A 144,179-nucleotide genomic window follows, 5' to 3' on the forward strand; every position below is an offset into this window, starting at 1 on the left:
ATATAGGAAATTTAGTTCATGGTTTTAATTATTCAAATCGGATTGAAATTGTAAAAGTAATTCAACTATCAATTAACACCATTTTTAGTATTTTCTCCCCCAGCGCATATGAATAAAAAAAAACAAAAAACTGTAGAAAAAAAAATATTTGTAAAATTTTGAATTTAGAAGGTAAATTTTTTCGAACTTTTTTCAAAAAAGTTTAATAACTTTTGCAAATATAAGCCGATTTTAACAAGTAATATCTCATTTTTTCCCATATAAAGTTGTCTTTAAAACACCGTGCAAAAAAGAATATGTTTTTATAGAAAAAAATTAAAATAACTATTGTTGAATTTGAAAAATTATTAAAAAAAATAAAAAATAAAGCGAAACTTTTTATAAAAACTTCGATATAAAATTTCGATTAAAAATTTCAAAGCTTAGATAGTAAAAACACGAATCAAATGGGGATTTTGGTATAACTTTAGATTCATTGTATATTTTATTAAAATAAACATACAAAAATGTAACAGAGATGTGATTGGTAATTTTTGGGAATTCAAACTCTTAAGTAATAAATATTTTTAATTTTATTATTACTTTACTTATAAACACATATATCCTACAGAAATTCATCTAGATTCTAGACATATGAGTTTCCTATTATGGGCCTCGTAGATATTTATTTACATAACAATTTTTGTTATTAAGAGAAAGGATCAATATGTGTAAATTCAATCATTGTCCTGTTTTCCTAAATTTTTACTGGTCCAGAACATATATGCGATTGAAGTTAATGAGTTGAATTAAAATTCGAAACATATTTCCTGTAGAAATTGATCTAGATTCAAGACAGATGGATTTCATATTGTGGAGCTCGTAGATATTTATTTAAAAAAACTATTTTTTTATTAGGAGAAAGGATCAATATGGTTCAGTTCAATATCCGATTAGCCTAAATTTATTCTTATATGGATCAATTCGTCCAGTAGCCTATGAGTTGAATTTATATTTGAAATTGTTACTCCAAATTTGTTGAAGATTTCAACTTGAAAATTAATTTACTGCCTAAGTAACTAATTTGTAATTAACTTTTCCAAATAAATTAACAAGAGTCAGTTTTGTTTTTTTGTTTATAATAATGATTCACATTTATTTGTAATAAAGAAAATTTGTTTTAATATCATTATTTTTGTAATTAATATTTGTTGTTTTGTTTTGTTTTGAATCTTAAATATTTAGTTTCATTTAAAATTTACATATTTGCAAATAAATTGTTAGGCTTAAGATTAATTTTAAACTACAAAATAAAAATGTATATATAAATATATGCAAATATCTTTTTGTTTTGTTTTATTATTTATTCAATTTACTTGTAATTACAAAGACAAATTTGATTTATTTAAAAATGGTTAGGGGGAGAGGGGTTGTATCTTAAAACGTTTTGGTACTTTAAAATTACTAGAAAAAATAAGCAATTTATTTTTTAATTAATATTTATAGTTATTTACTAATTATTATGTATATTATTTAATATTTTCCAGTTATTTTTTAAGCTAAACGAACAACAATATTAAACTACATTTCGAATTACATACAACTAGACTTGGTTAAGAGAGTTTTGTTTTTGTTTTATGTAAGAAACTCTTAAGGTTTTTTTTTGTAATTAAATAAATAGCGCAGTTTCTCTTAACTCCATTTCAATAAAAAAAAGAAAGCAAATTTGTTTTAGTTTTATTAAAAATTAGTACATATATAGTAAATATTTATTTTAGTTTTTGTTTTTTTAAATACGACTAGAAATACTTGGTAGTTTTTAAAATAATTTTAAAAAATATTTTTTTAATTCATTTAAGATTTATTACTATTTTTATGTTTCAAAAAAAGGCCAAAGCGGATTAAAGAGAATTTGTTTGTATTTATTTTAAAAATTGTTTATTTGTAATGAATGCTCTCGTTAAGAGTTTGGTTTGGATTGATTTTGTAAAATTATTTTTATTAAAATATTAATGTACAAGGATTTGTTGTTTGGTTAAAGGGATTTTTTTTAGCTAAAATGTCTAACTAATTTATTTTGTATTACTTAAATATTAAATATTGTATATTTTAATTTGAGGGAAAATTACAGCATTTGATTGCCTTCAAATGCCATAATTTGCCTACTGGTGTTCATTTTCCCTCTCTTAGAGCTTGGTTGCGCTTTTATTTTCCTTTTTTCTTGTTACTCTTTTGGAACTCTTTATACCCTCTCTTAAGTGCTCTTTTTTCTAATTCTTGTTTTTTTTTTGTTAATTTAGCTTAATAATTTAAATTGTTTTTAGTTGTGTTAATAATTAAGTATCTACTAACAATCCATAATTAGTTTTATTTATTTACATGATTAATTATTAGATTTATTACATTTGTTTGTTCGTGTTCTTTATAAATAAGCCCTTTCTTCTTCCTCAAAAAGAGCCATTGTTGTCATGAAATCCTTTAGATAGGACCCGGCCTCTGTTCAGTTGCTAAACAGAAAGGGCCCAAGTGAACCTCAAACCATGGGTGGCTTAATGTCGACCAAAGTACTGTGATGATCCAGCACGGGACTGGAGGCGGCCGAATTGTTGCCCAACAAATGATGGTGATGATGATGGGTGTGAGCATGTAAATGGGGATGAGAGTGCTGTTGTTGCTGCTGCTGTTGTTGTTGTTGCTGCTGCTGCTGTTGATGCAAATGATGTTGTACCTGTTGTTGCTGCTGCTGTTGTTGCTGATGATGCAATTGATGTTGTTGATGATTGAACATGACCGGCGAGCCACTCGACATGTGATGTGGCGAGGACATGTGTAAATTTTGATTGAGACCTTGTGTGGGTGTACCGGGTTGATGGGAATTGGGTGTGCCAGGATGACTGTTGCTGTTGTTGTTACCACTGTTATTGTTATTGTTGCTGCCATTACCCGAGTTATTTAAGCCATTTGATTCATTGGACTGATTGTTGACATCTTCCGAATCACTGCATGACTCCGAGGATCCCTTTTTAATGCCATTTGCCGGGGCGGTGCCGTTATGGGTCTTCACATGTTTGGCCAAGTGATCGCTGCGCATAAAACGTTTATTGCATACGGGGCAAGCAAAACGCTTTTCCCCAGTATGGGTTCGGAGGTGCCTCTGCAGCTCATCGGAACGAGTAAAACGTTTGCCACAGAATAGCCAATTGCATACAAAAGGTCTTTCTCCAGTATGCCACCTCAAGTGAGCTTTAAGATGAGAAGTTTTGCCATAAACTTTGCCACATCCCGGTATATGACAGGAGTGTATATTTTTCTTTCTTAGATGCACACCGGCAGGTCCCAAACGTTCGGCTTCTTGACAGTTGGGACAATCACAAGTAGCTCTGCCGGCATACCTACGCTGAGATCGCGGTGAGGGTGTGGTAGGAGAAGTGGCCTGTGGTGTTGAGGCTGTGGATACTGCAGAAGGTGAATTGTGTGGTAGTGAGAATCCGCCTACACTTTGCGAGGGCAGCATACTTTTGTAGGTGTCCTGCAGCAAATGTTGACCCGAACCCAACAGATGAGCCGTATTTGAGAGAGAATGGCTTAAGGCTGAAGAATAGTCTGAAGTAGCGGTGGCATAATTGGCCATAGTCGAATGCATACCAGCTGCACCACCCATGTCCAACCAGCTGCCAGCCGCAGCACTGTGCATATCCCACCATCCCGAATTAACACTAGCAGCCTCAGCGGCCTTATGGGCCGAAGCTGTCACTGCATTAAACGGCCAATCATATGGATGTCTCGAGTAAACAGAGCCAAAGGTGGCGCCTTCCACTTTGCCCAGCAAACCCTGATGCATGTGATGATTATCGGTGACCATGCCACCGGTTGCAGTTGAGGTATTGGGATAAAATAAATCACTGCCATAGGCAGAGGGTGTGGTAACAGCAGCGCAGGACGAGGTTATAGGGCGACTGTAAGGATAAATGCTGAAATTATTTTCTTGATCAATAAATCATACTCATAAGAAATGAAAACAGAGAAAAGAGTAAAATATATTTGATTATTAAGAAAACCTACCTGGCTGTTATATTAACCATGGTGTTTATGCCACTGCCGGGTAAACTCCTAGAAGTGTTAGCACCTGCTGAAGAGCAGATCCCTGGTATATGGCCACCCACTGAAGAATTTGTTGAGGAAGCCGATGATATAGCACAGGGAGAATGCTGTCCAGCCGAGGCATTTGAACTCGTTGAACCTGTGGAGGTGTTATTGTTGCTGCTATTCGCCTGGGATGATGGTGATGTAGGACTCTTCTTCCAGGGATGGAAACCCTTACCCACAGCTGCATCAGCCAAAGGTGGTGGGGATTTGCTACTTAATTTATTGCACTGGGCAGCCAGCATAGCCAAAGGTGTGCCTCTTAAGCTAGGATGATCCTATAAAGAAAGAACGAAAACAAAAACCAATTAGTAATTTGCTAATTTTCACAACTTCAAAAAATTATGTATATTCCCATGGAAATCTCTTTCTTAATTAACTTTGTATGTTTCAATATTGTTTTTAAATTCTCCAGAACTGGCTACAATAAGTTTTGTTATTTTTGTACCCAAATCAATTTATTTGTTACCTAATTTTGTTCTTCATTTCTTTTATAAAAGAACCAAAGAAAAAAAATATGTTTGATTTATTTATTTTTTATTTCCTACCTCTTGATTTTGTACAACCATTCTTGTCTACAACTCTTTTGTTTCTGTTTAACAATTTCCCAAAAAAGGAAGTTATTAGCTTAAAAACTAAGAACAAACACTCAACTCAAACATACACATATATACATACAGTTAAAAAGTAAAACACCACCACCACCACCATTTACTTTAAATACAACCACCACCAAAAGAAAACCACCACCAAACTGTACAAGTCAACCTATAAAATTCAGTTTGATTCGTTGCCGATCAACCGACCGACCGACTTCAACACTCTGTTTGTTGAAATTGTTGGATTTCAAAAGCATAGCGGAAGAGCATTAATCCTGACACTTGTTTCTTCTGTTCTGTTCGATTCTATACAGTTTTATTTCATTTCAAATTCATTTAAAATTAATGTTTCATTTAATTTTCAAAACTCCATCTCATGTGGTGTTTTATTTTCGGCTTCACAAAATACATCCTGTAAGAGAAGTTGTCTTCAACGGCGGCTCTGTGAACTAAAATGATTCTTTTTTTATTTTTTGCTTAAAATTTTATTTCCTTTAATATTTAATTCTCTTTTTTTTGTCCTACATCTTGTGTTTTTGTGTGGTATTGACTTTTGTTGTTTAATTTGTTAATCGTATTGTCTTACAGTCCAGCCAGCCATCAAACACGTTGTGCCGTCAATATCCTTATCATTCGTTATGTGTGATTTGCGATTTCGAATGGTAAGCGCCAGATTTGTGATTGGTTTAACTGGAATTGATGTTGTCCAGTGTATATTTGCGGTTTTTAGTTTTCTTAATATGGTTGATAAGGGTTTTTGGGGAGAGTGATTTCCTTTATATGAATTTCTCATGAATATAATGTAAATTAGTGAGAAATCTTTTTCTATGTTTCAAATTTTTTAATTATGTTGAAGGAGTTTTAGTAGAAGGGTTGTGTTGTGGGAATATTTTTGAGAATTTATCAAATTGACCAAACGACTACACGTTCTTCTGGAAGAACGTGTAAATTTGAGGAAAGAGTTCTCTAAATTTAATAGAATGCGGCGAGACTTCAACAAAGCAAATGTGTTAGATCCTTACTGTTATCTTCCCCATCTAATGTACATTGTTGGGAAGTTTCACTCTTCAGTTTGAGAGTTTTATTCCATTTCCGATTGGAATCAGGGATGTAAAGCGTAGGATGGTAAAGTTTAAAAAACCCAGGCACTTGAATGTTTCTTTCAATACTTGAAAAACGTTCTTATTACTAAAGCTGGGTTTCGTATACACCGTAATCAGCGCCGATAACGAAAACTGAAAAACGTTGGTGTTCGTCACCGTCTCGTTTCTGAATCGTTTTCGTTTCAGTTGGATGGGTTGCGGCATAAAACAAAAACGAAATTATTTTTTAATTTTGGATGTCGCACATTAAATAGAATTTCATTATTTTTGACAAAATCTATAATTTTTTCCTCTTCCAATAAAGAAAATTTATTTTTTTTTATTCATTTTGATTTTCTTTAAATTTGAAATAAAAAAATAATAAAAATAATTTCCTACAGCACCGAAAACAACCTTTTTTCATTCCGGCCCCAAATGAAAGGTTTTTCGTTACTAATCGTTTCGTTCCCAATTTTCGTTGCCGATTTCTGAAACGAACTTTTTTTCGGTGCAAATGTATGGAATTTCGTTTTCGGTGCCGATTACTGTGTATGCGGAAACGTAACTTAAGTAGGCAGAACATCAAGTGCTTCTAATTTCGTATAGAATAGAAATCGGATCTATCGCACGTCATATTCGATATGGGACATAACAGATTGGAATTTATTTAATGGATACAAGATGTCATCTGCAAAATAATACATATGGTTTGAGGATCGACATAGAAGGTCATTTAGAAAAACGGGATATTAAAAACGGATTCTTAAATTAACATTGTATTCGATTAATCTTACAACTATACAGCAACTAGTATAATGTGATCCCTGATAAAGATAGCTATAAATCGAGAAAAGTTCGGAACGATGACAACAGCAAGAAATATTTAAAAAAAGTGCTCAGTACTGAGTCTCTTGGTAAATTTGGCAAAGGGCGCAAACTCTGGAGCAAGTAGACTTTAGAGGGATCGTAAAAGAACCCACCACTCATGTTAGTAATCCAAATACGAACTACATGTACACAATGATGTTGTATGAAGCCTCCAATAATTTCTCCCCCTATATAGCTAGAGGTCCACAGCGAATTTTGCTTGCTCTTTTACTCGGGAACGTGGACCTACTTGAAGATAGACTAATAGACTAAAACAATCCATACATCCTATTATTCTATTATCGAGACTTCAGATTTGTTTCCAAACGAATTTCCAGAAATAAGAGTAAATCAAACGATTGGAATATGGACCCATAAGCTTAACATCATATCTCCTGAAATCTACACCAGGAAAAATTAAAACGATGCCTATGTAAAACTACTATCAATCGATAAAGTCATATCTAAGATTTTTTCCAATAAATAATTTAAATCCTTGAAATGACTTTGAGATACTAAGAAGAAATTGGTCTGTTTTTAAGGAAGATGATCATTGTAGATTATGCAAACCAGCTACTCCTTACGGCAAAGAAATATGTATACAGAATGGCCAAATATTTAAGAGTAGTGGACTAACGCGTATAATGGAAAGTCCACATTGAAAATAGAGTGGAAAAGCGCATCGGAAAATAAAAACGATGCATATATAAAATGACTATCAATCAACGAAGTCCTATCAACGTGAGCTCGTATAACCTAGATCTGTCTATATTAATATAGAAGACACTTTCAGTCTCCTACTTTACTCGACTCTCTTAACCAATTTGACTTAACTCCTGACTGTGTAGCTTAGGTAGGTCATATGTTAAGTAACAGATGTATACCTTGTGAAGCCACCAATATTAAACAAAGAGTCAAACTACGCCACAGAGTGTTTACTGTCTCCACTACTTTGGGAGACAACAGTCTTCTAAGATTTTTTCCAATAAAGAATTCATTCTAATAAGAGGAAAGTATGAAAATATATAATAAAGTCTAACAGTTGACCCGAAAAAGACTGAGATTGGTCAGTTCTTAAGGACTAGGATTATTGTAGATTATGCAAACATCCTCCTTCTTACATACACACAGCCTTAAAATTGAGAAAACACCACAAATTACTTGATTTTTTTAAGACAATGAAAATCCTAAAATCCATCGTTTAAAATTTAAAAGTTTCGGTTTGTTGGAGATTGGGCTGAATAATAGATTCGGTTCTGAGAATATAAGATTTAAGCCGGACTATAATGATTTTCATGATCCTAAAAAAATCAAAAAATTCACTAGTGTTTACTCACTTTTGAGGCTATGTGTATATAAAAAAATGGTCAAATATCTAAGAGTAGTGGAACAACGAGTATCATTGAAAATAAAGTGGAGAAACCTCTTCGAATATTGTTGTTTTGCAGAAGAACAATCGGCATTCAATGAGGTATTAAAACGAAACCCCTATTCATTATACGCTAGTATTCTAATCCTGAACAATATTGCATCAATAGTTTGGTGGACATTACAGAAGAGATGGTACAGCGTTAAGCTCCTTCGAAAGATACTAAAATTATGCTGTATAAGAAGAATTAGCGATCTAATAAGAACTATTTCGACAAAAGCCCAGATTGGCAGCTGAGTCGAATCTCCCATAGACCCCGACATCAACAAATATTAAAAATCTTAACAAGCAACTACATCCCTCTGGAAATTTGGGAACCCAAGGTACTAATGGCAATAAAAATGCCTACGAGCTTTCCATTGCGGTCTCCACCAGGGAGACCTAAATAATGCTAAGCCTTTTCCGGAGTTCAAAAAATAACTTCGGGAAACAAAATTTGCATATCCCCACTGTCGGATATGCAGATTCGTCTATGGGAGATTCGACTGAATCTGCCATTGAAGATACAACTAATTGCATTGAAGTCGAACCATGTACGCATGTGGCTGTTAGAAAATATAGTCTGTAGGATATGTAGACTTTAGAGCACTAATTATGCCAGTTGTCCGAATAAGGGTTACAATACCTAACAATAAATTGTATTCTAACCTAGATGGAAAAAGTTTGGTCACCGGGATAATTCTCAGTTTAATCGCACGAACACTGGCAGAATGCTTTCCTTCAAGGGTTAATTACTTGCAAACAATTTTGACAAAAGGTCAGCTCATCGCTTAAATGAGTCGTATTATTCAGAAGCATTTTGCAATAACTTTAGCATAAAGACAATTGAATTTACGTAGGTACTTTCATCAAGATTTCCTATAAGTTTGTCTTTGGTCAAGAAAGATTTACACTATAAAAGAGAGTACTTTATTTAACTCTTTGCGGTTTAGTGGTCACTTTACTAACCACCTCTTCTATAGTCTGTAATAAATAGTTTCTTGGTATCTATTGGCATTTTGCTAAACAATTATATTTTTTGAAGTCATTGTTTATGTTTTTTTTTTTTTTTTGCTCTGGTTAGATAAATGTATTAATTTGAAAATATTGTAAACCGCAGATTTTTTAAGAGACTTTAACGCATTCAATAAAAAAATCAAAAAGTGTTTATTGTTCTTCGAATTAAGTGTTACTTTGCTATTTCGTTTGTTTGGTCAAAAAATTTAGTAAAAAATATTGGATTTCAAAATAATTTATACGAAACGACGGTGGTTAGTAAACAAACCACCCCACTCCATAAAAAATCTTGGAATGGGATGGCTTTTTTATGTTTTCATTTATTTTTTCTAACTCTTTATATTAAATTAACCTTGATTAAAGTAAAATTGCAATTGTTTTTAATTTATACACAAAAGAGCAAGGCTGAAAGAGTTAAGAATATATTTTAAACCATTTCAAAGATCCTAAGAAAAATGCAACTATTAATTTCAACTACAATTTGAATCCAATTTATTTGAAGTTAATGTTTTCAAGGTTCTTTTTTCAAAAAACTCTTCCACACTTTCCTATTTGTACAGCAAGCTACAAATCTTTACAGTATCTGCCACTGGTGCCACATAGAACAATAGAATACTAGCAGCTTGAAGAAAAGAAATCCCTTCGCACAATAACTAAAAATTGCACTTGTCAACATTAACAATCATTCGTTACGCAGCACTTGCAAAAAAATCTTAAACAAAAGAAGAAAAAAAATATGGAAATGCACTTGTTTTCTTTTGTAATTCCTTGTTTTTAATTCGAACAAGTGCACAGAGATTTTTTTGTTCTTTTTACATATTTTACATGCCTTCCTAGGCATGGTGGTGGTCTGAGTAGAATCTATTGTTTGAAAATGCAATAACATAAACTTCAAGGTCCATTACTAACTACCGGTGCTAACGATTACTGCCGCTGTTGCTGCTGTTTCTGCTGTTTGGTGATTTTATTGTCCGTTTGTCCACTAACGCCATGCAGTTTTTATTGTATTCCTACAATGCTGGACTATCAGTGCAACTCGGCATGTTCAGCACCTTTACGTTAAGATAGCGGCAACAAGTTGCTGTGGAGAACATCAATAGAGGCGGTGTCATAATTTTCACAGCAGGTGGCACTGTTAATGATTTTGAATACAAAACACTTGAAAATGAAACGTAAAAGACTGAACAAAACATATTCAGATACGTGGCTGAGAGAGAGGTAGAGGCGAACAGAGATAAGTAAAACAAAAAGTCAATCGAATTTGACAGCTCGTTGAGGTGAGCTACAAATGAGAAACACTTTTATTTTATGAGGCTATAAAATCAAAATTCATCTACATTAAAAACGAACCAGAACAATAATGTTCAGCAGCCAGTGGTATTGCTATCATGTATAAAGTGAGAGAGTCCAAAACCATACAATCAGTTAAGATACAGATACACTTGCATATTAGTACAATGCAACACCATACAACAGAATGCAAACAATATGAAGCGCGTGTTAACCTTTGATGTTAGCGGGTGGTTAACATTGTTGTTTCTTTACAGTTTCCCCTGTTCAGTTGCCTTCTTGGTTAATTACTAAAAGGTGAGAGAGATTTATCATAGCGAGTGCATTACGGTAGTTTTTTACATTTTCGATATCCAACAAATACATCGATATCTTGGCTGTTTCTCTCTCGCTATTGTTGTACGATGGCATCTTTTTAAATGTACCGCCACAAATTGGAAAACAATTCATTATTCATTTTTTTTTTTGAAAAGAAATTAGGGCTCAGACTCGGTCAATCAAAATTAAATGTCAAACTGGCGCCAGCCCAAGTCTGTGCATTGGCCTGGGAATATTTTTACCCCTCTAGTATTACAATAAAGGCGGTCTATTGTTTAAAAGAGAAATTAAATCAAATGAAAGCATCCAAAATGGTATTCACTTGTTTGTAGTTTTCTTTTATATTAAAAAAATTAATCCGTAACAAATTATTGAAACAATGTTTACATGTTGGGCTCGTAAAATAATGTTATAAAACACGCTTTAATCGTTGTTGATTGAATTTGTTGGGCTTGAAGTTGTATTTTATTTCGATTAATTCTATGTTGTAACACGATTAATCATGCGATATGTTTGAGGGTTTTGTGAGATTTAAATGATTTAGGTGGAATGGCTTACATTTTGGAATAATATTATTGTCTCAATGGAGATTGAACTGAGAGAAAAAAATTTAGCAAAGTATTTTATTGTGATTTTTATAGTGAAATCAATAACAATTTTATTCTTAATACAAAAAAAAATGTTCTTCAGATAAAGAATTTGACAAAATTTCTTCTACAGAGAAAATGTATGTACATAAATATGCTTCTTTAAGATCAATTTGTCAAAATTCTCTTCATTACATAAACTTCTTTATAGACAATTTATCAAAGTTTTCTTCGACTTATTAATTTATCGAATGAAAATTACTTACACAATACAATATTTATCGAAATTTTCTTTATTATAGAAAATTTATCGATAATTTTATATTTATAGAACTTTTATCAACGTTTTTTACTTTATAGAAAATTTATTGAAATCTTCCGTTTATAGAAATTTTATTGCAGTTTTCCTGTTTATAGAATATTTATTGAAATTTATCTTTCTTCCTTTAGAATTAGAATTTAGAATAGAATAGAATTTAACGAAATTTTAATCATTTTAGAAAATTTATAAAAATGTTTATATTTTCAATTTATCTAAATTTTCTTCCTTATAGAAAATTTATTGAAACTTTCTTCCTTAAAGATACTTTTTAAATTTTTTTTATATTTTTACAATATTTTTGAAAAATTTATCGAAATTTTCATCTTTAGAGAATTTTTCTGTTTATAATATATTTATCGAAGTTTTCGTCGATAAATTTCGCCAAAATATGATATATGAAATTTTCGATACAATTTTTCTTGAAAAAGATGGACAACTTATTTTATTTTCATTTTATATCAAAAGTTATTTTCAAAGATTTTTCAAGCCTAAACTAATGTTTAAACTTGCAACATTTGAAGTTCATTTGAAAAAAAATGTTTCAAAAATCAATCTAAAATTAAATTAGAATTTATGAAAAAAACTTTTGAAATATTTTCTCTTATTTTATTTGCCTAACATATACTTCAAACTCAAGAGTTTCTCAAACCTAAACTTAATCTTTTGACATTTGAATTAAATTTTAGCTTCTTTTGAACAAATATTTTAAAAATAGTGTTTTCTTAATTTGATATCGAATCATCCTAAAATTAAATTTAATTTATGAAGGTATCTTTTAAAACATAGCATTTTCTAATATATTATTTGCAGTCGTTATTTGGACATAATTTTAATAACAATTTTGCAGCGAATTTTAATATATTTCATATTCCCCATTTCGCATAAAATTCTCCTATTCGTAAATGTTTATAAAATCACTGCTAAACGTTAGACATTTGAGAAATGGATTGATTTCATTCCTCATTACACGGTGCTACGATGGAAAAAAACTTGGAAAACGACCTATTGTAGGTTATGGGGCTTGTTGAGTACATTAGAAATTATGTCAAAAAATTTCCAAAACACCCTCAAATTCAGAAGTTATTCTGAAAAAACCGTTTTCAGTTATGTCCGTGAACTTATCGATCTGTAACTCAGTCAGTCTCTGTCCGACTTTGAAGTTTTAAACGGGGTTAAAAAGAAAACTGATCACGCTTTAAAATGGCGTACATCTTTGATACATTTGTTAGTTAAAAGTATTGCTTTTGTTAAGAATATCTAAAAGAAAAACAAAATTTATCAACTTTTTTGATTTTAATCGCTTTTCATTGCTTATTTTGATATGAAAGCTTATACAAATTTATACCAATGTATTAAGGAAATTTAGTTCCTTTTAATTATTCAAATCGGATGAAAATTGTAAAAGTTATTCAACTTTTCATTAACACATTTTTTAGTATTTCCTCCCCCAGCCCATATGAATACAAAATAAGCAAAAAACTATACAAAAAAAAATTTGTTCTACAATTTTTAATTTACAAGGTAAATTTTGTGGAACTTTTTTCGAAAAGGTTTAATAACTTTTGCAAGTATAAACCGATTTTAACAACTAATATCTCGTTTTTGTCTACATAAAATACTGTGCAAAAAAATAGGGTTTCATAGAAAAAAATTTAAAAAACTTTTGTTGAATTTGAAAAATTAGGAAAAAAATAAAAAAGAATGCCAAACTATTTAGAAAAACTTAAACAATTTTTAGGAATATAGATATTATACATACATTTTATGAAAGCTTAATTCTTTACCTAACTATAATTGTTTAAAATTTTTAAATTGGTCTAAAATATGTGAGTTAGAGGTACTAAAGTACTACGACCTACCCTAAAAACATATTTTTTTCAAAATAACTAAAAATTTTGAGGGTGTTTCAAAATCTTTGAAAACGGTTTTAGTATGTCCTCATCTAGGCCTACAACCTCCACTAGGTGGCTTTGCAAGTTCTGACAAAAAGTGTCATTTTGTTATCAATATATTTTTGATTACATCTGAATGTTTACTGTGGTGGTTTCCCAGCGGAAACAATTTCTAGAGCTTCACTTTGTAGGTCTAACAAACATTTATTTAAAATTCAAACATGATTAGTGTTTACGCCAAAACAACAACTAGCGATTTCCTCATTTCCCCTGCAATTCCTATTTTCCCCAATATATATTAATGCAGAATGCTATCTGTTGCAGTATATGTACTTCCAATTGTCATAAGTTCTAAATTAAACATCAAGAGTAGTAAATTCTTCTATTTCGGGGAGATTCAAATCTAACTTTAACCTGTGTACATCGCTATCCTCATCCTATTGTTTCTTAATGGTAAGAATCCATTGTCCAAATAATTAGAAAAATTCCTAATTCTTTGGTTTTCCTTGCGTTTCATATTGTTTGTTAAATTATTCTGAGCACAAAATCTAAACGATTTTGTTTCGGCTCAGACAGTTTGAACAACCTTTCAATTCATCCAGCCCTTTCCCCCTTCACCCAGCTTCTCAGCTTAACAATTGGTTTTTCAATTATTCCTATAAGTTGTCTTTTTATAATAAAATTTATATTGATCTCTTTATTATAAACCATTCCATGAAACCAGAAGGAACAATATTTTCTAAAAATATCTAAAAAAAACAGATGATGTTGAAGTTTACGTGAAGTAGTTTTTTATATACAAAACTTCACAGGTGATACTTTAAAGTGCATTCTTTAGGTTTTATGATGAATTCATTAAGAATATTTTCCCTAATAATGGCATTAATGGCTTGCTTCAGCAGACTTTCAATTAGGCTCCTATTTAGACATTCTGTGAAGCATTATGTAGATGGTTTCCTTACAGACCTGCAACGGAAGACCTTCTAATATGCTTTCTTAAATAGGCCTTCTATCAGCTCTGTAACAGAACTGAGTATGAAAGGCCTTGGGTAACAGTGACACGATGTGTAAAATTTTGCAAGGTGTCCTTGTGTCTGCAAAATAACACCTCTTTACTGCATATTTTTCCCACTGGGTTGTTCCAATAAACACAAACGTAAATGTTTAAAATCAAACATCATTCCTTAGGGTTACCCAAACCAAATTAAAGACTTGAATTTCAAATTTAAAATCATTTTGAAAAAAATTAAATATTTAAAAAACTATATTTTCTCAAGTTAATACTAATATTATTCTCAAATCTAAAATTTAATTTGAATTCAAAATAAAATAATGAAATATGATTTATGACACACATATGTATATTATTTGCTATTCACATTTAAAATTATGTTTGAGAACAATTTACAAACGTTAGACATTTGAGTAAAGATTTCATATCAAATCTTTCTCAAATTGATATCAAAACTAAATATTTGCTAGGATGTTTTTTCCCAACAAACACTAAATTTTTCATTTAAACACACATAATTCTCAAGGGTTTTTCAAACCAAAACAAAGGTTTGAATTTCGCATTTAAATTCAAATTGTGGTTTATATGAAAAAAAATGTATCATTGTAAATTATATTCAAATTTAAGAAAATGCCTTTGAAATATTTAATTTTCTCAAACTAAACATCTAAACTAATTTAAAATCGAAACGAAGCATTAAAATATAGTTTATGTATAACATATTTGAAGTCCATTTGAGAATATGGGTTGATAACAAATTAGGAATAAAGTTAGAATTTTTGTTTAAGACATTCTCGAACATTGGAAATTTGAGTAAGAGTCACTCTCTATATAACTCGCTCGGTAGCTATTAATAAATTTTTACTTCGTATGGGAGTTACCACGCCCATTTTACCATTGTGAATCCATACCAGGGACTCAACTCAAATACACACAAAACATTTCATCGAAATCGGCCCAGCCGAGATATATATAAAAAGATATCAAACCTCAATGTTTGTTGGGTTATTTGTGGCATGCTTTTTTTTGTAATGTTTTTGTTGCTTTAACATTTTAAGCAAAAACTCAAATAAAAAAAGAAATACTCTGTAAGTTAAGTCGACAATGTAATTGCAGCAATTAATTTCAAGTTTAAGTCATGATTCCAGCAAGCAAACGTCATGGTATTTATAAAATAAAAGCTTACACTGCAACACAAATAATATAAAATTAAAAAAAAAATAATAACTTTTGAAACACAATAAAAAATAGTCATAAAATTAATTATTTACTTTTACATATTGTTACATTTTATAAATTTTTTATTAATTTTCACTTGATAATTTGACATTCTTTTAATATTTTTGCTCAGTGTAGGTATGTTTCAATGCACTTTTCTTGTTTTGGTGGCTTAAATTATAAATAAAGCTCCATTACAATTGTCTGTGGTGGTATCATTTTAATTCGTTAACAACCGTATAATATGAACATTTTTATAACTCTAGACGTGCGTTTTTTGAAGGCAAGCAAAAGTTCCTTGAAAGCATGAACCAAACTTAACAATAAAACTCTAAGAAAAGAGAGTTTTTTAGAAATGGTGGCAGTTAGATTTTAAAGACAGGATAGAAGACAAACAATTTTATAAAGAAAATTCAAGTTCAATTCAATTGTAGTAGATGTTGTGTGTGTGTGTCTGGTAATTATTTTATCAACTGGTAGCCATGGTGAATGAAAGAATGAATTGCTTCCGCAATTTTCAATTGCAACTGTGTTTAAAGTTTTGGTTTACTTAACGTTAGAAGGCCAAAGTTAAGGCGGATAACTGTTGTAAAATTGAGCAGCTCTATAATTTGTTGTTATAGATTTTTTTCTTCCTTTTTTTTATGGTTAAATAGCAATAGAGTTCAAATCAAACAACAGTTATAATAAAATAAAAATAGTTATGGTCTAGAAATAAGGTGCTGATTTCTTAGAAATCTAAAAAAAATTAGGACAGGTTGTTTGTTTTTTGTTATAATAAAATAGCTTTCTGATTTTTTTTTCTAGAATTTCTATTGAATTTGTTTTGTATGTTAATTTTAATTGTTGTTACCTTCAATTTATTTTGATTTGCATTGATATTTTTATTGAATTTTACAAAAAAAATGTGTTTTTATGTCAATTTTAATTTTGTATGTTTGCTGTAGTTGTTGGTTTAATTCAAGTATATCTGTTGAATTTTTGATTTATTTTTTTTGTTATTTATATGCAAAAAGTCTACTTTTATGTCATACTTGTCATAACAACTGTTGTATTTTGTATGTAGATTGCAACAACTTTACGCCTTCTCTGCAATCATACATATTTAACAAGAGACACTTAGAGAAATGTTTATTGCAATAACGAATATTTTGAATATAAAATAATCAACTTTATTACGAGTGTCATTGAGTATTTAAGTTGTTTTGACACTCAGAATATGGCTGAATAAGTTGGGTAGCAAGGGGGTCATACGCCACTGGGGAGCATTTCACCATTCCTCTGTTTTATTAAATTATGAAAGCTAATTAATCATAATAAGCGAGTTTTTTATCATCTTTTATACCTAAAACTTTAATACCTAAATGGACTTCACACAAGACTTGAATTTGCAGTTTGCTAGGTGACAGGTTAGTGTTAGTAAACAGTTCCAGCGGTCATAGTTCCTAATTTTCAAAGCAAAAATACTATTAAAATTTGTTTAATAAATTGGTAAAATTCAATTAATGTACCTTTATTAAAAGATTTAAGAGGTCAGACTAAGTTAATTCTGGTAAAAAGCGTAATTCGTTTCTATAGAAAATTTTAACCATTATTTTCGCTCAGTGATCGAAACAATTGCCGAGGAATGCGGCTTCTCCGCATGATTAATAAAATAATATTTCATATTATCACCAAACGAATCTCTGAGATAGTAACACCAACACTTGGAAGTGAACAGGATGACTTTGGTTAGGGCAGTTGTTTGCAACGTACAAAAATATTGTTCCAATACCCACCTTATAGTATACCAATCTGCTTAGGATCACTTTCTGAGTCGACTAAGCGATGTCCGTCCGTCCGTCTGTCCGTCCATCCATGTATACCTTGTAATCAAACTACAGGTCGCTGGTTTAAAGATAATTCGACAAAATTTGGCACAAGCCTTTATATTGCCCCAAGGACAAAGGCTATTGAATTTGGTTAGAATCAGCCCATTATTTATCCTAGCCCCCATACAATTGGCCTATTTGAAAATAGTTAAGCTCTCATAAATATCTTAATTATAAACGTATTAAAACCAAATTCAGCACAATTAAGTTTCATATCAAAAGAGAACTCTTTATAATCATATACCCGGTGTAGGGTATCATAAGGTCGGGCTTGTCCGACTATACCATTTTACTTGTTTATTAAAAAGTCTTCTTCGTTGCTTTTCACAACGGATTTTGTTAAATTTTTTTCCAATGAAATATTAAAATCAAATAATTCAAATTTAAAATATTTTTTAACACTTAAGTAGTTAAGATAGAAGGATGAAATTTTAGCATGTGGTATTCAATATTTGGATCTTTAACTCACTATTTTTAAAAAAAATATTATTGGAAATCAAAAAGGATATTCAAGGATAAAAATTTGAAAGAACATTTTTGACATCTGTTGATCCTTGCAGGATAAAATAAAAATAATACAATAGTCTGAGGGTCATAACGTAGTAAGATGATGAATGGCGATCGTCACTATATCTTTGTTTTGTAAGGGCGAAACCCATTTTGCTTATTAAGAGCCTGGATGCTCCGTATGCTCTGCAAGTTGCCGTAACTTGCTTGAAAGGAAAGTAGACAAACACATATTAGTAGGCATTGGAGTGCAGAATGGCAATGGTATAAAATGGAGTCTGAATGAAATGAGAAATTCTACATTATAAATAAAAGAAACGCTTTCTATTGAATTCCATCCAATTGCATGCTTGAAATCTATCAAGCCCCTTTTCATAATAAAATTTTAATTTCACAAAATCTTTTATCAAATTGTTTAGGAGTAGAAATCCCTAATAAAATTTAATTTCTTTCTGTGTATGTTTTAGTAATGTATATGATTTTTTTTTGTTGATATAATATTTTAAATATTATAATAAATTTTAAGTGTAAATTGTCTGCTCAAGCACTTGTATTTTGTTGTTTATGTCACAAGTTATGTGTTGGCAACGTAAATTGTTGTTTGCATTAAATACTCATAAATATGTTGGTTGTTAAACAACTTTTACTTAATAAACGGACTCATTTAATACCCTACATCACTATAAAGGAGAGGGTATTATGTGTTTGTTCTGATGATTTAACGTCCTAAATAGGGTGGCCCTTAATAAACGAAAGTTGGATTTTGACCAGTCTCACCTACCAATTTGGTGAAGATTGGAAAAAAATTCATCCTAAAATTTTTTTAGGTAAATCGGTTAGGGTTAAGAAGTGCCGCAAGCCCTCTGAAGTTTGGAAATGCATTTACAAGTGGAAAAAATGCAATTTTTTCAGTTTTTGTAAAAATGTTGCCATTAAAAAATTACTTCTGCAATTTCATTTAAAAGAATAGAAATGTGTATGTAATTGTCGTTCTAATGAGACATAAAAGACAGAAATTGGTTAGAAAATGTTAAAGTTATTAAAACTTTCCCAGGCCATTAACGTGTCTCAAAAATACATTTTCAAGTTTTTAAAAATTTTGGTTAACAAATTTCAGAATTTTTTGATCATCTCATTTGGGAGTTATTGAGAATATAATAGGAAATAAAAATATGCAAAAATTATGAAAATATCTCCTATAGTTTTTCCGTACCTGCGATTTAAATTTTGCAATTATCGAGAAAAAAACTTAATTTACCCATATTTTTGCGAATGAGCTCTATTTCCCTACTGTAATGCATTTTAAGTAGAACCTATTGAGAATATTATAGTCCAGATAATTATAAATATACTCCGAAAGTTTTACCAAAATTTGAAAACGTTAAACCTTAAATCGTGAAGGTCAAATTTTTCAATATTTGGAATTTCTATTGAAAAGATAGCGAAATGTTATATATTTTTGGGCCGATTTTGATGAAACTTAAGAAAAATATAACATGAAGTTTAGTATTTATAATAACAGCACACAAGTGGAAATTAACCTTTAATGGCACTTGGGATTAAAATGATACTCAAATGACTCCTCAAATAATAATCCAACAAACAGCTTAGGCTAACTAGCGGCTCCGAATCAATTTTTGAATTGAGTCAAGTGGCAATTTGGAGGTTAAATCAATGTGATTGGATAATTAAGGTTTCTTTGCACCAAGAACGATGACTATTGAAATTGATTAGAATCGGTCCATGTTTTCAACTAGTCCCAAGACAAATGTCCTTCCGGAATATTGCTTATAGGCTCTTAATATATCTTAAAAATAAAAATGCAGAGCAGTTTTGTGTGAGGTTAGGATGAAAAATAATTTGACTAAAGTTTGAGCTCGATCGGTTAAAAATTGGCGTGCCTCACGAGGGTTAATGTTCGTGAGAACGAAATTAAGGAAAAAACAGAAAGAAGCTGTCAAGCCCTAGAGAGGAATTCACGAGGCAGTTGAAGTAGAGGTTGGCCAAAGAACACATTTCACTTTCCGGACCTGTGAACTGGCCACTAGATCAAGTGATGTCGTTCCTCAGGTTTTGGTTATGTGATATTAAACGTCTTTGTGGATAAGCCAGCGAGATACTACCTACAGCACACCCTTCCCCACCGGTATAAGAAGGCACCAAAGCCAACAACCCCAAAATAGCGACCGTTCTAAGGATCAATATCACTTTTATTAACATTATTATATCTATATCAGTTGTAGGGTATCATATGGTCGGACGGGCGGCCTAACTCAACAAGTAAGAGAGTAACTTGTTATTAAACAAAATTTTAATTTATTTAGTGGCTCGTGTTTATAAAACATGTGTAGTCAGATTTTTTTTATCAAAAAATACAGGCACATATTTCCCAAAAAAAAAACTTAATTTATAAAGCAACAATATTCCTTTTTTTTTGTACAAATTCAATAATGACTCGTTTTAATGAACAGTTTTCAATTTAATTAGCTTAAAAGTTAATTAAAATGTTCTCCAAGTATCATTATAATTGGCTTTAGTCTAGGATTCATATAACAGCAGACATTTAATGACTTTTAAAAGGCTCTAATGACAATGACAATTTTTGTCTATTTGATACTTCTTTTTGGAGGGGGGTTTGACCATATGTTTGATTATTAAAGACAACATTAAACAAATACACATTAAACACTGGACTAATTAAGAAAACTTGTGTGTTTTTTTGTTTTGGTTTTATTTTAATAAGTGGTCAGTTAATCATGATGATTTTCAGCTTTTTGTATTCCTACTTAACGCAGTCATTTGCAGACCATTCCAACAACACCCCTCCTGCTTTCAGTCTTATAACCACTAACTCAAATTATCCCCAGCACATGGACTGCAAGTAAAAACCAAAATTAAAGTAATTATCAATAAAGGCCCAAAAAGGCACAATGAAATGAAAATTTATTAAGTCTTTGTCCACCAAAAAACCCAAAACAATAAAAAAAGAAGTCATCTAAAATGATTTTTTGGGGTAACTTTGGTTTTGGTAATATGATGGGAACACATTAAAGACACTTTAATGCATTATTTCAAGAAAACTTAAAACCATAAGCAAAAACTTGAAAAAAATATTGAAATAAAACGCCAAGTCCAGTTCTGTTTAGGTCTTGTGTTATTTATTTTCATATACAATTTATAGCGGTAATTATCTGTTAACTTTTTTTTCGACAGATTTCATAAGTTTTCAAAATTTGCAAAAGGAAAAAAAACTCACTTAAAACTTTGTTGTTGTCTTTCAAGGAAACTTCATTAATTTTTTATATTTTTTTTGTTTTAGTTTCTGGTCAAGTTTCCTTAAACGTTCATGCTGCTCTTCTTGACTTTGCTTATACTGTTAATGAGTTTTTGTTTCTTGTTAAACTCGTGATTGTGCGTAAGTTCCTGACGATTCCTTTTTTTGTTGAAAGGAAAAAAAATCAAAATTTTCGTCTTTTTCTTTAGAAGAGCCTAAAATCGTTGTTTAAAATAATATTCAGCGAACTTTCAAGCAGAGGTGTGCTAATTTTGGGCCCGAAGTTGCATAAAAAGACTTACTTTTCTAAAAATTTTCTGTATTGATACATGCACAGAAAAAATTATATTTCAATTCAAATAATTGTCATATATTGAACTGGTTTCAATTATTTCATAATTAAATCAAGTATTCATTTGCTCAAAAACAAAATTTCTTGATATTTTCTATTGAATTTTGAGTTTTGAATTTGATTATTTTGACAATTGAATAGACAATTTCAGTTATTGGTTGAATTTCAAACACAAACATTATTGAATAGATAATTTTCGTAATTGAAACACAAAAAATAACAAAAATGTGTTTTCAATTACGAAAATTATCTATTCAATAATTTTTGTATTTGAAATTCAACCAATAACGAAAATTGTCTATTCAATTGTCAAAATAATCAAATTCAAAACTCAAAATTCAATAGAAAATATCAAGAAATTTTGTTTTTGAGCAAATGAATACTTGATTTAATTATGAAATAATTGAAACCAGTTCAATATGTGACAAATATTTGAATTGAAACTGTTTAAGAAATAGTTTTTTCTGTGTGGTAACAATCTATATATAATAAAGTTTCCCGCAGTCTTTCAAATTGTTAGCTTTTCTGATGATCACAAACTATTGTCCTGAGTTAATATAACCTAAGTAATTTTCGAAAAAGTTTAATAACTTTTGCAAATATAAACCGATTTTACCAAGTAATGTCTCATTTTTGTCTATATATAATTATCTTTAAAACACTGTGCAAAAAAAATAGGTTTCCATAGAAAAAATTAAAATAACTATAGTTGAATTTGAAAAATTTCGAAAAAAATAAAAAAAATGCGAAACTTTTTATAAAAACTTACATAATTTCATGAAATATGTAGACATTTATGAAAGACTAATTCAATGTCTCTTCATGATTGTTTAAAATTTTGAAATCGGCCTAAAAATATGTGAGTTAGAGGTACTATAGTACTATTAATTTTATACAAAAGCTAAAAAAATAAAAAATGTTTTTTAACAGTTCATAATGTTTTTTTTTAATAATTCGATATTTAGATTAAAAATATATATTAAAGATTAAAGTCCCACCTATTCAACAAAAAAAAAATCTTACAAAAATCCTCATCCATTCAAAAGTTACAGATTTTTGATCCGAAAATGACCAAAATTTAGAAAAAACGTACAAATTTGTCAAAGGGGGCCAGGTTTGTGGAACTTCTGAGGAGTAAATAAAGGCTTTTTATACCCCTCACCTTCGTGAGAAGGGTATATATAAGTTTGTCATTCCGTTTGTAATTTCTACATTTTTCATTTCCGACCCTATAAAGTATATAGATAGCGGAGTCGATTAAGCCATGTCCGTCTGTCTGTTAAAATCAATTTTCTGAAGACCCCAGATATCTTTGGGATCCAAATCTTCAATAATTCTGTTAGACATGCTTTCGAGAAGTTTGCTATTTGAAATCAGCAAAATCGGTCCATAAATAACGGAGATATGAGCAAAAAACCGGGGCAACCTCGATTTTTGACCTATTTTTGATCTATATCTGGATTACTAAGTCATTAATATAGACAATATGGATATCTAATGATAGATATTTCAAAGTCCATTGCAACGATCTATATAAGGCTATAGTAAGTTGGACCTACAATGGCTCAAAATCGGGAAAAATATTTTTTAACCCGAATTTTTTTTTCATCAAAAAATTTTTTTGTCATACATTTTTTTTAGAAAAAAAAATTTAAAAACTAAAAAAAAAAAATGTTTAAAAAAAAGTATAATTTGGTGAAGGGTATATAAGATTCGGCACAGCCGAATATAGCTCTCTTACTTGTTATATAAGTATTTGACACTGTTGAAAACATTATGACCTGAGGATTAATATTTTAGTAAAATTAAATTATTTTATAAAATTGTGGGACGTCATTTACCTTAAAAACTAAAAAAATATAATGTGGTGATTTTTCACGAATAAAAATAAAAATTTGACTTAATATAAAATTTTAACAGTTAAAGATATCATAACAAAAAACACTTAGTAAGTATTTAAGAAACATATAGGGTTATACAAATATGGAGCTTTTTCGTGTATCCGTGCTTTGCTTTTTTAGAATTTTTAACTCAAACTGAATTTTTTTCTTGGCCAAGTTTGGATAGGTATGTGGATAGATGTGGATAGATATGTTCGATTAACTGAGCCAAATTTTTCTTTACAAGCTTTTGCATTAAGTTGTCTTTCCAGATCATATAAAAATTCTATATTGTCCCGAAGAAAATTTTTTTTTACAAAAGAAAAAATATATGGGCTTTTTTGGGAAAAAACGTAAAAAATACAGCCCTTTTTACAAGTTCCAACTTTGGATGCGTATAACTTTTTATAGGGAACAGATAACTGTTAGCAAGTTTTTTTTTATTTAGAATTTTATCGTCAATATAGCTAATATTTTAAAAATAAATTTCGACCCTCTGTAGGCCCGCCATATCTAAAAAACCAGAAAAAGATCGAGCAAAATTAAAAAAGATAAATCAATAAACCTGAATATCTCTTCAACTAATAGAAATAACCTACACTTGACCTTCTCATGGCCTATTTATATTTAAAATTTCAGCTCATTCAAATCATAAATGGATTTTTGGTGATTTTTTTAAAAAATTTGAGACCCGAGATGACAAACTTTGGGGGGCTACGCACTGACCCCCATGTAAAATTTCGTAACAATATATCTAAAATAAAATTATTTCCAAAAAAAAAAGTTTCTAAACCACTGTGCGCTGTTTACTGTAACCATTTCAACATTTTGAAATTTTTTTTTAACAATTTACAGTCACAGTAATTATTTATATGATTGTGGTAACCATAATATGATTAACATACGATTCACATGATTGTGTCAATCATATATATGGTTGCAGTAAACAAGTATATGTTTGTGACAACCTGACCATGTGTCAAATTTTTTCAAAATTCCATACAATTTTTGCTACCATTTTTATACCCTTTGTCATTCCATTTATAATTTCTACACTTTTCATCCGTAGCCAAATCCGTCTGTATGTTGAAATCAACTTTCCGTAGCCCCCAAATAAATTACAAACATGAATAATAATACATCAATATATCGGGAATTCTCCCAGATCGGGAAAACCTCAATTTTTGGTCTATTTTTTTATCAATATCTGGATTACTAAGTTATTAATATAGACAATATAGATATTTAATGATAGATATTTCAAAGTACATTGCATTGCTGTATATTAGCTATAGTAAGTTGGACCAACAGTGGGTCAAAATCGGAAAAAATAATTTTTAACCCGAATTTTTTTTTTCACCAACGAAATTTTTTTGTCATTAATTTTTTTCACTAATTAATTTAAAAAAAAATATTTTTTTTAAAAATTAAAAAAAAAATTGGACAAAAATTCCAAAAAAAATAAATTCTAAATTCTCAAAAAATGTTGAAAAACAATTTTTTTTAATTTTGTTTACAAAATTTGTATTTTAAGTATAATTTGGTGAAATAAGATTCGGTATAGCCAAATATAGCTCTCTTACTTGTTGAAATTGTTCAACAATGAAAACGCTTAGTTCTTTCCTATAATCAAACGCTGTCAAACGGTTTTGTTTTTGTTGGCAACATTTTAAAGTTCAAATGAGGGCTAATTAAAATCTTGCGTGAATTTTGGGACACCCTTTATTCTATTCTGATGAGCATTAATTTATTATTAAGCAAAATTTGAATGACATTTTTTTAAATATTTAAGAAGTGTATGAGATATGGTTTTATGTGGGAGGTTACACCTTGTGCCATATTTTTAAAGAATAATTTAAAATTAAACTTGTTCTAATTCAAATATTAATGCAATTCAATATATTGGCGCTCTCTGACACATCTATTATTCTGCACAACCTTCACAAGAACTTCTGGCACAACACAATTTTCTTTTGAATCCATTTTATTTTTTCTTTTCAACTTTTTAATAAAGTGACTTGAAATTTGTATTACGAGTAGTTCTTATATTCAGTTAGCCCTTTGTTCAAACTCTTAACTTAAATTAAGTTTATTTTGCAGACCATGTTCAAGTGGTTTGTCCATGAGATGAGGATGAGGCTACTACACATACTCGTACTCTTGGCCCAGTAAGTAAAAGACACACATGTGATGTGAGGCTGCTGGAATAAAAGTGAATCCTTTAAAAAGCATGTGCTACTGCTGCACAACCAACCAAACGAACAGCTTTATGATGCTGTTGCTTGACTTGTGACTTGTTGTTCGATTTGTTATTGTTAATAATACAAAAAAAAAACAGAAAAAACTTTAGTGTTCCCACGCTTCTTTTAATTTCATTTTCATAACTACTGCCAGAAAATGTGTTCAGCATGTTAAGCTTTAATATTTTTTAAAAAATAAAAAATGCAAGATTATTATTATTTTTTTGGAATTTTGTAAGTAAATTAAAAATAACCTAAAGAGTGAGCGAGTTCTGAAGTGAATGTTTAAGATACGAAATCTTATATATATAAAGGCAAACCATTAGTTTACACTTCTTTTCCTTTTACGTTCCAACTCATATGACTAGATTTTGTCTACAGGTCTTCTTTCTGTTGCTTCATGCTCTGCCATTAGTTGTTCATCCTAGTTTTACGTTAGTGGCTCCTTGTATTTCTTATGTGAATATATTGAAAGCTTTAGGCCTTATTTTTTTATTTAATTTATTTTTGCTTTGACTTTTAACTTTCAATTTTACTACATTTGTTTAGCTCACTGTTTCGTATTGGTGTTTTAAAGATTTTAATTTTGAAAGCAGGGAAATTGGCGCTGAGTTTGGTATTTAATTTTAATTTACTGATTTTAGTTTTGAAGTTGAACTCGGTAGCTTTTTAAGAGCTTCGATTTTTTCATTATTTTTAATTTATTTTTATTTTATGTGGTCTTTGGCGCCATATATATTTAACGATAACCAGATTTAAAGTATTGACATTGAATTAAAATAGTTTATTTTCAAAAATACGTTTTTAACGATATATAATAAATCAATGATCGGCAGTCATAGCCATCAAGGGCCGAAGATGATTGTTTAATTACACGAATGTTCACAAAGTTCATAAAAATCATCATTAAAATAAACAAACATCACTAATTATAGCTGGTCAGAGAAAGAAAGTGACTTTATAATTCAAGTTCCATGTTCTCTGTATGCCGACCACTGATCTAAATATCTTTTGAATATTTTTTGGTACCTTAGCATTTAAATTTGTATCTTTTGGAGGTTTATTATTTCGGCAAATATTTTAATTTTCATGAAATCATTCAAATCTTGTCTACATCATTTCTAAATTTACAAATTTAACAACATTTATACACAAATTATTTTCTAATAAAAACTTTATAATTTGTTTTAAATATTTTTATTTTGACTCTTAATTTCTCCCTCTTCTTAATTAGAATTATAATGACTAGTGTGCCATTATTTAAAATAAACAAACAGCAATTAGCAGCACGAAAATGTCAGACACTGTAAATATAGCAGCAAATATGACATATAACACAAAGAAAAAACTGTCTACACAAAATAATATGAAACATTTGATTTTGACAATTTCTAAAATTCTTTGTAAAATTTAAAAAAAATACGCTAATATGTCAGGAGTCACGCAATCCAATGAACTTAGTATTTCTGCAGAAATTATTTACAAAAAAAAAAACATTCATAAACGTGATGAAATCATTTTCAGTTAATAAAACTAGATTTGTGTAAATTCTCTTTGCGATTGTTAACAGTTTTTATAATTTAACCATTTACACCATCCAACGTTTTATTTGTATAGTTTACCTAAAGCATTTGGGAAAAGATTTCTCTTGCCTAGCTTTTATCTGGCCTAAACAACCAGTGAATAGCGCATAATAATTAGCTTATGTCCCCATATTAAATTTCAGTGAATTTATCAATAATTATATTGAGAATTTAGCACCTTAAAACTAAATCTTTCTAAAAAAATTAATTTTGTATTCCCAAAAATAATTTTTGAAAGGTTGCTTATTAATATTAATAATTTTCCCGTTTTTCTCATGAAGCTAATATTAAAAAAAAATAGTTTTTGATTTGTTTTTGATAGCTTAAGTCTAGGTTTATTCGATATTCGAAACATCAGCATTTTAAAAAAATGCAACATCACCTTATCAGAGACACCCAGTCAAATAAAACCTGTACGATTTATATTGTTTCTATCCCAGCTTTAAATTCTAGATTTGTGTTGACTTTTACAAAAGTTTCATTTTAAAAAACAGCTGAAATGCCCAGAATTTCATATACTTTTTGGCAAATGTCTTCAGGACAAAATCAGCTGGTATGTATTCACTATTGCTGACTTTCGACAAATAGTCCACAGAGATTTTTTTAGATATGTCTGTGAAAAGTTTTTGCTTGATTTTGACTGGTTATCACAATACTTTTCACGGTTAATTTATGAATTGAATTTGACTTCAAATTACCCCATAAAAAGAAATGGTGTTAAATCACACGATCTAGGTGGCCAATTGTGATCACCGAAGGGAGGGAGTAAACGATCAGGAAATGTATTATGTAGTAATTGAATTGCTTCTTGGGCTGTATGATAAGTGACACCATTATGTAGAAAACAAATGTCGTCCACATCAATATCATCAAATTAGACAGTAAGAACTCTGTTCTCATGTTGCGATATCAAGCACAAGTAATAGTCACTACTTGACCAGCTCAATTTCGAAGAATTATAGTTCAAAGATGCCTCTAGTCTAAGATCCGCAACTAACTGGGTTTTCTGAAAGCCAAATGCTTCAATTTGGACGATTATCTAAACCTGAATGACTATGAAATTTTGTTCAAGAAGAATATGTGTCGATCGATCTCTTGTATAATGATCCATTTTTACTAACTGTAAACCATAGAATACATAGAATGGAAGGAGAGAGAAATGTCGATAAACAAAATTAAACACAATTACTCTATTTTCACACAGTTAGAGACAGGGCTTGTTTGAAAATTCTTGGATATGCGAACACAGAAATGATCCGCAGTTCATATCCCACCATCAGGAGTGATTTCATTCATATCACATGTTGGACTCTTAGTTTTGTGAAATTATAGTGAAATGAAGGTTCGCACGAGCATTCAGTTCATAATCATTTGGCTGTCAAAAATATGTCTACTTTATAGATAATTAGTTATTTGGCAATCGTTCAAAGGAGTTTGTGTCGATTTGTACACAGAATTATTAAAAATGTTGGGTTGCTCGAAAAGGGATCATTAAGATCGTGTCATGGATTTCCCAGATACGAGATCCAAGTCCATGAGATCAATAAGTCCATGACATTTTCAATTTCCCGCAACACTGCTCCCATCAACAAGCATCAATCAGTTGACAGTTGTCAAAATTTTAACAAGCTGAGTCAATTAATTTGTGTTTGACAGACAGGAGAAAATGGAAAAAAGTGAATTTCTTACGAAAAAAAACCATCATTCAAACCAAGGCTAAGCTTGATAAGTGCTGTGGGAACTCTGCACCATCACATTGAATGGTAAAAAAGTGGAGTTATCTACACCCTAAACAATTGAAAAATTCAAGACATGTGTTGGCCGATCAGAGATTGAAAGTACGAGAGATTGTGCAAGCCATGAGCATCTCACATCGCTCAATGGTTTATATTTTCACTTGGGTATGAGAATCCTTTCGGCCAGATGGGTTCCGCGTATACTCACAACCGACCACAAATGCAATCGTGTGACAACTTCGCAGGAGTGTTTGGCGTTGTTCAACTGCAATGTGGACGAGATTTTGGGCCGTTTCGTAACCGTGAACGAAACGTGGATCCACCACAAAACACTAGAGACCAAATAGCAGTCAAAACAGTGGTTTTCTCGGGGTGGATCGGCGCCAAAGAAGGCCAAGGTGGATTTATCAGTCAATAAAACCATGGCGACCGTTTTTGGAATGCACGCAGTGTAATCCTCATTGACTACCTTCAAAATGGTAAAACAATCAATGGCGAATATTATGCCCAATAAGTTGGCATATTTAATGAGGATTTGAAAAAAAAATGTTGAATGAAACAACTTCAAAGAAGTTTAAAATTGTGAAAGTAAGGCACGTTTTGCCTGTCCGGAAATCTTGGCAACCGAAAACGAGAAAATCCGAAAGAATGTGCAGTCAAATAAAATTGAAAACTAAAACCCGATCTGGCAGTGATACGAAGATTAAGAAGCTACCTAAAGCTGTGACCATCCAGAAATGCTTTAAATATTCCCAAAATTTCAAAATCATTAATGTTAAGGACTCAATATTTTGTGAAAGTGTCATATTACAGATGAACGTCAATTTATTGTTCTTGAGCCAAAGTTTGGTTCAGTCATGGTCTTGAGATGTATGGTTGCAAATGGAGTAGATAAACTTAGATTCATCGATTGTAGTATGGATAAGGCATTGTACATAGCTATTTTGAAAGGATACATATGCCAAGCGCTCATATATTATATGAAGAAAAGTTCTCCATATACTTATGTATTTGTCCAGGATAACTTCAAATACAATCTAAACAGCTTCCAATATCCCCAGACCTAAATGTCGTGGAAAATTCATGGAACAATTTAAAACGTGGTCTTAAATAATGTCAAACTTCATCAATTCAAGCTCTAAAAGAAGCATTCTTCAAAGATTGTAAAGGAATTGCTTCTCTGTAACACAACGCAAACATAAAATTTTGTAAATTGAGCGAATTCACTTAATTGTGAATAAATTCGAAAAAAATCCATCGATTTTTACGACCGATATCTCATTTTGTTTCTGTTACAAGTGGCTTTGCGATAAAGCAATAAATCTGAACGATTTCTGCCGTTTGCGATTTTTCATGATTTTTTATAACAAAAAAATTAACTATTTTCATGTAAAAAATATATTTTTGGCTTCAATTTGTTATTATAACTCCGAAACTAATGAGCCGATTGAAACGCTATATATATAGTATATGTGAAAATTTGTGCATAGCATGTAGAAAATGTTTTGAAATTCAATCAATCGAAAGAAGAACATTAACTACTCTATTTTATATATATCAAACAAAAAAGTTACATTTTGTAAAAATGAGCGAATTCACTTAATTGTGAATAAATTCAAAAACAATCCATCGATTTTTATGATCGATATCTCATTTTGTTTCTATTACATTTGGCTTTGTGATAAGCAATAAAACTGAACAATTTCTGCTGTTTTCGATTTTTCATGATTTTAAAAAAAAAAAAATGCAATTTCACATAAAAAATTTCTTTGCTTCAATTTGTTATTATAACTCCGAAACTACTGATCCGATTGAGACACAATATACATATATGCGAAAATTTTGACATATCATGGGGAAAATGTTTTAAAAATTTAATCAAACGAAAGAAGACCATTAATTACTCAATTTAAATTTATCAAGCACAAAACTAAAATTTTGTGAAAATGAGCGATTCACTTAATTGTGAATAGATTCGAAAAGCACGAATCGATTTTTATGATCGATATCGCATTTTGTTGCTATTACATATGGCTTTGTGATAAAGCAATACACGATTTCTTTTCGATTTTTCATGATTTTTTAAAACAAAAAATTGTCTATTTTTATTTAAGAAATATATTTTCCGCTTCAATTTGTTATTATAACTCCGGAACGGATTCAATTATACTAAGTTTATGTTAATTATGTATAACGGACTAACAGTTTTTGAGATATCATTAGTTATGTGGAGAAACGTCTAAAAAAATTCACAATTTTTATTAAAATTTTTTTTAAAATAACCTCTAAATAGAATTTAAAATTTGGACCAGATTTATACTACTGGAACCACAATACATCAAAATTATGTAGTGGTTAAATAAGTCTCTAAAATGTTTTCTATTTTATTGCCCTGTGTTATTTATCACTATAAATCAAACCAAATAAGTAATAAAACTGCATTAACATATTTCCAAAAATATTTACACAGAAAAAATTATATTTCAATTCAAACATTTATCCACAAAAAATAACAAAAATTTTTTTTCAATTACGAAAATTATCTATTCAATAATTTAAAATCCAACCAATAACGAATATTGTATATTCAATTGTCAAAATTATCAAATTCAAAACTCAAAATTCAATAGAAAATATCAGAAAATTTTGTTTTTGAGCACATGAATAATTGAAACCAGTTCAATATGTGACAAATATTTGAATTGCAACGGCTTAAGAAATAGTTTTTTCTGTGTATGTGACAAACATTTGTATTGAAACGGTTTAAGAAATAGTTTTTACTGTGTAAAATTATGGATTTTAGAATGTTTCTTGTGTCTCCTAAAAAAAATGTGAAATGGGACTTAGCACTTTTGCACACTAAGCTAAAAATATGTTTATGTAGAGCAAACTATGTACTTCCATATGCAAAATGTACTTTTTTATTAGCTAAACTTTTAGCTGAAACTCCAAAAATGAACGATATATATTCTGTATTATAATTATTTACACATGTTTGTATGTAGTATTTAAAACTCCATGTTGGGAATCCTGCTGTGATAATATTTAGTTTTGATAATAAACCCTAAACTAACGTTTAATGGTTTTTCTGTTACAAATTTGTTCATATTAATTGTTTCCTATGCCACTGATGCCGCGAGAGGGAATAAAAAAATATACACAAATAAGGATAATCGACAGGCACAGGGTCAAAGGTGTTTAAAGCCGCTGGACGGCATGAATAGGAAAAAAATTCTAAAAATAAATGAATGAAACAATGATGCTCACTTTTTGGGCAAGGGATTTTATTTTTTGCTCCTAAGTTTGGTTGCATTTCATCAAATTAATGATGCTGTTAAAAAGACGTATAAATGGCACCACCAGCACCACATTAATAACAATAGCAACAACAACATTAACAGCAACAATAGTAATAATAAAATAAATTAGAGTATAAAATCAAGGTTACTTAAGGGGTGTTATAAGCGAGAGACCGAGATGTGAACAGCATCTCAGCACTTTTGCCTGCCTGGTTGGCTGATCATCAGCAGCAAACAGGCAGCATATACAGCATCATGCCAATGAAGTCTAGTGGTGAATGGATGATGGCTGGATGGTTTGGATGGATACATTGTGTATACAAAGTGCAGTTATTGGTAATTATCACCGCAGGCTATAAATGTGTTTGTGTTTTCTTGTGTTGCTTGCTCATCCCAGATCGCTAAAGTAGTCCTCAGTCGTTGTTGTAAAACTACTTATAATCTCCATAAAAGATTAAAAATGTGTTTTTGCACTTTTTTTTTGGTTGAAAACAAACTCACATATTTTGCACTCTATGTTTACTTAAGCTTAGTGGAAAAAGTAGAAAATCTCCAGTTTAACAAAACCATGAGGATTTATAGTAAAACACTCATACTCAACAATACTCAGCTGATGTACAACAATAGATGAGCTAGAGTTTAGTGTATCAAGTATTTGGCTCATGCGCTATGTACTCGACTTTGCCTTAGTTTTTCAACATTCTTATCATTGTTAAAGTACTTGAGTCTTTCATTGTTTATAGTTATTTGTTTTCAACGCTAAAATAAACAAATCTACATATTTCACTTTTAAAATATTCCACAAACTCATGTTTTTATATTTATGTTTATGCTAAAATCTATGCTAATCTTTGACAATGTCTTAGAATTGTGACAAGGATTTAGCTAAACATTTGGAACAGGATTTCTAAAATGCTGTGTACTTGTAAACTCTCCAGATTACACGGATCGTGAGTAAGCTGTTTACTAAAAACAAGGCCAAAAAGTAAACAAACTTTTTTTTGTTTTTATCTAGAATTCAAGTGGTTTTCATTGTTAGGACATTCTGTGTAATTGTTGTGGATAAAAGAAGGCATTGTTGTTTGGTAGTGATTATTTGGTGGCAAAACAAAACGATAATACATGTTTTAAAGAATGGTAGTGGAAAAATTACTACTCATCATTAGTTTTTATGTCAAGTTGTTTGCAAAATATTTAGGGATTTATTCATAACGAATAAAGAAATGCTAAGAAATCTCTATGCTATACATTTTCAAGCCGAATGGAAATATGTTGTTATGAAACCTGTTTTCGATATATCCTAGATTTAAAAACCCTAGCTTCAATAAGTTCTGGTAACTAAAAAGTAAGACCAGGACAATACAAATGTTTACAGTTCTTAATTCATGAAACAATATTTCATTTCGGAAAGAAAGAAATAAAATTGTAACATTTTACTCAATTCAGTACGATCTTTGATAAGCTCTCTTAAAGTGAGTGTAAAAGGATCTTCAATATTTTTCGGTGAAACAATGCAACTCTATTTTTGAAGTAAGAATTTGTATGGCCTACTACGTCATAATGGAAAGTCCATCACCCACCTTAAGGAATACCAATCGACAGAACCACTTTCTGAGTCGACTAAATGATATCCGTCCTTCCGTCTGGCAGTCCATACAAAACTTGTGCGCAAAATACAAGTCGCAATCTTGAAGATATTTCAGTCAAATTTGGCACATACATATTGGCCCAAGGAAGCCTATTGAAATGGCTGTTTAAGTAAAATTGTGATTTTTTTTTTAGACGTTTCTCCACTTGGAAGATTTGAGATTTACATAGCCTTTAATCCGTTTATATATTGCGTTTCAATCGGCCCAGTATTTTCGGAGTTATAATAACAATTTGAATCAAAAAATATATTTTTACGTGAAAGTAACAATTTTTTTTGTTTTAAAAAAATCATGAAAAATTGAACACGGTGGAAATTGTTCAGCTTTATTGCTTTATCACAAAGCCACATATAATAGCATCAAAATGAGATATAGATTATAAAAATCGATGGACTCTTTCCAAATTTATTCAGAATTAAGTGAATTCGCTCATTTTCACAAAATTTTTGTGTTTTGTTTGATTTACATAAAATTGAGTAGTTAATGTTTTTTTTCGAAGGATTGAATTCTGAAAATATTTTCCATTCAAATTTTCACAAATATATTGCGTTTCAATCGGCTCAGTAGTTTTCAAGTTATAATAACAATTTGAATCAAAAAATATATTTTTTACGTGAAAATATCAATTTTTTTTTGTTTTAAAAAAATCATGAAAAATCGAAAAGGGTGGAAATTGTTCAGCTTTATTACTTTATCGCAAAGCCACGTATAATAGCAACAAAATGAGATATCGGTCATAAAAATCGCTTGATTCTTTTCGAATTTATTCACAATTAAGTGAATTCGTTCATTTTTACAAAATTTTAGTTTTGTTTGATATACATACATAAAACTGAGTAGTTAATGTTCTTGTTTCGAAGGATTGAATTTTTAAAACGTTTCCACCATGCTATGTACAAATTTTCATATATAAATAGCATTTCAATCGGCTCAGTAGTTTCAGAGTTATAATAACAAATTGAAAAAAAAAAATATATTTTTTACATGAAAATAATTTTTTTTTGTTTTAAAAAAATCATGAAAAATCGAAAGCGATAGAAATTGTTCAGATTTATTGCTTTATTGTAAATCCACATATAATAGCAACAAAATGAGATATCAATCATAAAAATCCGTAGATTCTTTTCGAATTTATTTACAATTAAGTGAATTTGCTCATTTTCACAAAATGTTTATCTTTTGTTTGATTTACATAAAATTGATTAGTTAATGTTTTTTTTTCGAAGGTTTGAATTTTGAAAATATTTTCCCCATGCTATGTACAAATTTTCACATATTTATTGCATGTCAATCGGTTCAGTAGTTTTCGAGTTATAATAACAATTGAAGCAAAAAATATATTTTTTACTTGAAAATAGAAAAAAATTTGTTTTAAAAAAATCATGAAAAATCGAAAATGGCAGAATTTGTTCAGATTTATTGCTTTATCGCAAACCCACATATAATAACAATAAAATGAGATATCGATCATAAAAATCGATTGATTCTTTTCGCATTTATTCACAATTAAGTGAATTCGCTCATTTTCACAAAATGTTTATCTTTTGTTTGATTTACATAAAATTGATTAGTTAATGTTTTTTTCGAAGGTTCGAATTTTGAAAATATTTTCCCCATGTAAAAATTTTCACATATATATTGCATGTCAATCGGTTCAGTAGTTTTCGAGTTATAATAACAAATTGAAGCAAAAAATATATTTTTTACTTGAAAATAGAAAAAATTTTGTTTTCAAAAAATCATGAAAAATCGAAAATGGCAAAAATTGTTCAGGTTTATTGCTTTATCGCAAACCCACATATAATAGCAACACAATGAGATATGGATAATAAAAATCAATTGATTCTTTTCGCATTTATTCACAATTAAGTGAATTCGCTCATTTTCACAAAATTTTTGTGTTTTGTTTGATATACATAAAATTGAGTAGTTAATGTTCTTCTTTCGATTGATTGAATTTTGAAAACATTTTCCCCATGCTATTTGCAAACTTTCACATATATATTGCGTTTCAATCGGCTCAGTATTTTCGGAGTTTTAATAACAAATTGAAGCAAAAAATATATTTTTACTTGAAAATAGCAAATTTTTTTTGTTTAAAAAAACTCATGAAAAATCGAAAACGGCAGAAATTGTTCAGATTTATTGCTTTATCACAAAGCCACATATTATTGGAACAAAATGAGATATCGATCATAAAATTCGATGGATTCTTTTCGAATTAATTCACAATTAAGCGTATTCGCTCATTTTCACAATTATGCTTACAAGCGTTTACTTTGAGTGGAAATTTTACATGTGTTTTGTTATTGTAACAATTTCTAGCGTTTTTGATTTTACACGTCAAATTTTCGGACCAACTGTTTAGAAATGCCAGATTTATTTCCAAAAAATTTTGGGACGAAGTAGTTACTAAAAACTTCGGTGGTAATCAAATCAGAAGAAAATTTAGTTTCTAGTTTCAATTTATTTTACGTTTTTTTTTGTTGGCACACTTTTTATTTTGTGCAAAAATTTTATCAGGATTGCTGCATGATTAACATATGACTGCTCAAACAGTATTCCGGGGGGACATTTGTATGCGGGCTAGGTGAAATCATGGACCGAAATTGCCCATTTTCAATACCAAACAATATTTAGTATTTGTAGTAAATTTCAGTCAGCTAGCTACTTTCGTTTGGGCCTTATCGTGTTTTCAACAGACTGACAGATGGACGGACATAGCTAGTTCGCCTTACAGTCTTAAGAGGACTCAGAATATTATATATATTTTCATTCCAAAAATATCATAACATTCGCCATCATTTGAAGAAAAGAATTGCCACCTCAGAATTGAGTATGTAGATTATTAGCCAGTCATTATTGAACTACTTCCTCGTAATACAGGAGTTGTTAAGTACTGGCAGTTTCTTTTTTCTTTTAAAAACATGTTAAAGCCTATTTCAAAAACTCACATAAATAGGTTTCAGTTTAGTAAATAAAGGTTTTTAATTACCTCCCTAAAACCAAAAAAAACACTCTTTACTATTCTATATTGTGTATATATGTATAAGTAATATCGATATAAGGAAAGTTTTCCTATAATTGTTTATATTAAAAGTTTTTGTGTTGTGTTTTTGTTGATTATAAATAAGTACTTTATTAAGTGTTTGCCATAACTTTTCCATCATATTGCACCCTATAACACATTTGCAAACACTTTTACAACTATAAACACTTGATTTTTACATACGTATCCCCATAGTTTCTTCGATATTACTGCATGAGTATTTTTCAAACCATTCTCCACGATTTAAAACAATTCCAAGTAATTTAAACGATTACTCAAGTTAACCAGTTTAAATACTAAGTTCTTTTTATTTTTTTTGGTTTTTGTAGTCCTAACACTGCCGCTGCCTCCACCATATCTTGGTGCAGTGGTAAATAACTGGGGCTAAAATGTGTTTATGCCGTTAAAAACTTCAAACTAGAAATTTTAACACGCACAGGCTTTATAAAATAAACCTTTTTTTATTTGCAAAAATATACATATATGTAACTATATATGTAGATAGATATTATTTAAATACCGCCATATTAAACCACCAGACTAATATTTGTATTTTATCTGTAGAGTTGGTTGTTGTCTATTTTAAAAACCATAAAGGAAAGGTAGGTATAGGTTGTGGTTAAATTTGTGCAATTTAATTGAAACTGGCGAGTACTTAATTGTAATAGGTGAACGAATGAATGAATATAAATGAATGAATGAGCGAGTGAGTGAACGTTGCAAGTACAAGTTTAATTGTTTGAATTGCTGTTTGTTTGCTTTAAATAATGTTGAATGCTTTCGTTTTAATTTTTAACCTGTTTGTGGACGAGTCTATCGTTCGTTCATACGTTCGTCCGTCTGTTCCTCCGTTTGTCTCTATTTCTGTCTGTTTTGCTAGTATCTATAGTAGACCACATTTGTTTTAATTACTTGACTATTAATTTAAAGTTTAACTGCAATTTACTTTACCTTTCTACACCAAACAATTTAATTATGATTGTTTTCCATAGAGAAATTTGAATTTTGTTTTTTTTTATTTGCATGTTGTGTATGTAGTTTTATTTAAATTATTTACTATATTTTTTTGCATTTACACTACAACAAGCCCATACACGATTTTTATTACTTTTAACTTTTTGAATTTTATACGTTATTGATTATTTTAGATTACTTTCGATATGGCTTGGTTAATATTAATAATTAATCTTATGATGATGATTAATAAACAGGTTTTTCTTAATATTAATTTAGCATTCCGAATTTCAATTTGTATATTCTCAATATTAATTAGGATTTCTTAATTTCAAGGTACTTTTTTTCTCTATTAACTTGCGTTTCTGAATTACAATTTATATTTTTATACCCACCATCGAAATAGATGGGGGTATATTAATTTTGTCATTCCGTTTGTAACACATCGAAATATTCATCGCAGACCGACAAAAGTATATATATTCTTGGTACTAATGAAATTTTAAGACGATCTAGCTACGTCCGTCGGTCTGTCTGTTGAAAATAAGATAGGGTCCAAGCGAAAGAAGCTAGCTGGCTGAAATTTTAGACAAATACTATCTATTGATACGGTTTGTTTGGTATTGAAAATGATCAATATCGGTTCATGATTTCACCTAGACCCCATACAAATGTCCCCCCGGAATACTGTTCATCATAAATAATATTAATAATTGCCTAATTTTTGTGTTTTATAAGCTCATTATTATTAAGAGACATTTCAGATAATACAAATCTAATATCGTACTCAGAGTCAATACGTGATCGATTCATTATTTTGATTGATAAAGGTCCACGAAAAAGTGATACCCAATCTTTATAACGCAAGACCGGGTTGATGCAATAAATGCAAAAAATTTAAAATTTTTTAAAGGGGGCACGGTTTGTGGAGCTTCTGAGGAGTAAATATAAGCTTTTTATATAAGTATTTGATATTGCTGAAAACTGTAGGACTTGAAGATTAATATTTTAGTGAAATGAAATAATTTTATATTTTTTTCGGGCGTCATTCCATAAAAAAATATAAAATTTAAACGGTAACAAAATTTGGAACTAATATAGATCGAAATGTTAATTTAATAGCATTACAATTGTTGCTATTCTTTGTCTTCAAGTATCAAAATTCCCAAAACGGGGAAAATTTTTTCCAAAAAAAAATTTCTTTTTAGGAAAATTTCCCACTTTGACGTTATTTACAGTGTGATAGAAAAAAAGATTTGCATATTTTTAAACAAGATATAGGGCTATACAAATATGGAGCTTTTTCGAGAATCGGTGCTTTGTGTTTTTAGATTTTTTTTACTCAAAATTAATTTTTTTTATAAAAATTGTTCAATATAGGGCTGGGGGGACAATGTCCGCTTAAAATTTTACTTTACACGCTTTTGTTTTTCAGATCATATACAAATTGTATATAGTCCCGAAGAAACTTTTTTTTGCAAAAAAAACTTTAAATTTGAAGCATGTAAAAAGATGTTTCAAATTTAGATGCGTGTAACTTTTTATAGGGACGAGATAAATTTTATCAAGTTAGTTTTATTTTCTTTAGAATTTTATCGAAAATATATGTGATATTTTAAAAAACTGTTTTCACCATCCGTAGGTAAAATTTCCAGCAAAATTTAAAAAAAAAATTAAACCTAAATATCTTTTGAACTAAAAGATTCGGCTCATAAATAGCTTTCTGGTGATTTTTTAGAAAACGTGAGACTTTGAGGGGCCGAGTAAATAATATAGCACAACATAGAAGTGTTGACTTGATCATACTATTTTAACAAAAAATATTAGTTTTAGCATCAAAACATTGTAAATGACGAACATTTTTAAGGTCCATAGCGATCTATATGTGCTATTGGAGTGCCTATTTACGTTCAAATTGCATTGTTGTGTTCACAAGAGCTGCTCTGCATTACCATATCTTCAACTTTGCTAAATATTGTTAGTAAAAAATTAGGAGTCCCTGTAAGTTATTCTAAAAAAGTAAAAAAAAAATTCTTTCTATATTTTTTTCCAAACAAGTCCACAAAATAGCTATTTTTAGCAAAAATTTAAACAAAATTTGTTTGGTATTATTGCTATATATATATAAGCGGTATCACCAAGTCTGAATTAGCTGCAGGCCATAAACTGATGACATCTTTTTTTGAGGACCCACTGATTTTCAGAAACTTTGGAGGCCCATACAAAATTGGTGAATCAAAATTTTGGTGAAAAAAAAATTTAATGGAAGAAAATTTGCGAAGAAAATTTTGATAAAATTTCATAATGAAAAGTACATACTCATTTGATACTTTCAAACAATTTCCATTATTTTATGTATCAAGACTAATTTTCGAATTCCTATAGACTCAAAATGAATTTCTTCTATACCCGCAGAGAAAAAATATAGTTGTGCATGTTTACCGTAACCATTTCAAAATTTTTACAAGTTTTTTAACATTATTACAGTCACAGTAACTAAGGATATGATTGTAGTAACCATAATATGGTTAATTCTGTGTACTTTGAGTGTAAATTTTTTTATTGTAACAAAAACAAAACACATGTAAAATTTACACTCAAAGTACACGCTTCTAAGCACATAAAATTTTGTGAAAATGAGCGAATTCAATTAATTGTAAATAAATTCGAAAAGCAACCATAGATTTTTACGGTCGATATCTCATTTTGTTCCTATTATATGTGGCTTTGCGATAAAGCAATAAATTTTAACGATTTCTGCAGTTTTCGATTTTTCATGATTTTTTTTAAAACCAAAAAAATTACTATTTTCACGTAAAAACTATATTTTTTGCTTCAATTTGTTGTTATCCCTCCGCACAATGGTTGAAGAGTGGCCGAAATGCATTTTTTTCATGTTCGCCGATTTGGATAAATTTTTGGTAATTTGTTGTCAGATATCAGAATATTATGATTCCGTAATATTAGGCAGATATATTTATTATTTGTTTGACAGACACGATCGAAGTTCATATATGTTCGCTTGTTTAAAATGGCATGCAAATTTACTGTATATTCAATCTTTTGGTACAATCACAGTAAACTTATCATTTGACTTTGTTGTATATTTTCGTAAATGAAAATTGCCATAGATGAGATTTGCATTAAAAAAAGTTGGAAAAAGTGCAATATACAAAATTTCGTAGAACAAAATATAAACAACATCAAAATTTCAATGTTCATCAACTTCAGTGGACTGCATATTTTTAGCGCTGTGGAGCGCTGTTTAACGAAAGATGTCAAATTAAAGCTTGAAGTCTCAGCTAAAAGCTAAAAAAAAATCAGCTGCTCCTACCTGCTCCTTTCTAAAAAAAACAGTAAAAACTATAAAGTGATATAGTGATAAAGTAACAAAACATGAATTTTCGTTCATGCATGTTGTTGTTGCCATAATTCTTTAGTAGTAGGAAGGAGAAATTTATTTATTATTTAAAAAAACGCCGCTTTTTAATTTGGTCAACTATAGATTACATCATTCTCGAAGAATTGGACGTGTAGCCACTAATGAAGACATAATGCATAATCTTTTATTGGCTTCAGACCCATTTATAAATAGATTTCGCTCAAAGGAGCAAATAAAAAAATTGGAGTACGATAATGATGTTAAAACAATATTAAAAGACTATACATAATTACTTATTCATGTTTTTTCTATGGGAGATGGGCGTAAAAGTGGGCGGATCAGGTATATATTTTCAGGAGCCCATTCTACAATTATAATATTTACTTTTTGAGAAAATTGAGTTGATGAATTAAAAATCAAAGGAGTTATGAAACTTTTTCAATACAAGTTGTATGGGAAGTGGGCGTAAAAGTGGGCGGATATTTTTCAAATTTCACACAAATGATTCAGAGTGTTTAAAAAAGCTATGTACCAAAAATCAATTCCGTAGGTCAAAATGTAATTTTCACTTTGTATGGGAGGTGGGCGTAAAAGTGAGCGGATCATTTTGATTTTTCAATTTTTTTTTGATTCAAACAAAAAATGCATATGTGCCAAATTTCATTGTCCTTGGACAACTTCTTCTATTTTTAGCCGCTCGTTGTATGAACTTCAACCAATGTGCTCCGTAACTACTGCGCCGATTGAAACGCAATTTATATGTGAAAATTTATACATAGCACGGGGAAAATGTTTTCTAAATTCAATCAATCGAAAGAAGAATATTAACTACTCAATTTTACGTATATCAAAAAGAAAAATTATGTGAAAATGAGCGAATTCACTTAATTGTGTATAAATTTGAAAACAATCTATCGATTTTAATGATCGATATCTCATTTTGTATATATGTGGCTTTGCGATAAATCAATAACTCTTAACAATTTCTGCAGTTTTTGCTATTAGCTATTTTCACATTAAAATATAATTTTTGCTTCAATTTGTTATAATAACTGCGAAACTTCTGAGCCGATTAAAACGCATCATATAAACGGATTACAGGTTATGTGAATATGAACTTTTCTAAACCTAGTTCAGTAATATAGGACTAACCCCTTTTGAGTTATCATAAATTATGTGGAAAAACATCTAAAAAAAATTCACAATTTTAGGAAAAAAAATCTATCCATAGAATTAAAAAATTTTACCATTTTTGTACTTTGATAATCATGGTTCAAAATCTATATAGTGGTTAGTGAAGCCTTTTTTTGCTGTTGACCTGGGTTATCAGCTGATCGATCTACTTCCACTTCACCTTGCAATGATTAAAACTGAAATTTCTTGTTAAACAGTGTTATGAACATTGTACATTGGAAGCAAATCAAAACCAGACAACTCGCAAAAATTTATATTGTATAAATTATAATAAACATTTATAAATAATGAACTTGATCATAAAATCTCAAAAAACAAATATTTACCTTAACAACATGCATGTTTTATATCTTATAAAATAATTAATACCTAAATGTAAACAAAAAAAAAAACTTTTTAACAACAATCTAATTTAAACATTTAAAATATTTTGTCAAAACAAATATATTTTCATGTTAAATATCGTATAATTTTTATATGTTTTGCTAGTAATTTTACAAGGGACAAAAAAAATGATTATCAATAATTTTAAAATGACATGATGTTTGCAGCTGGAACAAAAAAATTAGTAAAATAAACAAACATGCAATTTTGTTTTGTTTTTTTGTTTTTAAATAAACGCAATAATTGCGATGTGATGAATGTATAAAGATTAGATTTAATTTAAAACTACTACTTTTAATAACAAAAAAACTCACTCTAACTCTATACAGAGCTAAATTTAAAAAAAAGATTTTTAACTCTATGAAAGCAAGAAAGATAGTATGTTGTTGTTAGTGTTGTTTTGAAATCATTAAAAATAAATCACTACACTTTTAATTTCACTCCTCTAAATGAATGAACAAACGAACGAATGAAGAAATATACAGAAATTAAAGTTAAATATAGAGTTGGTAACAACACTTACAAATATCCAATTCAATTAACAACCAGAACAACCACAACAACGTTACCACAATTTAAATCAATAGTTTAAAAAAAAGGAAAAAAAAGCTTTATGAAAACAAGATAGATAGATATTTAGAACGCCCAGTATTAAAGAAGGTATCAAAACTGGCAGTCAGACAGACAGACATACATTTAAACAATTTAAACTATTCATTAATCTTAACCATATTAGAATCATCAACGTCATAGTCTGGCTTTTTCATCTACTCATCATTATCATCGTCATTATTTCCATACTCATCATCATCCTTTTTACGATAGTACTTGTACTGCGAACATTATGATGTGTCGGTTAAACCACAAACCACAGAAGATGTGGAAAACTCAACTTACTGCATGATTCTTTCTGTCTTTGGCCAGACAGTGTCAGGCGCCCATGTTGCAGGCATTTTCATATTTGTATGTTAAACGCATTCCATCAATTTTCCACAACACAATTTTTTATTTTAATTTTTTTACTCTTTTCATTTCATCATTGATTTAAAGACGATTTTATTATCTTTATGATCGTTTTGTATGATTTTTTTTTTGTTTCGTTCATAAACATGAATTATGTTTTGTTTTTCTTTATCGAAGATATCTCGGTTTATTTTGTTACGCTGTACTGCACAAATCATAAAAAAATTAAATAAACGACGTAAATGATTTTCTTTAGTCGTCTCCACATACTCCACTATACATGCAGTTTGATTGATACATGATCATCACAATCATGATTTTTATAGACAGAGCTGGGTTATTAGGGGGTCGTGAAGTTTAGGGGAATGTGATAAATATTAGATGGACAAGCTACCGAAGACTGATAAATCTTGTTAAACGTTCAAAAATTGAAAATTTAATTCGAATCAACTTTTCGAATTCAGGTATTTTGTTTCTCTTCTAGTTAGTCAACTTTTATTTCGCATTGGTATCATAGAAGAAGACGACCCGAAATGATCTTGCATATTGCAATTAATACGTATAAGAAATCAGGTTTTCTGTTGAAAATAGTATTTTTATTAAAATTAGGTTCTTTGGTGAAAATTCGAGATTTTTGTTAAAAATATTTTTTTTGGTGTTCAATTGTTTTTTTTTTTTTTGTGAAAAAAATGGATTATTGTTTAAAGATAGGTATATCGGTATTATTAGTTCAAGATCGTTTTTCTTTTTTTGTTAGAAATAGGTTTTTTGGTTAAAAATATGTTTGTTAATTAAAGATCGGTTTATAAGTTTATTAGCTAAAGATTGGCTTTTTAGTAAAATATTGGGTTTTAGTTAGAGATCGGGTTTTTTGTTAAATATTTTTTTATTTAATGACGTTTTTAGTTAAAGATCAGGTTTTAAGTTTAAGCTTTTTAGCTAAATATCTGTATTTTGGTTAAAGATCGGTTTTTTAGTTAAAAACTTATCTTTAATTTAGTTAATGATCGTTGTTTTGGTTAAAGATCGGTGTTTTAGTAAAATATCTGTTTTTGAGATAAAGTTCGGTTTTTATACCCTACACCACCATAGTGGGGAGGGTATAATGCGTTTGTGCAGATGTTTGTAACGCCCAAAAATATTAGTGTAACTCCCATCTTAAAGTATACCGATCGGCTTATAATCCTTGAGTCGATTAAACGATGTCCGTCCATCTGGCTGGCTGGTTGTCTGTCCATATAAACCTTGTGCGCCCCCAAAATTCTCTAAATTGGACTTTATCGGTCATAAATGTTTAATTTATATATGTATCTCCACAAATTCACCTCTAAATAAGTTTTATATATACGAAATTCATGTCACCAAATTTTGTTACGATCGGTCCATAATTACCCTGCAGTTCATTGCACTAGTTCCGCTACGTCGAATTCGTTGGCCACTAAGAACTACTACTAGTGAATTTTCAACCCACTCGCAACGTTATTGACTGGTGAATTTAACACGGGGATGTCATTGCAAGTGGCCGATTGGCACACTCTGCATAACACTTCACTATTAAATTCAATAGTGAAAATACTCCAGCATTTGAGAAAAAAAGAAAAAATAAATTTCTCTGAGAGCGGGGTTGAACACATAACCTCTCGTTTTCTAGTCAAATGCTCTAACCACTAAACCACAGAGCTCTTGTACTGCTCTCTAATTGTTATTAAGAATAACATGTGAGTCTACTCTCTATTTTTGCATTTTCTACATCATCACTGAGAATGAAAACACAAACGGCCACATTCAGCATTACATGTGGTCATCGAAGTGGTATATTTTAGATGATTTTATTTTTCTTGAATTTATTTTCAAAAACTTAGGACAAATAACTGACTATTGCTTATTACTGAATATGCTGGTGAAATGTAGTGCAAGTGATAACCATTTAACTACCACTTTAGCAGCCTCATCGAACTAGTTAGTTATAGAAGTAGTAATATAGCTAGTGCAATGTTTCCAATTGGCACTTTTCAAACTGCTGGGTAGTCATAGCTCCCATATAGACCCGCTTCCGAAAATCACTTTAACGTGCATAAATCGCTTAAAAATTTTGGTATACACACAAAATTCAACATAGTTAACTTTAATATAGACATAAATCACACGATCTAATTTCATGGTGATCGGTCCATAACTGATCATAGCTCCCATATAAGGCCCACTTCCGAAAATCACTCAAAAATATAAATTATTGAAATTTTGAAAGAAAAATGTTTTTGCTCTTTTACTTAGTGTATATGGTCGCGCTTGACCGACCATACTTTCTTACTTGTTTTTTTTGTTAAATATCGGTGTTTTGCTAAAATATCGGTTTTTAGTTAAAGATCGGTTTTTTTTGTTAAATATTTATTTATTTAATAACGTTTTTAGTTAAAGATCGGGGTTTTAAGTTTAAGCTTTTTAGCTAAATATCTGTATTTTGGTTAAAGATCGGTTTTTTAGTTAAAAAATTATCTTTAACTTAAAAATAAATTTTTTAGTAAAAGATCGGTGTTTTGGTAAAATAACAGTTTTTGAGATAAAGATCGGTTTTTTGTGTTACATATCGGTGTTTTGGTAAAATAACGGTTTTTAGTTAAAATTATTTTTTATTAATTAACGTTTTTTGGTTAAAGATTGGGGTTTAAGTTAAATCTTTTTACCTAAATATCTGTAAAGATCGGGTTTTTAGTGAAAAATGTATCTTTAAGTTCGAGTTTGTAATTAATGATCGGTGTTTTGGTTAAAGATCAGTTTATTTACAAAATTTAAAAGTTTTGTTGTAAAATCGTTTTTTATCTTATTTTTGGTTTGGTTTTTCTGGTTTAATTTATGTCTAGAGGCTTAAAATTAGTCAATAAAGAAAGAAAAAAAAAATCGATTTTTAATTTTTAAATTTTGCCATACCTCCGCTTTTTTAAAAATACGAATGGACTTGAATTTTTCTTTTAGTTAGACACTAAATTACCAATAACATACAAAATATTTCAGAGCTATATCAATTATGGATCCAAAACTAAACGATTTTCAATTTAAAAATTCAAAAAATAGTAGATTTTGACTTAATTTTTTTTTATTAAAAAAAAACTTTCTTTAAGAACATCTAACAATTTTATGTTTTTCAGTAAGGTATATTTACGGAAAACATTTTCATATAAAAAACATGTCCTATTTTTCGAATATGTCGCCCTTCGGAATTTGACTTATTTTTTATCAAAATTTCCATTTTGGGTCACATGTTCTAAAATCCCACAGCTGGGATCAGAAAACAGAATGCAGCTTTGAAAACCTTGATGTGTTCCCTAATTATTCTCAAAGTATTTTCCCTGCCCCGATGGAAATGTGAACACTATGTGCAAAATTGTAAAAAAATACTATATTTGGGATTTTCACTCCAATTTTTAGGAATTCCCTTTGACCTTTTGACAAGTTATTTAGAATGACAAATTTAAAAAACGTTGAAAATTTCATTGAGTTTTATTAATAAATCAAGATTTTAATACATAAAACATATTTAAAACTAAAATTTGTATCATACACAGAAAAAAGAATATTTCAATTCAAATATTTGTCACATATTGAACTGGTTTCAATTATTTCATAATTAAATCAAGTATTTGCTCAAAAACAAAATTTCTTGATATTTTCTATTGAATTTTGAGTTTTGAATTTGATAATTTTGACAATTGAATGTACAATTTTCGTTATTGGTTGAAATTTAAATACAAAAATTATTGAATAGAGAACTTTCGTAATTGAAAACACAAAAAATAACAAAAATGTGTTTTCAATTACGAAAATCATCTATTCAATAATTTTTGTATTTGAAGTTCAACCAATAACGAAAATTGTATATTCAAATATCAAAACTATCAAATTCAAAACTCAAAATTCAATAGAAAATTTTGTTTTTGAGCACATGAATACTTGATTGAATTATGAAATAATTGAAACCAGTTCAGTATGTGACAAATATTTGATTTGAAACGGTTTAAGAAATAGTTTTTTCTGTGTAATTTTAATAAGATAGCAAATTCCGAACTTTTTGTGTTTAGAAAAGTTAATATCTCAATTAATTTCAAAAACATGGCACTTTAAAACTCCGTCCTTCAACAATATTGCAATTTTACAAAAATATAAATGTACTTTTTTGAAAATTTAAAAAAATTTTTGAAAATTGATTTTAACCCAAATATTATAAAAATACAAAAAAAATCAATTAGTAAAAAAATTCGAAAAAGTACCTTTTGTTCTGCGGCTCCTCAAATCTTTGAAATCGGATGGGAAACAAAAAAATTACAAGTTTTTAAAAATTTTACATGTCGAAGGTACCCAACTAGCGCCGCCCTGGAGCTTATTTTATTTTGGCTATGCCCAAGTCAATTTTTATCCCGATCGGAACAGCCGTTTAGAAATGCTAGATTTATTTGTCATTTGATTTTGATTCTGCCCCACTGTGCAGTATTGGTTGATAATATTTAATTCTGGATCGGTTGTTTCAAGAATTTTCTGAATTAATCAAGAAACGTTTATAATTTTTTTTTTACATATTTTTTTTAGTTGACAGACTTGTGCAAAACCACTTTGCTTTCTGAATGCTCTATAATGTAAACAGGAATGCTGATTTATTGGAAATACTCAAACTTTGATCTAATAATTGACCAGTTTAAAAAAACTGAGTATAGGGTTTAACTACTCGTTGGTAATACAATCGAATGTATACTGTTCAGTCTGTATGTTTTTCCAAAATTCTTCATTTGTTGCACAGTGTAATTAATCAGCTTATATTATCACGTCTAAATATTTGATTCATTAAGCCTCTACGAATATCCTTTCCTCTAAATCCAACAATTAAAGACAATTAATATTATTAATTGTAAATAAATTTGATAGCAATTAAAGCTGTTGCTTTATATAAGAAGCCTGGACTTGGATAATATTAAAACATATTACTAATTATTCAGCTACATATGTATGTTTCAAACTCCTTCTCAAGGGACTTAAATTACAAAATAAAATAAAAAAAAAACTTTTTCTAAAATACCCTCTACTAAGTGTCAAAGGTTGTACATTAATTTAATTTAAAGTCTATTTGTAAAAAGGTGATCACTTAAATCCCCCAACACGTTTTATTTTCTTGCTGTTATTTATTTTCGTTAGTGTTTAAAAGCGAGATTTATCTTCTAGCTATGATTTGTTTTTTCACTCCGTTGAAGTTTGTTGTTTTTAAGTGCTTGATACTTTATTAGCTGGCAATACTCAATAAGCCAGATAGGATGATGAACATAGATGATGATGTTGATTGTAATCATCAAAAACTAAAAAATATATGTATGTAGTACGATTGTTAAGCATAAGCTCCAACAATGTATAGATAGAGTCAGTCACTTACTTACTCACTCACTTGTACGTTGTTCGGTTACCCAAACTGGCGTCATTTTGTAAATTCCCACATTCGTCACGAAATCTTATCTTTTCTTGAACAAATTTGTTTTGTTGTTTTCGTACATTGTTTTCTTAATATTCGTCTTGCTAGTCAGCATCGACAGCAAGTCAGCCAGTTAGTCAGCCAGTCAGTCAGTCATTCAGTGTGATGGTGGCAATAAAGGGTTTTTTGTTTTTACTTGTTTTCAAACACCCATTAAATGGCCAATAGCAATGATAGATTATAGAATCGTTATGAGCCAACTCTACATGAAAATACACAAATGAAAACCACACTCATAAATGTTTGATGAAATATAACCAAATTAAATAGATAATATTTTTGTAGTTGCCCCTAAGAGTGAGTACAATAGGAAAACGAAACCACCAACTTTGAGGAGTTGAACGAACAAAAAAAAACATTCATTAAATATTATAAGAACACGTAGAGGAGTTTGAGCAAATTGAGAAGAAAAAAAAACAAAAAGAAAAACTCTTTAAAAAGTCACAATTTTTAACCTGTGGTATTAACCCACTCATTCGTGGCATGTATTTCCCCCCTCGATCGCTTGCCACTCATACAGTTGGTTTGAACTTTTTAATGTGTTTTGTTTCGTTTTTTGGTTAAAACTATTTTAACGTTTATCATCAGGTTGTAATTTTCTCCTTTGCGCCTTGGTTTTTTTGGTGTTTTTTACAAAGAATTGTTTACATGATCACATTTTTTCGATCATTAAATCACACAACAACACCAACAGATGAGAAGAAAAAAAAGATCTCAGACACCACCACCACCAGCTAAGTGTTCAAAGTGTTTATGTTGTTAACTGTTGGTAACATTAGTTGGCAATAGATTACTATGGTTAGCTAACTGGCTAATAGATGAAATGACTGACTCTCTAACACACAGTCTAACTAACTAACTGACTCAGTCATTTGCTGTCTGGAGTGTTTTTTTTTTAATACAATATTTTGGTAGTTAAAGTTTTGCTTTTATGTGTCTAATCATGACGGAACTTGTTAAATGATCATAAATTGTTTTAAATTAAATATTTTTATTATTGGTATTTAGTTGGTGTTTTTTTTTTTTTTTGTTTCTTTTTTCATTTTATTTTTCTTATATAATACTTTTATAATGATTATGGTTTATTTGCTTGTTATGAGGAGTTATTTTTTTTATTGTTGATCAATTAATATATAAAATAGATATCACGAAATTTATAGTCGTACAGTGTAATTATTCAAATTTGAATAATTTCCTAACCATGTGATTTATTGTAGTCATCAATAATGGCGAGAATGAGACAGGCGATTGAAATGTTATAGGATTTAATAAGATTTTTTACTTTAATAATTTCGAGAATGTGAAAATCTTTATGATTTTAGAACTGAACTAAAATTTTTCCATACCTTGGTCCGCTTTTTGAAAAAAATAGGGCTCCAACATTATGTATCCAAAAATAAACAATTTTTAATTTAATAATTAAAACAAGTAAGAAAGTATGGTCGGTCAAGCCCAACCATATAATACCCTAAACCAAGTAAATGAGTAAAAATATTTTTCTTTTAGAATATCAATAATTTATATTCGTGAGTGATTTTCGGAAGTGGGCCTTATATGGATGCTATGACCAATTATGGACCCATCACTATAAAATTAGGTCGTGTGATTTGTGTCTATATGAAAGTTTACTATGTTGAATTTTGTGAGTATACCAACATTTTTAAGAGATTTTTTGTTCGTTAAAGTGATTTTCGGAAGCGGGTCTATATGGGGGCTATGACTAATTATGGACCGATCGTAACAAAATTTGGTGACGTGTATTTCGTATATATAAAACTTATTTGGAGCGAAATTTGTGTAGATACATATATAAATTAAACATTTGTGACCGATAAAGTGCAATTTCGGGAGGACATTTGTATGGGGGCTAGGTGAAATAACGGCCCGATATCAGCCATTTTCAATAGACTTGGTCCTTGGGCCGAATAAATTATATGTACCAAGTTTTATCGAAATATCTTCAAAATTGCGACCTGTACTTTGGGCACAATGCTTACATGGACAGACGGGCGGACGGACATCGTTTAATCGACTCAGAAAGTGATTACAATTTGATCGGTATACTTTAAGGTGGGTGTTAGATTAATATTTTTGGGCGTTACAAACATCTGCACAAACGCATTATACCCTCCCCACTATGGTGGTGTAGGGTATAAAAATAGTAGAGTTTTGCTGTTTTTTGGACGAAAAGGGGACTTAAATATTTTTTTATTACAAAAAAACTTTCTTTAAGAATATATAACAATTTTATTTTTTCTTTAAGGTATCTTTACGAAGAACATTTTGGTATAAAAACATGCCCTATTTTTCGAATATGTTTTATAAAAATTTCAACTTTTGGGCCACATGTTCTAAAATCCCTAAGCTGGGATCAGAAAATGGAAAGCAGCTTTGGAAACATTGATGTGTTCCCTATTTATTCCCAAAGTATTTTCCCAGCCCAAATGAAATGTGGACCCTATGGTTAAAATTGTAAAAAATACAATTTTTGGGATTTTCGCCTAAATTTTTAGGAATTTCAGGATTCCCTTTGACAAGTTTTTTTACACTTTGTTATTTAGAATGACAAATTTAAAAAATAAAGATTTTATTAAATATTACATATTTATTGATTTTCTAATACCAAAATTTGTATCAAAATTTTAATAGAATAGCAAATATTAGGAACAATTTGATCTACATTTATTTCGAACTATTTTTTTTTTTTGTTTAGATAAGTTAATTTTTGGTCTTACAAACAAATTTCAAGTCAATATCTCAATTAGATTCAAAAATATGCCCCTTTAAAACTCAGTCCTTCGAAAATATTGCACTGTTTAAAAATTGTACATGTTGAAGGTACTTTGAGCCCCTATAGCGCCGCCCCTGGATCATTTTTGAGTTCATTTTATAACCTTTTTTTATAACTAACTCGAATACTCCTTGTCTACGCCCACGTCAAATTTTATCCCGATAGTACCAGCCGTTTAGAAATGCCAGATTTATTTCCAAAAAATTTCGATTCGCCCCACTGTGTACTGTGATGCAGGGTACTTAGGTAATTTTTATGAGTTTTGTTGTTATTCGTGCTGTGTAATAGCCGATGAAGTTCAGTTCCTGATGGCTATGAATGTTACTTTTAGTTATATAATCCCAGTATACGTCTTGAGACTTATTTTGAATACTTACCTAAAATTATATTTTATAGTGACCATAGACTTACCTAAAATGAAACAGACAAAAAAAATTATATAATTATTTTAATACTGTAAATGAATGTTAAGATATTTCTAAATTAATATTTATATTGTGTTCTTTTATTTCTATTTAAATTAAATTGCTACAAAAATCTTCTAATATGAAGAGAATTTTTTAAAATGATCGTTAAAAAAGTTGTATTTTTATATATTTTGTGTAAATTTAAATTAATTCTCTTTTAATTTCTCTTATCCAAGATCTGCAAATCATGCTCATTTATCTTATAAATCATAAATTTCAAATTTGTTTTCTATTTAAATTCATAAATAATCATAAATTATCTATTAAAAATAAATATGTCTTTATATAAATTTATTTATTTATTTATAGTTTTTTGTTTACACAAACAAATTAACAAAATCAATTTTCTTTTAACCTCAAGCTATACGCAATTTTTTTTTTTTTCTTAAAATTTTGTTGTTGATTTTTTATTAGTCTCCCTCCAGTTGATTATTTTAATCAGATCTTAATTGTTGTTGCCTTTGGGCCACACACACACTTATTTTTTAGATTGATTATATAAATTTGTTGATTTGTCAGTCAGTTACTTATAAGATATAACTGAGATATATGAGTGGCTTTAAGAAAAACAAGATTATCTTGATTAAAGTTTTGATAACATGTCAATTCGGCCATTAATCATACCTACTACTGACTAGCTACTCTAATCACTTATTTATGTGGGGTTTTAACAGAAATTTTATTTATAACTAAAACTGATGATTTGTCATAAAATCGCCTTAAAACAATTGATAAAATATTAAATATTTATAAATGCAAATACCAGAAATATTTAAGCAATAATAAAGAAATCAATGACCTTTTAAAAGTCTTTAACAATAAAATTATGTGTAAATAAAAAAACTGCTTAATAAAAATGTCATAAAAGTTATTAAGTAAAATTATAATTGAGTTGAGTTTTGAAATCGAAATAAAATGTTAATAAAACAGTAGCCAAAATACGGCAGCTTCACATTGGCAAATGTTGTTAACTTTGCCAACCTCTTGAAACAACCCACCATTTTTTTTAATACGTTACGATTTGTGTTTAATGTGCATCCTTTAAATTTTGTTTTAATACCCAAACTCATAAATGCCTGAATTGTAGGGATTTGCTACTCCAACTCCAGACTTTATTAAATGTTTTGTTTTTTCTTTGGGATGATATATGGCTTAACATTTGTTGCGTATCTGTGTTAATAATTGGAAATGCAAATTCAATTCTGAATATATATTCTTTTTAATTTTTTCAGCTTCAGTTTCTTGTTGTTCAGCGGCTGTGTTTAAATAATCTTCTTGATTCATTCATTTAGTTTTTTGTAGAATGCGTTGATAAATTGCTGTGATTTTCGAAGAGATGTACAAACATGCAAATGACCATAAAATGTTTCTCGAAATTATTTTCTGCTCTTACTTTACTATGTAGTTTTATTAAAGAAACACTTAAGACTATTTAAACGGCATATAGAATTACATTTTAGGAGATGGAGATAAAACTTGACATATTCTGTTTCCAAATTACTTTATTATTTAGTAGTAAGTACAATGTATGTATCTTGCATTAGTTTTATGTAAAAATGAGTACATTTTACTAACAATTATTCACGTTTTGCTAAAATGCTTAAGTTTAAAGGGCTTAAAACTCTTTGGGGAGTATTTCTGCAAATTTGGTACTTTTTCGAAAAAGTACCCAAAAATTTGGTACTTTTTGCAAAAAGTACCAAATGTGATTTTTGTAAACAAAACTCTTAAATATCATTAGAAAATTATAATTAAACAAAATTGGAGCAAAAATTATTAATATTCGTAGGTTAGATATACATATTTTAAATTTATAAAAATTAAATTTGTATTTAAAATCTTTTCTCATTATTGCTTTATATTTATTGTTTAAAATTTTGAATTTTAATTTATTATTACATTATTTTTTTTAAAATCAATTACAAATTTACTTCTTAAATAATTTCACTTCTCTAAGGATACCAAATACCATTAAAAATTTGTCATAAAACTTGATATCAACCAGTTCTTTTAGAGCTTTTTATTTTTGGTTATATGTCATATTTTTCATTTTGAAATTGTATACATTTAACTCATAGTAACAAGAAACTTTAGTGGTCCTGCATAATATATTTAGTGGTCGTGGTTTATTATCCAGTAATAAGTACAAGGTATGTATTTTGCATTGGTTTTATGTAAAAATTATTAAGAAATTAGTACTTTTTACTAACAATTATTCAAGTTTTGCTAAAATTGTTAAGCTTAAATGGCTTAAAAATCTTTAGGGAGTATTTCTGAAAATTTGATACTTTTTCGAAAAAGTACCAAAAAATTTGGTACTTTTTGCAAAAAGTACCAAATGTGATTTTTGTAAACAAAACTTTTAAATATCATTAGAAAATTATAAATAAACAAAATTGGAGCAAAAATTAAATACAAATTATTAAAATTTATATGTTAGAAAATTTTTTTCTGACTTTTGAATTATTATTGCTTTATATTTATTGTTTAAAATTTTGAATTTTAATTCAAATTTTTTTTTCTTTAGTTTTTAATATTTTTTTAAAATCAATTACAAATTTACTTCTTTACTTTTCTAAGAATACAAAATACCATTAAAAATTTGTCATAAAACGTAACATTAACCAGTTATTTTAGAGCTTTTTATTTTTGGTTTATTTGGTCGTATTTTTCATTTCGAAATTGTATATAATTAACTTATAATAACAAGAAACTTTAGTGGTCCTGGATGATATATTCTGGTTCCAATATAGTTTATTATCCAACAATAAGAATTTTATTTTGCATTAGTTTTATGTAAAAATGATTAAGAAATTAGTACTTTTTACCAACAATTATTCAAGTTTTGCTAAAATTGTTAAGCTTAAATGGCTTAAAACTCTTTGGGGAGTATTTTTGCAAATTTGGTACTTTTTCGAAAAAGTACCAAAAAAATCTGGTACTTTTTGCATAAAGTATCAAATGTGATTTTTATAATTAAAACATTTAAATATCATTAGAAAATATAAATAAACAAAATTTGAGCAAAAATTATATAGAAATTGTTAATATTCGTAGGTTATTGAGATATGTATGTTTTAAATTTATAAAAAATAAATTTGCATTTAAAATTTTTTTCTCAATTTTCGAATTAATATGGCTTTGTATTTATTTTTTAAAATTTTTAAATTTTGAATTTTAATTTTGTATTCAAATTTTATAATATTGTTTAGTTTTTTACAATTACAAGTTTACTTTTTACATCAACCAGTAATTTTAGTGCTTTTTATTTTTGGTTTATTTTCATTTCGAAATTACCATAGAATCTAACTACTCCGATAATTTAGTCCTCAGTGTACTACATTATTGACTTATGGCAGTTAACATACATTATTCATTTACTCTCCATTCGGCGAATTAATGGACAAACAACCAAACGTATTTATAATCATTTACGATTTGTTTCCTCCATTTAGACAATTGGAAAAGACAAAACATTTAAACTCACTCGTACTGTATCAGGTCGTTATTGGTCACACATGTGTTGGGAATGGCGTTATGTGGGCATTTGTATCCCGCAGTTTCAACTGAAGGCAACAGAAAATAAAGAAAACCTCCTTAAGAATTGCAGCAAATGTTCATTCATATATGAATATGTGTTTCCTCCGTTTGTGGTAGCGGTTTGGATGCGGTTAGCTAGCTAGCTCCTCTCTTGTGGCAAACTGACATGTTTTGCATAAACAATTTAAAGTGTATTTTTCTTTGTGTGTACGTGTACAACTACGTGAATTATTTGCTGCTGACACTGCTAAAGTACAAAAACTACAAGCTCATCGTTTTCATTCAATTTCATACGTACATTCGTTCATTCATTTATTCATTCATTCTTTCATTTAACAGTTGGCAGCTGAAATTAAACTCACATTTGTGCATTCTAAATGTAGCTGCACCGCAAAACTATATGTGAAACACAATGCACGTAAGAGTATTTGCCTTAAAAAATTTAACTAAATGAAGTGAAATATACAAGTGGGTTAACCTTAACATAAGTGGCTACCGTAGCTACTGATGTGGTTTTTCTTAAATGCAAAAAAATAAAAACTGTAATAAAAGAGAATAAAATACGTCGCCGTTTTTATTAAAACATTTTTCTTTTTCTTTCCATATTGTTGCAAAAATGATTTGCAAGTGAATGTACCAGTAGTAGACATATTTTTTCATAGTTAAATGATTCGTTAGTAAGTCACTCAGTGGCCTTTTTCGAGGGGGGGAAATATTTTAAGCAAATGTGGTTTTTATACTGGTATTTTGTATATTGTAAAATACCAGTAGCTTTATGTTTTGGCATTTAAGGCTGTTACCAATTTTTATAGCAAAAACTTACAAAAAACTAATAAATTATAAATATTGCCACAAATATTTAGTTTTATTTATAAACATTTCTATATCTATACTTATGTATTTTTTAATAGAGTGGTCATCGCATAGACTATGTTCAATTTCGGTAGCTAAATCTAGTTTATGCTGTTTGCTTTAAGCTATAGAGCATTTAGAGAGTGTTTTTAGCTTTTCAAATATATTACATATGGACTTATGTGCAAATTTTATTAGTTATATTTAGGTTTTTTTAAGAATTATTTATAAATTTTGGCTTGTGGCTTTATAGTAGTAGTATATACATACTTATGTTTTTCAAATGTTTCCTAATTGTATATGATGATCAATTTTGTTAGATTTTTTGTATTGGCAAAAGATTTATTACAGTAAATTTGAGAAGTTAAAGAAATTGGCTGTATAATTTGAGAGTAGGAAAATCTTAAAAGTTAAGTGTTGCTGCTAATTATATTTATTAAATTTATTGTCCATTTTTACTAGTTCGATCCCTGGTGGCTATTTCGATCACATCACACGCATAGTTTAGAACTGGTAAACTACATTTTAAGAAATATTTAAACTTCGCCAAAAACATTGCTCTAATAGTTTAGTCAAATAAGTAAAATTTCGGAAGAAAAAAATGGGTTTCGTATTTTTGTTTAAATTAAGTTACTAAAAGTTACTCGAGTCACTGGAGGTCAAAGGTCACAAAAATCGTTTTTTTCCGGAGTTTTTGCCAAAATTTTAAGGGATACAATTTCCTTCATTATGCTGGAGAAATGTAAAACATAAAGTCAGAAGGCTGGCCTTTTTACAAGAAAAGTTGTGTAGCGAAAGTTATTTCGGTGAAAGTAAAGTGATGGTTCTAGATCAGGTGTCGGCATAAGGAGAACATGAAACAATAATTATACTAAATTTTACATTTTATGTATCGGTTGTAATCTGATTATCTTATTTCATTCGTCATTCGTGTAAATAAACGATTATGTTCAGCCCCTGATGTCTATGAGTGCCAATCACTGCTCTAGATATTTCCAAGGGTAGAGCTTGACATGGTGCTCGTTTATCGAAACTTATTGCTGTTGGTGTTGGTAATTCCCAAATAGTTTATGTAAATTTTAATATAAGACATCTAAGAAAAACATGTACTTTGCTCCCGGGTAACAAAGCATAATTCGACGTGGCGATAATTCTTACATCGTACTAATACCGTAGTTAGCCGACAGAGAGCCGAAACATTTATCTCATTGGATTGTATTCATTAGCTAGTCATAGTTAGAATTAGTTTGCCGAAGATGAGAGCTGAAGAATTTATCTCCTAGGATTGCATTCATAAGCTATATTTACCAATAATTAATCGTTAGCTGACCGAGAGCCGAAGCATTTATCTCGTCGGATTGTACTCCTTAGCTAGCTTCTACACGCAGAGAAAAAATATAGTTGGGCATGGTTACTGTAACCATTTCAATATTGTTACAAGTTTTTTAACTATATTATAGTCACAGTAACAATTTACATGATTGTGGTAACCATAATATGGTTAATTTACGATTCACATGATTGTATCAACCATAGATATGGTTACAGTAAACAAATATATGTTTGTGACAACCATTCATATGATGAAGGACTTATCATATTATGGTGCTCTCGGCTTAAGGCTTATCATAATCTGAGAACAACATATTATGATAAAATTATTCATCATAAATATGGTTGCCACAAACATATACATATTTGTTTACTGTAACCATATATATGGTTGATACAATCATGTGAATCGTAAATTAACCATATTATGGTTACCACAATCATGTAAATGGTTACTGTGACTATAATATTGTTAAAAATCTTGTAACACTATTTAAATGGTTACAGTAACCATGCCCAATTATATTTTTTCTCTGCGTGTATCTTGTCGAATTCTCTATTATTTAGAAGCTTCACCCATTAACAAACATATCCCAAAGATACAAAATACCTCTGTGGAAAATAAGATGGAAACAAAAAATTCATCACAATAGGATCTCATCAGATGAGTTTAATATTGAGTCACAGATACCCCAAGGCTTCATTCTTTCTCCTAATTTATGTCTTATCTTTCTAAATGACCTTCTAAGTCAAACTTCCAACTATATCAATTTTTTCAAGATTATAGCAACATTTGCCCTTCGTATTCCTTCAATTATTATTAAAGTTCATAGTTTAGGAGATTGGGGTAATGAGGAAGAATGATACGCTTAATCAAGATCTTGAGACAATCTCTGAATAATGACTCAATGTTGTATGTTAACACTCTAAAGTACAACAGATCATGTTTTTCTATAAAGATATTTCCAGCAACATGCAAGCAACATAATTGGTATCAACATGTTCCCTGTAACCCCATTTACTAGCAACATGTCGCTGGAAACATACTTGCTATTAAGATTTTGCTTTAAACATACTATTAAGATTTTGCTTTAAACATACTTGCTATAAACATGTTGCTGGGATCATACTTGACATAAACATATTTGCTAGCAACAGGTAGCAAGATTGAGATTTTCTAGCAACATGTAGCTGGAAATTTACTTTTAATAAACATATTGCTGCAACTTATTCGAAAGAATAATACATTGCTGCCTTCAGAAAAACATATTTTGGTGGAGAAATAGTGAATCAAATTTTATTTTTTTTAAAAACCCTTTGTCTCTTTGAATTTCTAAAAATAAATTTTGAAAATCAAATTTAAAAAAAATGTTCGGTTTAAAAATATTTTTCTCAAAATTTATACATTTTTGGTCCGAAATTCTAAGAAGGGTCCTTCAAATGCCTTACATTTGATATCCATATTAGAGATACATTTAGGTCAATAATAGTTTAAAAAAATCGGGGTAGTCTTATATCTCAGGCATTTATAGATCGATTTTCCTGCTTTTAAATAGCAACTGAATCAAGACCATACCTGATATATGAATGAATCAATCATGTTTATAAGTTCATTGAGATCTTTAGAAAGTTTCAACAGGATATGGCTATATTGACTCCGCTATCTATAACGATCCAGAATAAATATACTTAATCGAAATTAAAAATGTTGAGATTACAAATAAATTCCAAAGCTGTTGCAAATCTGTAAATCTTAATTTTTTAAAAAATTAAACTGTTATTTGAATAAATTGTCTGTGAAATAACTAAAATTTTCTGAAAATTTACTTTATGATTTAAAAATTGTTGTACAGTTTAACCACTAAAGGAACTTGGCAATATTTCAATATGTTAAAAATAGAAAACTGGGCGTTAACAAGTTTATTATTTTCCTTGTTGGTTGGTTGTAGACTTTTAAATAAATTTTAAAATAAATAGACAAAACTAAAAAAAAAAAAAAAAACATCAAATACAAAGAGACCTTAAAACATAAACTTACAAACAAACAGAGTAGTAGATGAAAAGAAATATACATGAATATATTTAAATAATTTTCTTTTTATTCGGTATTTTGCAAAAAGAATTTCCGCATTATCTCATACTTGTATGCAAAACATGCTTTGTAAATACAAAAAACCAAAAAAAAAGAAACTAAAAATGAAATGAAAAGAAAAACGTGAACAAACATTTTCAATTCAATTTGCAACCATACTCATACATAAACACTAAAATGAATACTTTAACATATAGAAAAATGCCAGCACAAAATGTTGCAACGCCCACTTTTCTTTGTGTGCAAAATTTCCCCCCTTAAAACCGAGAAAGAAAGAAGAAATATTTTGCGACAAATTTTTGGTTAAATAAAAGCAAACGAGCAAATCATGCAGGCAAAATAGAGCTGTACAAATGTAAATGTTGTGTGCAATTGTTTAATGGTATTGCATTTGTTGCATGCAAATAACTTGCCACCATATATTTTTAAAATTTAAGAGCCATCATTCTGTTCTATACAAAAAAACATACAGAAAACATTTGTATTTAAGAATGAAATAGTTTTATTTTTTTATTCTTATTTAGTTTTGTTTTTAAAACAAATTCATTCATTGTATCAAGTTTAAGTTTAAATACAGAAAATATTCAAATCAACTCTGATCCCCATGGTTGTATATCAACTGTCAAGTTCCATTGACAACATGTTGACATGACAAATTTGTTTGACACCACACTCCTAAAATTACTTCAAGTGTTTTTTTTTGTCAGTTCTATGTTGCCAATACTATTACTTTGTGTTTAGCATTTCATTCATATTGTAGCTAATTTTTTGCTTTTGGAAATTAAATGAATTTGAAAAAAAAACCTTTATGCAACAATGTTTTGTGGTTTGAAAACATTTTTAAGAAAATCTGTTTATGAGTTATTTCCTTAAGACTTTGTGCCCTAAAACGAAATAGTTTTTTTTTTTTGGTTTCTAGAAGTGGCATATTTCAAAAATTAAGTGGCTGTTTTTATTTGTGTGTATTTTGCCAGTGTTGTTGGTCTGGTCCATCCTGCCACAATAATAACAATAAACTTAAAAACTTTACAAGCTGGCGCTTAGTGTCATATTTGCAACATGCAACTTATCATCAACATGTATAAACATAGTTTTTTTGTCTTTAAGTTTATTTTTTTATCACCAAGCCACAAAAAATTGTGGGGTTACCCATTGTTTTTATTCGATAAAAGTGGGGTTTTGGTATTTAAATTTTCACTTGTGGATTTTTAGTTCGGAAATTTGGCTGATTTGAAAGCAGTTTAATAAGTGAAGCTTCTTTAAAAAGCGGAATTCAAAGTTTGATGTACCATTTATAAAATATGTAATAACATATTCAGGCAACTTTTTATACCCTTCAACATGAGTGACAATTTCTACATTCCTTTTGTAATTTCTACATTTTTCATTTAGACCCCACAAAGTATATATATTCTGGATCGTTATAGATAGCGGAGTCGACATAGACATGTCCGTCTATCATTCTGTATGTTGAAATCAACTTTCCGTAGCCTCCAAATAATCTACATACGTGATTCATACATCAATATATCCGCCATAGATCCGGTTCGGTTGCTATTTAAAATCGAGAAAATCGGCCCAAAAATGGAAAATCCGAGACAACCATGAGTTTTGGCCTATTTTTGATCAATACTGGATTATTAAGTCATTAATATAGAAAATATGAATATCTATAGATAGATATTTCAAAGTCCATTAAACGATGTATATAAGGCTATAGTAAGTTGGACCTACAATTTGTCAAAATCGGGAAAAATATTTTTTAATCCGAATTTTTTCTTCACCAAAAAATTTTTTTTTCACTAATAAATAAAAATTGGAAAAAAGTTTAAAAAATTATTTAAAAAAAAAAAAATCTAAATCTTCTTTTCCTAAAAATATTTAAAATTTTTATTTTAAAGTATAATTTGGTGAAGAGTATATCAGATTCGGCACAGCCGAATATAGATCACTTACTTGTTTTTCTATACCACTATGCGACGTCTAAGTTTGAATTCTAAATCTTTTGGAACGTGAAAGATAGTGCTCTGGTATGCTTATATCCTTAACAGTTCACTGTATATCAATGTACCCTAATCCTTATTTTAAACTGTGCCGTCATCTCTTTAAGATGTGGTAAGTTTTCATCGTTAGAAACGAGGTTGGCAGGTTAGAAAAGACATTCGCTTCAGATGCCGGGACCACATTTTAAACCAGTCAATCTACAATTTCCCTAATCACTGAAATATCTGCCGGAAAAACATACAATACAATGTATAGAGTGAAAATGAACCGTTCTTTTAATGCCGAAATAATACTTGGTCTATTCCAAATCCGAAACCGAATATTCGGTGATACTCTAACAATATACAATCCATGGGAATGAGGGACATTCGCAGCAGTTGTGATGACGACATTCGTTCCCAAGACAATTGGATGTTCTCAGCAGCACTGTCTAATAAGAACTGTCGTATGGGGCGATTATAACAAAAATTGTGATCTGTACTTTTCCCATAAGTTTTACATAGGCATCGACTCCGAAAGTGATTTAAGGTCGATGGGTTTACTTTAAAGTGAGTTTTACATCAATATGTGTGACCTTTACAAATATCAGGTATAGGGTGTAACAACAGATAATCATAATATTAATAGGCAAGTCGATTTCTTTAGACCCCTTTTACGCTCACATTATACATTCAATTTGGGAAAGAAATATACCATTTTAAAGGGATTTATTCACAGAAGTGCAGAATATATATTTTATTGAAATCGGTTGAGTTTTTTAGGAGCTATAAGCGTTTAAAGATGTTACTAACACATATGCAAAAACGTGTACATGTGAACCTTAAGCTAAAAAGTAAACAAAGCAATGTGTGATTGTCCAGTTGTTGTTGTAAATAAATAAGAGAAACAATTAAACAGTTGTGATTTCGCTCTGTTTTAAGTGAGAGTTGTTAAAGAAAACAAAGAAGAAGACTTTAGTATATTTTGAAGGTGTTTTTTTATTTTCTAACTCCCATATGCTTAACCTTCGCTTTACCAAAGGTTTTTTATGTACATGGTTTACCAATACCCACCCGGGTGACACTACACTTCTATAAATATATGCGACGAACGAAATTTTAAAAAATTTAAAAAACCTTATAAAAAGTTTAAAATGGTTCTATTAAATTCTCTAGAACTCTAGAATTTGTTCAGTGAGTACAAATTTCATTTAAATCGAAACAAAATTAAAACAAATATTAAACCAATAAAATCGATGTGGTCACCCAGGTGGGTATTGGTAAAGCGAAGGTTAAGCAATTTTTAAATTTATCAAAGGTTTATAAAACAAAATTTGCATTCAAAATTGTTCTTATAAACCTTAGACAAATTTAAAAACTGTTTATGCATATGGGGATAAATATGTAATTGTACATAAGTAAATATTTAATTTCGAATATCTGGAGAACTACATATAATTATAAAAGTGTTTAAACTTTTTACGAATTAATTTCTTATTACTGTGCGGAGTTTAGATGAATATTGACGGAATTAGATACAGAGTAAATATTGATTTCGAATATCTGGGGAACAAAAATGGAAGGGGTCGGAAAAGGAGGTGAGTCACTTCCCATACAAAGTAAAAATAGCAAGATTCTTCAAACTTTGTCTGCATAGCTCACTTACCATTTTACATAGATTGGCTGAAAATGGGCAGGATTGCATTACTGGTCGTGGGATAAAGTAAATAATTAATTTTGAATATATGGAGAACTATAATTCTAAATGTATTTAAACTCTGTATCAATAAATTTATTACCATTCTACGGAGGTTTGCTAAAAACGAATTTATTCCTGATTACTGTTCGAAGTTTAGGAATGACCCCTTTCTTATAAAGGAAAGTTAAAGTAAAGCTTGATATTTACATAAAATGTTTAAAAATGTGTGGAATCAGAGCAATGGAGTGATATCTCCAATACCAAATTAGTTATTTTCGAATATCAAGTGAACTGTAGGGATTCTCAATATTTTGTATGTGTAGTTAGATTTTATCAGAAATCCATTCATATTTTTTAATTTTACTAGGGTAGGGGTAGCGAAGTGCACCGGGTTATGCTAGTAAATATAGTTGTGCATATTTACTGCAACCATTTCATCATTGTTACAAGTTTTTTAAACAATATTGTAGTCACAATAACTATTTATATGATTGTGGTAACTATAATATGGTTAATTTACGATTCACATGATTGTATCAATCATATATGTGGTTACAGTAAACAAGTATATGTTTGCGACAACCATCTTTATCATGAATCATTATATCATAATATGTTGTTCTCAGATTATGATATCCATAGGCCGAGAGCAATATAATATCATAAATCCTTCATCATAAAAATGGTTGTCACAAACATATACTTGTTTACTGTAACCACATATATGATTGATACAATCATGTGAATCGTAAATTAACCATATTATGGTTACCACAATCATATAAATAGTTACTGTGACTATAATATTGTTAAAAAACTTGTAAAAATTTTGAAATGGTTACAGTAAACAAAATGTTTTAAATATTTATGTTAAGTAAATACAAAACATTTTGCCAATTATTTTACCAAGAAAATAATGTTCAAATACCACATGGCAACTCTAATACCTTTTGAAACAACATCAAAGTTTAGATCATAAAAATTTTACTTCAACACCAGCACTCACTGCAAAAAAAGTTATAAAAACGTCCAACCACATTAACAATGTTGAAAAGTCTCAAATCAGGCGTAACAAACAAACACACAAAAGAATCTCAACAGCAAAAACAAAAAATCATAAACAATTTTTGCAACAATTTAAATAAATACAAACAAACGCTGCAGACATAAAGTATTTAAAACATATAAAAATTATTAATATACAACGCATCATAAATTAAAATTTGTTATTAATAATAATAATAAAAAAATAAGGTTTTAAATTAAGCCGCTAATAATTTTTGAAATTAAAACAACACCGGCTATAAAACAAACTTTACTTAAATTAAACAGATTAAATTTTTGGTGTTTTAATCGAAATAAACTACTTTTAATTAAAAAAAAATATTTAACACACACAACAAGACTCTTTTTATATTTTTAAAAATTCAACTCAAATCATTGATTGTTTAAGTCAGTGATCTTGCTTTAAGAAAACTTCATGTTAAAAATAAACTTGTTTATTCTTCTTAAATCTGAAAATGACGAAATATTGTGGCACTTGGTTGGTGTGGTGTGCAGCAGTAGACGTCTCGAGAGCAAATCAATCAATTTTTGTGTTGATTTTTTGTTTTTTCGTTTTTTGCTTAGCAATATTTTGCGTTTTGCATTGAGATAATCGCTGTTTGGCTATGCTTCATCAACGTCATCATCATAAGCTTCATTGCCATGAAACGCAGACATCAAATGAAATCTTTAAAGAGCTGGCAAACTGGCATCATCATTATTATTCTTAAAATCATCACAAGTTTTATACACACACAGAAAATTTGAAATTAATATACTTATACAAGATTTAAACGATCCATGACCGCTGTGTTTACCTGCCAAAAACCAAAAAAAAACATTGCCAAAAGCCTATTAAAGTTAAAGGCGGCGAAATTTAATTTTTTGTTTATGTTTGTATTAAAAAGAGATGTTTGCAATTTTTTAGGATAAGAAGGTATATATTGAAGGAATTAAATAGGTATTTAGTATTCTAAGTAGTTGAAGTTCTCATAAATTGTTTTCAAACTCAAATTTTTGATATTTTGATATTTGTGGACTAAATAAACTTTGTCACAAATTAGACCAATAAATTTCAATCCAAGAAAAATAGCTGGTTGTTCTCAAAATCGCATCATATCGAGCCCTTAGCGGCAAATTATCGTAAGCGACACTTTCTAAATTTTTTTTATTGCAAAAATTAAAATTTTATGGACCGACTGATGTTTTAGCGTTATCAGAATATTAAAATTGTTAATAACATAAAAATTATAGCGGGTAAGATTTTATCGTAAGTCAATGTTTATATTTTACAGAAAACGAATTTTATCGTAAGCGACACACAGTGATATCGAAAAAAAGAGGGAAATAAATCTGTAACTTCCAAATGGTTAGATTGGTTTGAATGAAATTTCACATGCGCAAAGAAAAAGTGTTGTCGAGTTTTGAACCTTGACCTCATGGGCCCACCGGGGCCTTCAAATATCCCTTATAGCCAAGGCATATTTAACCAGGTGGCAGCGTAACGCCAGCTGACTATTTTTGCCTTGTGAAATGTCAAAAACTTGTTTACAAACATTTTAAAATTTGTAATAAGATTAAAAAGATTATTTTATATTTAAAAAAGTTAGTATTTGTCACCGATTTATGTGCATAAAATATTTAAGTGTTAAAAAAAACTTTTTCATTTATAAAAGTGCGTTTTTGTGAATTTTTTTTTGACAGTTTACACGGTTTTACACAAACAAAAATGACTATTGTTCTTGTATTGTTGTAATTGTTGTAGTTACGCTGCCACCTTGTTAATACATCTTGTTTATAGCTCAGGAGATATTCGCATATGAAAATTTAATTTTCAAAATTTTTTTTGAATACAGTTTTTTGATAACAGCGGGTCCAAATTTTCTCCAATTTTCGTTTGTTGGAGTAAAAACACATTTGTGTGTCAAATAGAAAAAGAATTGTATAAAAATAATGATTAAGTCTAAAGTTATAAGCATTCGAATTTAAAAAATTTTAAAAAGACGATTTTTCGCTAATTTTCTGGGAAAAAAGTACTTTTTTCTTTTTAAGTTATCCCAAAAAATTTCTAAAAAGGATGTATTAGAAATATATACTTTCTGAAAGCTAAGTTTTCATAAAATATTTTAAATGAAAAAAAAATTAAAAAATTCTTGTTACCGAGGGGACCACGACCATTCAAAAAACACCTATTTTTTATGTAAAATTAAACTTTAGTTCAAAAATTCTCAAATCGCCTATTCGATATCAAAATATGGTAACCAATTTTAGGTGGCCTAATATGTTTCTAATTATTTTGTAAAGGGTTCCGATAACCCCGACCCTGGTATGGATATTATAGCCAAAAAACTAAAAATTGCCATTTTTGGATTTTTTCAACACTTTTTTGGGAATTCGCTTTTACTTTTCTATTTTAAATAGAAAAATCTATATATCTGTGAAATTTCATTGAAAACTATTCATAAATAAAAATTTAATTTCAATTCGAAAAATTTGTATCTATGCAAAAATTCAATAAAAAACATTTTTTGTCATAGTTTTCAATAATACTTTATGAATTTTTAATTGTCAAAAGTTATAAATATTTTTGAGAAATAAGCAAATAGCTTGAACGAAATTATATTATATCGCATCATAACATTTTTAATTCTATGTACAAATTTCAAAATAATCAAAAAAACCTTCTCCTGTAAAATTTGTGTTTTGTCGCTTACGATAATTTGGCGCAAGGGCTCGATATTATTATTGAAACACTATATGATCATAGAGTGATCCTTTGAAATCACAATGGTATAATAATTTTAGATCAAAATATGATCATAATTTCTTTTTCTATATTTGTTTCTGTGCGTTTCACTTGTTATACCCTTCACTATGAGTGGCAAGGGTCATTTTCAATTTTAGACCCCACAAACTATATATATTCTGGATCGTTATATATAGCGAAGTCGATGTAGCCATGTCCGTCTGTCTGTCTGCATTTTGAAATAAACTTTTCGTAGCCCCCAAATAACTTAAGAACATAATTGATACATCAATATATCGGCTCTGTTGCTATTTAAAATCGAGAAAATCGGCCCACAAATGGCTGAGATATAAGGAAAACCGGGACAACATCGATTTTTGGCCTAATTTTGATCTATATCTGGATTACTAAGTCATCAATATAGACAATATGGATATCTAATAATAGATATTTCAAAGTCCCTTCCAATGGTGTATATAAGACTATAGTAATTTGAACCTACAATGGATCAAAATCGGGAGAAATATTTTTTAACCCGAATTTTTTTTTTACCAAAAATTTTTTTGTCATAAAATTTGTTTCACTAATAAATTAAATTTTTTATTTTTTTTGGAAAAATTAAAAAAAAAATAAACTTTAAAAGCAAAAAATTTTTTTTGTTAAAAATTTTGAAAAAAAAAATTTAAATTTCGTTTTCCCTAAAAATATTTAAAATTTGTATTTTAAAGTATAAAGTGAAGGGTATATAAGAATATAGCTCTCTTACTTGTTTTTAATACCGATATGATCATATTGTGATCATTAAATCATCTCAAATCATAATAAAATGATCACATTCGATCATTAAAGCATCATAAAGAGATGCTCTTTTCCTATATTTATTTTTCTATCTGTAACTTAATTTCAATCACGATATGATCATAGCGTGATCCTTTGTGATCACTAAACCTCAAAAAAATATAGCAAAATCGCATTATATTAGATTTGATTTTCTGTGATTTTTACTACTTTTCGATCTCCATATATTCACATAAATAATAAATGTTAATAATAAGTGATAATAAATTCATCTTAAATTATACTATTATGATCACTTTGGAACAAAATAGGATCATACTGAAATGCTCTTATTCTATATTTTTTCTCAGTGCGTCCCTAGTTTTTAGTCCTAAAAGAAGTTTAGAATATATTTATATGTTATTGAAATCACCTCAACTTAACGATGAAGGATTGTAAGAATCGATCCATTCCAACAAGTAAACTTCATATTTGTCACCTAAACTTTTCTAGTTTCTATAACACTCACAAACGATCCTACTCAGTTTTTCAACGTCAATCTGTAGGTTTTCTATATTCATGATGCCAACTTGTACTTGAAAGCATGAAAAATTGTTAACTACACGTTTATTGTTTAAATAAAAATATGCATCTAGAAAATAATAAAAAAAAATTCCGTCTTATATACATAAGTCAGTAAAGTAAGTAAGCGCTTAAGTTAAGCTTTTGTTTAAACATTTTGATTTGGCGCCTTGAAGGCAATTGTCGATGACGAGTTGTAGGTAAACCACATTTTCTAAATGTCTATATGTAGTTGTATATATTCAGTTAACAACTACACTCAAACAGTTATTTACAGATACACAGCTGTATGAATTCATGAAACAGCCTTGCTCTTTTGGCATCGTTTATGAATAATGCAACAAATAAGTAACAGCAACAACAGAAACATACAATAATATTGCAACAATATTACACAAACAATTCTGAAAAAAAATCTGAGAAAAAAAATTTCAAAAAGCTTGAAGCAAAAACGTAACTGGCTTATGATGTGGCGGATGATGACGCTGTGATGTTGCGTTTTTCAGAGGTTTTTTTTTGTTGAATTTTTTTTCTTAAACTATGAATGACCTTAAATGTTCACAGAGTGGAAAAAAGACAATACAAGAAAAATGCTGGCACACAAAAAAATTTTAAAAATATTTTCATTTAAAAGGATGACGCTGATGATTGTTAAGGGGTGACCGTTTTTAGCAAATCTATATAAATTGTGATATTTAGTAGGATCAATATAAAAACAAGGGAAATAATTATTGAAAATATCACCATCTCCACATATTTTTTCTAGGAAGGATGTTGTTTCCTTATTTAATATGAAGGGATCTGTACCGTTAACATGGAAATGTTCTAACAGGGAATAAATTTGCAGTATGTAACAAGCCAAATAAATAAAAAAAACCTCTGGCCACCTTTTTTCACATAAAATCCATTTCATAAACTATTTTCTGCCTTTGCTTTTTTTTTGTTTTTCGTAAATATGTGGCAATTCACTTGTTTTAACTTGAAATTAATAATTGTAATACTTAGTTCTTATTTTTTATTTCTTTCCTTTAACTCTGTTTTATTTTTCTCTTAATGCACGATTTTTCAAATTATTATTGTTGTTTTTCCACAAGGTGCTACAATATTAAATTAAAAATTTTATTCTTATGTTTTGAAGTGGGAAAAGTACTAAAGTAACGTAACGATTGCATGACTTCTTCCACAACAAAAGAACAATTTTCTTTTAGAAATTGTACTCTAAAAAGACTGGTTTGTGGTGGAAAATTAACATAAATATTTTAATTTATGCAACACACATTAAGCAGTAATTATACAAACGTTTTATGGCATTAACAATACTTACTTAGGAAAACTACTAACAAATGATTTCAAGATAATAAACACTTAGAGGAATTTTGAATAAATGTTAAACATAATCATATTAAATAGGAAGATATATATAGAAAACAGTGCAATGTGGAAATTTATAATATTTTCAATGGACAAAGATCCACGGTTAAGCTACATTTGCAATAGAGAATGATCCACGATTAAGGTATATTTTCAATAGAGACAGAACCATGATTAAGCTACATTTACAATACAGAAAGATCAATAGAAAAAGATCCACCCTTAAGGTATATTTTCAATAGAGAAAGATCCACAATTAATCTATATTTACTATACAGAAAGATCAATAGAAAAAGATCTATGATTATGGTATATTTTCAATAGAGAAAGATCCACGATTAGGCTACATTAACAATACAGGAAGATCAATAGAAAAAGATCCAAGATTAAGATATATTTTCCACGACTAAGCTACATTTACAATACAGAAATATCAATAGAAAAATATCCACGATTATGGTATATTTTCAAAACAGAAAGATCCACGATTAAGCTACATTTTCAATAGAGAAATATCCACGAATAAGCTAAATTTTTAATAGAAAAAGATCCACGATTAAGCTACATTTTTAATAGAGAAAGATCCACGATTAAGCTACATTTACAATACAGGAATATCACTAGAAAAAGATCCACGATTAAGCTACATTTTTAATAGAGAAAGATCCACGATTAAGCTACATTTACAATACAGGAAGATCACTAGAAAAAGATCCACGATTAAGATATATTTTCCACGATTAAGCTACATTTACAACACAGAAATATCAATAGAAAAAGATCCACGATTAAGGTATATTTTCAATACAGAAAGATCAATATAAAAAGATCCACGAATAAGCTAAATTTTCAATAGAAGAAGATCCACGATTAAGCTACATTTTCAATAGATAAAGATTTACGATTAACCTACATTTTTAATAGAGAAGGATCCACGATTAAGCTACATTTTCAATAGAGAAAGATCCACGATTACCACGCATTTTTCACAATACAAAGTCTCAAGATAAATGAAAAATTTGATTGCTTTTATTTTGAAACATTTGTACAACATAAATTTATTCAAAGTATTGGCCATTGTTAGCTATGAGATTTTCCCATCTTTCTAGCAACATCTGGATTCAGAGCCAAAAGAACTGCACATCTTTTGAGTCCAAGAACGAATCAAGTGAATATCGGATACTCTGCTACAAAGTGAAGTGTATCCCATAGAGAGGGTTCTACATCGATCGAAACAAATAGTAGTCAGATGGGGCATTGTTTGGACTATAAATCTGGTGAGGCAAAACCTTCCAACCACTTCATTCTAAATACTTTTTAACAGGTATTGCAAGATGTTACCGAGCGTTGTGATGATGGAATATTACGGTTTCATGTCTGGCCGCACATTCCGGGCGGTTTCCGGACAATACTTTCCTGTGATGGTCTGATCACATTTCAGCAGCTCACAATACAGAGAATTACTTTAGCGCCATAATTATCTGGCTTTGGTGTCATTTCGACTGGTTGGCCGGGCTTCACATATGTTCTCTTACGCCTCAGGGTAATTGTAAGGGATCCATTTTTCGGTGGACAAGCGGTATCCAATTTCCCTGCTGTTTGCAAACGTTTAGAAACTGCAAGCTCTTGTTGATTTTTACAACAATCTTCATGGAGTAATACCTCCAATTTTTTGTCTGGCCTGGGCGACCTTTATCTTCTTGAATGGGTTTTTTACAAGGGTTGTTAACTAACATAATTGTGTTGTCCCTTTGTAGCTGGTACCTCATTGGATATAAAGCTAAAATCTTTATCCGTAATTAAAAAAATGTCAGCCTTTCATTCCATAAATCTATTCCCAATATCTAATTCTTAAGCTTCATTCCAAAGCTTAATTTAAATTCAATTAATTTTGAAGTTTATTAATAACAGAATTTATTCAAACTTTGAATGATTAAACTTTTGTTGATTCAAATCTACTACAAATTGATTCAAAATATTTTTTCTTCATTCAGTTTTATTCAGCTTTTAATCATTTACAAAATGAATTGAAAAAAATTTTTCTTAAGCCTAAATGAAAGGATGAATTTAATACATTTAACTGAATCGTTAAGAGATAAAATTTATTTTTAGTTAATTCTTTCGATCCTTTGTTATGTATGTGATATGTACATTAGACCCCCTAATATAAAGTATTTTTGCAAAGAGGTTAAGAATTTTTTTTTTTTGTCGAACTAGGGATCGCTTTTTTATATTTTTCGTTATATCTTTGCCATTTACAGTCAGATCTTCAAGTATGATATATCAATGGTTTTGTCTCAATGTTTTGCTCAATGTATTTATCCACCAGATCTAGATCGTGCAGTTTCCATATGTCTTTTTAAATGTTCATTCGATAAACCCCAAATAAATAATAACAATAAGCGGTCTATTATTGCCGAGATATAAACGAAAAACTGTAAAAAAAACTTTTAACGTTTTTTTTTTTTTTTTGAAAAAAAGAGAGTTCTATATTGTTTTCTTTTTTAATTTCATCAGTTTTTAATTCCTAGGAAATTTGTACCGGGAATTCCCAAGTTAAAAACCCTAATTATATTGCTAAATTTATAATCAAAGAGCACGATGTTCCATTAGTTGCAAGGCAGTAAAATTTTACCAAAATATTACTAATGATAACCTATCTCACAAACACTTACCTTTAACAAAATGTTATAATTCACTAATTTATTCTAATAAAGATAATAACCAACATTAAAGCATTGTGTTACATCTCCCAATTGCTAAACTATTCATAACTTAATATTACACATAATTGTGACAAGGTATTAAAACAAACATCATTTTTATTAAACCTCCACCTAATAGAGTGAACTATTTCTGTGTGTTTTGAAAAATTTAAGCGGATTTTATAGTTCAATACATAATGTTTGCCATTTTGTTGATGGTTTTAACAAATTACAACATTGTTAAATATCAAATGAAATTGTTTTGTTAATCCTTCAAATCCTCAGAAATCTTTTTTATACTAAACTCAGACAAAAGAGCAAAGTAAATATACATATTTGCTAATCTCAAGTGTTTCATTATAAGACAGGGATTTGAAAAATATTTGTTGACCAAAATATTACTACGGTTTTTGCTAAGTAAATAAATGTTTTTGTGAGTATTGTTATAGATACCAATATACAAAACATGAAATCAATGTAAGTATTATTTCTATTGTGTTGCAAAAAAAAGTGTCCCTTTTTAAGAGCCTCTATATCTTTCACTTATTTTAACTTATCCTGTGTATGTTTTTGAGAGTGTGTTTGTTTGACGAGTATCTGTGTTCATTATTATTGTTTGTCCAGCTCAGCAGGAGTTCTTTTATACTTTATTGTATTTTATATATTTTGTGATTGTTATTGTTGTTTTTATTGTTACGGCTACTTAGTGTCATGATGTGTGATGATTACTGTAACTGTGTCCCCTTGTGTGTCTTTCTGTCCATCCGTCCGTCCGTATGTTTGTTTGTTTGTTCTTTTTTTCTGGGGTTCTGCAGGCATTACACATTGTAAATGAGTCTAATAATTTATTTACTTAAAAGATTATCTTGATGTGTTTTTTTAGAAAAATGAACAACAAATATTGGTATTATAAGGGGGTAAAAAAAAATAGTACTAATATGACCAAAAGTACCAACATTATTAGTACTTTTCCTTTAATTTTATTGGAATGATATTAAATTTGTTGATTATTTTTTAAAATCTAAATCTAATTTGATAAAAAATAGCTTAATTTTGAAAGTTTTCTTAAAAAAGTATCCAATTAGTTATGTACTTTAGATTTCCTAAAAGTACTTTCTTTGGTACCAATTTCAAATTTCAATATTCTTAACCAAATTCTATTTAAATTAAATTAAGAATATCCTGTAACACATTTGAACCAATTTAGCTAAAATTTGTTGTATTTATATTCTTAAAGATGACTCACTGAATATCGCCCGACCAGCCATGCTCTAAAAACTAAAACCACTATCACTGATTTTTTTGTTTATCATTTATTTAAGGCTTTTTTTCACCCGTATCATAATTTGCTGCAATTTATTTTCAACGCAAAATATTTAATAGCTTCTCCAAAAAAAAAAAGAAACAAAAATGATTTATCGTTTGAATTACAGATAATTGTGATAATCATACCAAACAAATGCTGATACGTGAAATAAAAATACAAAAAACAACAACCAAAAAGAATTTATAACGTTATTTTGTAAATTGATAAATAATTTTTGGGCAAAATATTTCATTTCATAAAAAACAAAAAAATTCTTAAAAAATAAAAAAATATTTCGAATGATGCAATCTACATATATAAAAAAACAAACGAGAATATTTAGTCGGATTGATTGGTAATACTCAGAAATCTACGAACACCAGTTGGCCCAAGTCGACTACTGAAAGTTCTAGAATTAGGTTAAATTTTCTAATGTATAGAGATCCTGGTTTAAGCTACAATTTCCACTATATAGATATCCTGGATTATGCTTCATATTCCACTGTAAAGTGATCCCCAATTAAGGTATATTTTCCACTGTATAGAGACCCAGGATTAAGGTACTTTTTCCAATGTATAGAGGTCCACGATTAAGGTTCATTTCTCACTGTATAGAGATCCAGGATTAAGGTGCTTTTTCCACTATATAGAAACTCAGGATTGAGGTACATTTTCAACTATTTCCACTGTATAGAGGTCCACGATTAAGGTTCATTTCCCACTGTATAGAGATCCAGGATTAAGGTGCTTTTTCAACTATATAGAAACTCAGGATTGAGGTACATTTTCAACTATTTCCACTGTATAGAGGAACACGTTAAAGGCATATTTTCCACTGTATAGAGACTCAGTATTAAGGAGCTTTTTCCAATATATAGAAACTCAGGATTGAGGTACATTTTCAACTATTCCCACTGTAGAAAGGTCCACGATTAAGGTACATTTTCCAATGTATAGAGGTCCACGATTAAGGTACATTTCCCACTGTATAGAGATCCAGGATTAAGGAACTTTTTCCACTATATAAAAGCTCAGGATTGAGGTACACTTTCAACTATTTCCACTATATAGAGATCTGGGATTAAGGTACCTTTTCCTCTATATAGAAATTCAGGATTATGGTACATTTTCAACTATATAGAGATCCACGATAGAGTTACATTTTTCGATAGAAATTCTGGATAAACTTCATCTCAGATCCAGGATTAAGGTACTTCTTCCACTGTATAGAGGTCCAAGATTAAAGTACATTTTCCAATGTATAGTATTAAGGTACTTTTTCCATTATATGCAAATTCAGGATCAAGGTACTTTTTCTTATTTTATACATATCCATGATGAAGGTACTTTTTACACGGTTTAGAGGTTCACGATTAAGGTATATTTTCCACTGTATAGTGATCCACGATTAAGCTACATTTTCCAATATATAGAGATCCAGGAGTAAGCTACATTTTAAATCCAGGATTAAGGTATGTTTTCTAGTATATATAGGTCCAGTTTTAAGGTACATTTTCCACTTTATAAAGTACCACAATTGTTGCACATTTTATAAACTCCCTCAAAGAATTCGGACAAGGTCGTAGTGGAACTGCAAATGCATTTCATTATATTTTGTTTATCTTCTTTAAATATAAAATATTTAGCTGTTTCTTTTCAACAGATAACAAAAAATAAATAAAACGGAAGTAAACTTAACACCAGAACTATAAAAATTTATTAAAAATCATTAATATTTCTGGAAAAATGTCAGCAATACAATCATTAACACAATCTTAATACTCCACAATACACATGCCATAAAAAGAAAGGAGTTTGCATTATTTTTTACGCAGGTTTGTTATCAGTCTTTAAAAAGGGGGCATAAAGAGAAGAATAAACATTAAATGATTTACACTAGAACTCATTTACGCCATTTACTGCATTGATTTATGACAGTTTGGCACCAAACCACAAAACAAACCAGCCAGCCATACGAATCGCTTAAACAGCTAGTGATTGTACGAGTATTTATTACATTTAGGAGACATGAAAGTGGAAAACAAATCATAAGTCTGATTAAGTATGTGCAACATAAAAACACAGATACTCGTTTGTATGTTTGCGTCATTTACAAACACATGCTAAAGCTGTCAACTTTTTTGTCAACGCATAATGAAATTGTTGTAAAACTCAAATGAAGAGTTTTATTTTTTTTCTTTTCTACGGTTGGCTGGTGTTGATGTCAAAAATATTTAAATACAAATACTCATTTTATTAGCTGCTGTAAAGTTAACTAAACTGACAAACAAAAAATCATATGCTAAACAATAAATGAAGTCGTTAAAATTTAAAATTGTTGAAACGAGTGTTTTAGTTCATTTAAACATTTTTCAAAATGTTAATGATGCTCTTGTTAATTCGTATGCCAGTATTTAGGGACTAAAACTAAAACTTCCAGAACTCACACCAAGTCAAAAAGTACCGTCTTTCATATATGTACTTAAATAATATATGTAGTTTAGGGTTAAATTTTGTGTGTTTGGTTGCAGGAATGTGTTTAAACAGTAGTGTTCCAATTGAAAGGATGTTTGATGGCATGCTAAATTGACAAATGCATGCAAAGCACTTTGGGCTTCATTAAATTGTTTTTTTTTTTATTTTCTGAAACTGTTTTTCTTTATGAAAAATTTAACAAAAAGCTGTTTTTTTGTGGCTGTTAAATATTTCTTTTAACATTTTATTGCGTGTTGTGGTAAATTTACTGCCAAGGTGTTTTTACGTATTTATTTCTTTTTTTTCGTAAGTAAGACATACGTTTAGAAGTAAGTAAAAGTGATATATTTTGTATAGGATAGAAAGGGAATACAGTGAGTGCTAGTAAAATGAAAACATATTTTTTATGATGGACTATGAGGAACTTTGTTAAAACGGTGCTAAATAAAAATTCTTATTAAAAAACAAATAAGAAAAATTCGAACATGACCGATCGTAAGATTCCCTACAGCAGATGTTGAAGGACATTGGACTAATCCTAATCCAAAATTATATCCAAAGCTTAATCTTCTTGTCTTATTGACAAGGTTTACAAGAACGGAAATTCGTAGTTAAATATAGTATAGATTATAATGGGGATATGGACTAATTCGTTTAAGCATTACAAACATGTTATCAAATTGCCATCTTAAGTTTAAAAGAGGACAGACTTCGCTAAATTGACTCAATAAGTTCACTGTGGAAAATGATTTAATTCTATCTAAAATTCACATCATAAGAAAGGGAAAGTGCTGTTTAAACAGAAACCCACACTAGAATCAACCCGAGCTTGTTGTAAAACTTATAATACGCCGCACTTTGCAGTCAGTCCGCAACATTCCTTATTATTTGTTTGAAAATCACTACAGAAATACGAGATATTAATAGAGATCGATATCTCTTTTGCAACAATATTGATATCCGCCATTAAGGCACATTTTCCCCTTATTGCCACTCTATAGCGAATCACAATTTAGGTATATTTTCCTCTTTATAGAGATCCATTATTAAAGTACATTTTCCACTACATAGAACCAGGATCAAGATATATTTTCCACTATATATAGATCAATGATCAAGTTACATTTTCCATTATATGGAGATCCAGGATTAAGGTACATATTTCACTACATATAGATGTCCTGGATTAAGAAAGATTCACGACTAAGGTTAATTTTCCCCTTTTTAGAGGTCCAGGATTAAGGTATTCAAATTAAAGTTTCAGGATTAAGGTATATTTTCAACTATATAGAGAGCCACGATAAAGATACATTTTCCAATATATAGATTTCCAGTATAATTTTTACTATATTTCAGATCCGGGATTAAGGTACATTTTCCACTGTATAAAGATTCAGTATTAAGGTTCTTTTTACAATATATAATATATAAGCTACATTTCAGATCCGGAATTAAGGTACATTTTCCACTGCATAAAGGTTCACGATTAAGCTACATTTTCCATTGTATAGAGATCCAGTATTAAGGATATTTTTCCACTATATGGAAATTCAGGACTAAGTACCCAGGATTAGGGTACTTTTTCCACTATATAGAAATACAGGATTAAGGTACTATATAGAGAGAGATCCACGTTAAAGATACATTTTACAATATATAGAGATCCAGGATAAGCTACATTTCAGATCCGGGATTATGGTACATTTTCCACTGCATTGAGGTTCACGATTAAACTACATTTTCCACTGTATATAGATCAATGATCAAGCTACATTCTCCGGTATATATATAGATTGTGGATTAAGTTACATTTTCCACTATAGATATCCATGATTAATGTATATTTTCATCAGTATAAAGATTCACGATTAATGTACATTTTCCACTGTATAGAGATTCAGGATTAAGCTAAATTTTCCACTTTATAGAGATTCAGGATTAAGCAAAATTTTCCACTATATAGATATTCTTGATTATGGAAGAGATATTGACGATTAAGGTACATTTCACCTTTATTCCACTGTTTATTAATCCATAATTACGGTCCATTTTCCACTTCATAGTGATCCAGGATTAAGTAAATAGTCCACTGTGTAGAGATCTAGTATTAGGGTACGCTATAGTGCATTTTCGATTGTGCTACATTATCCACTATATAGAAATCCAGGATTAAGATATATGGTCCACTGTATAGAGATTCATGATTAAGCTGGATTATGCTCCATAACCCACAGGGTGGTGCAGTCATCGGAGTCATCTTTGTAAAAGTTAACTCCTCTCCTACAAGGAATACCATTTCGCCAAGAATTCCGGGACGATATCAGCAGCGTATAGAGGTGTTTGTGGAGGTATTCATTATCCCCTCTTATCCTCCTGTATCTTACCAAGAATACAGCTGTTTCCGCTCCATCGGGATATATAACATAGGCGTATTAACGAGTTCATTGTTATTTTCTGACCTATTAAATCCAATCTAAAGGTATTGACTTGACATATATTTCATTATCTGACGTTTATATTAATGTATTGAAGTAGAATTGCTCCCGAAAAATGAATGCATATTTTATGTTCATAGTCAAGCAGTAACTGAAACTACTGGTCGACATGATAACAGAGTTCTCTCTCTCTTAAATGCAAGATATGTTGTTTTAACAAGACTTCGTTAATACAGAGAACCCGCATGTGGTTGTCTAGAAAGATATATGTACATCCGTGGCACTGTTTGATGAGAATTTTGGGCTACATGCATCATTGGATTACAGTTCTTTGAAAAGAAGGCTGGTCAAGTAGTGACTATTGCTGATGTTCGATATCGCGAGCACCAGGGTGATATTGACATATTTCATTCAGTCCTTGAAAAAATGTATTTGCTGTATGAAACATTTTCTGGTCGTGTACTCTCTCGTTTCTGTGATAAGTATCGGCCCCCTAGATCGTGTGATTTACCACCATTGGATTTATTTTTATGTAATTGTCTTGATTCAAAGTTCAGTGCTAACATTCCAATAAGAAGGAAATTCAATGAGATTCGTCCTCATTTATGGAAAATTTCGACTAAAGAGTAGTGACAAATCATGCTTAAATTTTTGGGACATATTTTAGAAGCTATAAAATTTGTTATGTCGATTTCTAATTACAATTTATTTCTACTATATATAGGACACTTTTGAGTACTTTGTATGGGACCAACTGAAATAGCGGATTGGTCATAAGCTATTTTCAAAGACATCGGACTCTGTTTCAAAATATATAAAATATATGCTGAGAAAGAGATTCTAAGTAAGTAGAAAATTTAGTTGGATTTGATGTTAATATCTGAAGCAAACTCCAAAAACATCATGTCATTAAAATAAACTATTTTTAACATTGATATTGCAAGTTGTTAAAATCACTTCCAAAGAACCACGAAATATGCAATTACTTTTACGTTTGAAATGTTCATCAGTTGTAGAGCACTATAAATTGTTATTGTTGGAAAAATTCTAGATATTTAAATGATTTCAAAACTTGTATTAATTGTGTACTTAATGAGCTAACTCATTGCTAGTTTTAAAATACATTTCTAATAAAAAAAACATAAAAACAAATTAATCACTTCCTCTGACATTTATGGAACTAAATAAATATTTTAAAATACACAAATATTAGGCAATTATAAAAGTCTATAAAATGCCTTTAACTGCATTTTGTATCACTGTACTCAAACTCGTGTAAATTTTATTACAATAATTATTTTAATGTTATTAACAAACTAACCTTATTGTTATTAATTAATAAAGTATTTTAATTAAATTTCTCTTGTTTTGCTTTTTACACCATTTTTTGTGTTTCAATTTATCTCAAAGTTCAAATTTCAATTTACTTTAGCTATAAAGTTGGTAGGTAGGTTGGTTGGTGTGTAGTAGAGTAATAAGCCTAATTACTGGAATAATTTGTGTAGCTTGTGTGTTCATGTACGAGTTAGTACTTTTCACATTATAAATTAAGGTCTTTTGTTTTCTTCTCCTGCTTTTTTTCTGTTCCTTTTACTTTTACTCTTGTTTTGTGTTGTTAAACTAATTTTGTTTGACATTAAGTAATACAAGGTGACAACTGACGACATTCAAGTCAATGTTTTTTTTTTTTTTTTGGAGTTTCTTTATGCGTTTTCCAAGGGGGGTTTCCCCCTTACATGTTATTGTTGGCTGTAGATTTTGTTTATTAAAATTCAGTTAAATTGAGTAGAGAGCAGCGTAGACTTGAGTTATGCCATTGCAAATATGTATTCAATGTATTTTTTGTTGTTGTCGTTCAAACGTTCGTCGTACCACGTTCAAATGGAAATGGTGGTTAGAGGTGAGTAAGTGAGAGGTAGCTGGTTTAGTTGGTGGCATACGTTTTAAATTTCCATCTATAATAACTGAGTAATTTAAACCACCAACTCTGTACAAGAATTTTGTTGTTTTAATGGCTGGAAATATTGTTTGTGCCACGAATTGTGCGGCAGCGGTGGTGGCTGGCTTTAGCATGTGGATTGTGCGGGCTTAATTATGGCTTGTTGTATGTTAATGAACAATTCTGTTTTTTTTTTTGTTTTCATTTGAAATTATTTATATTAATTTATTTTGTATACTGTTGATATTGGGGATAATATTGTTATAACAAAAAGTAAACAAAATACGTATTAACTTTATTTATGATTTCATTAAAGTTGTTTGAGTATTTAAAATTAAAATTTTCTTTTTTATGAAAACATTGCAAACATTTTTATATTGTAAGTTTAAAAAGTTAAATTAGTTTAAAGCCAATTGTTCCTTTAATCATTAATTAGGATTTTAAAATTTTAATAAATAAGTAATTGTATGTATTGAGTGCAGAGACAACTTGCAAAATTGCAATGTACGAAAAAGATAATGATTTATTATCTTTAAAATGTTTTTCGTATTCGGTCTTATATGGCTAATTATGGTCTGATGCTCACCATTTTTGATAAGCGATTTTCGGAAGTAGTTGTTATATGGGAGATATAGTGATCTTCTCATAACTTAAACGATATTTATATCGATCGATATTTAGTGGAGACCAAAATGTATGCAAAGACTATGTCAGTCCCAGAGCATATTTTTTATTACTCAAAGTCCTATTCCAGTCCGCTTTTTCTCAAAAAATATATTTTTACTAAAATGCTTTTTCTTAAGAAAACGCTTGTACACAAATTGACGAATTTTTACAAGAAAAGAAAAATGCATTTAAAAGGACCATACTAACTACAAGTGGTGAATGAGTATAAGTTTGTCTTGGTATATATAAGTTTGTCATTCCGTGTGTAAGATTGAGAAATATTCATCTGAGACCTTACAAAGTATATATTTTCTTGATCCTTATGAAATTCTAAGTCGATTTAGCCATGTCCGACTCTGTAAAACGTCCAAAATACGCAAACAACATTGGTAGGCTTGCAAAAAATATGTTTATTGTTGTCCTAAGCAGCTTGGTATTGAAAATCAGCAAAATCGGTTCAGTAGAACCAGAGTTATGAACCAAAATGTGAGACAACCAAAAAAAAATTGACAATTCACTTCTGAAAATCATTTAAATTAGCATAAATATCTTATAAATATCGCTAATAAGTTTAAATTCGTCATAAATAATCCCCATATATACCAAAATCGCTATACCTAATTCTATGATGATCGGCCTATAATTGGATATAGCTCCCATATATGAATATCAACCTAAAAAATATGTATGCAGGTGGAGGGTATTTAAGATTCGGCAAAGCCGAATATACCGTTCTGACTTGTTTTTTCTCAAAAAGATTAAATCGCGTCAAATATAATTTTTCATAAGAAAGAGCTTTTTACTAAAAACGAAAATTTTTTGAAAAAATATATTTTCCTCCTAAAGCTCTTAACAACAAAAAATGTCACTTTCTCACTTTCTGAGTCGATTAAACGATGTCCGTCCGTCTGGCTGGCTGGTCGGATGGCTGGCTGTCCATGTAAAACTTGTGCGCAGTGTACAGGTCGCAATTTTAAAGATATTTCGATTAAATTTGGTAAATATTATTTTTTCGGCCCAAGGACCAAGAATATTAAAACTAGCTGAAATCGGTCCATTATTTCACCTAGCCCCCATACAAATGCCCTTCCGAAATTAGACTTTATCGGTCATAAATGTTTAATTTATATATGTATCTCCACAAATTCCGCTCCAAATATGTTTTATATATACAAAATTCATGTCACCAAATTTTGTTACGATCGGTCCATAATTAGTCATATCTCTCATATAGACCCGCATCCGAAAATCACTTTAACGTGCATAAATCGCTTAAAAATCTTGGTATACATACAAAATTCAATATAGTTAACTTTAATATATACATAAATCACACGACCTAATTTCATGGTGATCGGTCCATAATTGGTCATAGCTCCCATATAAGGCCCACTTCCGAAAATCACTCTAAAATATAAATTATTGAAATTTTAAAAGCAAAATGTTTTTGCTCTTTTACTTAGTGTAGGGTATTATATGGTCGGGCTTGACCGACAATACTTTCTTACTTGTTTTACAATACAAAATTTTCTACAATAGTGCTTTTCCACAATGAATGTTTTTTCGAAAGAACTTTTTCACAAGAACTCTAAACAAAAAAACTGTTTTAAAAAGTTTCTTGACAATAAATTCATTAAAAAAAAATTTCCTGAAAATTTCACATAAAGTTAAGCTTTTTACTTAAAAAGTATTTTTTTCTCTAAACGGATTCAGAAAATGTTTCAAAGTACGAGGGCGGGTCAATAAGTTCGTGACTTTCAGAATGAAATGTTTTTGGATAAAAAATCATTTTATTTTTAAACATAGCCTACTTTGAGCACTATACACTTTGACCAACGTTTCTCCAAGATTCCAAAAAGTAAGTTTTTTCGAAGACACAAAATCGTTGGAGTCAAAACTCTTTGCTCGGAGCCATTTCTTCAGGTTTGGAAACAACAAATAATCACTCGGGACTAAATCCGGAGAATAAGGCGGAAGAGGGATCAATTCGTATCCTAATTCAGGATGTTTGCCATGGAAACTACACATATTTTTGACCCGATTGTGAGCAAATGCGGCAGCCATCTTGCGGAAAGCATTCTCATACCCAAGTGATCATTCAAAATTTAAACCACTGAGCCATGTGAGATGCCTATGGCTTCCACTATCTCTCGCACTTTCAATCTCCGATCGACCAACTCCGTTTCGTGAATTTTTTGGATTGTTTCGGGTGTAGAGACCTCAACTGGGTGTCCACAAAGTTCGGCATCTTCCGTGCTTGTACGGTCATAAAGAAATTCAGTAAATCAATTTTTTAGCCTTGGTTTGAGTGATGGTTTTTTCCGCAAAAAATAATCCTTAATGAGCACACGAAATTCACTTTTTTCAAATTTCAAGTTACGAGGAAGCCTGCTTTCTAATGGTTGTCAAACATAAATTAAATGACGCAGCTTGTTCAAATTTTGACAGGAGTCAACTGACAGATACATGTTGAAAGGAGCTGTATTGATTGTTCTTTCAATTAAGATGAGGGAAATTAAAAAAGTCACTGGTTTATTGACCCGCCCTCCTATATATTCAATATGCTACCTAAATTGGGAATGTTTTGTATTTTTAACAAATTCAATTCAACTAAAACCATTAAAAATATATGTACATACAATGTTAATTTTCACAAATTTTAATTATTTACTAAACAAATATTATGCATTATTTAATACTCGTAACATAAAAGTAAAGGGCCATTCTGTTAAAAGTATAGTTTTTTTTTCAATTAACTTAAAATTTTGTGCTAAATCATGTTATGTAATTACTGAAGACAGCAAATGTTACTTTTACCTTATACTTTTAACGAAAGCGATCAACTGCAGACATACAGTACAATATTTGAAATTAAATAAAACTAAAAACCCTAAACAAATTATATATTTATATGGTGAAGGTCCACTAAAACTTCCAACAAGTGACGAAGTGAAAATGTATGTATATTTTTGGATGAAAAAATTTAATATTCAAAAAAAGATCATTAAAACCATAGTGATAATTATAAATATTTTAATATTAATAATAATAAAGAACAATCAAACAATATTTTGTTTGTAGGTACCGGTGGTGGTACCACACTCTACATAACTCCAGCTGAGAGCGGCGCTTATTGGCCGGGGTTTTAACACACAAAACACAGTTCGTCTACTCAGTCTCATATAAGGCAGACAATGCAACAGCATATTTTTGGGGCGAGTCAGTGGCTTCCAAACTGAAGCACTCACTCTACTAGGTTCCTTTATATTGTTTTCTGTTTTTTAGAATTTGTTTTTTTTTCTGTTAATAAAATAGTTTTCGGATTTGTTTTTTTTTTACACAAATGTATTTCATTGTGTTAATCACAAAATTAGTAAATGACACGGCGGTTTTTTTTGAAAAAAAAAACAAATTTTCATAAAAAATCAACTAAGAGTTACACAAAGTTAAAAAAATAAACTGATGGTTCTTTTGTATGTTTATGGAGAGTTGTTGTCGATTTCAATGATGTTGTTGCTGATAATGATGATTATTATCATCATCATTATTTTATTTCTTAATTTCTTTTGTTATGCTGATTAAATACCCAATGCCGCCGCCACCACTGCCGCTGCCAATCTCTTCTGTATCTTAACAAACACTTTGTGGCGGAGTATAAAGAAATGTTGAAACAAATTAAATAAAAAACAATTTGAAAGAAAAAATATGAAAGATTATCATGGGAAAAATATTTATATGAATTTTTATTATTATTAATATTTGTTTTTGCTTTGGGTGTTCTAAGATCTGAAACTTTGAGTTTTTTCGTGTTTGTTTCAAACAAATTACCATGTTGCAAGAGTTGGTGGTAAAATTTAAATCAATTAATTTTGAAAGCTTAGTTTCAGCAGAAAAAACTCTTCACTTCTTATACATGGAAATATTTTAACTCAATATTTTCAGTTTTGTGAAGAAAATATTGTTTAGGCTTACAAACAGAGACTTTGATATTACTAAATCAACTAGTTATATGTAATCTGTAACAATTCCCTGATCGTAAGGTCTAACAGAAGTCGTTATCTGCAAAAATCTGTTTATCCTGTTCTGTAATAACTATCTGAAAATGAGACAATTTGAAAAATAAAACTATTCAAAAATATGATTTAGAATAGATGGCGTATCTTTTGAACGCGGTTTTAGTTTTTAATAATTTATATACCATTTTGAAGGTTACATATCTCACCGGTTCCTTTAAAGGGAGTCAACTCAAAATTTAAAAATTTTCAGTAGAAGCAAAAAACTGTTTTTTTATACATTACAATGAAATTTGAAGACGGATACAACGGTATTTTTTGACGAAAGAGTAGAGAAAATGATAGCAGATATTTTCAGTGGGTAGATATGGCCACTGTACATCGATTTCTTGCAAAAAGTGAGAATTGAAAAATTTGGAGTTGACGATCTTTAGAGGAACCAGTGCGATATATGTAATTTATTCTCAATTAGTTATTGAACATTATACTGTTTTTTTGTTTTGCTTCGAAAATGTCGAATTTTGTGTCATCAAAGCGTCATAAGCGGGAAGTTTTGCTATACTTCTTTAATTTGCAAAAAAATTCACACCGATTCCTTATGGTGAATGTGTTTCATCAGTTTCAACATTCGAGTGATGGTTTGTGCGGTTTTGAAATGGTGATTTTGACACGGAAGACAAAGATCGCACAGGCCAGCCAAAAAAGTTTCAATATCAAGAACTGGAGGCATTACTCCAGAAAGATGGCTGTTAAACTCAAGAAGAGCTTGCAAAATCATTGGGAACTATGCAATCAGCAATTTCAAAATGTTTGCAAGCAGGGAAATTTAGTACCATACGAGAGAGACCTTGAAAGCCAATTTTATATGTCAGAAATGCAGCTTGAAAGCTATAAAAAAAATAATTTTTCTACCGAATCATTACTTTCAATGCAAAATGGATCCATTACAATAACCTGAAGCGTAAGAGATCGTATATGAAACCCGGCCAACCAGCCGAATATACACAAAAGCCAAATATCCATGGCGCTAAGGTAATTCTCTGGATTTGGTGGGAGCAAAAGAGTCCTACCTATTATGAGCTGCTGAAATCTTACCAGACAATCACAGGGAGTCTATACTTTCGGTACAGGCTCCCTGTGATGGTCTGGTAAGATTTCAGCAGCTCATAATTTCAGCAACTAATTTATTTGATCATTGGCCGAAAAACGCGCAGAATATGCGGCCAGATATGAAACCGTAATATTCCATCTTGGCAACGTTCGGCCACATGTTGCAATATCTGTTAAAAAGTATTTACAATGAAGTGGTTGAGAAGTTTTGCCTCACCCGTCTTATAGTCCAGACCTTGCCCTGTCCGAATACTATTTGTATCGATCGATGTATAACGCTCTCTCTTAGATACGTTTCACTTCAGAACAGAGTATCCTGAATTGGCTTGATTCGTTCTTGGACTCAAAAGATGAGCAGTTATTTTGGCTCGGAATCCATATGATGCAATAAAGATGGAAAAAGGTCATAGCTAACAATGGCCAATACTTTGAATAAATTTGTATTTTATGTTTCAAAATAAATGCTAAAGATTTGAAAAAAAAAACGCATTTTTAGGGCATACACCCAATGAATCGAATGAACACTGCTTTACAAATTTTCAGAACTTCGTTTATATCTATAAAACTATAAACTAGTTGTCAGGGATTATATTGTGAGATCAATATCAAGATCACATTCTCAGAGAATATGAAAGACTGACTTATCTTCCTAAGATCCCGAAAATAGCAATAATAGTCATTTAAAGGAAGTCCGAGTCTGCTTATATTTGTACCAATCGTTTAAATATCACAACCTTTCAGGTATTCAATTTGTACCATCAATTTGAACCTTTTTAAATGTCATGAATGGCAAGATATATAGACTTCTATATATAAAAATTGGCTGACCATTCAGTCACTGTTACAGCTGCTCAATATCGCGACTTGGCTGAATTGGATGATAATGAGTGTTTGCCACATAGTGTTTGGTGTTCAATATTAGCATGTCCGTGCATGTCGTTTTAATGTTATTCTTTCTTTCATTTTTAAGAGATATGGGAGCTATGTCTAATTATTGACCGATCATCACAAAATTTAGTGGTGCGAGTTAGGCTTACTTATTTGTGGTGAATTTGGTTAGGATATCTACATATATAAATAAGATATGTATGAGAGCTTAACTATTTTCAAATAAGGCAATGGTATGAGGACTAGGAGAAATAATGGTCCGATTCTAACCAAATTCAATACGTCCGTCCTTGGGGCAATGGAAAAGCTTGTACGAAATTTCGTCGAATTGAATGATTACAAGGTTTACATGGACGGACAGACGGACGGGCGGACATCGCTTAATCAACTCAGAAAGTGATTCTGAGCAGATTAGTATACTTTAAGGTGAGTGTTGGTATTTTAGTACGTTACAAACATCAGCGCTAACCCAATATAACCTTCCCACTATGGTGGTGTACGGTATAAGATGGTCAACCCAATTGAATGATGTAAATATGTAACGAATTGATAGTCCTATTTAATTTGTGGTTAGATTTCAAAAAATTACTTAATTTCAATTCGAAATTATATCCGAAATTTCTTAATTTCGAGCTGATTTCAGCCGAAATCTAAATCGGTTGGAATGGGCTATACAGTATTTTCTATAGAAATTTCTTTGTATAACATTTCATTCTTTGGAAAATTGCTGTAACAGTTTTTTTCCGTAGAAAATGTTGTGTTTAACAATTTTTGTATAGAAATTTGTATGTATAACAGTTTTTTTTAAGGAAATGTTGTGTATGTCAGTTATTTCTATAGAAAATTTTATGTATAACAGTTTGTTCTATAGAAATCTGTTTGAATTACAGTTTTTTCTAACGAAAATTTTGTGTATAACAGTTTATTCTCTCAAACATTTGTTTGGTTGCAAGATATATGCTACTAAAGGTAGGGTCACACACGGCAAATATTTGCTCAAAAAAGCGTAACCACTTTTTATTAGCACAAATTAGTTTGACGTGTTTACTCTTACAAGTTTTTTGTAAGATCAAACAGCATCAAATAAAATAAAACAAAATTTTTTGTTTTGAATCATCCTAAGTAAAATAAGTTTTTGAAATAAATAAAATAATTCAAATGTATTTTATTTAGTGGTTACGTCCTTTTTGTCAAATATTTGTCATGTGTGATCCTACCTTAAGTAAAGGATATTGAAATTAAGGTGTGAAGTGGTTTGATTTTTTTCATTCAAAACAAAATATTAATTAAAATATTACTAAACCGAATTAAAACCTAAAAAATATCTAAATTTTTTTAAAAATTTACAAAAATTTGCAATCGCTCAGAAATTACCTCCATTCCTGTCGATATTTCTTACATATAATATCAAAATAGCTTGAGAAATATCTACAAAACTTGAAATCATCATTAAATAACTCTAAAAAATCAACTAAACGATTATTTCTATTTTTACAAACATATGTATATTAAATATTATGACATTTTCAGTGTAATACTTTGAAACCAAACACCCAGCTCTACAGACTTTGTCATTACTTAATAAATCTCTCAATTTCCATTATTTTACTATCGACTAAACGGACTAGTTATGCAAATTGATTAAAAAAAAGCTATAAAACAAAAAAAAACACAGCTGATAGAAAGGAATAAATTAAAAACAAAAACCTATAAAAATTATAATCATTGAACAGCTTGATTATAAAAAATAAACAACTTTTTAGAAATAAACTAAAAAATATAAAAAGACAACATTAACAACAACTGAAAAGTGAAACATGAGCCAGCGTGTGTAAAAAGCCTTTAAGACATTTACGCTTAAGAAACATGTAAAAGCTTAAAGCGTAAATTTCTTAACAAAAACACACATAAAACTCTAAACTAGTTAGTAAACACTAGCTATATCGCTAGCTAGCTATCTAACTAACTAACTAAGCTCAAACTCGTCGTACTCATTCATTTAAATGTATCTCACACATGTGTGTATCAAAAAAAAAAAAAAAGTAATGGAAAGAAAAACAGCGGCTTATTTAAAATATATACAAACAGAAGAGAAAAAAAAACGCAGATACTTCAGAGAAAGACTGCAAGAGAAAGAAGGAAAGAAAAATTAATAACACATCAATCATTTAACAACAATCGAAGCGGCCAAGTTCAAAGTTTTTCTGAAATGTCTGTTTAAAACTTGGCTTAAACGCTATTACAACTACATACTACTACTAACTATAGCCAGGTTTCAGATACATTAAAATACATATTTATATACCTACATATGTATCTATAAAACTCAGGGATCTACTACTACTTCATGCAAAACACACATAAATACTTGTACCTCAGACAATTTAAACATTTATTTATGACTGAATGAATGAGTGAGTGAGTGTGTTTGTATTATTGGTAATTTGTATATATTAGTAGTTTTATTTTAACTTATGATTTCGTTTTTTTTTCTTCATTCTTCTTAACTTTTCGTTTTAATTAAAGCTTACACACATTAAGTTTAATATTTCAATAAATATTATTTTAAAGTTGGTAAAAAAAAGGTTTAAATGCCGAGAAAAAAAATAAATAAACGTAACAGAAAAAATGATAAATTACTTGGGAAACTAAAAATGGTTTTCAAATTTACGAGTGCATTTATAAATCGTACAGATCAGTTGGAATTTAATTAATTGCTCAGCTAGATTAGATTTAAAATGTAGCTAGATTAAATTCGAAATATGTATGTGTTTTTATAGTGAAAAATTTTGTAAAGTTATGTTACTTAGGAATGTGTACTACATACTGACTGGATTACTTTGAAGTGGTTAAGTAATGGCTGGTTTATAATCTCACGAATGATTACTTATTTATTGGATATGTATATGCCTGATAAAATACAATTCTCAAGTCAAAAATTATAATGTGGTTCCAATTCCAAATCTAGCTTTAGAATAAAGCGAAATATACTTTTTTGTTGTAACTAATAACTTTGTCTCATACAATGTAAAGCAGTTTTTATTGGTAGTTTAGTTTTCATGAGAGAAGCGCCATAAGTTTAACAAATGCTCGCCAATAATTTTTGTTTCAAAATTTCTAACAAATTTATCTTTAACATTCATTTCACGATTGTGTGGAAAACCACACAAAATTATTTTTTCATGAAATTAACTGCCTCGTCAATTTAGCTCAGAAAACGTATTAACTGATCCAAATTTTGTGTGTTTAGAATATATTTAAAAAGTGACATTGGTTACCCTGGTGTGTGGTTTTCCACACACATGTAATTTTTATGTATTGTACACGAGGAACTGCATATATTGTCATGAAAGTGTTCTTGTTGCCAAAATTCTGTAAAGTATTGGGTGTAAGACTTAAAAATGCGGGATTTACAATAGATGGCGTATATTTTGAATGCGGTTTTTTTTATATGTCATTTTGACGGATACACATCTGTCATTTATTCTCAATTATACTGTAAATAACAATTTTTTTTTTTTGCTTCGAAAATTTTGAATTTTTTGTGCCAACAAAGCGTCATATACGGGAAGTTTTGCTTTACTTCTTTAATTTGAACAAAAAAATGCCGCTAAAGCACACCCATTGCTCACCGAAGGTTAATGTGTTCCATCGGATTTAAACATGAGAGATATGAAGATTGTTTTCAAACTTAACAAGAGCTTGCAATATCCTTGGGAGCTACTCAATCAGCAATTTCTAACAAATTTATGTTTAACATTCATCTCACGATTATGTGAAAAACCACACAAAATTATTTTTTTTTTATATAATTTTAAAAAAAATTTAAATTTCCTGTCGCATCAATTTAAAAATAGTTAAAAATTGACATTGTTTTCCCTGGTGTATGGTTTTTCACACACGAAATTTTTGCGAGTAGCAGGATTCATCCAAAAGCAGAGAAATTGGGTACCACACGAATTCAAGCCGAGAGACCTTGAAAGTAAATTTTTGCACCAAATCATTACTTGCGATGAAAAATGGATCTATTACGATAACCCGAAGCGTAAAAGATCATACGTGAAGACAGGCCAACCAGACGAATTGACAAAAAAGCCAAATAGCAAACGCCCTAAAGTAGTTATCTGTATTTGGTGTAACCAAAAGGGTCCTATCAATTATGAGCTGCTGAAATCTGACCATACCATCACAGGGAACCAGTACCGAACGCAACTGATTCCTTTGAAGCGAGCATTGGCCGAAAAACGTCCAGAATATGCAGCCAGCTACGAAACTTTAACTCTAACATTTTTTGGATTCGGAGACCCTAAATTCATATAATTTTCTCCAACAAGATTTGAATTTGGAAGCACAAGGAATCAATATAATTCTCATTTAGTTAAGTTTATTTTTCGTACTAGTTATGAAATTTGGAACAGACATTAGAAAAACTTTAAAGAAAATCGCGAACTGCGAAGCGTTTTTGTTTGTCTGTAGAAACGCCCAAAATCTCTGGCGGGAATCGAACCCGCAACCCTTGGATTGTACACTATCGTCTAGTCCATAGAGTCGAGACACTCCATTTTGTCAAACATAAATAAAACAAAACATATGTCAGATACAACAACGAAATAAATTGACTAACGTATGTATATTTTGTTGTTGTAAGAGCTAGCTTTTTGACAATTACGTCTCGTCTCTAAGTTACCCTATGGTGTAGTCTATCGAACCAGAGATATATACCCAAATGTTTGAAAACCTACAAAAAAGCTGACATTTTTCAAAAATTATATTTTGCATTTTTTTCTTTCCGATTCAAAACTGAAAATCTACAAATTTTGAACAACACTAATATTTAAAACTCTTGAAAATATAATAATTTATTTTAACCTAGTAAAATGTAATAAATTCCCTAACAGCCAAACAAATTTATAATTTTGTGGAACGAAAAAATCCCAATAATAAAATAAAAACTGCAAAAAGTCTTTAAACAATTTGCAGCAGAAAAACAAAATTAATTTCGTAGGCCAGGTATTTCAATATTTAACACCCTGGCCCCTTTTTGTGGAAAATAAATGCTCGTACAAACAAGCTAGAAAAACTTAATCGATTTGTTACAGCTTATTGAGTACATCAAGTGGAAATTTTATGCTTTAACACACAACAAATACAAGACAACACAAAAACAAACACAGAAATATAAATTGAAATTAGAAAAAAAGAAAAAAATCCCTTAAAAATTGTGATCCGTTAGAAACCTACAAAGATTAAGCAAACAAGATATGTACAAATTGCAAAATAAATTTATAGAATATCAAACTCTATGCCTGAGATATAAAACCTCAACATTATTTAAATCTCAAAGAACAAGAACAGATCAGTTACGCTTTTTAACAGGATATTGAAATTAAGGTGTGAAGTGGTAATGTTTTCCTTTGCTTCTTATCATATCTATCTCTCTTTTGTCTAATTCCCTCACACAATACCTAGAGAGTAGCTCAAGTAGTTTTAGCCACCATAAACTGATTTTGTTTTTTCTTTGGTTTCTGAGATAAGATTATGACTTTCTTAAGGGTTTTTTTTGTTAGTGGTGTTGTTTTTTGATGCTTAAATAGTTATAAACAGCAAATGATGAGTTTTGATAAGACTGCTGAAGAATGTTAACGATGAGAATCTGGCTAGAGTGTGAGTTGTATAATTAAATATTGATTTTTATCTGGATGTTTTTTGGTAGTCTGAAGTTAGGATATATTTTTCATTTTTAAACACAATAGTAATTTTGAGATGTTTGTAAGATTTGAACATGACTTTTTAATTTATTTTTTGACTTGTAATACATTTTTTTTGTGGTTAAGAAGATTAAGGATATACGCTTATTGTGCAGGATTTAATTTGTGAAATCATTATTGAAGGTTTGTGTGGGAAATATGAGAGTTTCCTTTTACTTAATTGGTGTAAATTTTAGAACACATGCAACAAAATAAGCCAAATTGTTAGAATGAGAAAATAAATAAGAAATGTATTCAAACAGTTTTCAATTGTAATAAGGCAAATACTTGGTCAAAATACAATTATTTTTAATATTTAAGGAGAAAAATTGTAGTGAAATATAAAAAAGAGCATTTTTTCACACTAAAAAAAGGTCTAACTAATATTGGTAAGGCAAATGAAGTCGAACAACACTTTCGAAGAGCACCGAAAACTTCTATCAGAAAAGCAGTTAAATGTTCTACTTCTTTTGTGATCACAACCAAAGCTAATGCTGCACTGTGTTTCCAAATCAAAATCTATGTGGACAAAATTATGAAAATCGGTATCTTCAGAATTTGGAAAAACTAAGTTTTTTCGGAAGCTGACAATCTGGTCTCCTCCAATACAAATGGGTTTTTCAATTGGACATTTCGTTTTCTCGACAGAAGCGCCAGAAGTTCAGCAAATTTTGAATCATATTTTCGTTAATTTTATTTAGTATTTTACTTCTTTACTAAATGAGATATATCTCAATTGTTTTACCATATAGAAATTCATACTTCAAAACATAGATAAACATTGATATAGGCTTTTATCAAGTGTATATCTTATATTTATGGGCCTGTCCATTTTTCTGTTATAGTCCTTTCAACTTGGGTCTCGAATATACTGTTTTTTTGTTTTCTAATAAAAAACCGCTTCGACGGTCTTTTTATTTGGCATTGATCTTTGGTATTGATCTTTTAAACATTTTGGTACTGATCTTTTAAAAAATTTTTTTTTGGAATCGGAGATACCAATTCTATATAAAAAGAGCGCCAAATAATTGTGTCCACCTAGATTATGATTTGGAACCACAGTGTGCTAATCTGAAGTCCTATAAACTTCCAGATCGCAATTCGGTAAAGAACTTAGAAGCTTAGAAGCAAAAGAACTAGCGAAAAAATTGACATAAAATCTTATATAAAAATACAACTATTGTGTGACGGAAGATTAATCTTTTCAAAACGAGGTAATGATCTAGAACAATGCCGGACAAAAAAACTAAATTCCCCAAGAAGTATCTTGTGTGGCATGTCATTTGCAGTTGTGCAAAAAGAAGCCAATCACTTGTGACATCAGGCTCTATAAACTCAGAAATATATATTACGGAGTGTCTACAAAAACGCCTTTTACCTTTCTTTAAACAGCACTGGACCGATTTGGCATCCATGGAAAAAAGGCCCTTGAGTGGTACTTATTCAAACAAAAATTCAATTTTTTACCACGGAAGACAAATCCACGCAACTGTCCAGAACTTCGGACTGTGGAAAGGTATTGGGCTCTTGTAAAAAATTAATTAAAGAACACAGAAAATGTCTACCAGGACATTTCATGCAAAATATCCTCAAATAAAAGAAATTGTTAAGGTTGTACTATAAAGTACACCATTTTCCCGTCGGCATTTGCATTTTTTGCATAGCTATTGTAGTATTAAATATAGTTATAAACATACTAACTTGTGGAAAGGATAATTGGAATTCAAAAGAATTACACTTAAATGGAACCCTCTTTGTATAAAGGGTGTCCCAAAATTTAAACAAGATTTGTATTTGCGTTCATTAATGCAAAAAAAAAAAAAGAAAAACTGTTGTGATTCTCTAAAACCAAATGCACCCACAATGTGTCACTGGAGCTTGGACTGAAGAAATAAAGTCAAGCAGTGACTGCTTGATATCGCGACATGATAACACAGTTCTTTCTATCTAAATTGGATGATATTGATGTGGACGGCATGTGGTGGTCATAATTGACGCCCTAGATTGTAAGACTTAACTTCATTGGATTTATTTTTATGTGGCTATTTGTACTCAAAACTCTATGCCAATAAGGCCACAACCACTCTTGCTTTAAACGCTTCAAACACTTTATTAAGAAATTTTATCGGACTTTAATATTTTACCAGTAAAATTACATTCTAAAGTCCGTAATTTCAACAAATAGATATCTACAGTGTAAAATATCCAGCAGATAAATTTATATAAAAGGTAACTTGACATTGATTTCAAATCAATATCTATCTACGGGTAAAAATTACCAAATATGTTTACTCCATAAGTAACTAAGCACCGATAGATATCCATTTGTTAAAATTACCAGCACATGTCATCGAATTTCACACTCACTTACAATGAAGAGTATTTTATTTATACCCTCGCATAAACTCTTGATCTTCTATGATACACTAATGTTAAAATCATGCACATTTAATCTATTCACTAATCGAACCAGTTCATTCTTTCCCATCTAATTTTTTTCTGGGGCAGGAAAACATTTTAAAAATCAATAAACTGCGGTGCTTAAAATTTAAAACTGTTGGTTTTTGCAAGACAATGTCGCAATGGGTTTATTGGAGGAGCATTAATGAGATCACAAAGATCTTGTGATTTTTAAATTGTTCCTGTGGAATTATTTCAAGAGTAAGACAACAAGTCAGCAACATGATGAGATAATAAGTCATATGTATTGCTGAACCGTATGTAATTGAGTGATGATGTGTAGCTGAAGCCTTGGCTAAAATATGGCCGATATTATATTTCCCAAATAATAGCCATGTACCAACTAATATGATTTTTTATATTTAAAGAAAGATACACAAATATTTTATTCATTTCAGTTTCTTATTTCACCATGATTTCAATATTTAAAAACCGACTAAACCCAAATAGCGTTTTTACTGGAATTCAAGCTGAAAGCAAGTGTAATTCAAGCCTTGAATTATAGTTGTATTACACTTTATTTCAATAGCATTCTCCAGTAAAAACGAAACAAAAAAATGCGAAAATTGCAAGCCATATGTTTTTTCTTGAAAAATATTAGAAAAAATTAAATATTTTTCAAGTCTAAAACATAATTATATTTGCATTCAAGTTAAATTCCAACAAAATGTTCAAGTCTTGAATTTTTGGGACTTTGGTGCTCTTGGGTTGTATTACTAAAGTATTTAAATCAAAGTCCCAGTGAGCTATGATTATAAGTGGCTGCCAAATTAAAATATATTCTAGAAAATAATAAATACCAAATAATTTTTTTTACTGGAATTCAAGTTGAAAGCAAGTGTAATTCAAGCCTTGAATTATAGTCAAGCAATTGAATTATAATTGTATTACATTTTATCAATAGCATTCTCTAGTAAAAACGAAACATAGGCTGACTTCATAAACGCATTTTGCAAAGCAACACTGCAATGCATAGTGTTCATAAACGCAATAGAGTTTGTTTTGGCAATGTCGCAAGTTCATTATTGTATGGCAATGCTTGTCCAGCCGCAGCATCTGTCAAATTTGTGAACTGTTTTTATTTATGATTCTTTACAAAACATTTATGCGTTCATGAATGTCACAAAGTATTGCTTTGCCTAGTAATTGTTTTGCATTACTGCGTTTATGAAGTCGGCCATAAGTTCAAGCCATATGTTTTTCAAATAATTTTCAAGTTTAAAACATAATTATATTTGCAATCAAGTCAATTTCAAACAAAATTTTCGAGTGCTTGAATTTTTAGGGCTTTGCTGCTTATTGGGAAATAAGTAAAATAAATAAGCGATAAAAAAAAAATTCAGTAAGTAAAAGCTATGACGAATTATTACAAATTGTAACAATTTGTAATAATTCACAACTCTTAATTGTACTTAAATCGATGTCCCGTTGAGCTATGATTATGAGAGTCTGCCAAATTAAAACTTTTTCTATTAAATAATAAAATTTTCTAAATTGTTTATACTTATGATTATTACTAAAGTATTTAAATAAATTCTAATAAGCTGCCTAATTTAAAAACATTCTAGCAAATAATTAATATCATATCGATCTTCCGAATTCAATCTTCAAAAAATAAAAGTCTAAAGTTTGTACAAACTTTTCTGAAACATTTTCAGAGTCCTAAATGACTCTTAACCGCGGTCGTTAAAAAATCATGATGAATCTGATGTTTATGTGTCTCTACTTTTATAGAAATTCCAGATAACCCTATCGAATTTATCATATACATACATAGTTATTTAAAAAAGTTAGATTAAGTTGCCTTCAAAACGATCTAAAGTTGCCTATTTTTAATTATTCTTCTAAAGCCATTAAACAAATAATTGAGGAGTTTAATAAGGACAATGTATTTAACAGTTTTTTAAAAAACGTTGTAAATATTTTTTAGATTTGTTGTTTTTTTTTAAGATTTGATGAGTCATAACATCCAATATCATAATGTCAAAAACCTCTATGACATAAAGTCCATTCTTGTATTTAGTTAAACACGATTCTTTGGTGTTTAAATTTAAATATGTACTCAGAGAAAACAGATTCATTGTAGCAACCGAATTTGTTGTCAGTCAAATGATTCGGTTGCACACATAGAAATTTTCTGTTCGACAGAATATTAATTGGATAAAGAAAAATTTCGGTTAAAGCAACCAAACTTTTGTTGCTCCTTTTAAAATTTTGTAGTCACAACTATAAAATTCGGTCACTAAGGCAGAAACATTCGATTGGCTATAAATTCGGTTGCTACTACGAATCTGTTTTGTCTGTGCTCATTTTCAGCTTTCCAAAAATTTCGAAATGAAATACTCCGATTTATATCAAACGCTTAATTTCTTTTTCTCAAAAATTAACAATTTTCTTTTTAATCTATTTTTATAACTTACCGGATTAACAGTTGGCTTTTGTAAATGTGTTGCAATATTTGTGATATTCATGCCCATAGTGGGTATTTGTGAGCCATACAATTGACCAGCCGTCGGTGTCATGTCAGTTAACATGTTGTTGACTTTTTTTTATTTTTTTAATAAAATTGTAGTTGTAACAGTTTTATATTTATTAATTTATGCAGAATTTAGATTTATGTGATATTTATTTGTTTTAAGTTAAACCGGAAATATTGTCATAGCACTAACACTTAAACAAGAACAAAAAAATCTTTATCAAAAAAAATATGATGCAAAAAGATTAATTATTAAGATTTTAAACACTTTTTTTTGTTTTGTTTGAAATTCCTAAGAAATTCTTTGGAATTTCTTTGAATATTTTTTACACAAATCCTGGTTTTGTTTGAAGCAAATTAATGTAATAATTTTCTTTTATTTGAATTTACTTTTTATTTTTATTAAAGGACTCTAGGCTTTGTTGAAAATCTTTTGTTTTATTTTATTTATTTAATTTTTTCTTTCTTTTGCTTGGTTTCTATTGTTGCACTTTTTTTTGTGTGTTTTAAAGATATTGCTAAAACTTATTGGCCTCTTACTGTGCGTGCACTCGGGGTTTTAGAAACAAAACTTGATTCTTTGCCACAGTTTGAATGAATTGTTTGTTTTGTTTGAAGATTATAGGTATGGAACCTACAATATTCTTAATAACAATTGTTGTTCTTTTTAGCTAAAGTCAGCAGCACGGTCAGTTGAATGATTTTTTTTTTAGTTTCTCAAAATTTGTTAGACCGTGTAGTAATCCGTCATGTGTTGTGGATGTTGAGGAGTGATGACAGGTAGTAAATAAATGATTTGTGTTTCTTTACGTTATTATTTGCTCACTGCATGGCGCTGTTTTCTAATTCGTTTTTATAAATAAGCTGATTTTTGTATTATTAAAAGTAAAGTTATGATCACTTGTTTTCAAATTGTCGTTTGTTTATTTAAAGGATGTTTTTTTGTTGTTTGTTAATTAAATAAAAAATAATAGATGTGTGTATTGATTTAACCGTTAATAAATAGTTGTTTATTTAGAGAATTGTTTGGAAACACTAGAGTGTTGTGAGCTGCCAAATTACGCACATATGATATCACTCAGTATGTGGCAAATTTTAACCCTTTTTTTGTTGGTTTTTGTTGGGCAAGGGTTTGTTTGTTTGTTGGTTGGTTTCCTTTTTTCGCTTTTTCTTGCCAACATGTAGTTAGTTTTCTTTCATTCACTCGCACTTTTGTTTGAAGGCTTTTTTTGAAAATGTAACAACCATTTGATGGATGTTTGTTTGCTTGCCAGTCAAAATGGATGATGCGTTTGCTGTCAGTTAGAATATTTTTGAGTGTGTAAGTTGTTTTGTTATTTTTTTTTTATTATTATTATTCCTGTATTGTGTTTCTTTATCCGCGCAAATTTGAAAATCGTCGTAGCTGATCGTTTCTGTACTTGCAACTGTTTCGCATGAGACGTTGGCAAACAAAAAGCTTTCAACACGATACAAAACAACAACAACAATAACAGAACCAGGCAGCAGCAGCAAAACAAAATAATACACACCAAAATATAATAAAATACAAAAAAACAGCAGCATTAGCGGCTGCCTTACACAGAGTTAAAAGAGAAAACAGCAAAAACAAAACAATCATGCGAAATAATCACCAATACCTCAAAAATTTACACTCATACAGTTATAAATATTTACAATTGCATGAGTGTGCAGATGTATCTGTGTGTATAAAACTCGTTAAACTTGTATCGTTTTATTTTATTATACTTTTTTGTTGTTGTTCTCCCATTCGTATTATTTATGGCTTGATTTTTATTTCACTTTGGTTTTTGTTTTTGCTTTTTTTTTAGACGTCGTGCATTAATAAAACAAAATTTATAAACATACCGGTATCAAAAAACCAGTACTACTAACAATATCAACAACAACAAATAAATAGAAACCCAACCATTTGAAACAATTCATACACAACTACACACACCATTCATACGCTCTCTTCTCCAAAAAATATATTTCGTACTCTCTTTTGGGTAAAGAAAAGTCGCACCCAAAGAAAAATCTGCTAAACAAAATCCCAAAACAATAATTTATCACCCCAATACAATCAATAGACACACTAACACACTATTCATTCATAAAAACGTACTCTCCTCTAGCCATCTTCTCACTGTTTGTATTAAAAAACCCGTTTGTATTTTGTTGTTTTATGTCTATTTCCTCTTTTAGTAGACGCCCCATGGCGATTGAGCGAGTGCTTGTGTGTGTATGTGTATAAGCAAAACAACCAATTGTAGTTGGGCACAAGCAAACCTATAATTATAACGATGGCCGCTTAACAACAAAGACCACTAGCTATAGCCATCTCTTTCATACCCATAGAAAACTCCATTGCTTTAATATAATAACCCCTGTTTCCGGTTAGCTCACCAACACACTCTTTCATACATGCAAACATGCTCTCTTCTACTATTGTTTGCTCATTTTTCTTTTAGTTTTTTTACATTTGCTCTCTTTCTTTGTATTTCAATTGTTTATTCTTTTCCCCATTATCCTTTTTATATTATAAATTTTGTTGTTATTTGTATTGTTTTTCCATTTTTATTAAATTCTTTTTATTGCCACATTCTGTATTAGTTTTTTTTATTTAATACCTTCTTCTATTAACTCTTTTTGTTGCCTGTATTTATTATGGATTTTTATTAAAGGTTTTAAGTTAAATATTTATTTAGTACACTTTCTATAATTTATGGTTTTTGAATGACTTTGTCTATTTTGGGTTTAATTCAATATCATGTCCTTGTGTCCCTTTTTTTCCTCTACAACTTATTTTAAATGGCCATTGTCAAATTGTGGTGGTATTTTTTTTTAGTTATTTTATTGGGAGGGAAAAGGATTTTTATTACAACAACTAAAATCGTATTGTATGGCAGGCACGTGAAGGATGTGTAGCAATTTAAAATTGAGAATATTTTTATTGCTATAAAATTGGTGTTAGGAACTTAAACCATTGATTTTTATAATACATATCTGTTAAGTACATAGTATTAATATTCTTTTAAAAGCTGCTATATTTCATAACCTTCGTCACATTTATAAGACATTTTTTTTTAAAGCAAGATGTAACACTTTTAAATTTTGTTCGTATTTTTAAATATTTTAAGAAATTTTCACGGATTTTTATTGTCACGGAACATATTGTCACTTAAATGTTTTATTTAAGCATAATGTAAAAACTGTGTTTCAGGTTATTCAATATGTATATCATTTATAATGAGAAGATTAAAATACACAGAAAAAATAAATTCATAATTGTCATGCATTTTTCAATAAATTTTATTAATCGAACATCACTATTTTTCCAAAACTTTTTTCATTCAGAATAAGAACATGTTCATACAATAGTTCATTGATATTTAATAATAAATTGCATTCCAATTGCATTACCAAATGATTTAGTTAAAATATGTTTGTATAATGGTCCTATATTGACCAATCATTCAATATTAATCAACAAAATCTGAAACGTAAAAAATATCATTAACCCTCCGTTAGTCGCAACTGATCTGGTTGATACAGGCAAAAATTTGTTTCTTGTAAATTTTAAGTTATTTTTTGATAAAAATATATTTTTACTGCAATTTTATTTTTATTACTCTTTTAAATACTTTTAATTTAATATTGTTTTTATGTTTTCGAAATAAAAAGTGAAGAGATTATTTTCAAATGAAAATTTTTTTATTGATATCGATTTGATACATTGCGACTAGTCTCGATTGAAAATGATTGCGACTAACGGAGGGTTAAACATAATTAAACATGCATTAACATTAAAGCATTTCACCTGTTTCAAAATATGCAGTAAATTTTGAGGATATTTTTTTATTTTGTAGCTGAAAATCATAAAAAATTAAAAGGTGTTCCAAGGAAAATTTCAAACATTTTTAAACAACACAAAAATATATTTTTTTTTCAAGCCTCCTAAATTTTAATTGAATACAAACATTTTTGTTCATATTTTTTGTTTTAAAATGATACTTGGGGTATTCACACGGTCTACTATTTGGTCATATTGTCATAATGTCCAAATATATTATGATAGTTTAAACAAATTTTTGTTGTGTTTCTAACAAAAAAGTTCTAAACTACACAGAAAAAACTATTTCTTAAAACGTTTCAATTCAAATATTTGTCACATATTGAACTGGTTTCAATTATTTCATAATTGAGTCAAGTATTCATGTGCTCAAAAACAAAATTTTCTGATATTTTCTATTGAATTTTGAGTTCTGAATTTGATAATTTTGATATTTGAATATACAATTTTCGTTATTGGTTGAACTTTAAATACCAAAATTATTGAATAGATAATTTTCGTAATTGAAAACACATTTTTGTTATTTTTTGTTTTTTCAATTACGAAAATTATCTATTCAATAATTTTTTTATTTAATGTTCAACCAATAACGAAAATTGTATATTCAAATATCAAAATTATCAAACTCAAAACTCAAATTTCAATAGAAAATATCAGAAAATTTTGTTTTTGATCACATGAATACTTGATTCAATTATGAAATAATTGAAACCAGTTCAATATGTGATAAATGTTTGAATTGAAATATAGTTTTTCTGCGTAATAAGACTATTTGAACTATGTTTATTGCTTTGTTATAAAATAATATATTTTTTGTTTATAACACAACAACAACTATTATAATATATTAGGACAATATGACTAATAGCAGACCATGTGAATACCCCAACTATTTATAAATGTTATAAATTGAAAATCAATGAAATCAAATCATATACATTTATGTTAAAATTTTTTCTGTATTAAGATCTTCGTATTACTTGAAAGTTCAATACTCAAATAAAATATAAATATGTATATGAACCCAGCAAAAAAATAAATTTTAAATCTATCACAAATTGTCCTTGAAAAAATATTTCTCATTTATTGTGACAAAATGTTTGTACTTAACATCAATTCTTACATTTCTTAAAAAAACCATAGCGTTTGTATTAAGGAAACTTACAGCCTGCTTTATTAAACAAATTTTCGAAACGAATACATTTTGTATTTAATAAACACAGACAGTTAATAAAGTGGACAGCAGTCGGATTTGCCATCTCCGATTTTAATGAAATTTACCACATACATAATATATCCAATATGTTCATCATATCAGTGACTTTTTCAACGGAAACTCATTTCGATGTAAAAAAATATGGTGTGAATAAAATTGTTTACTTCCAAAAGATTAAAGGTCAATTTACGGATTATATATTTCAATGTAAAAAATATCAAATATCGCGCTGTTAAAAATGAATATCAGCACTTCACCCATATTACGGTAAGGCCATTTCTGGATGAATGAGTCAAGAAAAAATATTGTCGAATTTGGTACGATAATAATACAGAAGAGATCAAAGAACATTTGGTGTGGATTTTAGGCTGGCGGCGTTATCAGTCCAAACTGCTTTGCGAATGACGTTGTCCAACTTCTATAGAGACATGTAAAATTGGACATTTCGGATGCGCACCACCCAAAGCCGCGGCAGACACTTGCAAGATGTTATATAACATACATAATTGCATCGATAGGACTTACAAACAAACAAAAAATTTCAATATATCCCCTATATTTTATTTAAATTTAATGAAAGAAAATTTACTTCAAAACATTTCGGTCCCTGTACTGTGGTTCCAAATCAAAATCTAGGTGGACAAAATTATGAAAATCGGTATCTTCAGAATTTGAAAAAAACGAAGATTTTTCGGAAGCTGACAATCTGCTCTCCTCCAATACAGATGGGTTTTTCAATTGGACATTTCGTTTTCTCGACAGAAGCGCCAGAAGTTCAAAAAATTTTGAATCGTATTTTTGTTAATTTTTTTAATATTTTACTTCTTTACTAAATTACATATATTTCAATTGTTTTACCATATAGAAATTCATACTTCAAAACATAGATAAATATTGATATAGGCTTTTATTAAGTGTATATCTTATATTTATGGGCCTCTCCATTTTCCTGTTATAGTCCTTCAAACTTGGGTCTCAAATTTTCTGATATTTTTTTTTCTAAGAATATTATATAGCTTGCCAAAACAAAGACCGTCGAAGCCCGTCCAATGACTATATACATCATTTAAAGAAACTTCTGGGAAATGTCTTTGTAAAAAATTGTAGCAGCCAGCACCCGCCGAAATACTTTTTTTTAATTTTTACGAAATGGAATTTTTAGAAATATATTTTTTTTTTATTATTGATTTTTATATATCTAGAAATATAGTAAATACAAATATTTTTAAAAATTTTGTTTCAGAAACACATGAAAACTTATTTTTTAATTTTTTTTTAATGATTTTTATATATCTAGAGTCAAGACCCTACTGTAACTTGAAAAAAAGTTTATATTGATCTTTTAAAATTTTTTTTGGAATCGGAGACACCAATTCTATATAAAAAGAGCACCAAATTATTTTGTACACCTAGATTTTGATTTGGAACCACAGTGCACTGTTTGAATTTAGCAATTATAAAGTCTAAATAAAAGCTTGTATCTTGATATCAAAAAATAAGACAATATAAATATAAACGCTGTTTTGAAACTATAAATCCATTAATGACAGTACACAACACCCGCCAAATACGAGTTATTACAAACTACGATAATGCGATCCCTTACAAATCGCTTCAAATAAAGAGACATTTTTGCTCTCAAAACATATGGCAGTCACGATTCTACACCCAATGATTTTTCCTTAACATTCTCATCGAAACAAATTAGATGTGTTCAAATGCTTGCCAAAGTTAAGCTACGTTTCCGCATACACCGTAATCGGCACCGAAAATGAAATTCCATACATTTGCACCGAAAAATAGTTCGTTTCAAAACGTAGCTTTAATTGATCTTTTCGGATAATATTTTGGAAAGCAATAATATTTTTATATTTCCAACTAATTTGTTTTTCATTTTTATTTCTTAAAACGGCGGTATTTCCAAAAACAAAATAATGCAAAGGAAGCAAATATAATTACGTAATTGAATCAATTTTACAATTTCAATCTATGATGAATATGCAGCACATATAGATGAATGTTGCATGGTATGTTTTTGTGATCATGTTCGGAAATATTTCTCATTATGTTAAAATTTATTCTGTAAAAAACTTTGTGAACATTTTGTAAAATTTGTTCAAAAAATATTTTATATCGATAAGCTTCTATTCTACAATCGTTACTTGAACTCATCATATATATTTGGAAATTAAAAATTATTAATTATTTAAATCTACCATTTAGAATTCCCTTTACTATTTGAAATATCTATAAAAATCTCTACTAAGTTAAACACAAATATTTTCTTTCTTAAATCTCCCAAATAAATCTACTTAAACATACAAAACTGCAAGATCTAATATAGCACGTGTTTTAAGCCCTCAAAATATCTCCAAATAACAATCAAAGAAAGCAGCAGCAACTCACACTTTAAGACATGAATACTTAAACTCATACTGAAAATTAGCCAACTTCTAGTTTAGGAAATTTTTGTACCAAAAAAAAAAAATAAAAAAGAAAGAAAAAAACAATTTCTAAACAAGAAAATCATACACATCATGAATATGGCCAAAGGAGGAGGTTGGTTGGTTGTTTTCTTGGAGTGAGCCAAACAATACATACACTTACACACACTCACATACATTAATACATACATAGATAAATATGAAAACATCTATAACAAATCAAGCGCCGGTTTCCTTTGGCCACGTATGTAACAGAAACCAACAGAAAACGCCACACACTCTGACAGTTGAATATCTAAGAGTAGCCAGCCAACAACAACACAAAAGTCTTGCAATTGTTATAAAAAAAAAATTGTTTTCTTACACAGACAATTGGCAAAAGAGATCATGAGCAACAAATCTTTTTGCCACCAAAAGGCAAAAATAGAAGAAAAAAACACAAAATGAACAACTACAACTTAGAGTCTTATAAACAAACTTTTCCAACTGGGTGATTGAGGTGGGCCTAAGAGGCGTAGTTTAACTCCGCATGTGTAGAAGATCTGAATGCTGGAAGGAAAAAGAAAAATATTTATTTATACCCAAAGAAGCCTCTTCAATAGATAAAAGCAAATCATATACAAAATGAAAAATGTTTCTTTTTGGTTTTTCCTTTTCTTCACAGAAATGAAGGAAAAAGTGAAAATTTTGTATTTGTTGTGTTAAGATGGGAATAAAAAAACCACTAAAACAAATCATGATGTTGTTGCTGCTTATAATATTGTTGTTATTGGATTATGATATGTTTAAAAGATTTAAAAAAAAATTGCATGCTGTTTATAATGCTACTCAATTGAACTTGGAAGTGGAAGTAAATACTTAAATGGCCTATAGGAATTTAACAAAACGTACACAAAGAAATGTGATTAGAATGAGCAACGAATTTAGAGAACATTTTTTTTTGAATGGGGTGAGGGAGAAACTATTTTTTCAATCATCACTTTAAGTCAAAAAGTTCCAGGAGTTTGTATCTAAGCTATATCCGATTTGTCAGTCATCCTAATAACAGAGTCTGCATGGTTTTTTGTGTTTCCTGGATATTTTGTATTGCAAAGATCTTGATATTCCAACGTAGTCTTGTAACTTCTTCTATTGGTCTGGTACATTTCTTCATATAATTGAATTTTGGAAAGCAAACAAATATTTGACTCACTTATTTATATGGAACAGTAACAGACTCTTTGAACTCCATGCAAGCTAGCAACATAAAGGTAATAAAGTTACAGATCGCTTACTCAGGCGGATTATTATTAACTTCTTCAGAAGCATTTACGTCAAGAATATTGTCTATCAGTGGAGATGTTTAAAATTGCTTTAGGACTGGTAGTGAGAAACGGTTCTACAAGATCCAAAGATACAACGTAGGATTAATTGATAGCTATAGCTAATTAAATATCCTAAGATGGGCCTATTTGATGTGCTGAAGTCATCAGCATAAACAACAATCATTTCGAAGTCGTAAATATCTTTAAGTACTTCGGCTATTATACAAGTGATAAATGAAAATATATTCTCTATGCAAACGGTTGATAGGGTTACTAAACCTATATTATTATATGGGGCCATTGGAAAGTGTATTGAGAGATACGGCAATCCTGATAACCGGGGCATTACGTACTACCACGATAAAGTCACTCTTCACTCTACTTAACTGGCTACCAGTAGACCTAATGGGTAGAAAGCTGGCATTGAACACGGCCTTTAGGCTCAATGCCGGTTACGCATGGACTTATAGATGCTACAGACATGCTTGCATAATAGGAAGTATTCAAAATCTTCTTGCTCATATTGATTACTGCACCCCCAGACCCTTCTTCTTCAGGAACTTCGGTTTCTCCATACCATCTTGATAATGTTCACTCCCTTGGTTCAATCTATACAGATGGGTCTAAAAAAAAGGGATAGACAGGGACTGAGGTGCCTACATTCCTGAATTTGGGATAAGAATGTCCTTTAGACTCCCAAATAGATGTAGTATTCTTCAGGCCGAGGTACTGGCCATTAGGAGAGCGGCCAACTAGCTCACATATTACAGGATATCGAAGGGCATTGTATTGCTGATAATTTGGCGGGAATAGGAGCCGCGATGTCGGAAGATGAAATATACTTTCTATGTGGTATTCCGCTGACGACTTGTAAGCAATGGATATTACGAACTTGCCCAAACAAGTTGGGGTAATGAATCAATGTGTCATGATTTGCTATATGGTGGTGCTGATCATCGAGCATTTCACTTTCGGTGTCCATGTTGCAAGACTTGGGCTGCCTCACCACGACTTATGCAGGAGTTGTCAGAATGAGGAGTAATTGTCTGGCTCTGGGTGATCTGCGTGCAAGGCTTTTAGGCGAACGATCCTTTAGTCATCTCTCCGGGTTATATTGGAAGAAATTAAGGTGAATTGACGTCTTTATTAGGGAAAGCAGGTGGTTGATAAGACCGAGCATGCAAATTGCACCTCATAGTGACCCAGCAACTGTCGCATGATGGTCTGCGCTATTTGAATTCTTAAATTCTTTTCTCCTCTAACTCCTCCAACTTCTATCTACAGATATCTTGTCTTGCTAACTTTACTCTCACTCAACCTACAGATTTCCCTCTTCTTTTACTTCTCTTTCTTCTTTCCTTTATCTTCTATTTCCTCAGGGAACAATCAATGGAGCGAAATGAGCTGTACGAAAATAAAGGTTTTGGACGGCTCTCCTTCGGAAAAACTATTTCAGCCAAATACATTTATGTATTTTAACATTGTCAATTAGTTTCTTAATGAAACCCCGGAATATATAACTGTTGGGCTTATTACACCTCAGATCATAAGAAATCTCTTTTATCCCCTTCCAACAAATAAACAGCATGAAATCTATTCCACGTAACCATCATAAAAACCAAAAAATTGTGCATACTCTCAAAAAGTCGTAATCATATGTAAATGTCTTAAGCGAAAATATAAAGACACAAAAAGAAAGAAAGAAAAACATTCCTATTAATATCGCATGCGTCATGGTTACGCTTGAAGTGCGTCAAAAGTTGATGCCTTTTTTGTTACTTCTTACAACATTCCAAAATCCGAAAAAAATAATAAAATAAAATAAAGTACATACAACGAAAAGAACCCAAAACTGGAATAAACTGAAACTGTATAATTTTTGTACAACACAACAATGCCATCATCTAAAGTTGAATATGTACTACGAAACAAAAAAATGGGTGGTAACTTGCCAACGAACAAAAAAAAAAAAAAGAATTTCCATATTTTTTTCCTTAAAAAAAATATAGAGAAAATATTGTGTAATACTCATGTACTCGTACAAGTCTAAACACATTTAAAGCCACTTGTACTTAACGCATGTCTTTGCATGTACTAATCTTTTGGGTCTTCTTCTCATACTCTTTTTGTAATTCTGGCTGCTTCAACTTTCTTTGTAAAATGCGGTTTATTTAGTTATTTTTAGTCGGTTTTTATGAGTTTCTAACACGCACTTTATTGTGAGTGTGCGAGTCTACAATTGGCCTTCTCCTTCTTTAACCCATACTCGTTCCAAATTCCCATTTTGTATATAAAAACATACACATTTACAGTTTTATATCATTTCTAGGGGGTGTATGCTTTTGGGTGTGTCTTTTTTTTGTTGAAATTTATTTATTTATTTTTTGTTTGGGGTTTACTCAATTTGGGGGAATGGTGTCATTAAAAAAATGACACAATTTGTTGAGAAGGAATTTAGAGGAACTTAGATCAGCATAAAATAAAATATTTTTACAATTACTTTGTACATTTGGAAATTTACATTTTGTGTAGGCTCTCAAACATAAATTAAATATAAAAATACTTGCAGTACCCTTTCAATAAATTAATGCTGATATGTAATTGAAATCGAATATTTATTGTTAATCATTGATTTAAGAACTAGTTCCAAGCCGTTCCTGAAAGTAGTGTTTCGACCAGTTTAATACAGTAAAAATTTCGAAGAGTGATTAACTTAAAAATGCGGAATTCTTAATAAATATCTTTTGAACGCCGTTTTTGTTTTTAATCATTTTGAAGGTTACATATCTGTTATTTATTCTCACTTAGTTCTTGAACATTATAGTGTAAACAACAAAGTTTTCTTTTGCATCGAAAATGTCGAACTTTTTACCAACAAACCGATTGCTTGCCAAAGCTCATGGTGAAAGTGTTTTCAATCGGTTTCGAGGTGGTGATTTCAACACGAAAGACAAAGATCGCCCAGGACAGCCAAGCAGTTTAAAGACCAAGAATTAGAGACATTACTCCATGAAGATTGTTGGAGCTTTCAAAATCATTGGGAGCTACTCATGCAGCAATATTCATCCAAAAGCAGGGAAATTGGGTATCATACGAATTGAAGCTTAGAGATATAGAAGAAAATAATTTTTGCACCGAATCATTACTTGCGATTAGAAATGGATTCATTACTATGAGATCGTATGTGAAGCCCGATAAACCTGCTGAATTGACACCTTAATTCAAATATCCATGGCACTAAGGTTATTCTCGGTATTTGGTGGAAGCAAAAGGGTCGTATCTATTAAGATCTGCTAAAATCTGACTAGACCATCACAGTTTAAAGCGAGCATTGGTCAAGATTATGTGGCCAGACATGAAACCGTTATATTCAATCAGGACACACTCGGCCACATGTTGCAATATCTGTTAATGAATGAAGTGGATGGGAAGTTTTGCCTCTCCCCCTTTATAGTCCACACCTTGCCCGTCCCCCCGTCTGAGCAGTTCTTTTGGTTCTAGAAACCATTTGGACCAGTTTTTTATAAAAAACATCGACCTGATTTCTATAGAAACATTTCGACCAGTTTTCTATAGAAAACATTTCGACCAGTTTTGCATAGAAAACATCTCAACCAGTTTCCTATAGAAAACATTTCGACCAGTTTTCTATAGAAACATTTCGACCAGTTTTCTATAGAAAACATTTCGACCAGTTTTGTATAGAAAACATTTCGACCAGTTTGCTATAGAAACCATTTGGAACAGTTTTCTTTAGAAACCATTTCGACCAGTTTTGAATAAAAAACATTTCGATCTGTTTTCTATAGAAAACATTTCGATCTATTTTCTATAGAAAACATTTGTCCTATTTTCCATAGAAAACAATTGCCCAGTTTTCCATAGAAAACATTTCGACCAGTTTTCCATAGAAAACATTTCGACCAGTTTTCTATATGTTTTCTATATCTATAGAAAACATTTCGACCAGTTTTCTATAGAAACATTTCGACCAGTTTTCTATAGAAAACATTTCGACCAGTTTTCTACAGAAACCATTTCGACCAGTTTTCTACAGAAACCATTTCGACCAGTTTTTTATTATATGTTTTCTATATCTATAGAAAACATTTCGACCAGTTTTCTATAGAAAACATTTCGACCAGTTTTCTATAGAAAACATTTCGACCAGTTTTCTATAGAAAACATTTCGACCAGTTTTCTATAGAAAACATTTCGACCAGTTTTCTATAGAAAACATTTCGACCAGTTTTCTATAGAAAACATTTCGACCAGTTTTCTATAGAAAAGATTTCGACCAGTTTTCTATAGAAAACATTTCGACCAGTTTTCTATAGAAAACATTTCGACCAGTTTTCTATAGAAAAGATTTCGACCAGTTTTCTACAGAAAACATTTCGACCAGTTTTCTATAGAAAACATTTCGACCAGTTTTCTACAGAAAACATTTCGACCAGTTTTCTATAGAAAACATTTCGACCAGTTTTTTATTAAAGAAAAGACATTTCGACCAGTTTTCTATAGAAAACATTTCGAACAGTTTTCTACAGAAAACATTTCGACCAGTTTTCTACAGAAAACATTTCGACCAGTTTTCTATAGAAAACATTTCGACCAGTTTTCTACAGAAAACATTTCTACCAGTTTTCTATAGAAAACATTTCGACCAGTTTTCTATAGAAACCATTTCTACCAGTTTTTTATTAAAGAAAAGACATTTCGACCTGTTTTCTATAGAAAATATTTCGACCTACAGAAAACATTTCGACCAGTTTTCTACAGAAAATATTTCGACCAGTTTTCTATCGAAAACATTTCGAACAGTTTTCATTAGAAAACATTTTTTTTTTTTTAAAAAACAAACACAAACTGCGAAGCGTTTTGCTTGTCTGCAGATACACCCAGAGTCTCTGACGGGAATCGAACCCGCAACCCTCAAATTAATAGTTCAGCACACTATCGACTGGTCTATCGGGGCACCCATTTCGTCCAGTTTTCTATAGACAATATTTCGACCAGTTTTCTATAGAAAAGATTTCGACCAGTTTTCTATAGACAATATTTCGACCAGTTTTCTATAGAAAACATTTCGACCAGTTTTCTATAGAAAACATTTCGACCAGTTTTCTATAGAAAACATTTCGACCAGTTTTCTATAGAAAACATTTCGACCAGTTTTCTATAGAAAACATTTCGACCAGTTTTCTATAGAAAACATTTCGACCAGTTTTCTATAGAAAACATTTCGACCAGTTTTCTATAGAAAACATTTCGACCAGTTTTCTATAGAAAACATTTCGACCAGTTTTCTATAGAAAACATTTCGACCAGTTTTCATTAGAAAACATTTCGACCAGTTTTCATTAGAAAACATTTCGACCAGTTTTCTATAGACAATATTTCGACCAGTTTTCTATAGAAAAGATTTCGACCAGTTTTCTATAGAAACGATTTCGACCAGTTTTCTATAGAAAAGATTTCGAAACATTTCGACCAGTTTTCTATAGAAAAGATTTCGAAACATTTCGACCAGTTTTCTATAGAAAATATTTCGACCAGTTTTCTATAGAAAACATTTCGAACAGTTTTCATTAGAAAACATTTCGACCTGTTTTCTACAGAAAACAGGTCGAAATGTTTCCTATTCAAACCATTTCGGTCAGTTTTGTATAGAAACCATTTCGAACAGTTTTGTATATAAACCATTTTGACTGGCTTTCTACAGAAGCCATTCCGACTAGTTTTCGACCTGTTTTCTATAAAAAACATTTCGAACTGGTTTTTATTTTTTTTTATAGAAAACTTAGTAACTCTTGCTGAATTTGGTTTATATTTAGGGCAATAGTGAGCGTAAGGGACCTAACTATTTATGAAAAAAAACATTTGAATGAGGCCCGTTAATTAACTTCTATGGAGTCTTTGAGGTTTTGTACCTCCCCTTCCCTAAACTTTTTCGGCAATGTTCTAAAAAATGCCTTGCGTTTGAAACTAATTTGTTAAAAACTTAAAATACTATTATTCCCCAGGTCTTTAATTTAACAAATTATAATAATTCTACAAACTTATTTATAATTTATTAAAACTTTTTGAAAAAAAAACAAAACTTTCTGTTATAACTCATCCTAAACCGTATTTCAAAAATTTTTAATTGATACCTTAAACTCAAAGTTAAATTGTTTTTGTTGTACATTTCATTAATATTTCCATTCAACATTTAATTATACCAGTTGTCATTTCAATTTGAATAAAAGCCACTTGTTCTTTTGTCATATTTTATTTTTTACTTTTTGTGTTGTTTTTATTGTTGTTCGGGGTGTTGACGTGTTGTTACACCGAGTTCTTCATATTATTTTTGTCGTTTTTTTTTCCATTTACTTGTTTGAAGTCCTCTTCAAACTCTTGTACTCTCTCGTATAAATTTGCTTAATTAATTTTATTTTTATTATTGCGCTTTTTAATTAAAATACAAAAAAAAAAAATATTGCCCTGTTAAAGTTCAAAATAATAATTGTTGCTACAAGAGTGCGACTGAAATGCCCCAGTTTGTCAGTTTGCTGTTGAATGTCGCCTCATTGCCATCGTCATCAACATCATTATCATCATCATTAAATGGTTTAATTTTCACCAATACTGTTTTTTCTGCTTTTTTTGCATTTTATACATTTAATTGTTACGTGCTAATGCAGATACTTTACTCTTTTGTAGGTGTTGTACGGGAATGTGTTTGTGTGTGTGTTTTTTTTTGTCAATTTAATTGAGCTATAAATGTTTTCTAATTAGAAATAAAAGGGGTTTTTTTTTTGTTCCAAAAACAAAAAAATATATTAAAATTATTGTTGTTGAAAATGATGGGCGTTATTTGTGTAAAAGTTTTTCTCAATTATAATGTGCAGTAAATCAGTTAATATAGGGTTTTAGTTAAATATTTAAGATTATCGATAAAAATTTGTTTATTTAATTAAAAAAGGAAAATTGGTTGATTGGTAAAATTCCTTATAAATGTAAAAAACTCAAAGATGTTATATGATTTGGGAAATGAGAAAACATATAACGCAAATTTTTACAAGAATTATAGAGCAACTGATGATTGCTGATGACGCCTGTAGCGGATCTTAAATACACTTTAGAGTCCTAAATTGTTTCAAACAATTTTTTAAACTATTACTTATTTACTTACTTGTTTGGATGGTTCTAGAATCTATTGTTGGCATTGTCCTGTTCCATAAGCGCTCTTCATATTCTTTGGTATTGAGAACTCTGTTCCCAGTTCGCTTTTTTTCTCGGTCTTCTTCATTCGGCATATCCTTCGTATATGTAGGTCATCGAACACCTGGGCGTTTTTGGCCAATTCTCGCTTCAAAGGAATCAGTTGATGGTCTGGTCAGCTGATCATTAATAGATGGGACCCTTTTGCTCCCACCAAATACTGTGAATTACCTTAGCGCCATGGGCTTCACATACGATCTCTTACGCTTTGGGTTATTTTTAATCGCAAGTAATGATTATTTTTCTTTTATAGCGATCTAGCATCATTTCGGACAAGCAAAATCGTCTTTCAAGGTCTCTCGGCTTCAATTCGTATGGTACCCAATTTCCCTGCTTTTGAATGAATCCTGCTGCTCACAAACGCTTTAAAATTGATGATTGGAGTAGCTCCCAATGATTTTGCAAGCTCTTGCTGAGTTTGACAACAATCTTCATGAAGCAATGCCTCCAATTACACTATACAACACCAAATAACGAGGTCCGACCAACAAATTTTGATAGAGGAGACAAAAAAAAAGACACGTGTATCGGCGTTTTTAAAGTTTACATCTGAATTTTATTTGAGGGGGGTTAAAGTTTCCCAACTCTGGCACATTCTCATTGTTAATCGTCATAAGAAACCATGTGATCCTTACATTTTAGCAATGTTATGTAAAATGTTACGGAGAATATTTATGTAGAATATGTTAACCCTCTAAATCCTCAAGGCATGGGTCTTTTTTGTCCTTCTTTTAAAAATGAGCACAAAACGCCATTACAACAGGGATTTAAGGGGTTAAAATGTTCCACAAAAAAATTGTCCGTGAAATTTTACTATAAGTCCCTAAATACACCAAAACGGAAAATTCAACCAGAATGTCAGAAATAAGACATAACGAAAGAGAGCCGAGGGTTAATTTCGCATTTATTAAGAATTTTATTTTAAAGAACGTTTTAGGTATAAAATGTATTCAGCAAATTTATGCAAAATGTTACGGAGAACATTTTTGTAGAATATGTTAACCCTCTAACTCCTCAATGCATGGGTCTTTTTTGTCCTTCTTTTAAAAAAGAGCAACAAACTCCATTCAAACAGGGATTTGAGGGGTTAAAATGTTCCGAAAAAATATTGTCCGTGAAGTTTTGTAATTTTGGAAAAAATTTGATTTTGTTGTATAGTGTTATTGGTCTTCAAACTTTTTTGGTTGGCCACTTCTGAACTGAAACGAAGCAACTTCAAAGACTTGCGGCGCAAACTGAATCAAAAACAACGCAAATCGAAGGACCAAGGACGCAACTTCGAAGACATGCGACGGAAACTGAAACAAAATCGAAGCAACTTCGAAATCACAGACATTTTAAAAAGACGCAACCGTGGTATTGGTGTAAAGCAAAACTTACAGTTTTTTGACATCTTTTGAAAAAAATAGTACACATTTTTAATATTATTTAAAATCAATTAAAAAGTATTTTTTAAAATATTTCTTCTGATACTGACAACTTTTGAAAGTTGTCTATCTTTATAATAACTTTTGGACATCTTTTGAAAAAGATAGTGTTTTTAATACTACTTTCAATGCTCTTTTCTTACTTTAAATTTAATAATATTTTTTCTTAAAATTTTGCTTAAATATTTTTTAATAATTTCTCCAATATTAATTATATTCAGAAATCTAATAAATCAGATTTAAATAAAGAAGAATTATAAAATGAAAACCATTATTATTAAAAAAACACTCTGAAACCCAGAACAAATGAAAACGCCATAGGGAAAGTTACTAAAAGCGGATATTGATTTCAAACAAAACTTAAAAAAATTACAAATATTCCCATGCTCTACATAACTAAGTCGTCATATTTAAATTCATGGAAATTATAGTTTAGGCAACTACTTTGAAATAGCCGAAAACACCAAAAAAAAAATATATACCTTTAAATTACACCAGTTATTACTTTAAATATTAATAATCATTAACTATGATTTTGTATAGCTTACACACAGTCTTTAACTTAACCTCTACTTTGCAATCATAAAACTAACCCAAGTAAAACAATAAAGATCTGTTTTAGTTTTTCCATCCCCAAAAATGACTCCATTAACTACAATAATAATGATACTCGTAATAATGGCGAAAAGAGCCAGTCGTAAAGACAGAAATAAAATAAAATCAACAAAACGTACAACGAACTCAATTTTACGATTAATTTGTAAAACGTACAAATAATACAAGTTCAACTATTGTATTTTTATTGTAGGAAATTATCTCAATACTGCAAGTAAGTAAATAGTACAAACAAGTACAAGTATCTAGACAATGAAACCTTAACCAAAAGCGAAAGTGTTTTTGACCAGAGAAATGTAGGGGCGAGAGAGCTAAGGAAGGGGTTTTTATTGTTAAATCTTAAAAATAGCCACAGAAAACAATGAATCCCAGAGGACTTTTGTTGAAATAAAATAAAGAGAGAAAACATTAAAAAGAAGGCGGAACACGATGGTCATACAGACTGACAGACAGTCAGGCCACAACTAAAATGAAAAGAGAAATATTCAATGTTAACTTGAGGCCATTTTTATGGTTATCAAATGTTTGAATACAAGTTTATTCACTAAAATACCATCAAATGCCATACAAATTAAAGTTGTTCAGTTTTGTAAAGGATTTAGTTCTCCTCACATTCCAAATATATCTATATATATAAAAGAGTAACGTTACTGACTGATTCAACATCGGCCAAAAGTTATGCCATGATATTTTGACTATAAGCACCCCTCTCCCTATGTAGATCAAATAAGAAGGAAAAAATTGGTAAATTCGGTAACATTATATCTTCTAAACTAATATAGATAGAATCAAAATGCATCTTTATCTAGTTAAACAATTAGCGGACTGGTGTTTGGTACGTTTTTAAATCTCGAATCTCTTAGGGTAAAAACTGTATTTTAGTACTTTTTTTGCTACCCCATGTACAATATTAAACCAATAAAAATAGAAATAAATTTTAATTGGCATTCTAGACTTATTAAAAAAAAAAAATATTAAAAATTTCAAATTTAAAAAAAAAATTTTTTTGTTCTTAACATTTATTTTTTTAATGTTTAGTGAAAAAAATTTTTGGTAAAAAAAAATTCGGGTTAAAAAATATTTTTATATTTTAATATCTATCATTAGATATCTATATATATAATTTATAATGAATTACTAATCCAGATATAAATCAAAAATCGATGTTTTCCTGGTTCCTTATATCTCAGCCAATTATCGATTGATCTATTTTCACGATTTTAAATAGCGACCGAGCCGGAAGAATTTCGGAGATATATAGATATGAATCGTGTATGTAAGTTATTTGGGGACTTCGGAATGTTGATTTCAACACACAGACGGACATGGCTACATCGACTCCGCTATCTATAACGATTCAAAATGAAAAATGTAGAAATTACAAACGGAATGACAAACTTATCAGGCCTGTCACACATTTTGTTCGGAATGGTTTCAATTCCGTAGTTTTTATTCCGATCGATTTCGTTTTAGGTTCTTCAGATTCCGTGTAATTTATTAATTAAGTAAGAGAGCTATATTCGGCTGTGCCGAATCTTATATACCCTTCACCAAATTATACTTTAAAATAATTTTTTTTAAATATTTTTAAGTAAACAAAATTAAATTTTTTTAAAATTAATTTTAAAAAAAATTTTTTTGAAATTGTTTTGACCCATTGTTGGTCCAACTTAGCCTTATCGTTGCAATGGACTTTGAAATATCTATCATTAGATATTCGTATTGTCTATACATAGATCAAAAATATGTAGGTAAAAAAATCGAGGTTGTCCCGGTTTTTTGCTCATATCTCGGTTATTTATGGACCGAAGGTGAAGGGTATAAAAATAACACTCGTAATAAAGCTGATTATTTTATTATCAAAATATTCGTTACTGCAATAAACATTTCTCTAAGTGTCTCTTGTTAAATATATATGATTTCATATGATATTTAACAAGAGACAGAGAAATGTTTATTGCAGTAACGAATATTTTGATAATAAAATAATCAGCTTTATTACGAGTGTTATTTTTATATATATGAGAAGGCGTAAAGTTCTTGCAATCTACATACAAAATACATAAAAGTGGCTATAACTCGATAAATAATGGTCCAAATGAAATAAGGACGATCATCTGTGATCAATCATATTTTTAGCTAAAAATCGATTTTTATATGAAAATCGATTAAAACATAAAATTGGATATAAATCGGTAAATAATTCTCCAAATGGAAAAAGGACAATCATATGTGATCACTCATATTTTTAACCAAAAATCGATTTTTTATATGAAAATCAAGTAAAACATAAAAGTGGCTATAACTCGGTAAATAATGGTCCAAATGAAAAAAGGACGATCACCTATGATCACTCATATTTTTAACCAAAAATCGATTTTTTATATGAAAATAAAGTAAAACATAAAAGTGGCTATAACTCGCTAAATAATGCTCCAAATGGAAAAAGGACGATCATCTGTGATCACTTATATTTTCAACCAAAAATCGATTTTTTGTATGAAAATCAAGTAAAACATAAAAGTGGCTATAACTCGCTAAATAATGCTCCAAATGGAAAAAGGACGATCATCTGTGATCACTCATATTTTCAACCAAAAATCGATATATCATATGATAATCAAGTAAAACATAAAAGTGGATATAACTCCGTAAATAATGGTCCAAATGTAAAAAGGACGATCATCTGTGTTCACTCATACTTTCAACCAAAAATCGATTTTTTATATGAAAATCAAGTAAAAGATAAAAGTGGCTATAACACATGGAAAACATGGAGAAAAACAAGTAAGAGATACGGTTTACCAAATTATACTTTAAAATAAATATTTTAAATATTTTTTGAAAAAAAAATTTTTTTAATTTTCATTTGAAAATTTTTTTTTAATGAAAAAAATTGATGCCAAATTTTTTTTTCAAAATTTAAATTTAATTTTTTTTTTAATTTAAAATTTTATTTTTTAATTTATTATTAAACATTTTTTTGGTGAAAAAAAATTCGAGTTAAAAAATATTTGACTCATTGTAGGTCCAACTTACTAGCCTTATATACATCATTGCAATGGACTTTGAAATATCTATCATTAGATATCCATATTGTCTATATTAATGACTTAGTAATCCAGATATAGATATAAAATAGGTCAAAAATCGAGGTTGTCCCGGTTTTTTGCTCATATCTCCGTTATTTATGAACCGATTTTGCTGATTTTAAATAGCAAACTATTTGAAGATTTGGATCCCGAAGATATCTGGCGTCTTCAGAAAAGACAGACAGACAGACGGACATGGCTTAATCGACTCCGCTATCTATAAGGATCCAGAATATATATACTTTATAGGGTCGGAAATGAAAAATGTAGAAATTACAAACGGAATGGTACCGTGAAATAGCTCCCAAATGAAATAACTTCCAATGAAATAAATCCCAATGAAATAACTCCCATCAAAAATGAAATGATTCCCAAACCTGAAAAATGAAATAACTACCAAAGGGTAAAATGAAATTACTCCCAATAATCGGCATTTTCATAATTTTAAAAATATTAGTTCCAAAAAAGCGAAATAACTGCCAATGAAATAAATCCCAATAGAAATGAAATAATTCCCAATCCGAAGCAAGTTATTTATGTATGTAATCTAACACCCAATGAAATAAAGAACTACAAAAGTGAAATTATTCTTCGCTTACCAAACATTTTTTGGATTGCGGGCCTATGGCGTATCACATAGTTTTCGTCCTCTGGGGTGTATCAAAAACTGACTTCGCTCAGAAAATTAGTTTTGAATTTCCGGCCTATGGCCGGGCGCTAAGGTTTTCTACTCTGGGGTGTATCAAAAACTGGATTCGCTCAGAAAAGTTTTTTGCATAGACGGCCTTCGGCCGTGTGCTAAGGTTTTCTCCTCTGGGGTATATCAAAATCTGGCTTCGCTCAGAAAAGATTTCTTTCATTGCAGAAAGGTTTTATAATATTTCAGAAAGACAATTTTCATTTCGCAATGCAAAACAAATTTTGTGGGCGAAGCCAGTTTTTGATATTTATGTATTGAAATGACTCCCAATACAATGCAATAACTCCTAATTCCCAAAATAAAATGAAATAAAACCCAACAAAAATTTGATTGGGGGTTGTTTTATTGGGCGATATTGCATTATGAAATAACTCCCAACAAAAAATTACGAAATAACTCCCAATGCGTTAGGAGTTGTTTCATAATGAAATAAGTCCCAAGTTGTATGAAAAATTTGTTGGGTGTTATTTCATTTTTTCGTAGGGAGTTATTTCATTTTGGAGTTATTTCACGGTACCCAAACTTATATTTACCCTTCTCACGAAGGTGAAGGGTATAAAAACAAAAATATTTTAAATCGTTAATAACTTTTTAAATACTGCGATTTTAGAGAAAATAAGCTCAATCTGTGATCACTCATATGTTATACCAAAAATCGAGTTTTAATATAAAATACTCAAATATCTTAAATCGTCAATAAATTCGTAAATATTGTTGTTTTAAGGAAAATAAGCTCAATTTTTATTTAGTACCAAAATCGATTTTTAGTATGAAATACTTAAATATTGTACAAAAAAACTCTAAAACTTTGCAAATATTGCGATTTTATGGAAAATAAGCTCAATCTGTGATCACTCATATTTTATAGCTAAAAACCGATTTTTAGTTTAAAAATACATATTTTAAATTGTTAACAACTTCTTAAATACTTTTTATGGAAAATACCCAAAATCTATTTTTATATAAAAAAACTCACATATGGGCAATTCCACGAGAATCGCTACCACGACTGAAAACACAAAACCCTTGAAACTTTTTTTCAAGATGATTTGAATAGAAGAAATTAATAAAATGTTACTATGTGAAATTATTTAGATCATATTACAACATTTTAAAGACAAAAATAATAGTTTAAACTGATTATATTTAATTCTTTAATGTTTTGAATTTAACTCTGATTGTTTTTTTTTGCTATTGTCAAATTGTTTATTGAAACCGAATGTATATTTTCTATTCACTTTTTTAGTTTTTCTATACATATACATATTTACAGAATAAATATTGTTTTATTATAAGATAAACATATGTCACGTACGGTATGTCACGTTCGGTATGTCACGTACGATATTAAATTGTATTTGTTATAAAATCATCCAAAGATTGTTTTTATTTAAATATGACGGATTGTAAAGGAAAAATATTTCGTTTAGTGAAAAAAATTAAAAGAAAACATAACGCCTATCACGATTCGAATATTTTCGCATATTTCTACATGTATCTCAAAATGAGTCACGTACGATATACCCTTAATTTGCTCAATATTTTGGACAACAATATTTCGAAAGAACTTTTTATTATTTTAAAATGGAACATAAAGACCAAATTATTTTTCAGATACTCTTATTTTTGCAAAATCTATTCTACTCTATAGGCGTACAAATGTCACGTACGATGATATGGAATTGCCCATATTTTAAATCATAAATAACTTCATAAATACTGCAATTTTAGAAGAAAGTAACCAAAAACTCAAATATCTTAAATCGTTACTAACTTTGTAAATACTGGTATTTTAGGAAAAATAATCTTAATTTGTGATCAATCACATTTCATATCAAAAACCGAATTTTAGTATGAAAAACTCAAATATCTTTTAGACAAATCCAGGTAAACAGTAACGATTTGAATCGTTTGAGGCAAAAAAAAAATTACGCAAAATGGAATACTTTGTAAATTCAATATTGATGAGTGTTCAAGATTGAAAAGGGAAATTGGTACTTTTTCTCCTAACGGTACTTTTTTGATATTTTAAATTCTTAAACTTATCGACATAAAAATTAGCTGATGTGCATCAGAGTGGAGTTAGAATCAAACATATGGAGAACTAATGGTACTTTTTCATTCTTAATTATAATAATATATAAATGAGAATAAAATGGGTAATTATTGGTACTTTTACTTTATTATTTTATACAGAGTAAAAAGAAAAATAAATACATTTAAAAAAAAACTTTTCATTGCAAACCGTGTTGCCCCTAAAATATAGTTACGGAAATAATTGCAAATACCATTAGCTCTAGAAAACTGTTAACGTCATTTCGAGTGGTCGCGGATCCAAATTTACCAATATTATTGGGCAATATCATGGAAAATGTATTTTTTTTCTTAAACAATATCAATGAGAGGTATTTTTAAGACCTCTCCAAAGATATATTATTATTTTTTGATACAATATCTTTTAAAAAGTCAACAAAAAGGCCATATAAATTAGTCTATTAACTAGATTACACTATTTAAAAGTTAAGATATTAAATTTTAATTCAAGGTATCCTATGAGTGTATAGACACTTCAAATATGCATTAAGGAGAACAATCTGCTATATATAGCAATGGCACGGATCCAGGTCAACAATTTGGGGGAAATAAAGTAAAAATATTAAAACTTTTCGGTTTTGGAAGGTAAAATTTCCCTTCCCCCTGCTGAATACGCGCCTGTATTTATTCCTGTTATTAAGAAATATAAAAAAGGAAATCTAAACAAATTAAGTCTTTCAAAGTTCTGCTAAAAATAGTAAACCACAACTAGCTAGCTATACTGTACACCAATTTCAACTAAGGCCTACAATAATCAACTCAAAACACACATTAGAAAACATCTCACTATTGTCCTACCTCCCTTACGCCTAAAGGACTAAACTCCCCCTCCTTGTCACTGTCCAATATCAATTCTTGCAATTGTATTTCACAGCACACAGTCAGTAGACAGACAGACACTTGACTTAAGTCAAGTAGTTTTTGCAGTTAAATACAAAACAAATGAACCAACCGCACAATTGTAATACAACATACAATAGAAAACTTCTACCAAAGAAGATTTATAAAAAAAAAACTTTGTGTTTTATAGTACAAAAAACTAGAATTCTGTTTATTGGTTGCTGGTATAAAACATCGTTTCATTTACAGCAAATCATTCCATTCAAATACGAGTTTATTTTGAAAATGTTTAGAATGTTTATTATTGTTGTTGCTGGTATTTGTATTAGTTTTTTTTTGTTTTTGATTCGAACTTCGAAGGCTCTAAAATTCTGTAGCTAGGCAAAGGCGTGTCACAAAATCGTAAATCACTTTGAAGTGGGTCGTAGACGTCTAACAAATGAATTGTTTACGAAAAAAAGCACAAGTAAATTGGAGAAACAAGAGAAACAGAAACAAAAACTAAAACATCTGATATTTAGTGTGAGTAGAAAATCCCCCACCCTTCTCTTCACACAATTTATCAAAACGTCCCAATAAACCAATAATTTGAAGAAACTTCAACACAAATTGACCAAAACACAACAGATGGCGCGACATGTTACAATGTATCCAGCAATATTTTGTTGTTGTTTAACTCATATCTATGTGTGTTTGATATGAATCCAATAAAATGCACACTCACACTCCATCACAGACATCTACATACTCGTAGATACATTCCTTTTAACAATAAATCACAGTTATGAGCTCAATTAATTTTAGAATACACTACACTGAGTTGTTATTATTTTAGGTTTCAGTTGAAACTGGTGACAGGGTTTTAATATTTAGAACAGTGGTCGGCTCATTATTTCTTATTATTTTCTTGATGCATAATCTTCAATTTGTTTCCCTAACATTCTTGTTTTGTTCATCTGCATAGTAAATTTTTTTTTTTGGGAGCTGGTAGTTATGAGTGCCGACCACTGATTTAGCATAACTGAAACATATCATGTCATAAGCCGGGTCAATTTATTAAAGACAACATTAAGAACAGAAACGAAAAATTTGTAGTCCCTTTACAAATAATGCATATATCGAAAATAGGTTTTGATATTTTCTTTGCACTAACTTTCACTAGGCAATCATTAAGATATTATTGCTTTAATTCCGTGGCCTGTCATAATGTCAAATGTCCATGTATGTACTGACACACCAAATAATGTCACAAAGTTCATGGGTTGCAATTAAACAAGATGTCCAAAGAAATTTTAAGTATGCGAAGGTTGCATTCGATATACATTTAAACCCCTCCTTCCTCCTTCCTGCCGAAGGTCAGCTTTATAGGAAATTTTTTAAGCGATGCAAAAATCCAATCCTATTGGGTGTGTGACTTTAAAATGCGGGATATGTCATATTGAAGGACAAATATCTGTCATTTATTCGCACGTAGTAAACAACAATGTTTTTTTTGCTTCGAAAATGTCGAATTTTATGCCAACAAAGCGTCATATATAGGTAGTTTTTCTTTACGTCGTTAATTTGAATGAAAGCCGCTTAAGCACATCGATTGCTCACCAAAACTTATATTGCTTGGTTGGTTAGTTTACGTGGTAGTTCTCTGCGCGCGAACAGTCATGTAGTGTCGAAAGGACCCCGTTTTGACAAGGCCACACCACTCGTCAGATGTACTGTAGGTGGAAAATCGTTTCATCTTTTTTTTTCTATCCTTACAGATACGACAATGGTCGTTAAAAGGAAGCACAAGAAGATTTGCCTGCTTGTATAGCGTCCAGTGCCACGTTAATACTGCCAGCAACCTTGATATTTCCTTTCTATTGTGGATTACACTAGTTTACAAATCAAACATTTTTGTTTGCTCATGGAATGAAACTTATATTTTCGAGAAGAGCTAGGTTTTTGGGTACATAACACTCTGGCGAAGCTACTAGATACTTTCAGAGTTGTATTCTTTTGACAAATTCCAAAAAAAATTAACGGGAAAAAAATAAATACTGTTTAAAAGTACATATTTCCTGTAGATAAACGTTAATAAATCGCTATTAAATACAAAACTCTAAAGTTAAAACTATTTTAAAATGTCTTCTGGAAAGTGTAAAATAAACCCAGACCATTTTTGTTTTATTTGCGGAAAAATTATTCAGTCAAATCAAGGTTTTCCTATAACACAAACACTGCAAAATGCTTATTTACATTAAAAAATTTCGTAAAAGCTTTAGATAAGACAAAACCAGCATTTCAATATTTATGCAGCGTGTTCCCAAGTCTTTCCGAGGCTGAACTAAAAGAAGGCATATTTGTGGGTCGTCAAATAAGAAACATTTTGGTTGATACCAAATTTGAGTGTCTATTAACCGACGTTGAAAATGCAGCATGTTCAAGAATTTTTGGGGAATAAGAAAAGTCAAAATTACAGAGATATTGTTGTGAATTTATTACATAATTTTGAATTGATGGGTGCAAATATATCCCTCAAAATTCACTTTTTATATTCTCATCTGGATTTTTTCACGGAAAACCTCGGACACATGAGTGACGAACATGGAGAGCGTTTCCATCAAGATTTGAAGATTTTCGAGAGGAATTATCAAGGTTTTTGGGATCAGAATATGGTAGGAGACTACTGTTGGAGTGTCGTGAGGGAGACAAATGAAAATAATTATAAAAATAGAACTATAACACTTCACTTTTAATTTTTTTGTACTAATTTAATGTAAATTTTTATATGTTTCGTTTTTAAGAAATATCTCAAAAGTTTGACGTCCAGGATTTTTTTAAATATTTTTTCTGAAGTTAGAATACCTAATTACACAAATCCCCATATGTTTCAATTCATGAGCAAAAACATTGTAAACTAGTGTTATCAGTTTCATAGATCATTTGTCGTTAAAAGAGGGCCACATTAACTTGGCCACCATAAATCGCAAAAATGAAAACCACTATCTTCATTTGGAAGATGGTATGAGATGCCTATCCCAAGTTCGTCACAGAAAACACTAGAACCCACACCACAGCCCATTTTAGAACAGTCTGTATACATCCTGGTGTCGTATTCATATTCCCTGAGTGAATTAAGATCTTGAACACCCTATCAAAATCTGTATATAGAAGTAGTACGATCGATGGTAGTGGGCCAAGACTCCACGCATGGCCATATGTTCTCGATCTCAAACAACCAGACGTGTTAAACCTAGCTGCATGCAGAGGTGGCCATTAGGCGAAGATCGATTGGATCAAGGTGCAATATAGTGTACAGTGAAGGACTTATTGCGCCAGTTATGCCAATGCAAGATGATCTCTGGATTTTATATTGTTGATCTACAACATAGTTTCTCCTAGTTGCGGTCCACCATACAAGAGAGCTGCAGGATTCATCCAAAAACAATGAAATTAAGTACCATACAAACTGAAGCCTAGAGACCTTGGAAGACGATTTTCCATGTCCGAACTGCTTGAACGCTATACAAGAATATGCGAAGTTCGGCCAGCCAGCCGAATTGACACCAAAGCGAAATATCCGTGGCGCTAAGGTAATTCTCAGTATTTGGTAGGAACAAACGGGGACTATCTTCTATGAGCTGCTGAAATCTGACAAGACAGTCACTTTAAAACTTTACCGAACACAACTGATTCGTTTGCAGCGGCCAGACAAGAGAGCGTAATATTCCATTATGACAACTCACGGCTACATGTTGCTATACCTGTTAAAATGTATTTAGAATAAAGTAGTTGGGATATTTTGCCTAACGCGCTTTATAGACTACTATTTGTTTCAATCGATGCAGAACACTCTCTGTAGGATACGTTTCACTTTGGAACAGAGTATCCGATATTGTCTTGATTCGTTCTTGGCCTCAAAAGATGAGCAGTTCTTTTGGTTCGCAATCCATATGTTGCCAGAAAGATAGGAAAGATATTGTACAAATGTTTCAAATAAAAGCTTTTTAAAAAAAAATCCACAGTTATACACCCAATACATCTAAATTGGAGCAATTACTCCCGCATAGACTTTCTTCATCTGGAAATCTGATAAAATATTGCAATATTTTATTGATTTCCATTGACTTTCAAATGTGTCTTATCGTCTAAGGAGACATGGCAATTTTTCAAGAAACGGAGTCGACGCTGTGAAAGATGTAAAATATTCATACATGAACATGATGACCCAATATCTCCAAGAACATGTGTGACTGCTGAAATCAAGTATCACTCACCCGCTTTATAGAGCAGACCGTGCCCCGTCCGACTACTATTTGTTTCGATCGATGTAGAACGTTCTCTCTGGGATACGATTCACTTTGGAACATAGTATCCGATATTGGCTTGATTAGTTCTTGGTCTCAAAAGATGAGCAGTTATTTTGGTTCGGAATCCATATGTTGCCAGAAAGATGGGAAAAAAGCATAGCTAACAATGGCCAATACTTTAAATAAATGTATATTGCTCAAATGTTTCCAAATAAAAGCTAAAATTTAAAAAAAAAAAGTTCGCATGTTTAATTCATACAACCAATTTATCTGAATTAGAGCAATTCCTCCTGCATAGACTTTCCTCATTTATTGATTGGATGTGTCATAATTTCCATTGACATTAAAATGCGTCATATCATCTATTGAGATTTTAACACTTTTTCAAGAATCGGAGTCTATTATTCAGATTTCTACGATGTGAAAGATCACAAATATTCCTACATAAACCCAATAGCTCCAAGAACATATCAGAAGCCGCAGAACAAAAGGTTCTTCTTCGATTTTTTTTACAAATTGATTTTTTGGTATTTTTATAAAATTTGGATTGAAATCTTCTAGAAAAAATCAATTTCCCAAAATTTTTAAATTTTCAAAAAAGTACCTTTTGTTTTGCGGGTCTTCATATATGACTGACGAAAGCAAGTGTCACTCATGAGGATATTAATAAAAATAAACATTCAAGTGCAATCCATAGATACATGTAGCACATAATGAAATCGTTCCTTACCACACAAATTTATATTTCCATATAAAGTTAATAATCAATAAATATTAATTTTATTATATTCTCCCACAATTCCTCAGTTTTAAATAACTTTCGCAAATTAATAGCAGTATTTTGCAAACTATATATCATAATTTCTGACTTTTTAGAGCAATAAAATTGTGCATAACCAACTTGACAAATCATTTTGGTTGATTATCCATCCATCCAGGCATTCATCCATCCATCTATCTATCCCATCATTAACGTACTCTCTCTCTTACATAGCAATCATCAGCCAAAAAACATATGCCGTTTATGTATTTTCGTAAAGCTTGTGAACGCTTGTGTTGTGTTTTTATAGCCCAGCCATAGTTTAATGCTCAACTGCGGTTGCACAGGCGCAACCCAGTTAATAATTGTTATTAAGCAAATTAACTTGATGAAATGCAACGCTTGTTTATGTCAAACATCATCACTTGATGTTGATGTTTTTTTTTTTGCTGAAGTTTTAGTTCATGTTGTTTACTTTCTGAGGGCAAATCGATATTTGGTTTTAGCGTTTCTTTTTGTGGCTTTTTCATACAGCTGTGCAAGATTGAAATCATTGAAATTTATTGATGTATGATAAAATTGTATGAGTGATAAGAAATGGGTAATTAAAATTAGCCGTAATTATAATTTTAATTTAGGGTTTGATGAGAACTTTGAAAATATTTAAACTCCAAAGTTTAATATGACTTTTAGTAACCTCAGAAATATTTGAAAATATGCATCTAACTCCTCTTCATTACCAAATTTAGACATTTTTATGATCTCCTCTCCTTTAAATGCTGGCAACTCTATCAAATTTATTTATTTATTTTCATTAAATAACCACTTCAAACTTGAGTAACTTCATGACAACTTGTGACTCAAAGCTATAGATTTTGAAAAGAAACCCACTCATTTATTTTAACCATGCTACGCATCAAACCAGACAGGCAACAAAAAACAAACGGCCAACATTATGGACATTTCAGAAGACAAAACTGAAACAAATGAAAGCAAAAAAATCGCAACACATCAAAATCGACAGGCTCTGCTGTCTGGCTGACTGGCTGGTTGTGCAGCTTAGTTGGGTTACATTAAACCATACCACTACTCTCCATTGAACAAGTTGATCTTGCCACCACTAAACACAATGATGGCTGGCGCTATACTTGAGAAACAACAAAAAGAGTTACTCCGTTAGTGTTGCAGTTGGCTTGGGTATACGGTTGGGTTGCGTTGACGTTTGAGGGAGTGACGTGTTGAGTTTGATTGTGTTTTTTTTTTTGTAGCTGGGCTTAAAGTACTTAAAGCCATAGTAGTAGTAGTAGTTGATATTTTGAATGTGGCTATAAAAAAGAAAATAATACTCTTTATAAGGTATTTCACTTCATAAGTACATGTTTGATGATGGTGTCTTTTTCTCTTTCGTCTTCATCATCATCTTTGGGAGATCACAAATTTTCACTTAAAATTGTTGGCTGAACTGTTTGTTGTGTGTCAGCTTTTGTTAAGGTTCAAATGTGGCAACACTAACAACAACATAAGCAGCAGCAGCAAAAGTAAAAGACCAAAGTGGTACCAAAACCTATGTTTAACTTTAAGAGGGTGCCAACATGGGCGCTTTTGTGTGTGAATTACAACCTTTTGCTCTTCATTTGCTCTTAATTATTGTAATTTATTATTTTGTTTTAAATAAATTTTCAGTTGTTTCGGTTAAAAAATAACGATGATGAAAAGACTTCATTCAACAACAATAATAATAATAATAATGATAATAATAACGACAACAGCAATAATAACAACAAAACAACATCAGTTAACTATAAAAACGACATCTCTTAAACGATCTTAATGTTGATTTTAAACATGTTCTTTCGTGTTTTAATGAAGGGTTTAGTTGTTTTATTTAAAGTTCATATACATCAGCGATATTTGAATAAGGACGAACACTTAAAGCTTATTATCTGGCATTAACCTCCCTGTTCCCATAGGAATCAGCTAGTAATCCTTAAAAATGCAATTTATTGCACACATCTTTGATACAAACCAAATACTGAAAGTAGCATGTACTGACTCTTCTTTACAAAAGAAACCCATACTTTGCGTTTCGATGCTATTCTGCACAGATGATAAGCAGAACTGTTTAGAAATCATGATCAATGGAGTTTCGAATCTCAAAGTATCTAGTCTAAACTATTTGCAAATAATTCGAAGGTACCGGAAATAAATCTACCACTGTCCGAGCTCGAAAGAGTTTCAGTAACCAAACCAAATATATTATTTCTTGCTTGCGTTGTTTAAAGGGTTCGAGCGAATTTAACATAAATATGTAAGTTTCATGGGACCTGGACTGGCCTTGAAGCATTTTGGTTACTACACAGAGAAAACAGATTCGTAGTAGTAACCGTATTTGTTGCCAATCTAATGATTCTGTCCTAGTGACCGAATTTTACAGTTATTGCTACACAATTTTAAAAGGGGTAACAAGAGTTTGGTTGTTTCAACCAAGCTTTTTCTTCTTTATGTACTGCTTTTCTGTAGAACCGAAAAATTTTATGAATTTCATATATGCCCCGAAAATCATGGAAAGTATGCTAAACTACCATCTTGCTGAATATTTTGAGACGAACAATTTTCTTAGCGACCGCCTGTGGCCATGGAAGTACTGTCTCTAGATATTTTAAAGTCATTCGATGGTGTACTGCTTTACTAAATTAGATATATCTCAATGGCTTGCCAAAAAAAAGACCGTCGAAGCCCGTCCAATGACTATATACATCATTTAAAGAAACTTCTGGGGAATGTCTTTGTAAAAAAATTGTAGCCGCCAGCACCCGCCGAAATACTTTTTTTTTAATTTTTACGGAATGGAATTTTTAGAATTATTTCTTTATTTATTATTGATTTTTATATATCTAGACACTACTGTAACTTGAAATATAGTAAATACAGATCTTTTTAAAAATTTAGTTTCAGAAAGACATGAAAACGTATTTTTTTTAATTTTTTATTAATGATTTTTATATGTATATCTAGACCCTACTGTAACTTGAAAAAAAGTTTATATTGATCTTTTAAAGATTTTTTTCGAATCGGAGATACCAATTCTATATATAAAGAGCTCCAAATAATTTTGTCCACCCAGATTTTGATTTGGAACCACAGTGAACCTATATCCGAGCGAAAATTTAACACAACTCTCATGTATATATTTTGGAGTTTCTCGACCGGGAACAGGAGAGTGCAAAGATAGTTATCGGAGAAAGTAGGATATACTGTTAACTGTTTTATCGATACATCAATGGAGTGTTGGTTGCTGAAATTAAGGAAATTATTCATGATATTCAGTTGTTTACGTATTACACCTTAACACACTACAGGAAAAATTAGATTTTTAGTATCAGGAACGAACATTCCAGAATGTTCAAAAACACTGCTGCTTATATCCTCCATTCGATAACCTATTTCCTAGTTTCATCATATTGCACTATATAAGTAGCCTTGATTGCCCCAAAAATGTCTACACAGAAAAAACTATTTCTTAAACCGTTTCAATTCAAATATTTGTCACATATGAAGCAGACTTTGCTAAGAAGACGTGTCACTCAGGCTAAATGGATGGAAGTGGAAATGGATTCAATTGGTAGAATCAAAAGGACTGCAATGGAATGAAATCCCTCACGCTCAGGACTCCCTAAAAACACCTGAAGTAGAACTTGTAAACCCGTCTACTTGGACAAAAAATTCCATCCTTCGCAATGAAAAACTCCATCTTCACTGATGTCATGATGATGGATACGGAAATTGGATTTTAAGAATATTACCTCATGATTTGTAGTGTATTCCAGGCGAGGAGATGATAGCTATCGATAATTACGTATACGTAATTATCGATTGCTATCATCTTTCCACATTTCCACAATATAATTTTCCAACCCTATAAAGTATATAGTATATACCATGTCCGTCTGTCTGTCTGTTGAAATCAATTTTCTGAAGACACCAGATATCTTCGGGATCCAAATCATCAATAATTCTGTCCACCTTTTGACCTTTGCAACGACGTATATAAGACCATAGTTGGACCTACAATGGGTCAAATATATTTATTAACACGAATTTTTTTCACCAAAAAAAAATTTTAAAATAACAATTCTAAAAAAAAAAAATTTCCAAAAAATTAAAAAACAACATTGGAAAACAAATAAATTTTGTTTACCTAAAAATATTTAAAATTTTTATTTTGAAGTATAATTTGATGAAGGGTATATAAGATTCGGCACAGCTGAATATAGCTCTCTTACTTGTTTTTATAAACATTGCACCTCTCAATCAACACAGAGTGTAAAATATTTACTCGAAAACAATATCACACATGCAGTATGCAGAATTTTTGCAAATACTCAAAAGGGACAATCAGTTCAATAATTGATTGCAGCAACATAATGTGGAAAATACTTTCCAGATGTATGTTTTTTATGCAAGTAACTAAGCTAAGTGATTGAATATTACTAAAGGTATGGAAAAAACAACTTTAATGAAATGGAATGGAATAAATTGTGTACTCAATTGATGGATTATAACCGGAGGCGATCACGAGAGTATGTTGTTATACATTCAAGCAAACAATAACACACATGATGCATACAGTAAGAGTTACGCAAGTGTTAAAGTTTCAATATGTGTGAGATGTTCAACTAAATAAAAATTATTGTAATTAATCGCATGTTAATTTATAGAAAATGCTACTGTTTTCATGACTTAAATATTTAAATATGAAACATTTAATAAACACTAAATTACAACGATCACCTAAGAAAAACGTTTCAAAAGTGAGAGGGAAGAGACAATGGGCCTAAAACTGATCATATTAAAACAATTTTGAAAGCTGTCATTCGTCACTTTAGTGGTCAATAAATTGTTGATATGTTTTCTTTTCTTTGTAACATTTGTAACAGTTTAAGTTTTAAATGTATATTATTATTTTTATTATTATAACTCATAACTCATAGTGAGATTTATTGTTTTTTTTTCTTTTTATTAGAAATACATATTTATTGGTCTGCATTCGTTAGTTTATTTTATGTTACTCAGTCATATTTTTGCAAAATTTATTTCTTCTACCTACACATATGATTGAGATCATAAATATGCACATTTTAGTTGGCTGTTTTTTTCGTAACTTTTTTTTGTTAATTTCATAAAATAATTTCTTAGGAATTTGAGTTGTTTAACAACTGCATTTCAACATGATTTTTGTTTTTTACTGTTTAGACTGAATGTCTAATGCACAGTAGCTAAAATGGAGGAAAATATCAGGAGCACTGTGTCCTTAAAAGGAATTTTTCAGAAATCTTAGAAAAAATAAATAAATTATTGTTGACTGACCCCAACAACATCTGATGCAGATCTAGGATTGAATATTGAAAATCTCCCGAATGTTTGATGAATTATAAATTTGTGTTTTGGTGTTAGTTCCAAAATTATATATTTCTTTAATTAAATTTTCGTTCAAATGTTTGAAAGCAATAACAATCCCAACAATATCTTCTACTGATCTAGAATTGAAGCTTAAAAATCTCCCAAATTTAAAGAAATCACTTTAGATGGAAGAGAAATGTGTTTTGGAACTAGTTCGAAAATGATTTGTAAAATTACATACCAGAAATTCTTTCAAGAAATATGAATCTCATCTGAACAATTGTCTAAGAATCAATTAATTGACTACAAAAAGGCACCTGAGTTGTAAATAAATATATAAATGATTTTATATCGTAGATATTTATGTTAAATATAATTGCATATTTATATATATGTATTAGTAAGTAATATTTTAAAGATTTATTTAAACAAAAAGTTATATAACAAAAATATATATACATCTCACCACTGTGCCTCTAAAAAAAAAAGCATTTACTTATATCCTTTATTAGTCTGACCATTATTTTTTCTCCTGTTTTTCTGTTTTTTTTTTTTCTTTTATTGCTAAATTTCTTCAAAGACAAACTACCATACATGTGTGCACATAATAAAGCTCAATTGAGCTCAATCGTATAAAAACCAAACGGCACAATTAATTATTAATGCCCAAGAAACGGATGGACACAGTAAAACGCAGGAATATAGACTACTGCAGAAATGCACTCTGAAATGAAACAAAAAATGTTGAATATCTACGTTTTTTTAGTTGCATGAAACCTGTAATTATCGTTCGATACCAATCGAAATGAAAGACACACAAATTTATTATTGTGAATTAATAAATTTTATTTGGTTTCTTGTTGTTCATACTCGTATGTCTGTTGGAGTTTAAATAATGTCAGTTTTGCAACATTCGTAATGGTCGTACATTTGGGAAGAGTCCGAGTAGTGGCCACTAAGAAACGGCAGCAACAGCAACTACAGCTCCAAGAAGAAACACCAGTCAGTCATTCAGTGAGTAAGTAATAGTAGAGTGAAATGAATGCTAAGGTAACATTTATCTTTATATTTTGTTTGTGGTCTCGGTTTTTTGTTTTTTTTTTTGCTATAACATGAACTACTTGTTATGTGTAACATAATGGAAAGGAATGAATTCCTGGATTCCCAAGAACGTAGAAAAGAAAACAGTTTATAAATAGTTTAGCATAGGCCACGAAAATAATACGAATGAATAGTTCAAGAAATTTGCTAACCAGGTCAGGGTGAACCATTTGGGAGGGGAAAATAAAGTACAATTTGTTTTAAATTTTTTTTCAGTTTTTATATTTAAAACTTTTCGGTTTTGGACCTAGGTGTTATGTCCGCCTTATAAACTGTTTGTTCTCTACCTTCTGGAATCCAAGAAAATCCATTACATCCTCTTAAAATCACTGCGTGATGAACCATTTAACTCTTTCAGCCACGCTTTTTTGTGTATAAGTTTATAATAAAAACAAATGCATTTTTACTTTAATCAAGCTTAGTTTATTATAAAAAGTAAGAACAAATTTATCAAAACATGAACAACGTGGCGGTTGGCATTAAAAATAACTATGACAAAATTTTTTGTTTCGTATACATTTTTTTGAAATTAAATATTTTTGACTAAATTATCTGATCAAACAACCGAAATATCAAAGTAACACTGAATTCGATGAACAATAAACACTCTGTGCTCTCTTAAAAAAAACAGATTTTTACAATATTTTTAAATTAATATATTTATATAACCAGAGCACACTGACGGCAAAGTTTTGCAAAAAATCATAAACGATGACTTCAAAAAATATAATTGTTTAGCAAAATGAGAATAGATGCTAATAAACTATGTTTTAAAGACTATAGAAAATGGGGTAAGTAAACTAACCACCAAACCGGAAAGAGTTAATCATAAAGAAACATGATCAATGATTATTTATTGCCGCAAATAGATGAATTGCTAATGGAGGATATATGGATTCGTTTCCAGGTCGTCTAATACCTCTTATAACGATTTGCAGTATTGTCTGTTTTGAGTCGTCGCAGATCCAACGAACTTCCTCTCATATAAGCATGTTGTGCTTTCAGCAAAAACTACGGCGAACAAATTCTTCTGCAGTCCTTTGTATTACTGTGGTTTGTTAGCTTCGCTTTAGGAATAAATATCACTTTCACGCCTCTACATTCCTAAAAAATGTTTACCGGCACAATAATTAGTTTCACTTAACTGCATTTATTATAGGGAAGCCTCGATAGAAATATTTTGTCTACGAAGGCAAGCGCAACCCTCAAACAAACGACATTTTTTAAAGGTTTCAAAAATCGTATTTATAGATTTGATAATTCTTAATTATAAAAACCGGTTAAATGACAAAAAAAACCGGCATGTCGATATGGATTTTGAGCAAATAGAATTGCCAAGAACGAATAAAGCCAATTTTGGATACTCTGTTTCAAAGTGAAGCGTATCCCAGAGACGTGGCAAGGTCTGGACTGTAAGAAGGATGAGGCAAAACTTCCCAACCACTTCTTCCGAAATAGTTTTTTAACGGATATTGCAACATATGGCTTACCGTTGTCATGATGGAATATTTTGGTTTCATGCCTGGCCGCATATTCTGGGAGTTTTTCAGGCAATGCTAGTTTAAAAGGAATCAGTTAGGTACAGGTTCCCTGTGATGTTCTGGTAAGATTTCAGCTGCTTATAATAGATTAGACACTTTTGGTTCCACCAAATACAGAGCATTACCTTACCGCCATGGATATTTGGCTTTGGTGTCGATTCAGATGGTTTGCCGGACTGCACATATGATCTCTTACGATTCAATGGATCCATTTTTCATCGCAAGTAATTCTTCCATGCAAAAATTATTTTCTTTTATAGCGTTGGAGGAGCATGTCAGACATACAAAATCGTCTTTCAAGGTCTCTAAGCTTCAATTGGTATGGTACCCGATGAATCATTCTGCCTGAAAACCTTTTGAAATTGCTGATAAACTCGCAATGATTTTGCAAGCTATTGTTAAGGTTAACAACAATCTTCACCTCCAATTCTTGGTGTTCAAACTTTTTTTTAAAGTAAAACTTCCCGCATATGACGTTTTGTTGGCACAAAATTAGACATTTTTGAAGCAACAAAAAAGAACTTTTAATGAATGAGAATAAGACAATCTGAAATTCAATTGGAATTTTCTGAAATACAGTTAGAAACTTCTGAAATACAATCGGAAATGGTGTAGAAAAATTTCCCAAAATTTTAAATTAAAAGAACTCACTACTTAACTGCTCTGCCTATTTTATTCAGTATTTTAGCCAAGAGTCCAACATAAGAGTTATCCTACATATGTTTATATGAATTATGTGCTGCACTTAACTCTTTTTTCTTCAAACATGTATGTTTGTATTTATTTCAAAACAAAAAGAAAAAATTTGCCAACTCAAGTTTTTCTTGCGAATTCTTGTTTGATAAACTTCATATTTGTTGTTGGTAGTAGACGCAAAAAATAAAAACTTAAAATTCTAGATATCATCTCTTGGTTATTATTTATATTTTGAATGTTATTTAACAAGTATTTCTTACTTTAATATTTTAGTTCATTCTTTTATTCTACTTGAAACAAAAGAAGAACAAAAAAAATACAAGTTCTTGTTATTACCACTCCTCATTTAAGACCTTTTTTTCTTTGGTTGCACATTTACAGTCAGTCGCATCGTATGTGCAGCAATCGTCATATACGGAAGAATCATAAATGTAGTTTTTCTTTCTTTCAGCTGAAGTATGTAGTTTTCTTTGTAAGTAAATTTATGAATGCACTTAGAGAAAATTTAGTTTAATGATGGCATTAATTATATTACTAATGAGGTGTCCCGATAGACCAGTCGATAGTGTACTGAACTATTAATCTGAGGGTTGCGGGTTCGATTCCCGCCAGAGACTCTGGGTGTAACTGCAGACAAACAAAAGGCTTCGCAATTTGTGTTTGTTTTTTAAAAAAAAAAAGTTAAAGTCCTTTCTAAAAACAAATATGAATTCATTAACATAATTCTATAATAATGTACTATAAAACTTCGCTATTTAACCCACAAATTCCAGCTATATCTAAATAATTTCTCTGCGTGTATTTAATAGTACGTGTTCTTAATGTTCTTTTTTATTTCTTGCTGTTTTTTATTAAGTTTTTGGCGCATTTTTATAATGATATTACAGCCAAGATTATATGGTTGGGGTTGTTTGGCCTAGAAAACAAAACCATGCGGAGAGTAAGTATAAAATTAACCAGTAGCCATATATTTAAAGCAATGAAGTGTTCATTACACATATTAAATTACTATTAATTGTATGATTTTTGCTTTTATTGTGCTTTTCATATATAATTTCTTCTGTTTCTTTTATTTTCCTACTAATAAGATGATAATTTTGTAATTAAATATTACTCATACGCCATAATGTTGTTTTGATTAATATTAATCATACGCGGTAGGTGGAATCAGTGCAACTGTAAAAAGTTATTTAAAACTGATGCAAAATTAATTGAAATATCTATCTCATCTTTCATTACTGCCTAAATAAATTATTTCACTTGCCATAATTCAGTTGCAAGCTTCAACCACAAATAATATTTGAAATCTGATACAAATTCACTTTATTCAAAGAAGCATTTACAGTCAGGCGCTCATAATTTATGATAATTTCCAACAAATCTTATTTCCCCTCTCTTTAATAAACTTACAGCAAACACATATTCATGCATGTGAATGTATCTCATACATACTAACTAACTTACTTACTTTTGAACATCAACTGTAAAATAGAAATAGGCAACAACAAGCAGTACGCGGAAAAAAACTGTTATGCAATGCTCAGCATTTTCATTTGGACTAAAACTTAAAAAGGGCGTGGCCAGCAGCAATGTTGATGATGACTATGATGACGACAACGCCAACGACGACGACGATGATGTTGTTGTGACAAAACAATTTCTTCATACATGCGACAATAAAACAACATCAACAAGAAATGTTTCGTTTTTATGATGCCGCTGATATAATGGAACGAGTAAATTTGTCAACACATCTTAGAAAAATGTGCGTACAAAGACAACAACAAGAAACATAATGAAATTGTACAACAACAAAAAAAACAACATTTTAGTAATGCAAATTTGGAGTGCTGAATGTGAGGCAATTTAAATTCGTATCTACTAAGCAATGTCAGCAATATTTTAATTTAAATATAAAGTGTTTTAGAACTTTCTTTAAATAAAAATGATTTTTGCTTTCGATTCTTCAACTTTGAAGAAATCCAATTAGCAATTTAGTAAGAAAACCCTTAAACAATATTCTCAAATAATTTCGAAATAAAATCATATTTAGCAATTCCATGCAATGACGATTTCCATTTGCGAAAAAAGGAATATTAGAACTCTATTTCCAACAAGACGTGAAGATACCACATCGAGGATTGAAACTTAAGACATAAACATATTTTGATATGTATCCCACTCGCATCCCACTAATCGACTAAAAAGGTCTTAAAGGAAAATAGCTAAGCTTGCTTTTGAGCAAAAAAAATGGTCCATTTTGAAAAAAAATAAGTTTTAGATTATACAAAAAAAAGTCTAAAATTGTATGTCTTGAGTTACCAAATATTTATTTTGATAGATACGCCTAAGACCATTTTGAAAAAAGACAACAAAGTTTTTGATTTTGCGAAAAAAGTAAAAAATTGTATGTCTTGAGTTGCAAAATATTTATTTTGATAGATATCCAACTCGCATCCCACTAAGCGAAAAAAAAGATGTTTAAGGAAAATACATAAGCTTTCTTTGTAGAAAAAAGGGCACATTTTGAAAAAAGTCAAACAAGTTTTTGATTTTGCCAAAAAAAAATATGAAAAATTTTATATTTTTTTTATTTTTTCGAATGATGGAAGAAATTGCTATCTAAACTATTTGGTATAAATTTTGCTAAGAACTCCTCAGACAGTACTTGTCGAATTACTAAATTACCTTTGTTAAAGAACTATTTCTTATTTTCTAGAAAAAAAGGGTGAAATTGAACCCTATAGAGTGGAGATAGAGGGTTAAGATCTTCCACAAAAATGATCCCCATACAATTCCACAATATAACTCTGACAATAAGAATTCTCTCAGACATGCTCCCTTCGTTCAAAAAATTAAAACTTTCACCCACTGTAAAAAAAAATTCAGACCAGCTGGACTATAAGTTTATTCTACAAAATTGATCTACTCAACATGCTCTTTTACAATTATAGGGTCACTATTCTGTTCCAATCAAAAAGTCTCAATTTGTTGGACAGTGAAATTTCTTAAACGAGTATTTTCAAGTCTCGGAAAATTTCTTAGAATTTTTCGTAGATTACGTTTTTGCTATTGACCAAAAAAAATTTACCCACCCTAATATACATAATTACCACAATCAATATATAAATGCTACAATGATGTGAATGGTAACTTAAACATATTGTAGTTACTGCAATCATATAAATAATTACAATGACCATAATATTGTTAAAAAACGTTTAAAAATGTTGAAATGTGCAACTATATTTTTTCTCTGAGCGAAGAAATTACTGTTTCCCTTATCCAATAAGAATCATTAACTCAACATTAAACACAGAAAATTATAATTCTAAATGAAACAGTAGCAAGAAAATGTATAATTATGAGTTCTGAATTTTGTTGATTCGCCAAATACTCATTTTTCGTTTAGGGACTTAAGAATATTTTTTTATTTAACACACATGATGAAAGTAAAGGTGTTGGCTAATAAGTATTACATTATATTTAAAACTAGCTTGACCCGGTGCGCTTTGCTACCCCTGTCGAAGTAAAATAAAAAAAATGTGAAAAGATTTTATAAGCAAATAAATGAATATAATTAATACCGGAATTTCTTGTTCGTTGAAGGTATAAAAAATAACCTGTGATTTTAAAAAATCTTGAAGCTTTTTTTAAGACATTCGCCTATTTTTATTCAGACTCCTTATAATGATATGAAAGCTATTTATTATAATAGTTAAAGTAATGCTTCAAATGAGTTATTTTGCTACCATTGTAGATAAAATATATAAATATTCGGATATCAAGTGAATCTAATTGTAAGAGTCTTTAAACTTTGTGTAAATTACGTTTATGCCAGAGATTAAGAAGGGGTGCCACACCCCTTGTCCCATCCGTCCCATTTTTGGATAAACTTCATGTACTGGTAAGAAATTGATTCGTATAAAGTTTGAAGGCTGTCGCAATAATAGTTCTGCAGATATTCGAAAATACTATATACTTTGCAAGGGAAGTTCCACGCCCACTTATCCACTCCCGCCCATTTTCAGCTATTCTATGTAAAATGATAAAGTTATAAGAATCTAGTAATTATAGATCTCAAGATATTTAGAAATAACTAATTACTTTGTATGGGAGGTGACTCACACCGAGTTCCGATCCTTCCCACTTTTTTTTTAACTTCTTGCACTGATAAGAAATTAACTCATATGAAGTTTGAAGGCTTTCATATTTACAGTTTAGGTGCCACGCCCACACCATGTAAAATGATAAGGGTGCTATTCGGACTAAATTTCAAGACTTCCACAATTATAGTTCACCATATATTTGAAAATAACTATTTACTTTGTATGGGAGGTGTCACACCCCCTGTTCCGATCCGTCCCATTCTTAGTTAGACTTCAAACAGTGATACGAAATTGATTCGTATAAAGTTTGAAGATAGTCACAATTTTAGTTCTGCAGATATTCGAAAATAACTACTTACTTTGTATGGGTGGTACAAATTTTGCCTCTTTTGTCTCCTTGTGGTCCAAGTTAAGAAAAACTATATAGTCTATTATTGCATCCAAGTAAAGGAATATCTATGTTCCAAATTTCAATCAAATCGGTGCAGCTGTTTACTCTTGATTGTTTAAGAACTAAAGTTACCAATTTTACCGGTTTTCCCCCTTTCCTATTGACGCTTCCAAGAAAGGATCTATCTATGTTCCAAATTTCAATAAAACCGGTTCAGCCGTTTAGGCGTGATGTTCATCAAACAAACAAACTTACAAAGACATTTATATATTTATATGGATATATGGATTGTCCAGATTAGATCTCATATTACGGCAGTTTCAGCAAGACCCTACTAATTTCATTCATCTGCAAATTTATAGTTTACTCTAATGATTATAATAAACAAATTAATTTTAGTTTTAAGCCGAGTACAACAATGACAGCAGTTTAATTTATCTTGAAAAGAAAATTGTTCTTAATTCTTTTCGGCAACATTTTTTTCTGAATACAATATTCTGATCGAAATATAGATTGTAGAAAAAATATTTATTAGTTGGGCACACATTTCAAAAATTTTAAAAATTAGTTTTTGTTTCATATACAATTTCTGAACATAACAAACGCACCAAAATTCAAGCTTTGATTTGCCTTACATAATTTAAAAATTTTGTATATAAAACAAAAATAATTTTTAAAATTTTGAGTTTTCTTTTCATATAAATATCACTGGTGACTTGATTTACAAAATTAGAGCCTTATTTTCAGTTATTTCAATTTCACTATCTTTCATTCCAAGTTTAAACGTTTTCTCAACAAACTTTACAAAATCATCTTTAAGTAGCGCACATATATAAGTCGATTAAGCTGTACCTGACTAATTTCTGATAATACATCTCTCCATACATGAGTGATTGTCTGATGTGCAGTCCAGATTTTATTAACAAAAAGCAAAACCAAAAACATTTAATATTTGGTATGCGGGTGTTAACCCATTTGATTTGTTATGACAGCTCTCTGACAGATGTCAGCCTTTTTTATTTCGATTTAACAAAAACAACAATAACAATAGCAAAACATCCATCACACATAAAAACAATAATGAGTGTGAAAAAATATAAACAAATATCGTAAAACTATATTGACTGATTATTTTTTCATCAACTTCCAAGCCAACTAAGGAAGAGGAGGGAGGTGTTTATTATTATACACTTTATTGACTTTATACTTGTCATACTCTACACTTTGCTCCACACTACTTACTTGCTACCCAGCTATGATGATGGATCTTTGACTAAAAATAATAAATGAATGAATATTCATTTGGTTTAATAAATGATACTTGTATGTATGTAGTTCTCAAATGATAGACAGCGTAACAGATTTGTACTAATTACTGGTACTTGTTTAACAAAGTTGTTGATTTTTTTTACTTTTTTTTAACTTGAGTTTATTTGAATTGGTGTAAAAATTTTATTTGCACTTGCCGTTTTTATAAATGATGATGATTTTTGCAGTACTTACAATGATTTGTTTAAGTGAGTATTCATATGTTGGTTTTGTGACCAATTAGACTCGTTTAAAGGGGCTGCTCAAAACAAATGAGTTTTTAATTATTATCTTCTAGTGAATTTTTATTTGTGTTTACGAGTGTTATTTTAACGGTTTGATGAATCAATTTGTGGCAATTTCCTTAATTGTTATTTTAAAATTTTGTATAAAAATTATTATTATTTTTTTGGATTAGCTTAGCTATATTATTATGTAGACCATCACTTTCGATTCTAAATACATTTTTTAGTCGATTTAGTTTTGTTTGCCCATCTGTATGTATGTGTAAAATACGCTCGTGTTCAAAATACAAAATCTAAATTAATGAGATTCATCTAAAATGTTTATTATTTTCCTAAGTAGTTTGGTATTGAAAATTGACAAAATTAGTTTAGCAGAAGAAAAGTTAAAAACAAAAATGTGAACTAAACTCGAAAAACTTTTCTATACTTT

The 144,179-nt window shown here is 29.9% G+C and overlaps 1 protein-coding gene across 2 annotated transcripts; it reads right to left on the reverse strand.

The window, feature by feature from the left end:
* Positions 1–1,787: 1,787 nt before the first annotated feature.
* Sp1 lies at positions 1,788–99,128 on the reverse strand. 2 transcript variants are annotated; one of them, XM_065507739.1, is made up of 3 exons: positions 99,000–99,128; positions 4,042–4,400; positions 1,788–3,935 (listed from the first exon to the last, which is right to left on the reverse strand). In XM_065507739.1, the coding sequence occupies exons 1-3, from the start codon at positions 99,111–99,113 to the stop codon at positions 2,513–2,515; spliced, it is 1,896 nt and encodes a 631-aa protein (XP_065363811.1). In that variant the 5' UTR covers positions 99,114–99,128; the 3' UTR covers positions 1,788–2,512. The 2 variants fall into 2 exon arrangements, with proteins under 2 accessions (XP_065363811.1, XP_065363810.1); XM_065507738.1 differs by having other exon boundaries at positions 1,788–3,950.
* Positions 99,129–144,179: the final 45,051 nt, after the last annotated feature.

The sequence above is a fragment of the Calliphora vicina genome, chromosome 4 (assembly GCF_958450345.1).
Source record: "Calliphora vicina chromosome 4, idCalVici1.1, whole genome shotgun sequence".
Classification (NCBI taxonomy): Eukaryota; Metazoa; Arthropoda; class Insecta; order Diptera; family Calliphoridae; genus Calliphora; species Calliphora vicina.

Coding starts and splice junctions, on each gene's coding strand:
- Sp1 (XM_065507738.1), bottom strand. CDS start 99,113: ATGTTAACTGACATGACACCGACGGCTGGTCAATTGTATGGCTCACAA. Junction 4,401..98,999: donor AAAAGCCAACTGTTAATCCG/GTAAGTTATAAA, acceptor CTTTCTTTATAG/GATCATCCTAGCTTAAGAGG. Junction 3,951..4,041: donor ATGGTTAATATAACAGCCAG/GTAGGTTTTCTT, acceptor AAATAATTTCAG/CATTTATCCTTACAGTCGCC.